Source organism: Leopardus geoffroyi, chromosome A3 (assembly GCF_018350155.1).
Source record: "Leopardus geoffroyi isolate Oge1 chromosome A3, O.geoffroyi_Oge1_pat1.0, whole genome shotgun sequence".
In the NCBI taxonomy this organism is placed as follows: Eukaryota; Metazoa; Chordata; class Mammalia; order Carnivora; family Felidae; genus Leopardus; species Leopardus geoffroyi.
In genome coordinates, this window is record NC_059336.1 from 124,985,319 (window position 1) to 125,128,117 (window position 142,799).

A 142,799-nucleotide genomic window follows, 5' to 3' on the forward strand; every position below is an offset into this window, starting at 1 on the left:
TTAACAATTCATAAAAGGAGATTCATTGAAGCACTCTTTATAATCAAAAACAAACTAGAAATGACATGTCCCACAATGGAGAATTGCTTAAATAAGTGGAATATACGATAGGATACAATATACCCATTAAAAATGATGATTTAGAAGAATATAACAAAAAAATGTTCACTTTACAAACAAAAAGCAAGTAATAAGATCACAATATACAGTGTGATGCCATTTTTAATAAAAAATATATGGCTATACAAGCAGAGAAAAAGAGATAATACCACATAGCTTATCTTTGGACGGTAGTGTTACCTATGGTCTTTATTTTCTTTTTGCTTATCTACATTTGCTAAACTCTCCACAGTAAGTAGCATGACTTCTACAGCTAGGAAAAAATCTATGACAATTTCTTAAAAACTGACCTAGAAGAACTCTTGTGGATTTCGAGAGTGTGTGGAGGATGGCCAGCAGGAAAGGGAGAGGAAAAGGAAGCAGACAATTCATGGAGAATCAGGATTACAGACCAGCTTGGCCAGAAGGGCTGACACTGGGACGCTTACCAAAGTAGAGCTGTCTGAACTCCTGGAAGAGGCTTTGGATTTGGTGCTCTGAGTTTTTGTGACTGCTCTTAAGAAGTGTGATGGAGAGAGTGGTCACTCCCTGGCCCAGGAGGTCTTATGATCATACAGTCAGTCCCTCAGAGGCCTGTCTTGCACGGGGATCCGGCCTCACCGTGCACCTTCTGGGCTGGGTGGCCACTTCCTTGCACTTGCCCTTGCATCAGATCCCTGTCCAGGCCTGTTGTCGAGACCATTAGAACCAGGATGTTGCAAAGCCCCTCAGGTAGCAGTTTCCTACAGAGGTTGTTAAATGCATATTCCTAGGCCCAGTCCCAAACCATCTGACTAAGAGTATCTGGCTACCTGCCTTGTGAATCCTGAGTATTAGGAATCTGCCTTTTAATAAGCCTCCTTAGGGATTCAAGTTGCAGAACCTCTGCATTCAGGCCTGTGCAATAAACCTCCTTCCCTTAGGTTTCTGGCACACAGAGTCAGAGAGAACTGAATCTGGATGTTTCTGTAAATTAGCACAGCTAAGTCTTTCAGTCACACATCAGAAATTCCAGGATATGAGAAAAAACTTTCTGAATTCAACAGACACCATGGCCTTGCATATGTCCTGGGAGCTTTTTGGAGCTGGGCCTCAGTACACAACCGGAAGGGAAGAATGGGCGTGGCTCTCCCTGGTGACAACTTGTCAGGAGAGGCTTTCAGAGACTTTTCCCAATCTGTCTGAGCTGAGAGCTAGTGCAGCTCCGTTCCCAAAGGCCCAAGCAGCCAGAACGCAGAAATCAATCCACTGAGGCACTCCACCTGTGAAGCTGGAAAGCTGTTAGATAGTGGTCAGGAGTAGGGGTGCCTGGCTGTCCCAGTTGGTGGAGCGTGTGCCTCTTGATCTCAGGGTTGAGTGTAGAGATTACCTAAAAATAAAATCTTAAAAAAAAAAAAAGGTCAGAGTTAGGTGGGCCAAAGGGAGGGGCCTCTGACGAAAAGTGGATCAGGATTCAGAGGCCAAACATTATTCCCGAATCTAGACAGGAGACCTCAGGGGGCACCCATCCATCCCATTATAAAAGGTATATAAAAGGTATATGCTAGATTGTATTATGGTTTCCAAGGATTTGATGTAAAATCCTATTCCTCACACGCTGACACTGGCTTGCCCACATGACTTGCTTTGGCCAAGCACATGTGAGTGGGATTGATGTAAGCCACTTACTTGCAGCAACATTAAGATCTGTCATCTGGTTCTGCCATCTCTCACTTCCTTCCTTTGCCGCAAGACCAGCATGTTTCAGATCGGGTCTGCCTCTTGTCTGGGTGCCAGAATGAAGAAGAAGTGGAGAGGGTGCCTGGGTGGCTCAGTCAGTTGAACCAGCCAACTCTTGATTTTGGCTCAGGTCATGATCCCAGGGTGGTGGGATCATGCCCCAGGTAGGGCTCTGTGCTGAGCGTAGAGCCGGCTTAAGATTCTCTCTCTCTCTCTCTCTCTCTCTCTCTCTCTCTCTCTCTCCCACTTGCATGTGATCTCTCTCTTAAAAAAAAAAGAAAGAAAGAAAAGAGGTGGAGAAGAATTGCAGTCAACCTCTGAAGGACACATAACAGAGCAAGAAATGAACCCCTGAGATTTTGGGGTCATTATTACCATAGCCCAACCTAGTCAGAGCTGACCAGTAAAGAAATAGTTTTTTTAGGGTTGTGAAAACAAAACAGTAGTATTCCAATGAATTTTTAAGGAAAACTACCCATATTTATTCCTTAGCCTAACCAAATAGTTTTAATGTTTACATATGCCTACATGGAAATGTGCTGAAACAGACCACTGCACTTTATGTTGCTTGTACACTTGGATTTCTTCAGAGAAGGAGCCTGGCGGTGGAGGAGGATCAACTCCCCACTAGAGGAGGCCAGAGGAAAGGGCTGTCCGTGGAGCCAGTGACCAGCACAGAGCCATCTGTTGTGAGGCAGGGAAGTGAAACTGAGCAAATCTATTTCCTTGGCATCGTTAGACCGTTGGAGAAAGTAATGCCAAGTTCTTTCTTTTCTTACAGTCTGTCGTGCCTGTTTACTGTCCTGCCAAGGCAGATTGGATTTCAGCCCTGTTCTCTGATCTTCCATTTCCTAAAGCCTCAGTCCCACCACAGGCTGGGACCCTGCAGGCTGTAAGGTGGAGTTTACAGAATTCAGCACCGAACAATGCAGGCATCAGCTCTGCCCTCCTGGGGCCTACAGTCTGATGGTGTAGAGAAATAAACTTTTTTTTTTTTTTTTAAGTTTATTTATTTATTTTGAGAAAGACAGAGACACCCTGAGGGGAGGGGCAGAGATAGAGGGAGACAGAAAGTCCCCAGCAGGCTCTGCACTGCCAGCACAGACCCTGACAAGGGACTTGAACTCACGAAACCGTGAGATCATGACCTGAGCCGAAACCGAGAGTCGGATGCTTAATCGACTGAGCCACCCAGATACCCCTAGAAATAAATAAGTTTATTATGTATTGAATAATTACAAATTGGGTAAGTCCTCCAAATGAGACACACAGGATGCTGTGATGGATTGGAAAAGCACTGACGGTATGCAAGAATCTATTTAAAACAGAATTTTAAAACTGCCAACTGGGGAACATTAGTCAACCACAAACTCTATTTAGATGTTCATGATCACATCTTAAAAAAAAATGAGATAGAACTGAATGTGGAGGTGAATAAAATAGTATCACATGTGGTAAGTGTAAATATTGTTTCATGCAACTGTCATTTTTGTTGTGTGTATGTTATCTATGTAGTTCTTGGTTCATAATCTAAAATGTAGTTGTTACAATGGATGGTGGTAAAAATAAATTTGAAAAACTAATTAAGATATGGCCTCAGGGAAGGCTGCTTTGAGGAAGACATCACGCTGATAACCAAGGTGGGAACATGCTTGGCGTCCTCCAGGACAGGGGGAAGGCTGGCTTGTTTGAAGCATGGAGAACAGGAATACAGTTCTGGATCTGGAAGTGCTGCAGAGGAGGAGGGACCGAATCCCTCTTTTTGCCATGAAAAAGAATCTGGATTTTTCTTTTTTTAAGTTCATTTATTTGAGAGGTGAGGGAGGGGCAGAGAGAGAGACAGGGAGAGAGAGAATCCTAAGTGCTATCAGTGCAGAGCCCTACTGCATGTGTGCGTGTGTGTGTGTGTGTGTGTGTGTGAGTGTGCACTCCATCTCACCAACCCAAACCATGAGATCTGACCTGAGCTAAAACCAAGGGTCCAGCACTTAAGGGACTGAGTCACTAAGGCACCAGCCACCCCCACCCCACCCCACCCCCAATTTGGATTTTTCTAGAAGCCAAGTTGCAAGGTTTAAGATAAGAAGTGATTTAGGGGCGCCTGGATGGCTCCCACTTTGGCTCAGGTCATGATCTCACAGTTAGTGAGTTCGTGCCCCACATCCGGCTCTGTGCTGACAGCTTAGAGCCTGGGGCCTGCTTGGGATTCTGTGTCTCCCTCTCCTCCCCCCTACTCCCTCCCTCTCTCTCTCAAAAATAAATAAATAATAAAAATTAAAAAAAGAAAAGTGATTTTAAGGTTACTGCGCGGAGTGTGAATTTTAGAGGGCTAATAGTCTGGAAGCAGGAAGACCAGATAGGATCTGCTGGAATTCATGTTCATTGTTTCATTTTAGGATCCAGCTCAAATCTCACCTGTTTTTAGAAGCCTGTCTGGTTCCTTCAGGGATATTCAGTCTCTTTTTCCTAAATTCACCATGTTCCTTTAGACAGGTAGACCATTTATGCCTTTTTTCTTCCAGGAGACTGAGTTCCCGGAGGGTCCCCAGGGTGGCCTCCAGCCCTGCACCGCCACCATCTCCCTTCCGGAGAGGAAATGCGATATAGGAGCGCCTTCGAAGCTTCTGTGGGTACAGGCGGTCCTTCCAAGCGGGCAGGGGGCTCCCTGGGGAATGTATGTTTGACTTTCTATTCCTGGTAATATAAGTTCAAATGTTTATGGATGTTTGAAGCTGGGATGAAAGCATTTCTATTCATGCTGCTAGAATCTGAGGCTTTTTTTTTTCTTTTTACCGAGAGTCCATAGCAAAAACTTGGGTTACTTGGCTGGGGAAAGGAATGCAGTGTGAGGAGCGAGATGAAACCTCGCCGCAGGCACCCCTGGCCGGAGCGGGAAGGCAGAGAGCCCTGGGCCTCCTGGGCTGGGGCCGTAGGTCAGGCCTTGCAGGGGCGGGAGGAGGGCGCAGGGCGGCGGGGCTGCGGCCGGGAGGGGGTTCGCAGGCCAGAACCCAGGTTTCGGTAGAGGCGGGGCGCGGGCAGGAGGCGCCCGGACGAGCCCACCCAGACGAGGCCCGGCGGGGGCCTCCGCGGGCCGGGCTCCGGGCACCGCGCCGCCGCCGGCTCGCCCAGACATTCCGTTTCTGCCGCCGGAATGCGCGCACAGGCTCCCGCGGCGCCCGGCCGCTCCTCCCGGGCGCGGCGCCCGGCCGCTCCTCCCGCTCTCTCGCGGCCCGGCAGGCGGAGTGGGCGGGGCCGCGGGGTGGGCGGGGCGCGGGGCGGCGGGACCTTTAAATTGGCCTCCTTGGCGCGGGGCTCAGGCCCGCAGCTGCAGGAACGAGAGAGCCCTCGACGACAGACCCTTGCAGGAGTACAGAGCCCGCCATGCTGCGCCACCTCCCGGGACTGCTCCTGCTGCTCTGGCCGCTGCTGCTGCTGCCGCCGCCGACCCCCGCCGCCCCCGGCCCCCTGGCCCGCCCGGGCTCGCGGAGGCTGGGGATGCGCGGCCCAGCGGGCAGCCCCGGGCGCCGCCCTGCCCCCGCTGCCCCCACCGGCGCGCCCTATTCCGGGACCGGCCAGCCCGGCGGGGCCCGCGGCGCAGGTACGGGGGCGGCAGTGGGACCCCGGCTCGGGAGGGACGCGAGCGGGCACCGGGCAGGGACAGCCGGCAGAAGGGAGGGAGGGAAGGAGGGGGGGAAGGAGGGAGGCCCAGGCGGGAAGGATGAGTGGTAAGGGAAGCGGAGCATCGACCTGGAGAAGCCCGGTGCAGCCGCCAAGTGTTCCGTCCATCCCAGCCTGAGCCAGACTGCGATGCGAGACAAAGCATCCCGTTCCCCGATGAAGCCTGTGGGGAAACCGGTCCAGAAAGGGGAAGGGCGATGCCCAAAGTCACTCCTAGTGGGGACTAGAATTTGGGTCACCTGAAGCTCAAAGTCCAGGCACTTCCGTCTGCAATTTGGGCCTGGAGGATGGGGCAGCGCGGGAACGCCTCTCAGCGTTCTGGTGCCAGCCCCTACCTCTGAACAAACCTTTTCTTCCTGAGATTCTGTCTTTAGTTCTCTGGAAATCACTTCATCGATAGCCCCACTTCTGTGTGTGTGACCCTTCCTCCCCTGGCCACAGCCTTCAGGCTGTCTTGATCCAGTCTAGGATCTGGACCAGAATTCAAACTGGACTTCACACGGGGTGGAGGCAGGGGAGGGGGGGGGTATTGGGGTGGGGGTGGGGTGGGGGTGTGAGTCTAAGAAGGAAACCTGAGAGGCCCCCTGGATGGCCCCAGACCTGTCTTATAACCATCCTGGTCTCCACGTCTTCTTCTGCCAAGAGCAGGTGTTCTGCTCCAACTGACTGGGTCCCAATCCCAGCCTTTACTCACTTAGATCCTCAAACACCAGGACACTGGGTCTTTGGCGAACAATTCCGTTTCCCTGATTGGTCAGTAGTTGGTTCCTCTGGCAGAGGTTCCTAGTACAGCAGAGCTGGAAGAGCATCTGACACAACCTCTAAAAGCACATAAACAGAGGTTTATCAAATGGCTGAGCAAATCAGCTCAGAATAAAACTCCTGAGGGCTCTAAAATCCTACACAAGGGTCTTTCCACTGCTACAGTCTACCAAGCTCTTAAAATGGTTTACATACAACTTTATCTTCATTACCAAAATGTCCAGTTTCAGTCTTGCTGAAGACGGGCTGCATGAAACCATTTTCTGGGTCTCCAGTCTCATTCACCCAGTGACGCTTTATGCCTCAGGTTGATTTGTTTTGTCTCTCCCCTTCTGCACCTTTCTGGATAATGTTGAGAAGGAGCCAAAGGACTCATTCCTGCATCAGCCCCAGTGGGCTGGATTTGAAATGGTGACAGCATTAGAACCAGGGAGTATCAGGGTTCACAAAGGTTAATTTCAGTGGTAGCCTGCTGGTTGCTCCAGGATGGGAGGAAGGGTGGGGTTGGGAGTGTAGGGAAGCCTTTCTTCTGAAAGGTAACCTTACCTCTTGGTCCTGACCCACCTCCCTTGGGGATGGGACTGGGAGAGGGAGGAGGGATTCTGCATGGGGTGTTCATGTTCCTCCAAAGCAGCACTGGTCCTGCATTACTTGAAATCCAAACTGATCTTGAGTGCTAAGCCTTTAATAAACATCACTTGTCACCCTTTTTCAAATTGCCTTCTTTCTGCACCCAGAAATTGCTACGCTTTGCTATAGGCTTTTATTTCTAGCAGGACTATCAGAAATCAGAAAAATTGGAAGTATGGAAATCTTTTAGGAAATTCGGATTCTCACTTTCTTGGTTTCTGAGAATCAAAGCGCTGCCATCTATCTAGTAAAGGGGAGTGAGATTCAAAACCAGTGATATTGCAGAGGGCATCCAATCAGGAAGTAACCAGATGTTCACAGAATGTCTTGCCATCGACGTTGAGCCTCCCTGTATTAGTTTTCTATTGATACTGTTATGAATTAGCACAAACTTCATGACTTAAAAACAGCACAATGTATTAAGTAAGTGTTCTGTAGATCAGAAGACTCACACTAGTCTCAAAGGGCTAAAATTGTGTCAGCAGGGCTGTTTCCCTTTGGGGAAGGTCTAGGGGAGACTGTTTCCTTGCCCGGTTCAGCATGTAGAGGCTGCCTTCACTCTTTGGCTCACGGCCTTTTCCCTATTTTCAAAGCCACCAAAGGCAGGCTGAGTCTCCTCTCCTGCCTCTCTTCCACTTTTAGGGGCCTCTGTAATTACATCAGACCCACCCCAATAGTCCAGGATGAACTCCCTTCTTAAGGTCATTAACTTAATCACATCTGCAAAGTCTTCCTCCCAGATAAAGTAACATACTTATAGGTTCCGGGGATTAGGGCATGGACATCTTTGGGGGGAGGGAGCATGATTCTGTCCACCATATCCCTCTGACACAGGATTCCATGTGAGAAGGAGGGAATCATGCATATTTACTAAAAGAATACAACCTTGGCGTTAGTAAGGACACCATTTGGGAGTTAGTGAAATCACTGTCAAATATGGGCTCACCATGTATTTATCCTTTTACTCCAGTTATGCAGAAATACCTATATCTATGTCCATGGAGGATTTTCAGTATGATTCTTCTTCCTTGTTCCTGATGCATGGTAATCAAGGGATGAAATGAAATTCTGGGGGTTTTTTGTTTTTTTTTTTTAAAAGACTTAATTCCTTTTGACTTAACTAAATACATGACATACAGCATATTTCAGGGTGGTGACTCAGAGACAACAAGCAGGATGTTTACTAGGTACATGAGATAATGTTGATTTTTTTGTGATGGAAAATACTGCCTCAGAAAGAGGGAGCCATGCAGTGAAAAGCCCCTTTAGGCTGGGAGTCAGGAAACTTGGAATCTAGTCCATGATCTGCTGTTTTCTGACTCCTACACCTCCCTGAACCTCAGTCGTCTCACCTGTAAAATGGGTATAAAAACAACTTCTGCACCTCTGAAGGTTGTTCACAGAGTTACTGTGTTGGTACAATAACTGTGATCTCTAAGATGTTATTGAAAATAAGGTATGGTTTATTTTTTTAATTGAATACCTCCAGGAAGCTGGATAAAACCAAGAGGATAATTTTCAGTTTATAAAGAAAACTATATAGAGGCATCAATCCTGTTCCAGATTGGGCTTTTTCTGTCACAACCCATCTTGCCTAGGAGTTTGTTTTGAATCCATCTTTTCCCCTAGATCACTGTATAAACTGCCTTCTTACAGTAGCATCACCTTCCAGCCCCCTGCTAAGAAAGGCAAGAACCCTGGTTGATGCTTCATGCTCAAGCATCAGTTACATTTCCATTTAGGACTTGGTGTGTATGATGAGTGGTGTGTGTGTGTGTGTGTGTGTGTGTGTGTGTGTGTGTGTGTGTAGAGGAGGAGGAGGAGGAATGAATTGAAAAAGATGTTTAATACCTGGCTTTTCTCTCAGCCAGTCCTGACTTTATGACTTGATTTTGGTGGCTGGGAGAGGGAGGAGTGTAGAATGAGATTGGGGGAGAAAAAGAAGAAGGCAGAGACGGAAACAAAGCTTTGCGGTGTTACTGCAACTTGCTTGGTACTTTTAAGTAGGAAAGATACAAGCTCCTTTGCTTCTGTAGCCCCAGGGCTTAATACGTGGGAGGCCCTCAAGAAAGTATCTGGTGGATGAAAAAAGTGAAAAGGGGGTGACCATGAGAGGTTGATGGGGGCAGAGGGTGGGCACCAGTGGACGTCTCTGCTTCTGAAAACCAGACACATGCACAGAGTTGGAAGCACAGCGGACATGGGTCAGATTTAAAAAAAAATTTTTTTATGTTTATTTATTTTTGAGAGAGAGAGAGAGAGACCGAGTGAGCAGGGGAAGGGCAGAGAGGGAGGGAGACAGAATCCCAAGTAGGCTCCGTACCATCAGCACAGAGCCCAATGCAGGGCTTGAACCCATGAACCGTGAGATCATGACCCGAGCTGAAACCAAGAGTTGGACACTTACCCGACTGAGCCACCCAGGCATCCCACATGGGTCAGATTAAGTTGTTGTCATTCTTCTTCCCACTGTCAGGCTTGTGGGGCCCCAGAGTTCACTAAACCTGATGAATGATGAGAAGGAGGGGGCATTTAGGGCTTCCCTTGGGTCAGTTTTTCCTTAGTACTGGAGTAGGAGAAGGAAATCTCCAGAAAAGCAGTAGTGTGCTCGCCCTGAACTGCAACATTGCCTGAGGTGTCTGTGAGGCCTGGACAGTGTTCAGGTAGGCTGTCCTGAGCTCACCTTTCACACCATTTAGGGACACTGTCCCATTGGCTCATGGCCAAGGTTCCTGAGAAAGATCTGGAATCCATTCATTCCTGGGAGTCAAGAGGAATCTTGGGAACAAAACTTGAAGCAGAGGGATGAGGTTCTAGGTGAAATTTTGGGGTTCAGCCAGCCTGTAGGTGAGATATTTGGAGAAACTTCACCCCCCGATGTGAATTCTTAGTAAGGAATTTGGATGGCCTTGGAGTTTTCAACATCTAAAGGGAGGATGGTCTTGGGGGAAGATAACAGACAGTGGGGTCTCCAACACCAGGGCTCTCTGGGTGTGAGGATGACTCCATTGCTGATTGGGATCAGATTATTAGGTAGTCATGCCTGTTTTCCCACACCCTCCTTTGCAGGTGTTTGCAAGAGCAAGCCCTTGGACTTGGTGTTTATCATTGATAGCTCTCGCAGTGTGCGGCCCCTGGAGTTCACCAAGGTGAAAACCTTTGTCTCCCAGATAATCGACACTCTGGACATTGGGGCGGCGGACACACGGGTGGCGGTGGTGAACTATGCTAGCACCGTGAAGATTGAGTTCCATCTCCAGACCCACTCGGATAAGCAGTCGCTGAAGCGGGCTGTGGCCAGGATCACACCCTTGTCTACAGGCACCATGTCGGGTCTGGCTATCCAGACAGCGATGGATGAGGCCTTCACGGTGGAGGCAGGAGCTCGGGGGCCCACATCCAACATCCCTAAGGTGGCCATCATTGTGACAGACGGAAGACCTCAGGACCAGGTGAATGAGGTGGCCGCTCGGGCCCGGGCATCTGGTATTGAGCTCTATGCCGTGGGCGTGGACCGGGCAGACATGGAGTCCCTCAAGATGATCGCCAGTGAGCCCCTAGATGAGCATGTTTTCTATGTGGAGACCTATGGGGTCATCGAGAAACTCTCCTCTAGATTCCAGGAGACCTTTTGTGGTAAGTCTTTGCTCCCAAATAGAAAAGATGTTGTATTCAGACACTGTGTATCCAAAGAAAAAGAAATAAAAGATTTATTCTTTTTTTTGCGGGGGGGGGGGGGGGGGTTGGAAACTCTATGGAAAACCAAAATATAAGCAGTGCTTTTCTTGTTTTTTTTTTTTTTTTTTTTTTTTAACCAACATAAACACACTTTGTTGGTTTAGGAATATAGAGTTGCTTTATATGTAACTTGGTTTGCTCATAAAATCTTCATGTTTGCATTAGAAATGTGAAGGTCTAGAAATATCCAGGATAAATGATCCTGCTGTTCCCTGATGGGGTCAGAGAAAAAGAAAAATAAAAAACTCAAGACACCTCTTTTCTCCCCTCTGCCCACAACTCCATTTTCCCCAGATATTTTCTTTAGCTTTACCATCTCTGGATGTCACAGAATTCTACCTGTTTTCCTGCAGAAAACAAGGAGCAGCAGCTGTCTGTCTGTCCATGGAAGGATCAGCTGGCCTGTTTTCCAGTGTAACTGGCAGTCAGGGTTCTGCTTATTCCCTAGATACACTAGTTTTTAGATTTTGTTCTTCCTCTGACTATTCTTCGTGGAGGGATGGGATTAGGAATTAGGGAGGTTGGGATTTCAGCTCACTTGTGAGGTAGCAAGAAGCAGATTAAAAAAAATCATTGTTACTGTCCTTCTGTCTTTTTCCCTTTAGGATGGAGTTTGAATATGAGTATGTTAATTAAAAAAAATTTTTTTTAATGTTTATTTATTTATTTTTGAGAGAGAGACACAGAGACAGAGCATGAGCAGGGGAGGGGCAGAGAGAGACAAAGACACAGAATCTGAAGCAGGCTCCAGGCTCCGAGCTGTCAGCACAGAGCCTGCCTGACCCAGGGCTCAAACTCACGAACCGGGAGATCATGACCTGAGCCAAAGTTGGATGCTCAACAGACTGAGCCACCCAGGCACCCCTGAGCATGCTAATTTAATTGGAACTTTTAGCAGTCAAATCCATGAATATGAATTTACTTAAGGCTGGGCTTTATTTTTAGTCACTGATCAGAGTTATGAATGTGTGAGACTCATACTTTTTTAAGTTTCTTTTTTCTACTATCTATCTGTCTGTCTGTCTATCTTTCTCTATCTATATTCATGCTTTAGTTTTTAAAATCATTTAGAGGTATAGTCTTTCAAAGCCCTCCATGGAGTTATCCAAACAGGTATGGGCAAATTTTTAGTTCAGGTGAATTTTATTATTTTTATTTTTTATTTTTAGTTTTTTAATTTATTTTGAGAGAGCGAGTGCATGCATGTATGTGTGTGCACGCATGCACATGAACAGAGGGGAGGCAGAGAGAGAGGGAGAGAGAGAATCCCAAGCAGATTCTGTGCTGTCAGGACAGAGCCCCACATGGGACTCGATCTCACAAACCATGAGATCATGACCTGAGTTGAATGTTTAACCAACTGAGCCACCTGGGTGCCCCTGGTTCAGGTGAATTTTAAAATGTAGATGCCGTTTGCTATGTAATCTATTCCCCATCTCTTTATTTGATGTGTATTAATTAATCACTGATGATATGAAGATAAAGATATTCCTTCCCTACTATCAAGCAATAAAAATAGTTTGGGGGTGGTGATGAGACAAACGAGTGAATCAATAATTACAGTTGCAAATTTCAAGGAGTCTTTATATCAGATTTAATGTGGAACTCAGCAATCACCAGTTTGTCAGGAAATGGGAGATGAAGTCTTGGTCTGGAGCTAAGTTTGGCCTCATCTCAACCAGACCTGGCCGGTGGCCCCTTGTCTTTCCTGTCCCAAGACACTGGGCCTTCACAAGCTATCCTTGGCTTTGGTGGCATCTACTTAGTATTCATTGGTTTCTCAAAAGAACATGGCTTTCTTTCTCCCAGGAAAACCCCTTATGCTTGTGGGTGAGAGCTTTTCCATAAAGATGCTGGTCTGTGGCAGAGTTGGGTCTCACAGCTAGCACCTGGGTTTGGGCTTGAAGGCCATAAAGTAGCAAGTGGTGAGTGGCAATCTTTTCCTTCTGGTACAAAAGGCCTGCTTGTTCTGGGGGACAAAATCCCCTCTCTATGGAAAAAAGACTGAGGGCCAGCTTGTTGTAGTCAACGGGTTGGAAAGATCATCCCATGAAAAGGCCCTTCTTGGGCAAATATTAGCCTTGACCTGTTGCCAAAGCAGTCGAGGCTGGGTTACCTGCCCAGGGATGCCAGCCTCCTCCAACAGTCCTCCTTGGTTTCTCAGAAATGACTAAATTCATTGATTCTTCTTCAAGGCATGTCACTAGGGAAAAAAAAAAAAAATCCAATGAGATATTAACAACTCCAGGAGCGAAACGATGGGTATGCAGTTTAGCTAACATAATCTCATTTATTCTGGTCTTCCTTTTCTTTTCACCTGCTTGCATCAAGCATGTGAGTTTATTCTCCTTGCAGATATTAGAGGCCCTGAAGTTTCATACATAAACATTTGGGCTCAAGCGCCATGCCGCACATTCAGGCATTGCCCTCTACCATTTGCATGTTCAAATATGTATTGCCACCCAAGAGTGAGAGAGTTCCAGGCCCAGAGGGATGCCTGCCTGTGACTTCTGTTTTGACACAAATGATAGAGCCCTTGGAAACCAGATCTCTGGCTGCAATAGGCCAGCTAGCTCATAGACCTTCAAGAAGTACATTGTAGTTCTCCCCATGTCTTGCAGTTGGGAAGTAAAAGGTCTTTTTTCCTGAACAGGTGGATAAATTGAAGTCCTGACCCATGTAAGTGCTTGGCTTTGGCTCCCAATTCAAAATTTCCTTTCTCTTTGAGAGAGTTGACAATAAAATCTGTAATTTAAAATTCATAACATTATTAGTTGAAGAGTGGTATTTCTAATAAGCCAGAGGCCAAAAACAAATACCCAGTGTTTATAGTGAACTATAATTGGAGAGGAACCCAGAGAGTGATGTCTCTCTGACATGAAAGAGAGTTATCTGGAATGTGTCTTACGTGTCGATACTGACTATTGTAAACTTCCTGTGCACAGCCCTGGACCTGTGTGCACTTGGCACACACCAGTGCCAGCACGTGTGTATCAGTGATGGGGAAGGCAGATACCACTGTGAGTGTAGCCAAGGATATTCCCTGAACGCTGATATGAAGACATGCTCAGGTGAGGCTTGCTCAGGGATGGTGTCTGACTGCTACTTACCTGGGGACCTACTCTCTAGGGTTTGGACTGGCCGTATGCTTTTCTCCTGACTGCCTTTTGGTTGGCTTACTCTTGCTTATCCATGTTTTTCCTCCAAAATTGTTGCAGAAAAGTGAGAGGAGAAAAGTGAGGTAATATCTAAATCAGCTTATTTATAGTACTTATTATTAGTTTTAGAGAAAAGGGTTAGTAGGGAAATGGGTTAGGAAGGAAGGGGGCCAACACTTTTGGTCCTTTTGGGGATTTGGAACTTTTCCTGGATTTTACTTAATTAAATACAAGCTTCCCCTTTGTCCCTGTGACCAAAGCTGCTTACTGAATTTAGACACAGAAGAAAGTTTAGGGAGGTTCTCACTCATCTAGTATATGAATACTCACATATAATCAATAAAGATGGGAATTAGGTCTATTTTTTTTTCTTTTTTTTTTTAACGTTTATTTATTTTTGAGACAGAGAGAGACAGAGCATGAACGGGGGAGGGGCAGAGAGAGAGGGATACACAGAATCGGAAACAGGCTCCAGGCTCTGAGCTATCAGCCCAGAGCCCGACGCGGGGCTCGAACTCATGGACCGCGAGATCGTGACCTGAGCTGAAATCGGACGCTTAACCGACTGCGCCACCCAGGCACCCCAGGTCTATTTTTTTTAATCCTAGAAAAAAGATTTTGAGAGGAAGGAAACTTAGAGATTATTTAATTCAACATACTCATTTTATAGACGATGAAATGGAGACACAACAGAGGAAGAAGACTTACCCATGTCATAGGGTCTGTTAGTGAAAGAGCTAACACAGGACTTTAATTCCCAACCTCCTGTCCTGTAGTCTTCCTGTTGTGCTGAGCTGCCTTGTTTCAGTAGCAGTGTGTGTGTGTGTGTGTGTGTGTGTGTGTGTGTGTGTGTGTGTAGTGGCTCAATTAATTTACCATGTTTCTGTGTGTTTACATTTGTCCCGATCATGTTTTGATAGCTATCAATAAGTGTGCTCTTAACACTCATGGATGTGAACACATCTGTGTGAACGATAGAACTGGCTCTTATCACTGTGAGTGCTATGAAGGTTACACCTTGAATGAAGACAAGAAAACATGTTCAGGTAAGTGGGAGAGGAGGGTTTACTTTTGCTACCTCCCTATCTATATGCCTCCCTAGCTGGTGTTGGAGGCGTAGGTCATGCTGACAAGGCACTTGGTTGGTTTTTCTCTTTTGGGGTTTTCCCATTTCTGACTCATCTAGTAAGTCAGACCAGTCTTATTAGACAAGTCAGAAATGGCAGGATGTATGTATCATGGGCCACACGCATGAGTGTGTTGTTCATTTCCATCTCTGTACCCAGCCCTTTCAGTGCTTTCCAGATGCTGAAGACAGTTTTTAGTAGGTTAAAATCAAAGAACGCTCCACAAGGTATTTATTACCTACCATGGGAAAAACAGTTACTTCATAGCGGAGAAACCTGGCAGGCATTACTTGAACCAAGTGGTCAGAGTGAACACCTCCAGTAATGCCCTGCGGTGACATCATGCATCTCCTGACATGATGTCCTGAGGGCACCATAGTACTTCTGTTGTATTCTTGCTAAACATCCAGAATCATGAGGAAACTTCAAACAAACCTACACTTGGAGACATTCTACAAAGTGATTTTCCACCGTTTCTCAGAACTGTCAAGGTCATGAAAGATAAAGACTGAGCTAGGGACATGTGACAATGAAATGCAATGTGGGTCCTAGATTGGATCCTGGACCAGGAAAAGGACATTAGTGGCGGAACAAATGGCAAAATTTGAATGAGGGTCTGTAGATTAGTTAATAGTACTGTGTCAGTGTTAATTTCCCAGTTTTGATAATTGTACCATGGTTGTATGGGATGCTAACATTTGGGGAGATGGGTGAGTACAGGAATTTTTGTACTATTTTTGGAACTTTTTCATATGCCTTGCGATGATTTCAAAGTGAAAAGTTTAAAGATAAAAAGTAGTTGAAAAGTATCCTGTCTGCATACAGAAAAGTGCACTGAGTTTGGGTCTTGAGTTCTGATGCTGCTCTGAGTCAGTTGGTTTCCTTTGGATTCAGCTTCCTCACTTATTTATTTTTTTTTACTGTTTATTTATTGTTGAGAGAGAGACAGAGTGTAAGCAGGGGAGGGGCAGAGAGAGAGGGAGACACAGAATCCAAAAGAGGCTCCAGGCTCTGAGCTGTCAGCACAGAGCCTGACATGGGGCTCAAACCCACGAATCGCGAGATCATGACCTGAGCTGAAGTCAGACGCTTAACTGACTGAGCCACCCAGGCGCCCCTCAGCTTCCTCACTTATAACAGGAGAGGGCTGAATTACAGTTTCTTCATATTCAAATTTGATGTCTTTCTAAATCTAGTGTAATTAGCCCCATATTTGCTGGTATCCCTCTGATTCAGCGTAAATACAATAAGTCCTGAAGGAATGCTTTAGAAAGTATTTATGAGATACTTAGATTATAAAAACTCCTTCTTGGTGATTTTGAAGATCAGTTGGGGAAAGATGAAGAATACGCACTGTGTGTGCAGGATTTTGTTTAACTCAGCCAACATCCAGTATGAGCCAATAGTACGGATGGCTGTGGAAAGTTTGTAATAGGTTTGCCTCTTATATATTTCTAGCTGCAAGTAAGAAGATTGTTATATACGGGTAATACAAAAATGTTCTCCTTTTCATTTCTCTTCTCCTGGACTTTTGTTTGGCAGCTCAAGATCAATGTGCTTTTGGTACACATGGCTGTCAGCACATTTGTGTGAATGACAGAGGTGGGTCTCATCACTGTGAATGCTACGAAGGCTACACTCTGAACGCAGATAATAAAACGTGTTCCGGTAAGGTCCACTGAACAAATTCTTTCGTTGTTGGCTCTTTGTATGGCAGGGAAACCAAGTTCCAATTCACGTAGTGAGTGATTCTTAAAGACAGTTTAAAGAGTCGGACTTTAGACTGTCCAAGGTACTTATAGACGAAGACACACATAGCTCAGACAGCAGTGAGCTCGCTTCATTTTGCAAATACAGCTCACTTCAGAAATGGGTAGGGAGTGGGGGAGATGAGAAGAGCTAATTGAATGTAGGGTCTTTATCCAGGAAAATTTTATAGCTCTGTGTACTGGGGACTTGTAAAGCAAATGGGAACTTTAGAGGAAGTCAGTTGGACAGTAACTATTTGGTGTGATAGGCTGAACTGATCTTTTTCCAATTAAAACTTGGCCAGGAACTTTTCTGTAGCGTTAATCTTAAAGCTGGATCCTTTTAGTAAAGGAGACTTTGTCAATGACTAAATTAGACCCACACAGATCTTCCAGTAAGTTTGAAGTAAGTTGTTCCCTGACAGTTTCTAGATGATCAATCTTCAGTGAATCTGAGCCTTATGACTTGGCCAATCCTCATTAATTTGATTTAAACTCACTGGCAGAACAGGGTGGCATTTATAATGTAAAAACACTTTCTTTTTTTTTTTTTTTTTTTTAAATTTTTTTTTTTTCAACATTTATTTATTTTTGGGACAGAGAGAGACAGAGCATGAACGGGGGAGGGGCAGAGAGAGAGGGAGACACAGAATTGGAAACAGGCTCCAGGCTCTGAGCCATCAGCCCAGAGCCCGACGCGGGGCTCGAACTCCCGGACCGCGAGATCGTGACCTGGCTGAAGTCGGCCGCTTAACCGACTGCGCCACCCAGGCGCCCCATAAAAACACTTTCTAAGAGAAATTTGTGCCTCTCAAGGCGGTGTTTAATTTTGGCATATTCAAACTTTTCAATAAGATTTTTATGTATATGTTCCTATCCCTTGAGGAGAGATATTATGTGACCTTTTGAAGAGAGAATAAGGGAAATGGCAAATCACCAATTCCCTTTAAAAAAAAAAAAAAAAAAGAGGGGCGCCTGGGTGGCTGAGTTGGTTAAGCGTTCGACTTCAGCTCAGGTCATAATCTCCCTGCTCGTGAGTTCGAGCTCCGCATCGGGCTCTTTGCTGTCAGCCTGGAGCCTGCTTCGGATCTTCTGTCCCCCTCCCTCTGCCCCTCTCTGGTTCTCTCTCTTTCTCTCTCTCAAAATAAATAAATAAAGAAAATAAGAAAAAATAGGGGTGCCTGGGTGGCTCAGTCAGTTAAGCGTCTGATTCTTGATCTCAGCTCAGGTCTTGAGATCAGGGTCCTGAGTTCAAGCCCCATGTTGGTCTCCACACTGGGCATCCAGCCTACTTAAAAAAAAAAAAAGAAAAGAAAAAGAAAACAAAACAAATCAATTAAAGAATACTGAGTACCTATTTTTTTTTTTCCAGGACTGTGCAAAATGCTGTGGGGATGTAAAGAAATGCATTTTGTGTCTCTGAGCAACTTCTAGACTGGGTGCAAAGAGAACCAACACCTTGAGAAAGCAGAGACTAGCCAGGAAGAGGGATAGACAGTAACCGAGGGCTGTGGATGCTGGGGAGGTGGGCTGCCTGGAGAAGGGTATGGAGTGGGTAGGGCAGGAGGTGAGCCGTGAGGATGGTGAAGGTTTAGAGGACTGGAGAGCCAGATGGCCAAGGGGAGTGGCTTGTGTTGGTTTGCTCGGTGATAGGACTAAGACCGTTGGGGTGGAGAAGCCTCATGGCTGTACTTCTCAAACTGGTTACAAATATCCCACTTGGTACCTTAAGCCACCAGGAACACTGAAGACCTCGAAAAAGGAAACTAAAACAAATGTACACTTAAATTAACAGATATTATGGAATAAAGTAGAACATTTTATTTTGAAAAAATCAAAGAAAGTGTTCAGTTAGGGCAGACTACCCCAGGCAATACTCCCAGGTCACAACATCCAACATTCTTCAGTGCCTGCTGTATGCTGTGCATGGTTCTAGGCATTTGCTGTGAGCAACTTTATGAGGAAACAAGGCACAGACAGGTTGAATACCTTGGCCCTGGTCACTCAGCTAGTGAGTAGCAGAGTGAGGATTTGAACCCAGGCCCTTACTCCGGTGGTTACACATGCTCTCAAACACCAAGCCATACTGTTTCATGGTTGCAAAGGTAGCTAGAAGAGCAAGGCCAGGTTGTGGAAAGTTAGCGTTTATATATTTTAAAGTAATGATGGACACTGTTCTAAAGCTGGGGTACGTAACCTGGGTCACATCCCCTCCAATGGCCTACTTTTCCCCTGCTGGCCGGTAGCAAGGCTTGTAGATTAAATGTGGAGCCCCAGATTGGGGGGGTTGGGGGTGGAGGCATGGCCCGTTGTTGTCGGTAGAGCCGCTGGTAGCCTGGGATGAGGGGAAAAATGAAACATTCTGCTATTTGGCATTTTGCTAGAAAAATCTGAAGTAATGAAGGGGAATATCAGTGTTAAAGCACAGAGCCGGATGCAGGGCTTGAACTCATGAACGGTGAGATCATGATCTGAGCTGAAGTCGGACGCTAAACCAACTGAGCCACCCAGGTGCCCCAAAGCTCTTTTATAGGCAATAGTGAGCCATGGAAGTTTCCTGAGTGTGGAGGAACACTTAAGAGTTAGAGGGGGACAAACCAGTTAGGTTGGTCTCCTGTGATGTTGGACGAAGAACCTGTGTTTCCATGAAAGACTTTCTGGGTTTATTAAGGGAGACCTGCTGTTTTCATTTGTCCTGGGCCAGTGTGGACATGGGACCAGACAAGCACAGCACTTTTGTCTGCTCTCCACTCAAATCTGGGCAAACCATCTACCTCCTTGTAATATATTTACTGTGACAGATAATAAACATCTCACTATCCAAACATACACATCTCCTCACCATCATCACTGTTATTGCTATCTCTTTGTGTATGTGTGCATATGTGCTCAGGCTCGTGTTTTCTCTCCCACTTTGTACACTTTTTTTTTTTTTAATGTTTATTTTTTGAAAGAGAGAGTGCAAGCCAGGGAGAGGCAGAGAGAGAGAGAGAGGGAGAGAGAAATCCCAGGCAGATTCCATACTGTCCATGCAGAGCCTGTTGCGGGGCTCGAACACACGAACTATGAGATCATGACCTGAGCCGAAACCCAGAACTGGACGCTTAACTGACTGAGCCACCCAGGCACCCTTTTCCCACTTTGTACACTCTTAAGGCCAGGCCGTTGGTCAACACCGCATCAAATTTAGCTCCATGCGCAAGTGGGTCTCTAATACATCATTTTTGGTGATGGTGATGATGATCCATGTGTGGCTGGAGATGTTGGAGGCATTCGTGGTCATCAGGAAAAGCCAAAGGTAAGGTCTGAGCCATATAATCAAAGTCAGAACTGGCCGGGAGCAAGGCAGGAAAGAAAGAGAAGGCACCCCCTAGATATCTGCAAGAAATGAAAGGGAAAAGGGGGGAGCCAGGAAAAGGCGAGGCTAGAGGCATGTGAGACGTAGAACAGGAAAACAGGCTTTCTCCTGAAAAGTGGGAGATCTGTTGCTGACAACTGAAGGGTTCATCCTCAGCATCTGTTGCCTCCACACCGAAGCTTTTCTCACCCAGAAATCTGCGTTTGGTTTCCTGCTGTAACTTGGAAATATTTTCTTTCCTGCCGCGCTCCCGGCCAGTTCTCAGCAAGTGTGCTCTGGGCTCTCACGGCTGCCAGCACATCTGTGTGGACGACGGGGCAGCGGCCTATCACTGCGAGTGTTATGCCGGCTACACCTTGAATGAAGACAGGAAGACGTGCTCAGGTAAAGACTGGACTTCAAGCCTATGTCATTTGGAAGGACAATCTTCCAGGAGGAAGCCTTCCTCTCCAAGTCTGAATCACAGTCCTGATTGTTCCTCCCAGTCTGAATCCTCCAGTGGCTCCCAGTTGTCTTCAGAACGAAACCATTCTGCCCACGGCCATTCATCCCTCGTGGGTCCTTCCTCTGTCTTTGTTTCTCTTTCTAATCAAAGTCCCGTCCTAAGTTAGAGTTTCTGTTGTGGTGGTGGTAAGACACATAACATACAACTTCACATTTTCAACATTTTTAAGATGTTTTAAAAGTATAGTCAAGTGGAGTGCATTCCTATTGTGCAACCATCCCACACTCCATCCATAGCACTTGATCATTGCAAACTGAAGCTCTGTACCTGTCCCCTCTCTCCCTGCCCCTGGTGACCTCTCTTCTTCACCCGGTCACTCCCTTTATCCCCAGATTCGTTCCTTTCCACGTCCTGTGCTCCACCACGTGGATATTCCGGAAACATGCCCTGCCCGTTTCCACCCTCTGCTGGGATCCCCTTCCCTTGCCGCTTTTGCTCGTCAAAATCCAAGATCCACATCCTTGCCAACATTTGGTTTTGTTGCATTAATTTTTTGCCAGTCTCATTGATGCAAAAAAGTATCTCCCCGTGGTCTTTATTTCTTTCATTTCCTGGTTCCTAGAGAGGTTAAGCACCTCTTCCTGTATTTTTTGGTCATTTCAGTTTCTTATTGGGAAATGCTATTTATGCCCTTATTTTTCTATCTGGTTATTTGTATTTTTCTTACTGACTCAAAGGAACTCTTCACATCTCTGGATATAAATTTTTTGTGTGTGTGTGTTGGAAATATCTTCTAGACTGTGTTTATATTTTTACTAAAGGATGTGTCTACGGCAGTATTCATAATATTTTCATTAGTGCAGTAACTTTATTAGTGTTTATTTTCAATATGCTTCATTACCTGCATAAGTGTTCTCTAAATTACTTTGTGTGAATCGAATACTGCAAAAGAGTGTTTGTTTCTTTAATTTCCAGGCCTAGTTTTAATTTTACCCCCTCTACCAGGGTTCCCCTTCTACTTCTGTTGAGCTCCACCCTCTTTCAACGCAGGATGCCTTGTGTTGTGGTTACTTGTGTGTTCCTTCAACCATTCCTTCATCCATTCGGCAAATAGAGCGCCTACTATGTGCTAGGCACTAGGTATAGAATTGTGAACAAAATAAGTATGGTCTTCAATAATAGTCTAAGGGGAAAAGACAAGGAAGTGACAATTTATAAATGAAATAAGAGCCAGGGGTAAAGAACAGGGTCCTCAGACAGTGTGGGTTGGGGGAGTGCCTGGATGAGGAAGTGACATCTGAGACCCGAGCATCAGCCATAGTTAGGTTGGGATTGGGGGGCTGGCGGATGGAGGGAGAGCAATGCCACAGTCTGTGCTTGTGCGGTGGTGGCTTTGGTGGGAGAGGAGGGGAGAGAAGCCAGTGTGAGGGAAACATGACCAGCCAGAAGAAGCGTGGTATTAGATAGCTGGGAGAGTGAGGCAGGGGCCAAGTCCTGCTGATCTACTGGGGTGAGAGCAAGGAGTTTATATTTTATTCTATGGGAAATGGGAAGTCACTGGAGAGTTTTAAGCAGCAGAGGCATTCTGTTTATATTTTCACAAGTCACCCTACCTGCTGTGTGGATTGCAGGGGATGAAAAGCAGAAGACGGGGCCAGTTGGAGGCTGTTGCAGTGGTCCCAGTTTGGCGAGGAGGGTGGCAGTGGTAACAGAAGCGAGATGATTTCAGATACTTTTCAGAGGCAGAATGAACAGGAACCACGGAACAGGGCAGGAGAGGAATAAGGATGATTTTCCTATTTCAGCCTTGAGCAGCTGGGAGGAGGATGGGGTATCTCCGTTGAGGTGAGGAAGACTGAGGCTGAAGCAGATTTGGGGAGCAAAGTCAGAGTTTGGGACTTGTATGTTTATGCTCCTGTAGACTGTGAATTCCAATCCCTGAAGATAGTAGATGTCTGTATTCCTAGCATCCTCCACGGCCCCTGACAGTTACTTGGTAATTACTTCTTCATTTGAAGTACAGATGGATCAGCTTCTTGAGGAGGGCGAGGGTAATAGGGAGCAGCTTGCTTCTAGAATTTGAGTATGTCAGGGTACTGTCACCCTATCTAGGTGTTTAATCCTCAGAAACATCAGTCTTGGGCATTTTTTCTTCTCCTGGAAAATGGGGATTCCAGTATAATTTATGACGGGTTAGGTAACGACCTCACTTGTCTAGCCGTTCACTTATTTTCTCAGCAAGTGTTCATGGAGCTACTCATATATCTAGTACCCTGTCAGGTCCTGAGGAAGGAATGGGAGACAAATCAATGTTTTTGTAGTTTGCAGTGTATAAGTCTTGTACTTCTTTTGTTAAATTTTTCCTAAAGATTTTATTCTTTTTGATGATATTGTGAATGGATCTATCTCTCAACTTTCAATTGTGCTATATCCTAGTTTTAAATTTTCTGTGGAGTGTTTTAATTAGAATACCCCGCTAAGCCCTTGCCCTCATAGAGCTTATAGTCTATCAGGCGAGATAACACTGGAAAAGTATTCTAAGTGCCAACTATATGCTCTGTACAGGGATGATGGGCATGTACTTAATTTCAGTAGCTACTTTCTGGCTTACTGACTGACTGGTTTGGACTGGCTATCCCTAAAAGTCAGCAGGATTTGGACAGGTAGGTAGATTATATTTAATCAAGTGAATTTATGGTCCCCTCAATAGCCTATCTTTATGGTCCCCTCAATAGCCTATCTTTGTAGAATGTAGGAGAAAATGTGGGAGCAAAGGACCACTCCCTGTCCTCAGGCGGTGGTACCACCCGACTGCAAGATTGTATACCAGTCTTCAGACCTGGGAAGTTACTCTTACTTCTGTTAGGCAACTTTGGGGGCTGTGATACTGAGTAGGAATAGCTGCCTCACTGTATTTCAGAAAGAACTAGAAGTTAGCATTATCATTCTCCCAGGTTCTTTGCTTAAATGTTGATACCAACCTGAATTTTTTAGTTCCAAAGTATTTATGGGTAAGAACTAGAACTCTCAATTCAGACCATCCAATAGAATAAGAGTCTGTATAGGACATCAGGAATTATCCTTGAATTTAATCCCTTTATTTCATTTTATTCATTTAATCCTTGAATATTTTGGCCAAAGAGAGAACTGTTTTTCTCATTTTCATGTCTTAATAAGGACACAGTACCATAATAAGATTAATTATCTTAGCTCTGTATGTTTGGCTTGCGCCTACATCAACTTTTAAAAATTTTCCTTCATATCACAGAAAGTTTCCAACGATCACAAAAGTATAGAGAATATGGTGAACTCTTATATAACCAACACCCAGCTTTGGCAACTGTAAGCACTTCCCAACATCTAATTCAATTTCTTCTGTGACATTAGCATTCCAAAGTATTTTCTCCTCTTTCTGTGTGCTTATACCCTTTTACCTCCTGGAAAATGCATTTAGGTAAGTCTTAAAAATGGAAGTATTGAATTGTAGATTTCCTGACTTGCTATGATTTCTAATTAGCTGTAACATTTTGTATACTGTCATCATCAGCCATTCAAGAAGCACGAAGACTCATCTCCACAGAAGATGCTTGTGGATGTGAAGCCACTCTGGCATTCCAGGATAAGGTCAACTCCTATCTGCAGAGACTGAACGCCAAACATATCCTTTCTGGAAGGTTTTCTGCTTCTGCTTTAAGCCACCCTCAGTAGTACAACTGAGCCAAACATTTTAGGACATTCCATGGGATAAGGGCCCTATTCATTACATTTTAAGATGAGCAATAGTAATACAGTGTTTATTTTCTTAGAGTTCTTTTAAAATATTTTAATAGACTGTTTTGCCCAGTTAGTATTTACATGTTAAAAGCTGCCTATTTGTTTCTCTAGTGCTTTTCCAGTAGTATATGCTAATTGAGTTCTTATTAACAGATGGAGCTATTATGCTAGGATCCCTTAAAATGGCTCAGTTCAGAATCTGTGCATGTACAGAATGAATTAGCTGACTAGTGAGGCAATAGCTCAGACAGCACATATACTGGCTAGCCAAGTGGTCAAAAGCAGATTTCAAAATGTAACATGTAAGAAATGTGTAAGATTTCAAAATGTACCATCTAAGAAACTGTAAAAATCAGTTATTTTATTTTTAATTTTTTTTAATATTTATTTTTGACAGAGACAGAGAGAGAGAGAGAGAGAGACAGAGCATGAGTGGGGGAGGGGCAGAGAGAGAGGGAGACACAGAATCCAAAGCAGACCCCAGGCTCTGAGCTGTCAGCACAGAGCCCAACACGGGGCTTGAACTCACAAACCTTGAGATCATGACCTGAGCCCAAGTCGGACGCTCAACCGACTGAGCCACCCAGGCACCCCTAAAAATCAGTTCTTTAACCAAAGGAGTAATTCAGGAAAAGTACTTTTTCTTAGCTCAAGTTAACAACACTGTCCCTAGGGATCTTAGAGGAATGGTATTCAAATGGTGATAGGGACATGGGGGTGGTGCACAGAAAGTTGTAGCAAATTCATTTGCAAATCCTTAAGTTGACCTGCCTAAAATGCTACAGGGACTCAGTTGGCATTCTCTGTTCCCATTTCTCACTTCACATTGCTGTTCTCCTGACTTTACACCAGGAAGGCAGCCTCAATCTTCTACCAGCCTCAATCTTCTAAGGTGAACTTCTTGGAAAAGTAAAATCTCCAGAGAGCCAAACAAAGGGATGGATGGTTCAACAGTTTTTAAATCAAGGCCTCATAAACACCACTCCCCCAATTTATTCCATTAAGAGATACTTTTCCAATTAAAGTTTGCCTTTCATCTTTCATTTTTAGTAATTTTATGCCAAAATTTGTAATTTATTTGTTGTTTGATCAATTACATGCTCATATTAGTTGTAATGATAACTCAATCCAGATGATTAAAAATACTGGAGGCCTTATGGTCAAAGAAAATTAATTTAAAGGTAATTTCAATATCAATGTTTATGTGCTTGTTGTTTGTGTTAAGTTTATTTCAAAGAAATGTTAATAGAGATAAAGAAAAGATTTCCAAGATTCAAAGTATAATAAAATTCTGTGGAGAAAGTAGAAAGTAAATATAAAGTCAAGGAAATACAAATTCCTTTATTTTAAATATTTTATTTTGGAAGAATGATAGTAGGTATTGATTCAATATGGTATTAATATTACATAGGACATTTGGAAAACTAATTTAGATTTTATTTTAAAAAATCAGTATTTTTAAAATGGCAGAAATTACATATTTTGTAACTAAAATTTATGATGAAAATTTTCATCTAATTTAAATATGCACAAGGCAGCATTTATTTGTCAAAATTATTTTAGGGGATCGGAGCAAAAAGTTTGAAGACAAGGGCTCTGTATCATCTCTGAAGACCACTGCTTTGTAACAGGACTCTAAAGAACAGAACTTAGGAGTTTTAGGTTAAATTAGATTTTGCTGAGAAAATAATTTCACTCTTTTTCTTCTTTATTTACAATAGAATGTAATTATTCTCATTTATCTTGTATTTAAGTGTATGAAACTGTGTTTCTGTTTTCTGATGTTTAAAAATAAGGGTACCTTGACTCAGTTGGTTGAACGTCAGACTTCAGCTCAGGTCACAATCTCATGATTTGTGGGTTCAAGCCCCGTGTTGGGCTCTGTGCTGACAGCTCAGAGCCCAGAGCCTGCTTCGGATCCTGTGTCTCCCTCTCTCTGTGTCCCTCCCCTGCTCATGCTCTGTCTCTCTCTCTCTCAAAAATAAATAAGAAACATTAAAAAAAAAAAAAAAAGGCATTGGCCTTAACAACTAGTCACTTGATGACATTTTAGGGAAGCTGCAAGAAAATGAATCTGGACAAATACATCGTTAAATTACTCAAAATTTTCACCTGGAAATACGGAGAGCTTGGTGTGTTTGATACTTTTGCATACTTCCATGTTCCTGCTAATATCTGCCCTTGCAATTGCCTGAATATTACTGGATAAACAGTATGAGGATCTTCTAGAGAATCAGTGTCATTTTTTAAAGGAAATAAACATTCACATCCTTAAGAGCAAACTTTAGTGTCTCTAAGCTATGACTGTGAAATGATTGGTAGGAAATAGAATGAAAAGTTTAATATTTCTTTATTTACCAATTGAGCCATTTAATTTTTAAATGTTTATATTAGTAAAATAACCATACTTACAATGGGAACTTTTGACCTATTTTCTCTTGACAGTATTTATAGTATAAACCAGACTTACTACTCAGAGTGTAAATTGTATGGAGTATTTACACATAAAAAAGTTCATATAACTAAATTGAGGTGAATATAATTTAGCACTGTTTAACACTTTATTTTTTGCTCTTTTTTTGCTAGAGTATTACTGAAGCTGTGATCAGGGGATTGTAATACACATCTCTAAAAATAGATCAAGTGAACATTACATGAAACATTATAAGAAACATGTAACTAAAGATTTTAGTTTTGAATAAGAGTGTTATAACTTTATACCAAGGAAAAACTATCCTACTTTATCTTTACTGTTTTACCTTAGGATCCAATCAATAAAATTATATTTTTATAAATATCACTCTAACAAGTAACAAAAGTAATGTTGTCTTTTTAAATTTTAATGATAAGCGTAACCATTCTTCACTTATACATCTGATATATGTATTTTATTTTTCAGCTTGAAAGCTTATAGTTTTTAGAGAAACAGTCCTTTATATTGTGTATTACTGAATTTTTTTTTTTTGGTTTGTACTGTCTTTAGTATAATAAAATGTTAATATCTTTACATATTATTGTCATGACTTTTTCTGGCGACTCATATCAATTTTGTCTATTAACATATTTCCTTAAATTAAACTGAATTAACAATTATTTTGAATATATAACAGTTTCTTATCAAAGAACACAATGTGGTAACTCTTCCTATAATCTCATAACTTTTAAGGTTAAAAACGTAAATTCAGGTTAAATAAGCTTTAATTGAGAATATTTTGGGAGAGGGAATAGAACAAAATTATCTAAATTTGGATAAAATAATGAAGGTATATTAACATAAGCACCTGAAAAATAAATATCACCTACAGATGTAAGCCCAAAATCAGTCAAAAATCTAAAACAGAAACTTTAAAAGGAAGAAATGAAAAATAAATACATCAAGGAAGTATACAGTATATGAAACATACATGGTTATTTCTCAACATTTTTGAAAGGAGATGACTTAGAGCAGTATTATTTTCCAAACTTATTTCAACACAGAATCCATAATATCTATTAATATATCATAGAGAAAAGGTGCTATAGAAGGAATAAATGAGAAGTCACGTGCAAGCACTAGGGGAAAGTATTTAAAGAGATGATTTTTCGAGTGTGACCACCAACAACCAGTTTCAACTTACCATCTCTTAAACTTGACCAGTTGATTGGAATCCCTTGACTTAGATAGTTCTGGTTTGTTTCATGAGTCCAGTATAGGGAGCTTGTGCACAGGTGACAACTTATCTTCAGAATTCAGCTTGATGCTGAAAAAACAGATACATTTGAAAGCAAATATATTTTCTGAATGGGATGGGGGTTACGTTTGGAAAGAATTTCTCAGGGAGACCTGATTTGTACATTCGGCTAGGCACAATTGGCAGAGAGGACAGGAACATCAGGGGATATATAAGATGGCCTTGGAGGCAGAAAGCATATGGACTTGCTTAGAATGGGGGCATGATAGTAGACATTTCGGTATCCAAGGAAAACCTAATTTTAGCTGGGATTTAGATTTGATAGGAAAGGCACTGGGACCATTGTCAATTCTTGAATGTGCTGGGTGAGGCAACAGACTCCCTTCAAAGGATCTGAACATTATTTGCCTGAAATTGGGAAAGACTAGGTGGGGAAATTAGCTGCTGCTGCTACTGCTGCTGCTGCATAAAGTACATTCTAGATTATACAACTCAACAGCAGTGGCCGCAGAATATGGTAAAAGGAAAAATCAGATATAAATTAGAAAATGGGTTAGACTAAGTAATTTCGTGGGATTTTCTACCCCGTGCCCAAATTGCTGTGCTTTGTAACTCTCCAAGCATTCAAAAAGGACAAGGGAGATTAAAGAATTAAGGTAGAAAAAGAAGAGAATACAGAATAGTCGTTCTCAGGCCAGGAATCAAACACCAACTTTAATTATTCAAAAACGGAAGGCTATGCCCAAATGGCAATTACATGCTGCAATGGCCCAAAGCTCATATATATACTCCTTGACATGTACCACTGGGCTGCAGTAACACCCGAAATAAGCTGTTAAAAAGTTCTAAAACAAACAGAATAAACGCAATCTCCTAAAAACTGCTCCAGAGGGTTCTCCAATCCTCAGGAATAAGGGAAGGTTTACAGACTTCAAAAATGTACGTTGGCGCTTCCTTGTGGCCCACGGCGCCAGCCGGCCAAACACAGTAAATGACTTTCCACAATGCTGGGTCTCTGGGGCTTACAAAATACCCAATCACCATGACCTCAGGCGCCTTTGCTTGAGTTGATTTTAACACCCCAGGCAAGTTCCACCGCGACCTACTGAGGTTTAGCCTGCTCTTCGAGCCGCTCGAAAAGAAGACAGCTGAGGTGAAGGCAAGGCGCTGAGGGACACCGTGCTGGCCCCCCAGGCGTAGGGCAAAAAGGCCCAAAAACAAAGCAACCAGCCCCAACCACAAGTGCCGTCTGCTGTCTGCTGCTACTCCAACACCCCGATCTCCGCGCAGGCGCATGACGCCCGGCGGTGCGACGCCGCCGCCGGAAGTGTCTCTCAGCGCCCCGGATGCGCCTGGGTGGCGGTGGTTGCCAGGGCGACAGGCGCTTCCAAGAGCTTCTGGTACTCGCGACTGGAGACTTAGAAAAAGGTTTCCTTTGGCGGGCCTGGACGGCTGGGGTCGTCTTCTCGGGGTTCCCAGGATGTTCTTTTACCTGAGCAAGAAAGTGAGTTTTCCCGCTGACGCCCTAGCTCTGTTCTCGCGTCCTGCAGGCGAATCCCGCATCCTGTCCCGCATCCTTCGCCTTCCCACCTCGCACCTTCCTGCCTCGTCCAGCCTCGGACCTCCTCCTCCTTCGGGTCCCGAGTCCCAGATAATTCTCGGCGGAGCCAACAGCCCTTTCGCACGACTCTCTCCCATTCCTGCCCCCTGCCTGGGTCTTTTTGGGGACCTCAGCAGGACAGATCACTGCGTGCTTCCCTACCGCTCCTTCTCCACCTGTTGATCCAGGTGACTTCATTTCACTGGATCGTCATGGGCTGGCGGGCGAGAGAAAAGTAATAACAAAAGGGTATCCTAAGTGTTATGTGTGGAAAGGGAATATGGATCAATGGTATGGATTTATACCTCTTTTCCCCGTTTCCTTCCTTTAAAATTTCTCAGGTGACTCTCCCATTGGGTTCCTCTGCAGTCAGTGCCCTTCTTGTGTGCTCCCCTCCCCTCCCCGCCGTCCTTTCGAAAATGGTAGGGCGCGGGGCAGTTCAGGGGATCGTGCCATGCCCATTTTCCTAACAGTACACTCTCTGCAAGGCTGACCATTTTTTATTTCTTGGGGGGACTTCTTCAGCCTGCATCTGTAACTCACTTTCCAACTCCTCCATGAAAAGCTGTGAGAGTGGCTGTGGTTGTTTTTCAGGTCGCCATTCCCGATAACGTAAAGCTGAAATGTGTATCTTGGAACAAGGACCAAGGATTCATAGCATGTGGTGGTGAAGACGGATTACTGAAAGTTTTGAAATTAGAGACACAGACAGGTAAATGAAAGCAAGCCCAAGTGTTTGAACTGGATGGAAAATTGCCTAGTATCATTTGTTCGGTGAGATTTGCTCTTGGTATTTGTCACTATGCAGTTCTAATTCTTTTAAAATGAAAAACAAACAAGACTCCAAACATTCAGTGCTGTTTTTATAGAGTATTTTTGCAGTAAAGTTCAGAGAACATCGAATGTAAATATCAAATGGCTTTTACTCAAGTTATTGATGGAAAATGAAAAAGAATGAAGAATGCAAACTAAGTCACTACATTGCCTTGTGCTATGTCTATTTATTCTGCTCTATTATTTAGAGTTTAAGAAAAATGACAATTTGAGTTTTAATAAGGTCACAAAATCTCACATTTTGTCACATTTGCAGGCTGGTGTCATCTTTTCTGCTTATCAGATATGTTAATAATTATTCACCTAGTTCCGGAGAACAGAAAATGAGATGTTTAAAAACATTTTTGTTTATAAATTCCTTGTGTTTACAGCTTGATTTGTCTTTTTTTAGTTCTCTGGAATCATAGCAGCTTCACATTTCTTTAGCATCCCTAGTGTTGCTGTAGAATGGAGAGCTAGACAGTCCCCCAATCTAAGTTGGAGACTTAGGTAAGGTGATTGGAGTTGGAACCTCAGCTCTGCCATACTGAAAGAATTTCAGCAAGTTGGTGCTTATCTTTGGGCTTTAGTTCACTCTTCTGTAAGATAAAGGGCTGAAGCAAATTACATTTTGGATTCAGAGCCTCTACACTTGACCCGTGGGGTCTTTGCACTTGGTATTTCTGAGTCTGGACTCCTCCTCCTCCTTTCTCCAGAAAGCCTTCCCTGGCTCTCCCTTCCTCCAATCTAAATCAGTCTCCCTCTGTTACTGTCTCTTCTTATGGCTTTATTTTCTCAATTTATGATTTTACATATATGCATATATATTTATGTGGGTGGGTGAGTGTGTGTTTAATATCTGTCCCTTCAGGGGCGCCTGGGTGGCGCAGTCGGTTAGGCGTCCGACTTCAGCCAGGTCACGGTCTCGCGGTCCGTGAGTTCGAGCCCCGCGTCGGGCTCTGGGCTGATGGCTCAGAGCCTGGAGCCTGTTTCCGATTCTGTGTCTCCCTCTCTCTCTGCCCCTCCCCCGTTCATGCTCTGTCTCTCTCTGTCCCAAAAATAAATAAACGTTGAATATCTGTCCCTTCAGTAGACTACAAACTCTCTTAGGGGAGAGGCCTTAACTATTTTATCATTTTATATTTGGAAGCTTCCACAGTGCGTAACACAATGTAGACATTCATTGAATGAATAAATGAATGAATGAATGAATGAATATAAGATTCTGCAAAATGTAGTAAAAACCAGTTTCCAAAGTCTTTACTTTCTGAGCCCTCTTATGCTTTAGAGTTTTCATTCTATATATCGTAAATATTTCTGTATATTTCATATACTGGGTAAACAATGTTTTTAAAATACATTTTGCTTTATTTTGTCAGAATAATATCTCTGCAAGGGGGTATATATTACTGTCCATGTTTCCACCATGAGAAAAATAGATCAGAATGAGGCATTCTTAAAAAATTTTTTCTAAAATCATCCAGGAATAGTAACCCCTTTCAAAATAAGCAAGAAATGTCAAAGTCATATAATCTATTACTTTAATGTATTTGCCATGATGTCTTTTTTTTCCTAGATGATGCAAAATTGAGAGGTCTTGCAGTCCCTAGTAACCTTTCTATGAATCAGAATCTAGAAGGTCATAGTGGTGAGTCATGTAATTTTTAAAATCCTATTTGAATGGTCTTATTTTTAGACATTGAGAAACCATCTACTTATTGCAGAAATGATATCATTTTTTATAATGATAATATTTAAAGTAATCATTTCTGTTGAGCCATAGTTAATTGAGCTTAGAGTCCTTCAACAACTTTTACGTGATCAAACAACATCTTCGATAAATCTAAAACTGAGTAGTTCTTTTATATATTAAAAGATACTGCTGTCTATGGGTAGGACATAATCCTTTTTTAGAATCTATCCCATGTTTCCAGATTAAAGTAAACTAAAGAGACACGACAACTGAATGTACTCTATGATCCTAGGTCTTGGAATGAGAAAAACAAGTATCTATAAAGGACAATATTTGGACAGTTGATAAAATTTGAATGTAGACCGGGGTTAGGTAATATTATATCAGTGTTAAATTTCCTAATTTGTAATATGGTTATGAAACAGAATGTCTTCTTATGAAATATACACTAAAGCATTTAGAGATTAAAAAAACTAAAAGAATCAGTTGTTCATATAACCCAGAGACTTAAGATATGTTCAAGAGTGTGTTACTAATAGAATGGAAAACAAGAGGGGGAAAGAAGAGAAATTAGGGCATATATCAACCACAGACAACCTCTACACCCCTGGAAAGAAACCCCAAGTTCGTAGTATATTGTCCTTTGGGAATTATAATCCTTGGGAATCAGGCCAGTTGGGTAAATCTTACTTATATTTGTTTCTGTCATCAGATATATGGCAGCTTTTGCATTTGACCATAATAGGTGCCTTTGCTGGCCTGAAATAGGAATAAACATGAAAATTAGTATCACACATTGTTGTAGAAAATGAGTGATAATAGTGACTGCATCCTGTGAATATTTTGGAATGATATTAAATCCTGCTTAGTTGCACAGGAGCCGTATTGATTTTAACATGCTGTTGGTGTTTATTATAAAAGTACAAATTTGAAATTGTAGCCTTTTTTTAGTTTCTGAATTGTTTTATGGTTTTTTAGGTTCGGTTCAAGTTGTAACATGGAATGAACAATATCAGAAGTTGACTACCAGTGATCAAAATGGGCTTATCATTGTTTGGATGTTATATAAAGGTACAATAGGAGAGTTTATGTAATCTTTCACAGATTAGAGTCCGGATTACAGTATTTGAATGGGGAAACAATATATTTGAAATAGGCTCCTTTTAACCAGCAGCAGGGATTCATCCTGACCTCACAGGGGTAATATTTCTGGATTTATTGCTGCCTACTTTTCCTTTTAACTTTGTTTTTTTTTTTTTTTTTTTTTTTGAGCTGTGACCTTGCATGAAGAAAGTGAATTAGATATTAGATGACTGTTGGTTATCTCCACAATGAATTTACGCCCTTAGCTGGATAGTTTCTACTTGAGATCTTTTTTTGCCAGGTTTCCGATAAGAATTATTTTCTGTGTGATCAGTGGCTAGAGTTGGTCCAGTACATGAAAACATTAAGAAGTCAGAGGCAATAATTCATTCCCCTTATTGAGCCATTTAGCATCCTTTCTTTCATGGATACAGATTTTATCTCTGCTCTACTGGCTCATGATTTGTGCCTTTTGCCTACAAGACAGAGCGAGAGAAGGATTAATTTAGGCACATCACTATTATCAGAAAAATAACTCACAATACATGATCTCTTGGGGTCTCATATTTAAATGAGAAGAGTACCTTAGTTCATGTGTGGTGTTTTTTTTTTTTTTTTTTTTTTTAAATTTTTTTTTCAACGTTTATTTATTTTTGGGACAGAGAGAGACAGAGCATGAACGGGGGAGGGGCAGAGAGAGAGGGATACACAGAATCGGAAACAGGCTCCAGGCTCTGAGCCATCAGCCCAGAACCTGACGCGGGGCTCGAACCCACGGACCGCGAGATCGTGACCTGGCTGAAGTCGGACGCTTAACCGACTGCGCCACCCAGGCGCCCCCATGTGTGGTGTTTTGAAAACATTCAGGGTATACCATTTAAAAATTCTTAATTGCAAATTTGGTACCTGAGTTTTATTTATGTTTCTCAAGGTTTATGTGTGTATATGTGTGTGTAGGGATGGAAGGTGAGAGTATAGGAGATGAGGATAAGCTGTATTTTTACTATGTGGGTCTTCTCAGGTCCTGAGTTCAGACTCTGATAATGCCTGCTCGACTAGTTCTTCCAAATTACGTGGTTATTTGCTTGGCTGCAGGCCAGAGTTCCTGATACCAAAATGGCCTTGTGTTTTGCCTCACATTTGGTTGTACCTTGAGACCTGTCACCCCAGCCCTGTGTACATGAATGTTTTGTCTTTCAGCATTAGTGATGTGAAATCACTAAAGTGATTTGAACTGTTGAAAATTTTTGTCAAGCAGGCTTAGAGTTTTTACCTAATATGCTGATATTCAATATACTTGTAATTAATCACTGGAGAGTTTTTGCATACATATAAAATTATTGTGGTTATTTTGTTTTTTTCTTTGGTTATCATCTGAAGTTTTTCAAGTGGGAAAAGTTAGGCTTTGAGAAAAGTCAGTTGTTTTGGCCCTTCAAAAGCAAATAAAGTTTTATTTATTTAAAAAAATTTTTTTTTAATGTTTATTTATTTTTGAGAGAGAGACAGAGCATGAGCAGGGGAGGGGAAGAGAGAGAGGGAGACACAGAATCTGAAGCAGGCTCCAAGCTCTGAGCTGCCAGCACAGAGCCCAATTCGGGTCTCGAACCCGTGAACCGTGAGATCATGACCTGAGCCGAAGTCGGGCGGTCAGCTGACTGAGCCACCCAGGCGCCCCGAGTTTTATTTTTTAATGGACAGAAAGGAAGAAAGAGAGAAAAGATGGGCATTTATTGTGTTTTCTGTGATAATCTTTGAAGCAATTGTTGGTCAAGGCCTCAGCTAATTTTTTTTTGTTTATGTTGGATTTGAAGGTTTTATTGTTTAACGTCTCATGTTGTAGAAAATTTTGCACTCATTTATCCCACAGTGTATTTTGTGGAATGTTTTCAACTCTAATGTGAAAGTTTTGACTTGTAATTTTTTTGTGTGTATGTGCAAATAGGCTCTTGGTATGAGGAGATGATCAACAACAGAAATAAATCAGTGGTTCGAAGTATGAGCTGGAATGCTGATGGACAGAAGATCTGCATTGTGTATGAAGACGGGGCTGTGATAGTTGGTTCGGTGGATGGTAATACTTTGTTGCACACAGAACTGAGATCAGGATTTGGCTGGCATTTTTATCTTTAGAGGTTTAATTAATTATCATATGTTAGTCTTCTGACAGAAAAACACAGAGAAAATGGTTGATATACAATTTAATAACATTCAAGAAACATTTACTTTTAAGTATACTCAAGTAAAAAAACCCGTTTTTTATTTTATTTTTATTATTTTTTTAATGTTTTATTTGTTTATTTCGAGAGAGAGAATGCGTGCATGCCGGGAGTGGGGCAGAAAGAGATAGAGATGGAGGGAGAGAATCCTAAGTAGGCTCGTGCTGTCTGCACAGGGCCTGATGCAGGGGTGGGGCGTGCCGCTTGATCTCATGCACTGTGAGATCATGACCTGAGTCGAAATTAAGAGTTGGTTGCTGGGGTACCTGTGTGACTCAGTCCGTTAATAATGGTCCGGCTTTGGTTCAGGTCATGATCTCATGGCTTGTGGGTTTGAGCCCCGCGTCGGGCTGTTTGCTGACAGCTCAGAGACTGGAGCCTGCTTCAGATTCTGTGTCTCCCTCTTTTTCTGCCCCTCCCTTGCTCGCACTGTGTCTATCTCTCTCAAAAATAAATAAACATTAAAAAACAATTAAAAAAAAAAGTTGGATGTTTAGCTGACCGAGCCACCCAAGTGTTCCAAGTAAAAATTCTATTTTTAAAAAATTTCCTACAGTGACACAGAAAGAAGGTAAATTAATTTTTCAGGATTATTTTAAATATGTCTGCCTAATTATGTAACTTATTTTGTATGTATTAGACTGTATTATAAATACATAGATTTACTTTCAAGTATATAGAGATATAACAATCTATGGTTATTTTGAAAAAATTGAACTGTTAAGTATAACTGACATATAACATTAGTTTTAGGTGTACAGCATAATCATTTGATATTTTTATATGTCGCGAAATGATCATCTGGTCATTTTTTAATAGAACTGAATCTGTTATTGCTACATGTGTTTTGTAGCTTTAAAACTTAGGTCTTTCAAATTTTAATTCATAGCTAACACTGGGGCTTCCGAGGGTCTGTACCTTTATTTTAATGTGAAATTTTCTCTATAGAGAAATAATTTATTTCAAAATGATTTTCATTTTTCCATTTGTTTTTTTTTTTTCTGTTGTAACTTCATTTATTCCCCAAATGTTTCTGAGAATTCATAAAGTGACAGCTGTAGTTCTAGGCACTAGGTATGATAAAAAGTATTTCAGATCTAGAGCAGGAGAGGTGGATTAGTAACCAAGCAGTTACAGTGCCTTGTGATAAGTGCTGAGATGGGAAAATACAGCAAACATGTAGTAGAAGTATCTAAGCCAGACTTGGAGGCATCAGGGAAGGCATCCTGGAGGAAGTGATGTCTGCTGAGGCATTAGCCACCAGGAATGTGGGTTTGTAGAATGTCCTAGGCCTAAGGAATAGCACTTGAGGTCCACAGGGGTTGAACTTAGCCATGTTTAGGGTATTGAAAAAAATTTGAGAGTCAGTGTACTATAATACTAAAAGGAAAAGAGTTGTATGTGATGAAATTAGAGACATTAGTAAAGACAGATCATGTAGATAGTAAGTTATCTAACAAGTTTGAACTTAACTTTAAGGGCATAATGAAAGGTTTTAAGAATGGGAGCAGGGTGATCAGGTTTGTTCTTTGGAAGCATCTCTGTGATTGCAGAGGAAGGAAAGAAAGATGGGGCAGGTGTACCACTTAGGAAATTGATATGGTAATTCAGGTGAGAGGTGATGGTGGATGGCAGCTGAACCAGGGAAATGACAAAGAGGATGGAAGTAAGTGGACATATGCTAGAGATATTTAGGAGGTAAAATAGATGGGGTCTCATTATTGATGAGTTTGGGGCTGAGGGGATGGAAGTGTCCAGAGGAATAGCCAGGTTTTTAACTTTGACAGCTGGGTGGATGGTGATGCCATTGAAATAAGGGATGTGGGAGAAAGACTGGTTTTGAAGGAAGATTTCAGTTATGGACGTGTTGACTTTGTTATGCTGTAGGACAGCCAAGTAGTTAGATATATACATTTGTGGCTCAGAAACATCTGGACTGGAGTCATAATTTTGGGAATCACCAGCATGTAGATGGTAATTTAAACCATTGGAATAGCTGGAAAACTGGGCCACCTTGGAATAAGAACCTGCAACATTTAATGGGTTGGCAGAAGAGAATTCTGTAAAGGATACTGAATTACAAGCATTGGAGATAAAAGAGTAAACAGATTCACAGAAACCAAGAAGGAAGGAAGGGGTGGTTAAAAAAAAAGAAAAGAAAAGCAACAGGTCATTAACAACCTCATGAAGGCCATTTCAGTGCAGGTGTGGGGCAGAAGCCAGATCAGGTTGGACTGAGGGTTGAATGGGAGGGGAGGAAGTGATGACTGCCTGCATAAGCTCTTTTAAGAAGTGAGGCTGGTAGACGAATGGTGGAAATAGGATGGTGACTAGAGGGGAACTTGGGGTAGAGGGAGGTGTTCTTTGTTTTGTTTGTTTTTATTTGAGGTGCTGGTTTTCAAGGATGGATCTGAGTATGTTTAAATACTTGTAAGAAAGGGCTTAGAAGAGTTTAAAGAGAAAGAGAAAATGTGCATAATCAGTAGAGGGAGATCTTTGCAAAGCTGGGAAGGGCTTAGACCAAAAAATAGGTGGAGGGATTAGCCCTAGATGGGTGTCTGGTTGGGGACAAAACTCTTCCTTTGTAATGGGGGCGCTAAGCAGAAAGGGTCGGTGTGGATTCACTTAATGTTCTGAGTGTTTGAAAGTGGGAATGAGGGATTTCTTCTTTGAAAGCGTTTATTTAATTTTACAAAGTTGAAGATGAATTTATCTGCTAATTGGGAGTGAGGTCTTGGGTCAGAGTTTTGAAGAGAAGGGAGAAAGTTGGAAACAGCTGCTATTGCAAATATTTAGTAGGGTGTTTGGCACATAGTAAGTGCTCAGCAGATATTTATTGACTGAATAAATTGAACAAACACACGGTTCTGTGAAGAATGTGAGAGCTCTTTAGAGAAACACAGTTTTAGAGCAGTTGTTGGAGAATCATGACCTTAAACTTTTAATGAAATAATTTTGTTTTATGTTTTACTTTAGGGAATCGCATCTGGGGAAAAGACTTGAAGGGTGTACAGTTATGCCATGTAGCATGGTCTGCAGATAGTAAAATCCTACTTTTTGGAATGACAAGTGGAGAAATACACATTTATGATAATCAAGGGAATTTTATAGTAAGTATATATATATTCGTAGTTTTAGTTACCCAACTTTATATGGTTATGTTATATATTATATATGTATATGTACATTTATTTATTATGATGGTTTGTGTAATCAAGAAAGTTTTCAATTCATGTTTTTTTCCCAATTATTTAGATTTTTTTTTAATTAAAAAAAATACTGGGTCTCTTCAAGGTAAATTAATGCTTTTAGTTCTGAATTCCTGGTAACTGGGAAGGACAAGATTTCAGTGTATTGAAGCTGAGGGATAATGAGTCAGATGATATGCAATTTAATCTTTGTGTCGTCGTCGTCTTCTTCTTCTTCTTCTTCTTCTTTTTAACGTTTATTTATTTATTTTGAGACAGAACACAAGCAGGGGAGGGGCAGAGAGAGAGGGAGACAGGGAATCCCAAGCAGGCTCTGTGCTGTCAATGCAGAGCCAGACGCAGGGCTCCAGCCCATGAACCGTGAGATCATGGCCTAAGCCAAAATCAAGAATCGAATGCTGAACTGACAGAGCCACGCAGGCACCCCAAATCTTTGTGTCTTCTGATAGCAGAAGCCAAAGTTTATATGAGATACCAATGCTATATTTTTTTTTCCAATGATATTTTTATAGCAAGTTACTCAAGATTGTAAAAGGAATGGAAGACTTAAACAGTAAGGGATAGGAGTCAGGTCCTGGAAAGAAGGCAAAATAGAATAGGCTCAGATAGCATGATCTCAAGGAAAACTCTAGCTTTGTGAGACTGAGCTATGTCAGATCTCTGATCTTACTTATGGGGCAGTTTTGTTTGTAGTGAGGTTGAGGGCATTATACAAATGCACTTAACCGGTGTAAGTGATAATAGCCGACTTCTCCTTGACACCGCTGTTCTTGAGGTTCTTTCATTTACCTCTTGTCATTTGAGTCTCATAAATTCTCTATGAGTTTTTTTTTTTTTAATCCCTATTTTGCAAATAAAGAAAACTGAAACTCTGCTTGAAGTGGTTTGTCCAGGGCTGGTAAACCAGTAAGTGATGGAACTTACATCTGAAACCAGATTTTTAAATCTCATTTTCAGTGTTCTTTCTATAATAGTCTATACGGATCTGTTTTAAAATATGAAGTATTAACTTAACTGATTTTGTTTAGATGAAAATGAAACTGAACTGTTTGGTGAACGTCACCGGAGCAATCAGTATTGCTGGAATTCACTGGTACCATGGCCAAGAAGGCTATGTGGAGCCAGACTGCCCCTGCCTTGCTATTTGTTTTGACAATGGGAGGTGCCAAATCATGAGACATGAGAACGACCAGAGTATGTCATTTTTCTTTCTCTCTTTCTTTTTTAATGTGGAGAATTTAAAAAAATATTTTAAAATTGTTCTTTATAAAGTTCTTAAGGCTAAGTATTTTACCACAGTTACTTCATTTTTCTTTTTGAGTAGATCCCGTTTTAATTGATACTGGCATGTTTGTAGTAAGTATCCAGTGGAACCACACTGGCAGCGTGTTGGCTGTGGCAGGCTCCCAGAAGGTTGTCACTCAGGATAAAGATGTAAACACTGTGCAGTTTTACACTCCATTTGGTGAGGTAAATGTCTTTTTTTCTTTCCATTTAAATATGTAGTGAGTGTGGTAGGGGAAAAAAGAATGGGGGAAAAGGTATAAACTTGTCACATTGTTGAAAAGGGACATTTTGAGTAAAAATGATGAAAAATATCAGGCATCTTGCTTTAAATAATATTCTCACTTATAAGTCTTAATAGTTGTATTTTATCATGGAATTTAGTTTATACTCTGAACATTTAGAAAATCAGCTGTTTCACATAAGAAATCACTATGCAGTACCTATTTAGGGTATTTTTTCTGTGATCTGAATGCATATCTCTTTTCCCAGCTGTTTTCTTGAGTTGTTTTTAATGTGACTTAGTTGTTTCAGATTAATATTTTGGATTTTTAATGTGACGTATTAAACATACATAGATATCAAACACCCATAACTGTCTCTCCTTACCACGAACTTCTAACAGTTTTAATTTGTGCAGTAATCAACTATTTTAAGAAAATCTATCTTGGGGCGCCTGGGTGGCTCAGTCGGTTGAGCGTCCAGCTTCAGCTTGGGTCATGATCTCACGGCTGGTGAGTTCGAGCCCCACGTCAGGTGCTGTGCTGACAGCTCAGAGCCTAGAGCCTGCTTTGGATTCTGTGTCTCCCTCTGTCTCTGCCCCTAACCCACTTGCATTCTGTCTCTGTCTCTCTCAAAAATAAATAAACATTAAAAAAAAATTTAAGAAAATCTATTTTAATAACTAATCTTAGGTGATGCTACATTAAAATACAAGCATTGTTTTCATAAATGCATGGGTTATCCTTCTCAATAGTGTTATTAATAAATTTTAATTTTTAAGGAGAATTTTGTTGAAGTCATAATGGAAAATATCAAAAGGAGAATTAATATATTGTGAATTTTTTTTAATGTTTTATTTATTTTTGAGACAGAGACAGAGCATGAGCAGGAAAGGGGCAGAGAGAGAGGGAGACACAGAATCCGAAGCAGGCTCCAGGCTCTGAGCTGTCAGCACAGAGCCCAACGCGGGGCTTGAACTCACCAACCGCGAGATCATGACCTGAGCCAAAGTCAGACGCCTAACTGACTGAGCCACCCAGGCTCCCCAATATATTGTGAATTTTAAAGAATTTAGGGAATGAAAACTTAATATTAACTAAGCTTAATAACTTTATACTTGTTTTATTTTCTAACTCTAGGTTCCATTTAGTCCCTGTTGGATTTTATAAATTCACCATAGATTTCAATAATATGTGTTTTTGTTGTACAAAAGCCTTCCCCAGTTGTTTTAATATTTTTATGTAATATTTAAAAATATATTTTAATAATTTCTGTGAAAGAAAAAAATGGTGTCAGCTCATGCTTTTGTATCAGTATCTCAAAATACGCAGTAGAGTGTGATGTAGAGAGTAGGTACTCTCCGTACGTTGCTGCCTGATAATATTTCTGGTAGATGTTAAAAGCTAAGGAAAACAGAAGTATAGTTCTCAAGGTTCCTAACTATTAAAAATCTGAATTCCAGTTATTTCAGTGGTTGCAGCCTCCTTTTTAATTGATGTTCTTTATTGGTTGTTTTTGTCGCATTGGCTTATTGTTATATTGTTTCATCTGCTTATTTTTGTTAGCTCGGCCTTCTCTAAGTAGAAAAACGTGGATCCTAAGGCCTGTTTGTTTTATCTTGCAAAACAGTGTGCTATGTGTTAATGTGAAAAGTGTAAGTTGGTTTGGTATGATTGTAATTAAAAGTATCTAGCATAGTTCCTCGAGGTATATTAGTCACTTAGTATTTCTTTGAATGAGTGAATATATGGGGGACTTATTGTGGATTTATGTTATGAAGATAACTTGGAAGGAGGTTATCTAAAGATTTAAACTTAAGGAAACTTCAAGAAGCAATTTGCTTTTGATCCTGAAGGCCACAGTCTTCTGGTTTTTATACTGTGGTCTCAGCCATGGAAAGGGCTAATAGAGCATGCGATTTGTAGTCAGGTTGGCCTGGCTTTGGCTTTGAATTCCATTTCCACAGTGTAGTTTTACTTAGCGAACTTATTTAACCTCTGAGACTCAATTTACTTATGTTCTGAAATAAAGGTAATACTTCATGGCACTGTTGCAAAAATTAAAGGAGGTAACAACGAGAAAATGCCTAGCACTGTGCTTGCTACAAGTCAGCTTATCTTTCCTTGCTGCTGCCATCACCTGGCTGGTTTGCAGAGTGAGGAGATAGCCTTATTCTTCCAGTGCAGGCTGTCAGTACAAAGAGTGCTGTCATGAGAGCCTGCTTGCTCCCTTTGGTTTCCTACAGGCAGCAGGACAGATAGAGTGGAGCTTTCTAGGTTAAAACATCTTTACCCTTATCCGTTTTCCTGACAAAATGGAGTTTAATACATTAAATTTGACTTTCGAGCGTATCTGCTTAAGAACAAAGGATACCGTTGGGGCACCCTGCGTGACTCAGTTGGTTAAGCGTCCGGCTTCAGCTTGGGTCATAATCTCACAGTTCGTGAGTTTGAGCCCTGCATCGGACTCTGTGCTGACAGCTCAGAGCCTGGAGCCTGCCTCACATTCTGTGTCTCCTTCTTTCTCTGCCCCTCCCCTGCTCATGCTCTGTCTCTCTCTCAAAAATAAATAAACATTAAGAAAAAAATTTTTTAAAAAAAGAACAGAGGTGGGGCACCTGGGTGGCGCAGTCGGTTAAGCGTCCGACTTCAGCCAGGTCACGATCTCGCGGTTCGTGAGTTCGAGCCCCGCGTCAGGCTCTGGGCTGATGGCTCAGAGCCTGGAGCCTGTTTCCGATTCTGTGTATCCCTCTCTCTCTGCCCCTCCCCCGTTCATGCTCTGTCTCTCTCTGTCCCAAAAATAAATAAACGTTGAAAAAAATTAAAAAAAAAAAAAAAGAACAGAGGATACTGGTACAACTTATTAAAATTCTTAGGTCTGTCAAAAAAGCATAGATTTAAAATATTTTCTTTTTTTATGACCATCTGAAAATTTCTTTGTATTCATTTATTCACTGTTAACTTAGCCATAAAATGTGCTATGTTAAATTGAAAACTGTAAGTTAGTTTGGTATAGTTGTAATTAAAAGTATGAAGCATGTTGTCATATTTGAAGACATTAATTTGGATGCATGATACATTTATTTACTTAACAGATATTTATTGAGTACCTGTTTACCAACCAGTCCATTAAGGGGTAGGGACATAGATATAAGCATGATGAAGTTAGGGCTCTCAGGTCGCTCACTATCTGAATTCTCTGGACCCACAGAAGGAGGGAGAAAGCAGGAAGCAGTATTAAAGTTGTGTCTTGGAGGGGCGCCTGGGTGGTGCAGTCGGTTGAGTGTCCGACTTCAGCTCAGGTCACGATCTCGCGGTCCGTGAGTTCGAGCCCCGCGTCAGGCTCTGGGCTGATGGCTCAGAGCCTGGAGCCTGTTTCCGATTCTGTGTCTCCCTCTCTCTCTGCCCCTCCCCCGTTATGCTCTGTCTCTCTCTGTCCCAAAAATAAATAAACATTGAAAAAAAAAAATAAAGTTGTGTCTTGGAGGATGGAGAGCGGTGCTCCAGTAGGGCAAGGGAGAGTAAGGATGGGGGAGGAAAGGGAGATTTCAGGCAGAAGAGATATTATCTGGGCCAAAGGTCTGGAGGCATAGTGGTCCTCTCATGAGTGAGAACACAAGCATTATGGCCAGATAGTGGGGTACTGAACCCAAGAGTATGGTTTTGGGCCAGATGGAAAGAGGCATTGCATACTCTGCTAAAGAATGTGATGGTGGGGAGCTATTGATTTTTAAAAATTATTAAAAGTTTTTTAAAGCAGGGTAGGACATGATTGGATTTGTGTCCCAGAAAGGTAATTATGACAGTAAAATGAAGAATTGAATTTGGGGGATGGAGGCTGGGAATGAGGAAAGAGGTGAGAGGTAAAAATTGCAGTTCGACTGTTACCATCATTCACTCAGGAAAAGAGGCCGTGGCAATGGAGGATGGATGTGAGCGGAAGTGATGGGACTGCTGACCCACTGGCTGTGGGGGGTGAAAGAGAGGCCAGCCTTAAGCATTGTGTTTACTGCCACAATTCATTGATTCCAAGAAACACAGTTTTTTAAAAAATATTTTATTTTTAAGTATCTCTACACCCAGCGTGGGGCTCGAAGCACGACCCTGAGATCAAGAGTCGCGCGTTCCACTGACTGAGCCAGCCAGGCACCCCCAGGAGGCGCAGTTGTTTTTTTTTTTTTTTTAACAACTTCAAAATTGGGGTGCATCGTATAGTCAGAGTTTCTATTTTAATTAACAATGTATTTTTTTCTTTCCTGAGTGGTACATAAAAGTAAAGATGCATATTTAAATCTCTGGATTTCAAATCTTAGATTTGATGAAATTTGATACTGAATTCTTTGGTTATTGTTCATAAATTTCTCCTATCGTGTGTATGTTTTTCATTATAAAAATTCAAGGAAAATGATTATGAAGTGAGTGGTAACCTTTCACAAAATAATTTTTATGCCACTCTTGATGTCTATGAAGTGGTGGGTGGTAATTTATATTTTATTTAATTGCAATACTTTAGGTTAAATATAATCATTTTTTTCAGCATTTGGGTACTTTGAAGGTTCCTGGAAAGCAGATGTCTGCACTATCTTGGGAAGGAGGAGGACTGAAAATTGCACTAGCTGTTGATTCTTTTATATATTTTGCAAACATTCGACCTGATTATAAGGTGAGTATTATGAGCAGTTGTAAAAAAAAAAAAAAAAAAAAAAAAGCTGTTTTTACTAAATAGTTTTGTTGTAGCTTGAAGTATAATATGTTTCTTGCATGTATTCACAGCCACTTTATTTTAGAAACCAGATGAAAGGAGGTGTTTTTAGTGTGGAGACTTTAGAACCAGAAAGCTTTTCTAGAATACTATATATAATTAATAAAATACTCCCAACAGTCAGGGTCTCAGCAGGAAACGCATGGCACACACAAAAGAATAATTGAAAACAGATTGATGAAGGGTTTATTACAGAGGTGTGGGCAAGGCTGAGGGGTTCAGTAAGGGTTGACAAGGCAAGCATCCAGGTATTAGCAATGGTGGGCAAGATAAGGAAGTATTATTGTTCCTGGAACACACTGGGGCTGTGGTTATACAAGACAGACTGTCCTGTGGGAGCGCAGCTTCTGCTGACTGGCTGGACAGAGACAGCTTTGGGGAGGGAGTACTTCAGCCATCTCTCCACCTGCTGGTGCTTTCTATTGGCCAGACCCAGCTGGAAACTAGAAGGCAAGGTAGCCCACGTGATGGAGTTCATAGAAGTTAGTTTCCAGGGCATAGTGTAGGGTAAAGAAGGGGAGAGGATGGATCGGAAGAGGAAAATGAAAATAAGCAGCATAATACTAATCAGTACTTTATCTTAAATTTAACATTTGACCCCAAACAAGTTCAGAAGTATGAGATTAATTGAGCTGCAAAATACTAAGAATATTTGTTATGTGTGAAAAACTTAATTCATTTTTTAGAAGGCAAAGTGCCTTGGAGAGCTGTCTGATTCTAGGACTAGGGTGGGAAAAATGCAAGATGAACCTGGAGCCTCTGATAGTGGCAGAAAGTAAGGAAGTCTCAAACAAAAGGATGGGGGCATGCCAAAGAGACAAAGGAGCCAACCCGAAAGAGCTCCCAATGGCCAAAACTGGAACAATTTGAGCAACAAAATAAATGATGTAACATTGGATTGTAACCCAAATTATAAAAATAAGTGTCCACAAGCAAAACCTCATCTAAAATAGATTATTTAAATACGTAAATGGGGGAGAAGAAACAAATCTTCCTTACAGAAGTATTTGAATTACTTAGACACTACCCCGGCTGGTCCCCTGCCCCCCTAACTTGAATGTGAGTTGCATTTAGTGACTCACTTCCAAAGAGTAGAGTATGGAAAGGGTGAAAAGCAAAGTCACTTTACAGTGGAGGAACCTGGCAGATACCACATTGTCTAGGTGATCAAGGCTAGCATCATCACCGGTGTCACATAGATGTCACGTACCCCTAATGTGGCACATGAGAAGAGGTCATCACTTCTCTGATGGTCTTTCTGAAAATCCCAGTCTGAGCAGGAGAAAAACATCACACAAACCCACATTGAAGGACATTCTGCAAAATACCTGACCAGTACTCCTCAAAACTGTCTAGGTCATTAAAAATGGGGAAAGACTGAGAAATCATCACAGACCAGAGGAGCCTAAGGAAACAAGATGACTAAACATAATGTATTCCAAGTAGGATTCTGAGATAGAAAAAGAACATTGGAGGAAAACTCATGAAATCTAAATAAGGTGTGGAGTTTAGTTAATAGTACTGGATCCGTGCTGGCTTCTTAGTTGTGATGAATGTACCACAGCAATGTAAGGTACTCACAGCAGGGGGAAATGGAGAGGACCATAAGGAACTCTGTATTATCCTTGTGACTTCTATATAAATCTAAAATTATTTTAAAGTAAAAAGCTTATTTTAAAAACTAACCATCCTATAAAAAGTAAATATGCCTTAATTTTGAATAGTAAACATAGTCATAATATTAACTTTGAATATTGCTTTATTCAAAATTACATTATGAATGTATTGGGAGAGTTAGCCCAAGAGAAAGACATTCCATAAGCCATAATCAATACATACGTGATATGGAGGTAGATAACAAGAGTCAAAGCTCAGAGTTACAAATGGCTACCACTGGGAGGAAATTAGTCAGTGGGGTCTGCATTCTATTTTTGTTTTAAATTAGCTATGTAGAATTATTTGACTCTACACTATGTGCATATGTTACTCTGGTAAAAACAAATGTAGAAAATGTAGATAGGGGAGAAAAAGCAAAGCATCTGTTTTTGAAATTTGGCTTGGGGACCCAGAAGTTAAGCTTTTGACAGGGGTCACTCCTCCTGTTGTCCCTCATGCAGCTGTTACGGACTACTGAAAAATCCGAGATTTTCACCACTGAAGCGTGAATCTTACAAATGGAAATAAGGAAAGTTAAACTTATTTTTGCAGTACATTCTTTGTTTGATAACTGTGTTTCTCTTAGATGTTTTGTTATTTTAGTGAGAAAAGGTATTGTGCTGAATGTTCAGTCTTTCTGTCTTTTATTCCTGAAGAATATATTTTGTCAGCACCAAAAAACCACGTATCTGCAGTACATAATAAGATTTTTTGTTCCCAGTGTTAAATGTTCTTTTCCTCTTTCTCTCTCTCCCTCTCTTCTTCCCTCCTGTTCTGGCCCTTTGCTCCTTCCTCTCTTCCTAGTGGGGTTATTGTTCCAATACTGTAGTATATGCTTATACCAGACCTGATCGTCCAGAGTATTGTGTTATCTTTTGGGATACAAAAAACAATGAGAAATATGTTAAATATGTGAAGAGTCTCATTTCTATTACTACCTGTGGAGATTTCTGCATTTTGGCTACGAAAGCTGATGAAAATCATCCTCAGGTAAGTGTTCCTTCATATGTTAAAGCTAAGATGGGTATGGGTTAACCTCTCCTTCTCAGGTATAGCCTCTCTACTGGCAGTACAGCAAAGTGTTGGGTCTATTGGCCATGTCTGTCTGGACCTCTGTTTTGGAAAATTATGTGATTCCATTGTGACTCTATTTTTTTTTTTTCCAATTAGCTAATCCATTAGCATTTCATACTCACCAGTTCAGTATGGAAGCCTTTTGTCTCTGAAACATATTTAAAATACTACTGTCTTTTTCCAAGTTAAAATTCCACAAGGAAAAATGAATATCCAGATGTCTAGTATAAATGCTCAAGAAGTTATGTAACTATGATCATTATAACACTTTGGGTAGTTTTGACATTGAGAAGTATACTTTTATTTGGAGTTACATTGCTTTAAAAATAACCATCTCATAGTGTAAAATAAATAATATAAATAATGCCTTAAAAAGTATGAAACAATTTAAATATTTGCAGAAGCATATACATTTTTTAAAAAAGGATTATCATTATCTTTGGCTGTGTTATAAATTATTTTATTCCATTAAAAAGCATAAAGTTTTTGGTTTAAGGTGGCCATTTGAACAGCCACCTTTGGCTCTGTTCTCTCTTGAAACTTACTAAAATAACAGTAAAGGTATTTTTTAAAAAGTCATAAGCCCATAGGGACCAGAAAGAGAAAGGAAATGGTAACATAGTTTTGGGGGTTAAAGAGTGGGTGGATTAGTGGTAATTACCTTAGCAGACCTAAGAAAGCTGAATCCTAAATCATCAATGGAGAAAGCAAAGAAGTAACCAGTTTTCATCCCAGAATCCTGAAGAGACACAGGACTTAATGGTACCTGGTAGGAGAAAGAAACAAATGGAAAAACAATTTGGAAGTACCAGAGATTATGCAGGAAGGAGAAAATTAAAAAGGCATATAAAGAGTCCTGTCTGGAGAATCTGACCAGTTCAAGAGAAAAGACCTCTAAAAGTTCTCCTATGGGGAGTTCCCAAGGAAATATCCCTGCCTCATCTCCTTACTGTGAAGACCAGTCATGAGGCTCACCCATAAACCAATAGATTACAAGCAGCTTTCAGTGTCATACTCTGAAAAAGAAGCAGATAGACAAGGATTGTCAGACGTTTGAGGAAAGCATCTCATTTAACAGACACACACAAAAATAAACACAAGGAGAAAAGAATGGGGAGGAAGCAGAGATTCGGCAGGGAGAAGAACAATTCAGAAGAGCCATTTCAAATTATTAGAGTTAAGGGATACTACAACCATAAAACAAGGAAGGGATACTATAGAAAAAGTTTTTGGAAATTACAAATATGATAATAGCAATGAAAAATTTGGTAGAAGAGTTAGAAGATAAAATCAAGGAAAACTCCTATAAAGTGGAGCAGAAAGACAAGGAAATGGAAAACAGGAGTGAATAGGTAAGAAAATCAGAGGACCAGCCCTGGAAGTTCAGTGAATAGGTAGGCAAAGAGGAGGGGAGTAATCCAAAGAGAGAAGAGACTATTCAAGAAAATTTCCCTTCGGTTTCGAGATTGAAAGTGTCTACCTCAGTGAATAAAAATATTTCCAAATCAAAACACATCATTGTGAAGTTTCAGAACACGGGATAAAAAGAAGATCCTATAAGCTTTCAGAAAGACTTCATTCGGTCAGGCATCATAATGGCATTCATCTTGTCAACAGCAATACTTTGGAGAATTGCTTTCAAAATTTTGAGGGAAAATGATTTCCCGTCTTGAATTCCATATCTGAAGCAGACTAATTAAAATGAAGGAAGGAGACTGATTGCACAGTGCTTCCAGCATGAAGTTATGGACGAGATTGTGCTGCTGGTGCAAGTCTGACCGCTCCTCAAGCTCGGCTGCTCCTCGGCCCTGCTCCTTGGTGTGGCCTACAGAATCAAGTGCTATATGTACCTGAAACCTTGGGCAGAAGAGGAAAGGAGGATAGCAGCCGAGGAGAAAAAGAAGCAGGTTGAGCGGAAATGGATGGAGAGAGAACCGGCAGGAGACCAAGGCAACAGCATACTAAACAGCATACCTGCCTTTCTCTGGACTAGTGTGGATGAATAGAGCTTTCTGTGTTGTGTGGAAAAAAGATAAAATGAAGGTAGGACAAAGACATTTTTAGATGTACAAGGTCACCAAAAACTTACCTCCCAGGCTTTCTTAGTTACTTCAGAATATGGCCTACCAAAATGAGGAAAAGACCAAGAGGAAGAAACTGGATAACCTGACAGCAGTGGTGCATAGTGGTACCAGTTGACAGTGTGCGGCATGCCTAGGGAGTCATCAGATGACAGCAGATCACGTGGCTCCAGAGGAAACTCAAGATGAAATTAATAGAACGCTTAATGTGGTTGAACTCTTGAGAGAAGATGTACATAGCTGGGAGGTAATTGGGGACTATACCCAATTGGGTAATTGGGTATAGAGAAACCAAGCAAAGAGAAAAAAGAAAGGCAGTTACCAACTACAGGGAAAGCAAAATGCGATTTAGAATAAATTGTGACGTACTTACAGCTCAGCCGTGGATAGCGTTTACAAAATCAAAATGATGCTTTTTAAATTAATTTTGTAATTAAATGGATATTATAATTAAAAAACTTTTAATTAAAGTATAATAACCATATTAACCCCTAAAATCCCGATCTAACAAAATTGTAAGTGGAAAGCCGGAATGGTGGAAGTGTACCCCTGTGTGATGGAAGGCTGGAAAGGGGACTGAAAGATAGTGGGAAGTGATAGTGAGAAGTCAGTAGATACTGCTCCAGATCGAAACAGAACAAAATACGAAGTAGCATTATCAACGTGTTACTTAGGTTTGTGGAGGTAAATATCAAAAGGATGAATTAAAGGAGCTGAACGTCATTACTCCAGGGAGCAGAAAATGGGAAGTTTCAGGGGAGGACTTCTTCTTACTCTTCAGTAAGAAGAGTTCTTAGGAACTCTTCCATTCTTTAAGCTATGAGCACGTAGATGATATGTGGATTAACAAATACAAGTTACTTGTGGTATTTTGTGGCAGTAAATCAGCTTATTTTAAGTAGTGGAAAAGTAAATTATATTTTAGTATAATTTTTGTCATTTAGTTTGTTTTTTTAAAAATTAAATTTTTTTCTTTTTTAAATTAAATTTTCATTTTAATTCCAGCATTATTAACATACAGTGTTATGTTAGTTTCAGGTGTACAATATAGTGATTCAACACTTCCATACATTTCTCAGTGCTCATTCTCATGTATATTCTTGATGTGTAATTCCTGTCACCTGTTTCCCCCATCCCCACTCCTTTTCCCTCTGGTAACCATCAATTTGTTTTCTATAGTTAAGAGCCCGTTTCTTGGTTTGTATCTCTCTCTCTCTCTGCCTTTTTTTTTCTTTGCTTATTTGTTTTGTTTCTTAAATTCCACATATGAGTGAAATCATGGTATTTGTCTTTGTCCGACTTATTTCACTTAGCATCATACTCTCTAGCTCCATCCATGTTGTTGCAAATGGCACGATTTAATTTTTTTATGACTGAATAGTGTATGTGTGTGTGTGTGTGTGTGTGTGTGTGTGTATAACACATCTTCTTTATCCATTCGTCTGTTGATGGACACTTGGGCTGCTTCCATAGCTTGGCTATTGTAAATAATGCTGCAGTAAATATAGGAGTGCATGTATCCCTTTGAATTAGTGTTTTTGTGTTTTTTGGGTAAATACTCAATAATGTGATTCCTGGATCATAGTGTGGTTCTATTTTTAACTTTTTGAGAAACCTTCATACTGTTTTCCACAATGGCAGCATCAGTTTACATTCCCACCAACAGTGCACAAGGGTTCATTTAATTTACATTTATGAAATTAAAGAAGTTTTTCTTGAGAAGCTGAAAAAAGAAAAAGTCTGCATGTAAGTAGTACGTAGAGAATTGGTTTATTTGAAGTCGTTATTCCAATCGGGAGAATATCTAAGTAAATAGTATTCTTAGCACAAGATATAGAAAAGGTGATTAACAATAGAAGAATGAAATTATCACTTTAGTATGGTGTAAAGTGTGCATTATGCTTGATTATTTTACTGAATATTAATTATTGATAATTAATTGTGTACATGTCATTTTTATATTGCTTCAAAGGAGGAGAACGAGATGGAAACATTTGGTGCAATGGTAACAAATTAGTTCTTATATAGCTGATTATAAGATAAAAATGAATTTTGAGGTTAGAGCTGATCAGGAATTTTAGAAGTATAAATAATGAAACGTAGCCAGTGTACTTGTGTTTCTTAGGTGAACTCTTAAAAATGACAGTGTTCCATTATATTGAGAAATCAGCGTTGGTTTAATTTTAATTCGTATATCTTTATGTTTAATGCTGTAGATTATATTTGTCTGCTATTCTTTGACTTAACAATTTTATCAGTTATTTCCCTGTTGTGATACTTTACAGAGATAAGCATGATATATTAAGCATTATTTCTTTTATTGTACAGAAGCAGGAATTCTGATACTCTTTGTTTTATTTGTTCACAGTTTGTGCTAGTTCTTTGTAATTCTATTGGCACACCTTTGGATCCCAAATATATTGATATTGGTAAGGAAATGTTAATGTCTATTCCCTCTTTAATCAAGTTTTATTTGTACAACTAATTTAAAAACCTAGCTATGGCATTATTAATTAAAATGGTCTTCTAAACAAGAATGACCATTTTTCCTGGTTTGCCAAGTCCAGCACCAGTTTATGCCAATTATCGTAGTCAAATTATCAATAATGCTCCACTTCACCGTATAAATATCCTGTTTAAAACAATAAATTATAAGTTTACTCTAAAAGCCACAGTAATCTCATGACTGTTATACTGCCATTATTTGCTTTCAATGGGAAACATACTTGTGTAGGAATTGGTATGCAGTGTAATGATTAGCATGTAATAAATGGGATTATAGAAACAATTTTGCTGTTAAACCACTTTTATTATTAATAAGCTGCTTGCAAATACCTCTCTTCTATAAAAACACTTTAGCTGCTTGTAAAAGTGCATTTTCTCTTTCCATATTTTTCTAATGAAATCAATCTATTAATAGAGACAGCTTTCAAAAATGCCTGATTTTTTTTTTGTTTGTTTTCAGAAGACATTTGTTACTTTAGAGTTACCATTCCCTCTATCCAACAATTATGAAAGTAACCATTAAAAAATTTCTCATCTAACTCTTAGGTTTTTTTGTTAAAAATCATTACCAAATATTTTGCGGCGATTTCACTATAACTTCCAAAAGTAATGTGTTTTAAGTGTGGTAGTTTATTGGATATGGTATTAGAAAAATTATTAGACTTCAAAAATTGAAAACCCATTGAATTTTCTGAATCTGAGAGCTAGTCATTTTTTTTTTTTTTCAGATTTCATATTTAACCTTCATCAAATGTTAGTGTCTCCCTTCTAAATATATTTTGCTAAACTGTTTGGGTGATATAAGCAAATGTGAGAAATACTTAATGGGCTTTCAAGATTTTATGCTGTCTGTTTAGAGTTTTGGTAACTCAGTTTTATATATTGACACTTTTCAACTTCATATCTTACGTTCATCGTCATAGAGGTATGTTTATATTTGTACCTGCATATATATGTATATATGTTAGTGTTCCTTGTTAAAAGGCTTAGCTTAAAATTATTACAGACTCTTATCACAGGAATAACTTGTATTGGAAACATAACAGTCTCTAAGGGATGAATTATGTCAGTCTTTAGATTATATGTTTTTTCTTTTGATATCAAAAGTTTTAACAGAATAATGGTAGGGTTAGCCTCAAAGCAATTTTAATCATAAGTAGTCTTTTTTTTTTTTTTTTTCATAAAGCCAGATGTAAATCCTTCACCTTCATAAAATGGCAAATACTTGAGGGCATGATTATTTGTATTTTTGAGTCTTGAAACTTTTTTTTTTTTTTTTTTGCAGTCTCGCTGGCTGAAATTTTAACAAACAGTTCTTTCATTGGTTTGCAGTAAACCGAGCCAAGGACTCAACATTTTTGTTTCATACATATCCTGTAAAATTCCTTTTTTAAGTTTGTATGCCAGATTTTTGTGAGGACTGGAGGGTAAAACGAAAAAAGTGTGTAACTGATGTTGCTCTGGAAAGTGTAATTTTTGTGCTGCTCTTCCTCCTGCCAATCTCTGTAGAAACTTTTTAAAAGAACTTTATGCATTATTATACAAGTTTAGTCTGTGGGGCTTTTGTACTATGCATGGAGGAGTTATGTGCCCTTTTCCGGTGCTCTTCCTTTGAGCTCTTAAAATACCTTTAAGAGGTATTTTAAAGGTGCATTTCTGTTCAGAGTACTACTTTTTACTCTGCACTACAATTACTGATTTTCTCGTTTGCCTTCCCCACAAGATTTTGGACTCCTTAGAGATCTATGTCTTATTAATTTCTGTATTCCTCTAACACTGTGCCTGCCCTATAACAAATGCTTATTGAGCATATGGAAAGTACTTATTTCTATCATGAAAATGGAAAATGACACATTTATTTAGCAAAACTTCAGTGAGTTTCTGGTACTGTACTGGGTATCTGGAGTTATAAAAAGTTGACTATGAAACTTCCTGTAGGGTATCTAAACAAATAATGAAATGTAGTTAATCCGTTCGACACTGGTGTACTGTTCCCCCACTGTGTGCTAGGTTGGTATCGTGCTAGGTGTTAGATAAGTGGATTTAGTGAGTAAGGACATCAGACGTATCTTTGCTACTTAGAGATGGTTTCATTTGAGCTGAATTTTGAAGGATAAGTGTTTATTCAGGTGACATTTTAAGGAGAGAAAGAAAGCAGCATTTGCAGAGAAACGAAGGCATGGAAAGTGCCTGGAAAGTACCAGGTGCCTGTGCTTTAGCCATTTTGGTGGGAGCTGGTAGGTGGCTTTCTAATGATGGTCTCTACCACATGCCTGGAGTCATGCATAGATTCTAGAGAAAGGCAGTTTGATGAAAACATGAGAGTGCAATTTCAGTTTACCAGATTTTTTAAGAGGCTGAGAAATTAGTAAGTAGGAAAGTAAGGGAACATTACAGATGTAGACGTTTATTTCAGGCCTCAGCATTAAAATATTACAAGCAAGTTTTACTTATATATGAATTCCTAGGTTGTTTTAGGTTATTTTACATCCTTTGCCTGCCTAGTGACTTCTACCTATAAGTGTTAACAAAGTTCAGCTAATGGAAGCGTAATTATTTCCTTAAAAATTTTTGTTTCCAATAATCATTCTAAATATTTGAAATTTTTCTTTCCAAATAATGAGTAGTTGAGAGGAACATGGGATGCTTTTATCCTGGTTGTGTTCTTTTTCTAAAACGTTCTGTCTGTTAAAATTTGGATTCCTAACTTATTCCTGGGGGGTTAGTTCTAGGAAACTAAGAACTAATCCACCAGGATGGGATGGATCTTTTAATGAAAATCTAGCATAGTTTTTGTAGATAGGATTATCTACCCATATGAATTTGCTGAATTTACTCCCATACTGATCCAAAGAATGTATGTTTTAGATATATTTGTATTTGTTTTTTTTTTTTTTTTTTTTGTATTGACTGATGGGTTTATATGTGACTTTATTATAAAAACCTATATAGGGGCGCCGGGGTGGCTCAGTCGGTTAAACGTCCGACTTCGGCTCAGGTCATGATCTCGCGGTCCGTGAGTTTGCGCCCCATGTCGGGCTCTGTGCTGACAGCTCAGAGCCTGGAGCCTGTTTCAGATTCTGTGTCTCCCTCTCTCTGACCCTCCCCTATTCATGCTCTGTCTCTCCCTGTCTCCAAAGTAAATAAAATGTTAAAAAAAATAAAAAAATAAAAATAAAAAAAATAAAAACCTATATAGGTAATAAAAATAAAAACAATACTAGTATCCACATCTAATACTATTATTAACCCTTAATTAGAAGCAATATGCCATCGTGGTTAAGAGCACAGATTATGGAGCCAGATTAACTGGGCTTTTGTCTCACCTCCAGCTTTCTAGCCATGCACCTCAGCAAGTTATTTAACCCCTCCCTCTTTCAGTTTCTTCATCTGCCCAGTGGGGTAATAATGCTTATCTCATAGAATAGTTGTGAGTGTGAGTGAGAATATATACTATGTAATATTTTCATTATATATTAACACAATTATATATTATATAGAACCAAATAATTAATGTATTTATAGTATATGGTATATGTACCTGATGTATATATTAACTTAAATATATAAATAATATATATAATATATGTAATATAATATATTATATATATTTAAGTTAATAAATATTGGCTTTGAAATTATTATTAAGTGTTTATTCCAGAGATTTTGCCATGCTTTGTTATCTCTTTTAATCTTTATTTATTTATTTTTTTAAATTTTTTTTCAACGTTTATTTATTTTTGGGACAGAGAGAGAGCATGAACGGGGGAGGGGCAGAGAGAGAGGGAGACACAGAATCGGAAACAGGCTCCAGGCTCTGAGCCGTCAGCCCAGAGCCTGACGCGGGGCTCGAACTCACGGACCGTGAGATCATGACCTGGCTGAAGTCGGACGCTTAACCGACTGCGCCACCCAGGCGCCCCTCTCTTTTAATCTTTAAAGCAGCTGTATAAGATATCATTTCCAACTGCAGTAAGTAAACTGAGGTTCAGAGAGAATAAGTGATTTATCTAAGGCCACAGAGTTAAGCAAGTACTTGTAGTTTGAATCCAAAAGTCTGACTCTTTCCATGAACCACTAACATTTTAATTTAACCAGGCTAATGATAAGGTATTGTGATTATTTAGGATGTATCAGAGAGGAACATGAGTATAATTTATAGTTGTATGTAAATGTTGGTTAGAGGAATGCTTTTATATATGCTTAGAAAAAATTGTATTTTATTAGAAAATATTTTTTTTTAATGTTTATTTTTGAGAGAGAGAGAGAGATTGAGAGAGAGAGAGGGAGAGAGGCAGACAGGTAGAGAGACAGGGAGACAGAGGATCCTAAGCAGGCTCCGTGCTGACAGCAGAGAGAGCCCAATGCGGGGCTCGAGCTCATGGAACCACGAGATCATGACCTAAGCCAAAGTCAGACACTAAACCCACTGAGCCACACAGGTGCCCCATATTAGAAAATAGTTTAAAGTTGTGAACTTATTTCAAATCCCTCTAAAGGCATTATACTCATCAGCACTAGAGTGTCTGTGGTAGAATTTACTAAACGTTTAGCAAATGTCTTATGATTTAGTGAGAGTGGGGTCAGAGAAAGCTGAGCAAAGCCTGGGCCTGGCATGCTCATTCTTCTCACTCAGCGCTCCCCAGGCTCTTGCTACTTTTCCAGGATCGCCTTTCGACCACTTGTTCCCTACAGGAAAGGCTTCTGGCTCCCTCTAGAGTTCAACAATAGTACGTGTTTCAAATAGAAAAACCTTGACAATTGTAATGAAAAAATGTTTTTAGCATGATTCAACTATACTGAATTACTTTGTATATAAAAATTCTTGAATTTGAATCACAAAGTTGGTAATCTACTCAATTACTATTTTATCATAAGCCTGGTTTCTGATTCTTTGTCCATTTTCTCAGTCTTTTAATGCCTTAAATGTTTACTTGGACCATGGCAAGAACTCCATAAATGGTAGCTGCTGTTAACACCATTCCTTTATTCTGGCCATATGAATAATTATTTAGCTTAATATTTAATAAAAAACAAGTTTTATACTATTCTAATTATTCAGGAGTTTAGAAAATAGGTACTAAAATGATCTTTTATGATGGATCTTTTGTTTTGTTTTTACATAGTTTGTGTGAATGTGTTTGCTTAGTTTTATGGTATTTAGTTTGTGTTTTGTGACCTTGGACAAGTTATTTTACTTCTTCCTCTATTTTTTAATCTTTAAGCTAGATTTTATAAGGCTATGTCATCAAAGGGTACACAGGTCCTACAAAGGGTAGGAGCTTAAATGTTCTCTAAGAAAAGGAATAGATGAACAAAGTTATATGGTTAGGAGAATATTTTCCTAAATTAGGAAGGAACTTTGGAGAATTTTCTTTTCTTTTTTTTAAACAGACAAAAATTAATTTTAATGATACAGCCGACTCTTGAACAACACAGGTTTGAACTGCGTGGGTCTGCTTGTACACAGATTTTACCATACAGTACTCTAAATCTAGCTTCTCTTCCTCATGATTTTATTTTTTTTTAGTCTCTAATAGTTCTTTTTTTTAATCAAATTTATTTATTTAAATTCAAGTTAGTTAACATACAGGGTAGTATTGGTTTCAGGCATAGAACCCAGTGATTCGTCACTTACATGTAACGCTCCATACGCGTCCCAACAAGTGCCCTCCTTAATGCCCATCACCCATTTAGCCCATCCCTCCACCCACCTCCCCTCCAGCAACCCTCAGTTTGATCTCTGTATTTAAGAGTCTCTTATGGTTTGCCTCCCTCTCTGTTTTTAATCTTATTTTTCCTTCCCTTCCTCTATGTTCATCTGTTTTGTTTCTTAAATTCTATATATGAGTGAAATCATAGGATATTTGTCTTTTTCTGACTAACGTATTTCACGTAGCATAATACACTCCAGTTCCATTCATTTTGTTGCAAATGGCAAGATTTCATTCTTTTTGATCGCTGGGTAGTATTCCGTTGTGTATATAATTTGGCTATTGTGATAGTGTTGCTATAAACACTGGGGTGCGTGTACCCCTTCAAATCAGCCTTTTTGTATACTTTGGATAAATACCTGGTAGTGTAATTCTATTTTTAATTTTTTAAGGAGCCTCCACATTGTTTTCCAGAGTGGCTGAACCAATTTGCATTCCCACCAGCAGTGTATCTGTTGTTTCCTGAGTTGTTAATTTTAGCCATTCTGACAGGTGTGAGGTGGTATCTCACTGTGGTTTTGATTTGTATTTTTCTGATGATGAGTGATGTTGAGCGTTTTTTCCTGTGTTTGTTAGCCATCTAGAATTTTCTTTTATAACTTAATGAGGAATTATAAGATGTGAGGTCAGAGGGAAGGATAAGCCCAAACCAAGCAGTAATAATAATGGGGATGGGAGGAGGTAGTGGGATTTGATTTATCTCTTCATCAGTTAATTGGACATTTGGGCTATTTCAACTTTTTGGCTATTATGAACAATGCTGTTCTGAACATTCGTGTGTGAGCTTCTGTGTGGACATTTGTTTTCATTTCTCTTGGGTATATACCTAGGAGTGGAGTTGGTGGGGCCTGTGGTAACTCTATATTTAGCAAATGGAGAAACTGCCAAACTATTTTTCAAAGTGGATGCACCACTATTTCCCTACCATTTCTCTACGTCCTTGGCAATACTTGTTATTGGCTGACTTTTTGATTGTAGCCATTATAGTGGGTTTGAAGTGGTATGTCATTGTGGTTTTGATTTGCATTTGCTTGATGGCTAATGATACTGGACATCTTTTTCCTTTGCTTAGTGACTGTATATCTTCATTGGAAAAATGTCTATTCAGATCCTTTGACCATTTTTTAATTGGGTTTTTTGTCTTTTTATTATTGAGTTGTAAGAGATCTTTATATATTCTAGAAATAATTCCTTATCACATATACGATTTACAAACATTTTCTTTCATTCTGTGGGTTGTCTTTTCACTTTTTTGATGGTGTCCTTTGAAGCACAAATGTTTTAAATTTGATGAAGTCCAGTTTATCTACTTTTTCTTTTGTTGCTGGTGCTTTTGGTGTCATATCTAAGAAACTCTTGCCTAATCCAAGGTCACAAAGATTTATTTCCAAGGTTCCCCCTCCCGCCCCCCTAAGATTTCTACAGTAATTTTAGCTCTTACATTTAGGTCTTTGATCCATTTTCATGTAATATTTTTGTATGGTCCTACAAGCTTTTGATTATGTTTTTTGATTTTAGAGACTGCATGTTGGGTATATTGTCTGAAATGAGGAGTTGAATACAGTGGTCACTGAATTCCTTTGCAGCACAAACATTCTGTGATTCTGTGTAACTGTAACCTAATTGTTTTAATGCTCTTTTAAATAGTACCATTATTTGTTGCAATGACCAAAACCCATGTGATAGCAGCTTCAAAAGAAGCATTTTATACCTGGCAATATCGTGTGGCAAAGAAGCTCACAGCATTGGAAATTAATCAGATCACGCGGTCTCGGAAAGAAGGGAGAGAAAGGTATATCTTTTGATACATGGTTTTTAGTAGCTCAGCCGTGTCACGTTTAAACCAGACATAGTTAATTCTAAATTGTCATGCTTGAGAACTGTAAATTGTTTTGATTACTAGAAATAATACTTTCCCATTCAAAATCTTTCAAAATCTTTCAAATTATTTGTTTAAATTGATCAAAATAAATAAGAAGGGGTGTGGTATAATAAAAGAAAGCCCTTAGAGATTAAAACTGGACGTCTGTGTTTTTTTTTTTTATAAAATTTTTTTTTAACGTTTTATTTATTTTTGAGACAGAGAGAGACAGAGTATGAATGGGGAAGAGTCAGAGATAGAGGGAGACGCAGAATCTGAAACAGGCTCCAGGCTCTGAGCTGTCAGCACAGAGCCCGACGCGGGGCTCGAACTCACAGACTGCGAGATCATGACCTGAGCCGAAGTTGGCCGCCCAACTGACTGAGCCACCCAGCCGCCCCAGAAGTCTGTGTTTTTATAAGGAAATAGCTATTCTCTCGCACCTACTCTCACCATGTTAGGGTTATTATGCTATACTTGAAATACGATTATTCAACTGAATGTCTGACCAAAGCTTCATTCTTATGGGTTAGTGGCACAGGTTGTTCTGGGAGAGTGGGGGTGATCCTAGTATCAGCCACCATAGGATAGGCAGGTTCTTAGACACAGATAAGGAGGAGGTCTTCAGGTAGGGTGAACTGGTTACTTGGGCTTCTTTTTCTTGCCCTGGATTCCAGGGAGTTGGGTTAAGTGATAGAGAGGGCTCTACTACATAGAGAAGTTAGGACTAGGATGGGGGGATTCCTGTGATAAGTTTCAAGGTGTAGATGTGTTTACTGAGTTTTTGTAAGTTATATTATCTCTGTTGGTGATATTCTGTATTTTACCCTCTTATTGTTACCCTAAGCCTGCCTGTATGTATGTATGTATGTATGTATTTTAAAGTTTATTTATTTTGAGAGAGAGAGTGCGAGCAGGGGAGAGGCAGAGAGGGAGAGGGAGAGAGAGAGAATCCCAAGCAGGCTATGCACTGCCAACACAGAGCCCTACACAAGCTGGAACCATGACCCTTGAGATCACAACCTGAGCCAAAGTCAGAGGCTTAACTGACTGAGCCACCCAGATGCCCCACCCTAAACCTTTAAATAAAGCATTTTGTTGAGTGCTTTAACCAAATAATTCTTAATCAGGGCTTAGACCTCTGTTGGGAGTGGGCACTGGGGGTTATGTCAGAAACCCTGGGTTGCTTTTTCAGATCATCTTCCCTCACACATGCTTGCTGTCTTAATGCAATCTTCCCTTTCCTTTAAGATTCACTCAGGTACTAAGATAGGAGAAATGTCCCTAGTAAAAATATTCTGGATGCATGAATTCATGTGGAAGCAAAACAAAAAAAAAAATTGAAAAATACTGTATCTTCTCAGTAGTTCTGAAAGTCTAGATAGGAAGAATCTTTGGCCTTTTTCAGGACAGCATGTGGCAGTGGTAGCAATAATAAGCAAGAGAACTGCCATCAGCAGGGAGAAGGTAGATCTAAGGACAAAGTTGGGACAGAAAAGTCTAGCCTCTCCATAGAGTGAGTGCCCTGGGAGCCAGCTGAAGATATTCTGGCTTTAAGATGGCAGCATTTCCTTGTATTTCTATGTGGGATATGACTGGGCAGGTTCTCTCTGGACCTCACTTTCCTCATCTGTAAAATATCTTTGATGATAGTGATAACAGCCAACACTGAATACTTCTTACCTGCCAGATACTCCAGTAAGCCTAGTGAGTACTCTCATTAATCCTGTTTCACAGAGAAGAGACTAAGACACGTGAGCTTAAATTATCTGCCAAAGGTCACTAGCTGATAAGTAGAGATGGGACATAAAGCCAGGTTGATCTGGCTCTGAAGCACTTCACTCAGATTGGCCTTTCTTGTAGTACCCTGCTTGTTTTTTTTTTTTTTTTTTTTTCCAACGTTTATTTATTTTTGGGACAGAGAGACAGAGCATGAACGGGGGAGGGGCAGAGAGAGAGGGAGACACAGAATCGGAAACAGGCTCCAGGTTCTGAGCCATCAGCCCAGAGCCCGACGTGGGGCTCGAACTCACGGACCGCGAGATCGTGACCTGGCTGAAGTCGGACGCTTAACCGACTGCGCCACCCAGGCGCCCCATACCCTGCTTGTTTTAAGAGGGGGAAGGGGGTCACGTGATCTCTTGAGAGCCCTCCTAACCGTTGACTTTTATTTTGTGATAACTAGTAGAAATAGTGGCTGGATATACTTAATAGAAATGTAGTAAAATACAGAAGCACGGCACCTCTAAATTATTTCTTTTTAAATATATTTTCTTTCTGTCTTTAATACATTTCTGTTAAATTTAACATTTAATCTCCTTATTGATCAAAGTACAATTATGATTTCAGTTTAACAATGATAAAATCTCATGATATTTTCAAGATAGAAAATGGCTTGATTTTCTTATGATTGTATTACATTTATGATTTCTTGATGATCAGGCTTTGTGCATATGTACTTTACAAGCATCATTTTATTTATGCCTCTTAAAAAAACCCTGCAAAAGGTTGCCCTTATTTCCACATGGAGAAATTGAGGATCGGAGAAGTTAAGTGACTTGCCCAGGGCCTCATAGCTACTCTGTGTTGTATCTTCCCTGTTCACCTCCACTTGTTTTAATGTTTTTGCAGCAGACATAGAGCACCTGGCAGTATATGGCACTGTGCTAGGCACTAGAGATACAGCCTTTGGTTCCGGGAAACCCACCAACTAGAGAGGGAGGTAAACTAGTGGAGATACTATGGTGTGAATAGTATTATAATGAAGGTATCAGAGAGATGGGCAGAGTCCAAAAGTAGTCATCATCATCACACAGGGAACATAGGGAACAAGTCTTTAGTTCAGAACAAAAATTCCATTAATTAGAGCTTCCCAAATACATTTAGGCTTTACCTTTATGTATTTTTTAAAATTTTTATTAATTTTTTTAATGTTTTATTTTATTTTTTGAGAGATGGAGAGAGAGAGCACGAGCAGGGGAGGGGCAGACAGAGAGGGAGACCTATAATCCGAAGCAGACTCCAAGCTCTGAGCTGTTAGCACAGAGCCTGATGGGGGCTTGAACCCACGAATGCGAGATCATGACCTGAGCCTAAGTTGGACACTCAGCCAGCTAAGCCACCCAGGCAGCCCTAAATTTTTTTTAACATTTATTTTTGAGAGACAGAGACAGAGCAAGCAGGGGAAGGGCAGAGAGACAGAGACAGAATCCGAAGCAGGCTCCAGGCTCTGTGCTGATAGCTCAGAGCCTGATGCGGGGCTTGAATCCACTGCATTGTGAGGTCATGACCTGAGCCGAAGTCAGACACTTAACTGACTGACCACCCAGACGCCCCTAGGCTTCACCTTTATTGAGCACATTATTAGACAGGAAATTACGGAGAAACAACAGAGAAACTTACTTAGTGTATCAGAAGTATTCCTACATTCATTTGGAGAATAAGGTAAAATAGCTGTTGGGTCTTAATGAAATTCATTGAAAATATGTGATTCAATGTTCAAATATATTTTCGACCTAGCTTTCAGGAACATATTACTTGCATAACTAGGAAACACCGGGTAGGTAGTTTCTACCTTTATACGATTGAGTTGTGTCAAGAACTCTTTTTTTAAAAAAAAAATTTTTTAATGTTTTTATTTATTTTTGAAGGAGAGAGAGACAGAGCATGAGACGGGGAGGAGCAGAGAGAGAGGGAGACATAGAATTTGAAGACTGGAGCAGGCTCTAAGCTGTCAGCACAGAGCCCTATGCGGGGCTCGAACTCACGAACTGTGAGATCATGACCTGAGCCGAAGTCAGACGCTTAACTGACTGAGTCACCCAGGCGCCCCAGGTCAAGAACTCTTTAAAATAATCAGGACATTTATGTTACATAACAGTATTCATTGGTGACATTCAACCTAATTATTCTAGAGATTATGAAATGGTATAACCTGTACTTAGACTATCTTTGAAATTCTGACTTTTTTTTCCCAGAATTTATCATGTGGATGATACTCCTTCTGGATCAGTGGATGGGGTGCTTGACTATAGTAAAGCCATTCAAGTAAGTGATCTTATTGCCAGCAAATGGTAATATCTGTAGATTTGGAAGTACTGTAATTTTAGTTTAAGATCTGAAAAAGAATTTGTTTTTAGTGAATAGCATCATATTCTGGTAATTCTTAAAAAAAATTTCTGTTCTGAAAACCTTTTTCTAGGTGTGCTGTGATTTTTCCTTCTTTTGATTTTTAAAAACATTTTTGTTTTTTTTCTTATTCTTTTTTAAAATTTTAGAGAGAGAGAGCGTGAGAGGGGGAGAGGGGCAGAGGGAGAGAGACAGAGAATCTTAAGCAGGCTCCACGCTGAGTGTGGAGCTCCAATCCATGATGCTGGGCTCAATCCCATAACCATGAGATCATGACCTGAGCTAAAATCAAGAGTCGGACACTCAACTGACTTGAGCCACCAGAGGCCCCTAAAAACATTTTTGAAATAATTATAGGCTAATGGGAGGTTGTACAGATAGCTTAGAACATTTTTACCCCACTTCCCAATGGTGACATCTTCTATAACTGTAGTATAATATGAAAAACAGGAAATTGACATTGATAATGACACCATTAACTGCACTCCCACCGGATTCCTTACTCAGTTTTCACTAGTTTATGCATGTACATGTGTGCGTGTGGTTTTTTGGAATCTTACCATCATGAAAGAACTTGCCTCATGCTATTTCTTCATTTTCACACTTGTTCTCCACCCCATCCCTGCTCCACTGGCAACCACTCATCTGTTTCCATTTCTGGTTTTGTCACTCTGAGAATTCTTTAAATGAATGGAATCATGTGGCATGTAACCTTTTGAGATTGGCTTTTTCTCACTAAGCATAAGCTCTTGAGACTCGTCCAGCTTGTTGCTGTGCCATGCTGTTTCCCCTTCCTCATTCTGGCACGGTCTGGCCCTTCTGTCATCTGTTCATCTTTTATGACTGAGCTCAGGTTTCCATCTCCCTGCGTACTTCTGTGTAAATGAGATGTTCCTTCCTCTGTTGCTCTCCTAGATCCTGAGCGTACTGCTACTTTTATTAATTAGGTGTTCAGCTCGCTTTCTTCCCCAGTAGGCTTTTGAGTAATCCCTGAGGGGAAAGATTTTATTCGAGTGTCTTCGGTGCTTAGTTCAGCATCTTGCACATAGTAGGTGCTCAGTAAGTGAATGTTTAAGTTAATAAATATATTGAAGTATTCTTCTTAGTGAATTGCATACTACCTTATACCAGATTAGTCACTCAATAAATATTTGTTAAAGAATAATAATTGATTTATTTTAGGGCACCCGGGATCCAATTTGTGCCATAACTGCATCTGATAAGACACTGATCGTGGTAAGTTCTTAAAAAACTGATTTTATGAATAATAATTGTTTAAATTATAAAAATAGAGTAAAGTAATATGTTTTGGATTTGAATATCATCTTGTGGGCACCCAGTTTTCTAAGCCCAAAGTAGTAAATAAGAAATTTTTAAAGACTGCCTCACAAATTGTTAATTATTTGCAAAAATAACTATTAATAAATGCAGTAGAATAGTGGCCAACTGGGGAGAGTTTGACACCGGCTTGCATGAGCCACAGAAGTGTTGGCAGGTGTCGAGTGGATTGGATAGCAGTAGTAGGTCTTAGAAAGCTTCCTTCTGTATGTGGCCCACTATTTGGTGTTGGAGAAAGTGCTTTGGCTCAGCTATTTTCATAAGACTTAAAATGAAGAGGTGGTGTGTTTGCTAACCAGTAAAAAAAAAAAAAAGAAAAAGTCTAGGGCAAATTTTTGCTGAATTTTTCAAATAAAATGAATGTAATGGTGGCTTTTCTTGAGCTCTGGCATTTGAAAATACTTATTTTAGAACTAAATGTTTACTTTAATATAATGGTGGTGGAGTCATTGAATTTCAGTTGTGTAAACGTAGCCTTAGTGGTGTATATTTACAGTTCTAGTTATGTTCTTTAGCCATTAGATAATTTTTGGGGGGACAAAATCTTAAGAATATATTATTCTTTTTCCTCATCAAGTGAATTTGGTGTATTTTTGAAGCAGTTTGTCTTATGGAGCCTCTTTTTTCTTTTTAGAGTCTTTGCTCAATGGCAGGGGTTTTTGGTTATGCTAGTGGTGTTTCTGACATTAGCAAAAATAAAATAACATGCAACTCCTATCAATCACGAAAATTGACATAATTCCCAAATGACAGTCTACCTATAACATACACACTTGAATGGTTTTAATACCAGCCAGAAAGTTTAATGGAGAAAATATCTTCTGCATTTAAAATTTCACTGTTGAAATGTAAAAGGTTTTAGAATCATTACTTTTTCAAACCTTTAAAGCCAAAGGGCCCCCTTTTTCAAAAACAAAATCTTATTTCCTACCCCAATATAGTAAGTCTTCCAAAACCCATACCTCCCTTTTATACACTAAGCAATATTCTCCCCCTCCTTCTTCCACCCTTTCTGATAGGCCCCTCTTGAGAATCACGCTGCAAAAGCGGTGCTCCACTGATTAAAAAGGGTAGAGGGAAAGATGGCCTGAGCCGAGCCTTCCGCTTTGTCCCATTGCCATGGCCAGAGGAACAGAAGGGTTTGGAAACCAGAGTTCGCTCTTGTCTGTTATACCAACTATTGATCTGTCAGCATTAAGGTTTGCACAGAGTTACACTGAAACTTCTATTCTTTTATTTTTTATTTTTACTGTTTTTGAGTATTCTTTTTTTTTAATTTTATTTTTTAAAAATTTACATCCAAATTAGTTAGCATATAGTGCAACAATGATTTCAGGAGTAGATTCTTTAGTGCCCCTTACCCATTTAACCCATATCCCCTCCCCCAACCCCTCCAGTAACCCTCAGTTTGTTCTCCATATTTATGAGTCTCTTCTGTTTTGTCCCCCTCCCTGTTTTTATATTATTTTTGTTTCCCTTCCCTTAGGTTCATCTGTTTTGTCTCTTAAAGTCCTCATATGAGTGAAGTCATATGATTTTTGTCTTTCTCTGACTAATTTCACTTAGCATAATACCCTCCAGTTCCATCCACATAGTTGCAAATGGCAAGATTTCATTCTTTTTGATTGCCAAGTAATACTCCGTTGTATATATATATACCACATCTTCTTTATCCATTCATCCATCGATGGACATTTGGGCTCTTTCCATAATTTGGCTATTGTTGATAGTGCTGCTATAAACATGGGGGTGCATGTGTCCCTTTGAAACAGCACACCTGTATCCTTTGGATAAATGCCTAGTAGTGCAATTGCTGGGTCATAGGGTAGTTCTATTTTTAGTTTTTTTGAGGAACCTCCATACTGTTTTCCAGAGTGGCTGCACCAGCTTGCATTCCCTATTGTTTTATTTTTAAACATATTTTTTGGAATCTTTAATCAGCTTTTAATGTAATATTTTATGTCTTGAGACTTCCTTACATATTCTAGAGAGATGCCCACTTTGTTAGGTACATGATTTGCAAATATTCTTCCAATTTGTACTTTGTCTTTTTTCTTCTCCTAACAAGGTCATTCACAGAGAAAAAATTTTGATTTTTGTGAATTCCGGTGTATCAGTTTTCTCTTTTAAGGATCATGCTTTTGGTGTGTCAGTTCTAATCTTCTGCCTAGCCTCATTTATATTCTTTTTTTAAAAATTTTTATTTAGGGGAACCTGGGTGGCTTAGTCTGTTGAGTGTCTGACTTCGGCTCAGGTCATGATCTCACTGTTCATGGGTTCGAGCTTCGCGTTGGGCTCTGTGCTGACAGCTCGGAACCTGGAGCCTGCTTCAGATTCTGTGTCTCCTTGTCCCTCTGCCCTCCTCCACTCATACTCTGTCTCTCTTTCTCTCTTTCAAAAATAAATATCAAAAAAAAATTTTAAAAATTTATTTAAATCCAGGTCAGTTAACATAATTGTAATAGTGGTTTTGGGAGTAGAACCCAGTGATTCATCACTTACATATAACACCCAGTGCTCATTCCAACAAGTGTCCTCTTTAATGGCCATCACCCACTTAGCCTACCTCCCACCAACCTCCTCCATCAACCCTGTTTGTTCTTTGTATTTAAGAGTCTCTTATGGTTTTCCTCCCTCTCTGTTTTTATCTGATTTTCCTTCCCTACCCTTATGTATATCTGTTGTGTTTCTTGAATTCCACATATGAATCAAATCTTGCAATGTCTTTCTCTCACTGACTTATTTCGCTTAGCTTTATACATTCTAGTTACCTCCACATTGTTGCAAATGGCAAGATTTTAGTCTTTCTGATCACCAGGTAATATTCCATTGTATATATATACACCACATCTTTTTTTTTTTTTCTCCACTATTCATAGAACAGTTTATTGACCTACCTCATCTGGCAGGCCGTGGGCCCCTTCTGACCAGGAGAAGTGTCAGTCTTATAACACATCTACTTTATCCATTCATCAGTAGATGGACATTTGGGCTCTTTCCATAATTGGCTATTGTTGATAGTGCTGCTATAAACATTGGGGTGCATGTGCCCCTTAAAATCAGTCTTTTTGTATCCTTTGGATAAATACCTAGTAGTGCAATTGCTGGGTTGTAGGGTAGCTCTATTTTTAATCTTTAAAAAATTTTTGAGGAACCTCCATACTGTTTTCCAGAGTGACTGCACCAGTTTGCATTCCCACCAGCAGCACAAAAGAGTGCCCCTTTCTCTGCAGCCTCACCACATCTGTTTTTTCCTGAGTTAATTTTAGCCATTCTAACACATTTAAACTAATACTCATTGTATCACTGCTTCTGATCATCTCCATTTGCCACTGGTATCAGGTAGATGGCTATAGGATAAAAACGTGGACTTTCAGAAACCACTGTTTCATATGGTGATCTTATATTGATTTTTCATTCATGGTGAAATTTAATGCAATAAGTGCTTTATATTTTAGCTTTTAATGTACCTTAAATATTAACCTAGACAACAACTGTAAGTCACCCTTGTTATTTCTTCCTTGTGATATAAGGAGTTATGTATTACTGAACAGCTAAGTTTCTGACTTCTTTCTTGAATGCTGCATGAAAAAAAATTACATCACCTTCAACCACTTTTAAAGGGGTTTAATTAAATTAGGAGATAAATATGTACTCGGTAACGTGATTTAGTATCAGAATTGGGAATTAGTTATGACACATTCACTTTGGTTTGGAAACAAATGTATGAACATATAGAGAGACCTGTAGTTGTAATTTAATGTTATTTTGTAAATATGCTTTAGTAATCAAAAGTAATTTCCACAGGGTCGTGAATCTGGCACCATTCAGAGATACAGTCTTCCTAATGTTGGTTTGATTCAAAAGTATTCCCTTAACTGTCGAGCCTACCAGTTATCCTTGAATTGCAATTCTAGGTAAGTCTGAAAATTCTCATCATATAGATGCTGGGCTTAGAAGTTATCAATTTGGATTGTTGGATTTATGTAATAAATACAAAGATGTGTATTTGTTTTAAACTTGTCTTATGGTTCAGTGTGGTTTTACTGTACTATATTTATATTTAAATGTTTATTATACGGTATTTAGATGTTTTTCTCTAATTGGCAAAATATAGAAATTCAAATGTAATACTTTAAATTGTTTGCGTGCCAGTTGCTTTAATTCCTTTGGATACTTTTTCCTCACAAGGAAGCAAAATGGAGAGTAGTCTATGTCTTCTATCAAATTTAAGAAATTTTTAAAACCAGTTATTTTTTTAAAGCCATTTCTTTTTTCTTTTTCTTTTTTTATTAATTTTTTAAAAATGTTTACTTATTTTTGAGAGAGAGAGACAGACAGACAGAGAATGAGCAGGGGAGGGTCAGAGAGAGAGGGAGACACAGAATTTGAAGCAGGCTCCAGGCTCTGAGCTGTCAGCACAGAGCCCGATGTGGGACTCACGAGCCATGAGATCATGACCTGAGCCGAAGTCGGACGCTTAACCGACTGAGCTACCCAGGTGCCCCTTAAAGTCATTTCTGCCTTCTTCCCAGATTTGGATGAACTGATTTTGCACAAGAAGGGTAATAGGTAATTATATTCGTGATTGCTGATTGTCATTTTACCATCTTGTTTCCTTTCTCCAATTTCAATATTTGTAGTCGTCTTGCTATCATAGATATCTCAGGAGTTCTAACTTTCTTTGACTTGGACGCTCGGGTAACAGACAGCACAGGACAGCAGGTCATTGGCGAGTTGTTAAAATTGGAGCGTAAAGATGTCTGGGATATGAAGTGGGCCAAGGATAATCCAGATTTGTTTGCGATGATGGAGAAGACAAGAATGTATGTTTTCAGAAACTTGGATCCTGAGGTAAACACAAGAAATGAGTATTAGCAGTACATAAATAATGAGCCAGATGTGAAAACCTGGCTATTTCCCTTTTGTTTCCTTAAGAGGTTTGTTGGTGTTGGAGGCGTAAATTTCTGAAAATAAATAGAAACATATCTGTAGATTTGTAAAATATTTGGTCATAAGTGGGAATAATACTCATCCTTTAAAAAGTCTCTGCTTTCTCTGAAAGGCACTTCCTAAGCATTTATCTGTACTTTTTAAAAGATGGAACCATGGTCTCTAATACATAGTCTTTATTTTTTCCTTGTCAAAGTTAAGAAAAAAAGAAAATCAGTAGTAATATTTACCAAAATTGCTTAAAACAACCTAACCAAAAAAGTGTAGGCTTTTATTCTCCTTTGCCTCCCTGTCCACCTTAATCTGTGCTTCCTTATTTATGTTCACATGACCTCTATCAGCCACTAATCCTGGTCTTTCTCACTCTGATGATTTTATGAATATGCAAGTGTGGACTGATTAATCTGCCCTCTCTGGAGTATCAGGAAGCCACTTGCTCACTAATTTTAAAGTTATATTTTGATTTTCTACTTGTGGCTCACGTCAGCTAATTGCTTTTTTTTTTTTTAAGATTATTTATTTTGACAGAGAGAGCAGGGGAGGGGCAGAGAGAGAATCCCAAGCAGGCTCCACACTGCCAGCGCAGATCCCGATACAGGGCTTGAACCTACAAACTGTGAGATCATGACTTGAGCTGAAGTCAAGAGTCGGACACTCAGCCGACTGAGCCACTGGGGTGCCCCACATCAGCTAATTTTTACGTTTGGAACTTCCCTGTCAGTCTGCTCTGGACCAAGTGTTAGCATTTGTGTTTAGGAAATTCAATGTAATTTGAGTGGTAGCCTAATCAAAGCATCATTGAGATAAATTTTTATGTAATTTTTGAATAATTAATGGTTTCCAGTTGGGAATTTTCTGTATGGTTGTTGCACCCAACAAATGTAAATAATAATAAATAAGTTGATAGATATCATTAATTGATGTATGGGTTTGCGGTTTCCTTTTTGGAAAGAAATTGCATGCTTGGACCACTGAGCTGCCAAAAATCTTCTAGAGTGATTTATTTAGTGGTAAACTATTACACTGTCCCTTTAATATCTTAAATTATTTTCACATTTCCCCATTTTAGTGCTACTCAGGATCTTTGGGCTGGGAAATGACCTCATGTGAATTGTTCTCAAAGGCTTTGTCAGGAATTTTAAGGATCTTTGTAATTTTTAGCCCCTGGGTAGGGTTTAAAGGAAAGGCATTCAGGGCTGCTGCATTTAACTTGTAAGCAGGGGCCTCTTTCAAGGCTCCAAGGGAAATTTGACACTTGCCACAAAGTAAGTGTAAAAATTTGACAGGTAACCACAGGCTAACCTTGAGGATGGGAGAATACTTTTTGAATGTTAGGGTCCTTTTTCCATCCATGTCCCCATGCGTAGTAAGTGAGAAATCATATGCCTGGGCGAGTGTTGTTCCTGGCTGTTTGTAATGTGTGTGTAGCACACACGCTCAGTCTAGCACCAGGGGATGTCTTGGCCTGGTGCAAAGTGCTTCTTGAGTAGTTTTAACAGAATAGCCTTCCCCTCCCCTCCTTTTTTAGAGTCATTTTCAGGCTTGGCAAGTAGTTCAATTTCTATTGGATTTAAAGCTAGATGGATTTCTTTCAACCTCACCACTGACTGGATTTCTTTATAAGTCATGCTGTGCTGTTCTGTTCATTCATGAGGACACTGGCTGGCTGTTGTCCCTGCTTGGTTAGTTATTGGTTAGTTACTCTGCTGTTCATTTCTTTGGCTGCTCATTGACTGATTATGTAAGGACGTACTCTTTAAAACAGGATTTACTGGAGCTCCTTTAGGGCGTAGTATTCTTTTACTATTCAGGAGATAAGCTGTTATTTGACAGTTAATACTGAATCCATTTTTGTCCATTTGAGTGTTAGGAATTCTAGATTCATACCTTCCTTTAAGTTGTAAACCTTTCTTCAGATTATAGATGAAAAACGGGTGCCATTTGTGTGTGAAGTTGTAATTCACTGATAAAGCACACTTTCTGAGAATTTGGAAATGAGTATTTAATGTTGATATTCCCTGCTTGGTCATTTTTATCTCCAGTGACCCTCTCAAGGTACCAATTCAGCTTTTCTAGTCTTTTTCTTGGATCTTCCCTTTCATTGGTACTACTTCATATTCATATTCCTTTCATATCTCATATTTTTACCACTCAGCTCATTTTTATACACTTCTTTACCAAACAAGAAGTTTCCAAATTTTTGAATCCATATCTTCATCTATGCATAATTATTTATTTAGAAATGATATACGTGACTTAGCATATTAATACAAGTACTTTATGAATCATGTCCCTAAAATAGAAATTCTGAAAGAATGAGGAAAAAAAATACATTTAACAGGCTGAAGTGAACTTTATTTTGAAATGTCAGGGTGCTGTAGTTCTCACTGCCATTAGCTAGTGTCTGAGCATCGTGCACACTTGAATTATTAACTTCGTAAAGTCTTGTGTTTCAAATAGTCTTCTTGATAATTTTCAATTGTTTAGCTGACTTTCTGTCAGATCTGATTCGAATGTGATTGTTTTCACTTTCTAATGTGGCTAACCCCAGAGTTTGTGCCAGGAGGTAAAGGGGGTGACTGTTCTGCCTCGTCTTGTTTGCTTGTGCTTGCATTCCAATATTCCACTTCATTCACGTATTCTTTCCAGGGAGATTTTTAAACCACTTGTCCAATTTATGAGAGTTAGCTCAAAATTAGAGACTGTAATCCCCGAATCCGCTTAACTAGGTATATACAAACTTCGGTATGTCACAATATGCTGCAATTAAATGGATAAGCGCTCAAGATACCTGTTATACTGTACATGTTCTGAGACCTTCTGATGTATGTACTGGGTAAGAGTACTTAATACAGTATAGATTAGTGAAGTTTAAAATACTTTCTTGATAAAAATAAATTTCTTATGTACTGAGTAGGGGAGTGTATCCTGCTTTTGTTGACCACTGGTCTAAAACTTCATATTCAATGGAAATATGGATGGGTATCTAGTGAATTTTGGAAAATAATGAGAATTAGATGAGATAATTCAAATAGAAGTTGACTTTTTAAAATCCGAATAATATAAATATATTTGCATATTTACTTGTGTGCCAATAATCATAGATTATTTTGGAAACTCAGTTTTTAACCTTCCTTCCAATCTTTATTTTCTCCCTTTCTCTTTATTTTTGGTATAACTTTTTATCCACACATCATCTTTTATGACTTTATTTTTTGGCTACCTTGCTTTGTTTTTTGTCTAGTCAAAAATAAAGCAATTTTCTAATGATAAACATTTTTATACAGGTATATTTGGATACATGTTGTATCCAAATAATTAAAATATATGAAAGGCCTCTATAATTTATAAGAAGTATTTTATTATATACTTAATTCTTGAATTAAATTTTATACTTGATTCTTTCTGTGTGATCATTGCTCATACTTGCCTTTACATAATACAACTTTTTTTGAGGAAATAAAGAAATTTGGTAAAATTTTCTCATATAATCAACAATTTTTACTTAAAAAAATTTCTTTTATGTTTACTTATCTTTGAGAGACAGAGACAGAGCGTGAACAGGGGAGGCAGCAGAGAGAAAGGGAGACACAGAATCTGAAACAGGGTCCAGGCTGAGCTGTCAGCACAGAGCTGGACGTAGTGCTTGTACTCATGAATGGTGAGATCATGACCTGAGCTGAAGTCGGATGCTTAACCGACTTGAACCACCCAGGTGCCCCAACAATTTTTACTTTTTAAGAGAAAATGTCACTTTAAGACTCAAATGCATATAATGTGCACACAGAGCCCCATTCTTAAACTTTGACATACTAAAACTAAATATGATTCAATTTTTAAAAATCTGATTCAATTTTTACCTCTAATTTCCGTCTTTTTAAGTATCTTCCTGTAGTTTCTATCACATGAAGAACTAAGTATCAGAGTTATAAATTTGATACATTATTTCCTTTGAATTTTGCTTACTTTCTATTTCATGATACACACACACACACACACACACACACATTAAAAACACATTCCAGGGGTGCCTGGGTGGCTCAGTCAGTTGAACGTTTGACTTTGGCTTATGTCATGATCTTGCGGTTCATGGGCTCGAGTCCCGTGTCGGGCTCTGTGCTGACAGCTCAGAGCCTGGAGCCTGTTTCGGATTCTGTGTCTCCCCCTCTCTCTGCCTTCCCTGACTCAGCTTGGTCTTTCTCTCTCTCAAAAAATTAATAAACATTAAAAATTACATTCTGGTATTATTTCCATTACCAGACATTATCTTATCCTTTTCATAGTGCTCTTGGAGGTAGTAAGTATAGTGAGAGTTTATTTCTTGTTATTTATATAATATTTATATCTCCTTTTTCTACTAGAGATTTAGGGCAGGTATTTTACATTATAATATGCATTTGCTACACTTTATTTCTATAAGCTTGCGTAATACTAAGAAAAGAGACAGACCCATAACAGACTTGTGTATTTACATCTTGGCAAATTAAATCTTATGTAGAAAATCTATCAGGAATGCTCTCTGGCTAATTTTGTAGAGGATGGACTTTGCAGTATGGGGTAAGATTTCTTTGATATATATACTTACATACAACTATAGTGTTTGTTGGTTTTATTAAGAATTAAATTTAATGTTGCATTGCATGAGTAAGAATTATCAAGTGGTATAAGGTATTTTTGGATTAATTGAGAAAAATTGGACTGATGTTAGATGCTATTAGGGAATTAATATTAATTATATGAGGTGTAATAATAGTAATGTGGCCACTTAAAGAACATCCTTATCTTTTAGAGATATGTACTGAAATATTTAGGGGTGAAATGTCATGATGTCTATACATTTTACTTGATTTACTTTAAAAGACTTCATCCAAAAAATCGACTGAAGCATATTTAGCAAAATGTTAATAATATTTAGGTGATGGACATATGGATGTTAATGACATTCTTTCTAATTTTCTGTTGGTTTGAAAATGTTGAAAATAAAATACAAAGTCATATGCTAAAGGAAGGAAAATTTTGTACAATTAAGCATAACATTTGTCTTTATCTTTAAAGGAGCCCATTCAGACTTCTGGATATATTTGTATCTTTGAGGATTTAGAAATTAAATCTGTTCTTTTGGATGAGATATTGAAGGTAATTCTTAAAAAACAATTGTATTTTTGTTGCTGGCTTGACTGGGATTTGTTTTATTTTATGCCCAGGCAGTGTGGTGTTCCTGTTAGGAATGTGGATTGACCCTGCTTGGTCACTTGTACCGCTTTCAGACAGGTTCCTTCATCTTTTTTGAACTTCATTTTCCTTTCTTGTTTATAAGCCTCAATTATTTTTTTCAATTTTTCCCTCTATAAAATGTGGATAATAATGGCTCCTGTCTAACAGGATTGTTATTGTATAAGGTAATCTGTGAAAAGCACTTACCACAGTGTTTGGATCAAGAGCTCAAAAAATGGTGGCTAGTTGTGGTTGTCATTGTTTTTATGTTAATAACAAAGAGAAGAAATACTTGACAATTTACTTTGTTCTTTTGAGCTCTAAGACAGGTACTTGAGTAACTTTTTGTTTGCAGGGCCGCTATCCTCCTATTTTTTTTTCAGGCTTTATAAAATAATCCAGTTCTGATTCCAGCTATCTTTTTGAACCCCTACTTTGGCCTTCATTGACTATCTTTTGAGAATTTCTTTCTCTAAGAATATATTAAAAACATTTTTACTTTCATTTTATACAAAGCATTTACTTTTTTCTGTATACTTCATATATTTTTTGGAATTGGGTTAATAGAGTTTTACATTTCTGAAGTTAGTTGCAATTTGTAGCATGGTTTCATGTTTTGGTTTGATATGTAAATTGTAGCCCTTTAAAGCCCTTTGTTTATGAGCCTGTTTTTTTTCCCCCCATGAGAAATTTATTGGAGCACTAGAGCAGAAGGAATACGAAAGGAAAAGGAAGGGAATTTACTAAGTTTACATTCACTAAAGTGCTTTCATAGGAGGTGTTCAATTGTCATTTGTCATTGCATGTCACTCTTCATTTGTCATTACAACTGTGCCCGGTAGATAATACACAGACCTCAGTTTTAGTGGAGAAAGCTTTTCGTGAGTAAAATGATTTACCAAAAGTCTGTCTGTTCACTGACTCAGCAGATGTTTATTGGCAGTCAGTAAGGCAAGTTCCTGGCCTCAAGTAGAGGGGTTGGGGAGGTAGACAAGAAATTCAGCAACCAGCAAAGGGGCGGGGCTGGCGCAGTTCAATGGGCAGGTGCGTCTGTCAGAGGTCTGTGGGGAGAGAGCGCTGGTACAGTTCTGAGACTGTGAACCACGTGAGTAGTACAAGGCTGGCATTGTGCTAAACGTTTGATACGTGTTATCTCATTTAATCCTCACAATTCTAGGAAGTCAGTCTGATTATTATCTTCATTTGTTCAGATGAAGAATCTGAGGCTTGGAGAGAGAAACTCATTTGCCAGTGACACCCAGTTGGCAGTAGGCAGAGACGTGAATGATTTCACTCCAAGCCGTCTGGCTTCAAAGCTGGTGTATGTAATTGGTAGCACTGGCGAAACTGAAGGGGAACAGTCGTGGGGGAGGTTGGCCCCAGTCATACGAGGCCTTGTGTGCCTTCTGTGGAGTTGGGACTGCCTCCTGGAGTCACTGGGGGAGTAAAGCAGGAGAGTGATGTGATTGGGTTTATATTTGGGGAAGATGGCCTTGGCTTCCTGGGTGGGCACAGGACGGGGGTACAGCAGGTTTTAGAAAGAGTTGTTACATAGCCAGTAGGCTGAGGAATTAGGATCTAAGCTTAGATCTGTTTGAATCCAAACCTCATGCATTTTCCATACTACTTTCTACTTTGTGCCAGGGATTTCTGGGAGAACTTTTCAGTTTCTAAGTACAATGGTTTAGTTGCAGGTGGGGAGGGCCAGATGCAGCTTAGTTCTGGGAGCCATTGCTGTTTTCTGTATGTGGGGGCGGGGGGCTCTAATTTTCTCCTGGGCTTCACTTTTTCTTTACTTGGAATATGTAGGATATTGGTGAGTTCATTATAACTGTTTTATTTTCTTGGCCATTAGCTAGCTATTTCCTGCAAGACTGGCCTTCAGAAAAAAAAATTTTAGAGGGGTCAGCTAGCTAAATGAACAAAAGGAAAGAGATAATGAAAACTAGCTCTTTCTTTTATTTGCTTGTCTGCTGCCCAACAGCACAGGGGACAACTGTCTCATTTCCCCCCGGCAAGGAGAGGGTAGATTAAGGAGTGAGCTGGTAGAGGCCCCTGCACATGTCTTTTCTGCAGCACTTTGGGTGAGAAGAGAATAGTAGCTCCTGGGAACATGAGAGTTAAGCTGAGGGAAACAAGGCTGTATGATTGTAAGACAACCCTTCTTCCACTGTCCTCTTTTCCCTGTGGGCAGCCTAGTAACCTCAGGAGGAACTTCACCTGTGGATTGTGGCTGTTTTCCAGATAACTCAAAGACCCACACATTGGAATATCTTTTCTTCCCATTTTGGTTTACAACATGATACAGTTGTTTGTGTGTGTGCATGTATTTTACTGTAAAAAAGAAACACATACTCTAACGGCAGGTATTTGCATTTCTTTTCATCTTTTATTTTTAGAATCCAGAACACCCAAACAAGGATTATATAATTAACTTTGAGATCCGGTCCTTGCGAGATAGTCGAGCATTGATTGAGAAAGTTGGAATTGAAGATGCATCTCAGTTCATCGAGGACAATCCACACCCCCGACTTTGGTATTTAGAAATAAAAAATCCCCCCAAAATGTCTGGTGTATGCATTTAAAGTCTCAGCTCTATTGTCTCCCACTCTCATGGTAGCCTTCATGGGTGTAGACTTGCATTCTTGTTCTTCTTTTTATTTAAAAAAAATGTTTATTGTTTTTTATTTATTTTTTGAGAGAGAAACAGAGAGTGAGTGGGGAAGAGGCAGAAAGAGAGGGAGACACAGAATCCAAAGCATGCCCCAGGCTCTGAGCTGTGAGCACAGAGCCCAACGCAGGGGTGGAATCCATCAATCGTGAGATCATGACCTGAGCTGAAGTGATGCTTAAGTGACTGAGCCACCCAGGCGCCCCTTTGTTCTTCTTTTTAAAATACAGAAATTAAATTCAGATTTGGAAGTACTCAAAATAAGCATAATATTAAGTAAAACATACATAAATATGTTAAAATAATCACTTCCCACCATGTTTAACTAGAAACAACAGGTATAATAATTAAATTCGGGTTCAAGACTTGTTTATCAGTAATGGCAATACGCTTTTCTGTTTCTTGTTTTAATAAAGGCGCCTACTGGCCGAAGCAGCTCTTCAGAAACTAGATCTGCACACAGCAGAGCAAGCGTTTGTGCGCTGCAAAGATTACCAAGGCATTAAGTTCGTGAAGCGCCTGGGCAATCTACAGAGTGAGTCCATGAAGCAGGCCGAAGTTGCTGCCTACTTCGGCAGGTTTGAAGAGGCAGAAAGAATGTATCTTGATATGGACAGAAGGTGAGTAATGAAGGTACAGGCTTTCTGGAGTACTTCTGGCGTCCATGCTTTTCTTCTGTACAAATGAGGAATGTACAGTAGACTAAATGTGTCATACCACTTCTTTCAGAAAATAATCTCAGTTTAGTTACAACCTGGATATTCCACGTGGCTCTTACATTAATTTATGTATTGAAATTTGGAGGCAGTTTCCTTTTTCTTCTTTTCTTTTTTTTTTCACATATATTAATGGCTGGCCATGAGAGGTTTTCTCATTTGGTAGAAAAAAAAACATAAGACTGCAGAGACTGGGGGCTTTTATCATTTATTATGCAGCTCAACGTTTGGGTTTTCTTTTTTGATTTAGACCTTTATTTAATTTTTTGTTGTCAAGGAGCATGAAATAAAAATGAACGGTATATAGGGATTGAGTTTTATTCTTTATGTTCATTTTAGATTTGCATAAAATAATGTATGTATTTCAGCTATAAACATTATGTCTAAATTTTGTTAATATTATTTGTACTTCAAGGAGATCCCTAATACTGCTTAAGCCCTGAAAAGAAAGATAAAACCAAATATGTGTTTATATGTATGCTTTTTTTTTTTAAGTTTTTTTTTTTTTTTTTTTAATGTTTATTTATTTTTCAGACAGAGAGAAACAGAGCATGAACGGGGGGAGGGTCAGAGAGAGGGAGACACAGAATCTGAAACAGGCTCCAGGCTCTGAGCGGTCAGCACAGAGCCTGACGCGGGGCTCGAACTCACGACTACAAGATCGTGACCTGAGCCGAAGTCAGACGCCTAACCGACTGAGCCACCCAGGTGCCCCAGTATATGTATGATTTTTAAATAAGCCTGATCATGTCTCAATAATTGATGAAAAGAAGTTATTATTATTTTTTAAAATTTTTTTTTTCAACGTTTATTTATTTTTTTTGGGACAGAGAGAGACAGAGCATGGGGCAGAGAGAGAGGGAGACACAGAATTGGAAACAGGCTCCAGGCTCTGAGCCATCAGCCCAGAGCCCGACGCGGGGCTCGAACTCACGGACCGCGAGATAGTGACCTGGCTGAAGTCGGACGCTTAACCGACTGCGCCACCCAGGCGCCCCAAAGTTATTATTTAAATCATTATTTTGCTAGGAAAATTGGAAGGCTAGGAAAATAAAAGGCAGGAAGTTATTTCCTTTTCCTGATTTCAAGTTCTCCCCATTGCCTCTTTCCTGGTCAAATTTCTAAAATGTTTGGGGAGGTAACTTGTCCGTCTGTTCACTGCTGGGTATTCTCAGTACCCCGGAATTGACCCTAGCATGGGGTAGGCACTTCACAAGTATTTGTCAAGTGAATGAATGTATGCTGTTGTTTACAGAGATCTTGCTATCGGCCTCCGGCTGAAATTGGGAGATTGGTTTAGAGTACTCCAGCTCTTAAAAACTGGATCTGGTGATGCAGATGACAGTCTCCTTGAACAAGCCCACAATGCCATCGGAGACTACTTCGCTGATCGGCAAAAGTGGTAGGCGACCTATGTGAACCTCTTCATCTGTTCATGTAGCACTTGATATGGTAGCTGCCTGAGTACTTCCCATTGGCACAAAGCTGGGGACATTGAAGGCCGTCCCCCTGGATTCTTAAATTCAAGCAGATTTAAATTCCCAATGGGGAGCAAGAGATCCTTGATAAGTGTTATAAAACTTCGGAGTTTCCAAACTCACAAACGTGTGCTTAGTTTCAGGCAGGTTTCTACTGTTTAAGACCACAGTGTGCATTTCAAAGACATATGATTTATTTCTGAAAAAAGGAAAAGTATTTTATGGTTTCTTGTTTTCTTGTAGATTATTTTCAGAAGTCATTGGCTTTTATTCTTAGGTTTTCATTTGGATCAATACACTTATTTATGTCCGTGTTTGGAAGCACAACTGTATATCCAATTACAACAATTTTTCTTAATAGCCAAAGAATGTTGCAACTAAAATGTGCTTCAGAGTCTTTAGATTTTATCCCCCCAGTTTATACACTTCAAAGACATGCTGTAACTGAAGATGGTAACTAGAGTAATACTAGTAATTCTAATGAGCATTTTTAATGAGAGTGTTTATTTATCAGGAGATTCACATTAGTTTTAGAAATTGTTTTTTTTTTTTCCCCCATAGGTTGAATGCTGTACAATATTATGTACAAGGCCGGAACCAGGAACGCTTAGCCGAATGCTATTATATGTTGGAAGATTATGAGGGATTGGAGAATCTTGCCAGTTCACTTCCAGAAAACCACAAGTTGCTTCCAGTGGGTATTAAAAATTTTAGTTTTTAGATTTGTTAGGTTATTTTTGTTAGGTTTTGTGTTATAGTCAGGAAATATCTTCTGCCACAAGAAAATTTAAAATCTATAATCTCATAGTTTCTTAAATGTGGAATGATACTTTTAATTGTTAAAACAATATATCAATATTACAGACTGCTTGAAAATAGAGGGAAAATTAGTCATATTCCCACTACTTTAACATGTTCACAATCTCCTATAGTATTGTCAGTTTTATAAAATTGCTTTTAAAAGTTAGCTGACACATGAAATATTTACAGTTAAAATCTCTTGTCAGAGGTTTGCTTCAAAATTATCTGAGCTGGGTCTGGGGATTAGTGTGTGTGTATGTATGTTTGAAATTTGCTGTAATAAAGGTTTAAAAAGATAGCTTGACTTTTATTAGGTTATGTTAACAAAGTATTTAGTGTTAAAAAAGAAAAAAAACAGTTCTCTGGAAATTTGTTTTGAATGTCCTTTTTAAGCCTCTTAATTCTTGAATGACGTTAATGAGTTTATATTTTATTTGTTTTATGTAAAATGTAAATCATTGAGCTGTATAGTACCTGTAGAGTTAACATCTCTCAACTGCAGGGTCAGGACATGTATCGGTTGTGAGTTCTACCACAAAATTTTTGTTTGTTAATTAGTAGATGGTAGAATTCTGATAATTCAGTTTTGTCTCTTGTGAATTAGAGCCATTATCCCTGTAATAATGGCATTTTCATGTACTTTATTCTCAGTCCTGTGTTTTCTTGAGTAGGAAAGAAACTGAAATTAGTTACAACCTTGGATATCGGGACAGTGTGTCCTGCATTAATGTCATCTGTTAGGTGTGTCTGATGATGCAGAAAAGAGTATTGCTGTAGGATATCCAGAATAGTATTATTACTGAGTAAATATTAAGTTATTATAGCTATAGTAATAATTAAATAATTAAAATGCTTAAAAATTTTTAGTAGTGCAAATGTTTTTTTTAGTATTGCAAATTTTAAATCGAGTTTTTGAAGGAGTTTTAATAATACGGTAAAATTTACATAATGTTTAATTGAAAAATACAGAGAACGGAACTATATATAGTGTGAACACAATACATACACCAACTCACACATACATATAGATTCCTAAGACACAGATGTTAGGAAAAGACATCAGACTATTGAGAGAGATTTCCTATGGGTAGTAAGATTGTAAGTAACTTTTGTGCTTTCTAATTTTTATTTACCATTACAGTCTATTACTTTGTAACCAGAAAAATATAAACATTACTTTAATTAATTAATTAAATGCTTAGTTTTATTTTAGAGAGAGAGAGAGAGAGAGAATGTGAATGGGGAGGGGCAGAGAGGAGGGGGGTACAGAGGATCCAAAGCAGGCTCTGTGTTGAGAGCAGAGAGCCTGATATTGGGCTCAAACCCATGAACTATGAGATCATAACCTGAGCCAAAGTTAGACACTCACTGAGCCATCTAGGTGCCCCTAAACATTACTTTTAAAAAGATAGTTGGATCTAAAACATACTTTTATGATTTTCCCAAAATATTTTATTATTTTTTTTAATGTTTATTTATTTTGAGAGAGAGAGAGAGAGAGAGAGAGAGAGACAGCACAAACAGAGGAGGGGCAGAAAGAGAGGGGGAGACACAGAATCAGAAGCAGGCTTCAGGCTCTGAGCTGTCAGCACAGAGCCCGACGTGGGGCTTGAACCCACAAACTGTGAGATTATGACCTGATCACAGGCTCTGTGCTGACAGCTCAGAGCCTGGAGCCTGCTTCCGATTCTGTGTCTCCCTCTCTATCTACCCCTCCCCTGCTTGTGCTCTGTCTTTCTCTCTCTCTCTCAAAAAATAAATAAATGTTTAAAAAATTAAAAAAAAAAAAAAGAAGAAAGGGTAGGGAGAGGAAAACTCTTGCCAATTAGATATTCAGAAGGAAAAAAAAAATTGATTTTCTGAAAATGGAGAGTGAGCCAGATGGGTATGGTGGGTTTGTGTTGTGGTTCTCCTTCCTTCCCACCACCCTTGGAGGGAGCTCTGTTTGGGATCTGGCTTCCTGAATTAATGAATGGCCTATCTGGGGCATTTCTTCAGAGAGGTATTAGAGAGCTCTGTGAATGTGAGAGTTTCCTTAAGCCTCTAACATTACCATTGTTATACCATCAGTTGCCTTAAATGTTTTTTTCACACACCAGTATGGGGTTTGTTTCCCAGCTTGACGTTTCTGTGCCCTAGCTACTAGAGGAGCAGAGTGCAGGACGTTCCGGACCTGGTTAAAAAGTAGATCTGCAGCCGGAGCCAGTGAAGCACCGGTTTCGTAGACAGTGATGCCTTAGCCTCCTTTCTGGTTTGTAGCCTCTGCCCCTGTGTATGTTGCAACGAAAAATTACTGTAACCACCAGTAAATTTAATATTCGTATGTCCCTATGGAGTTTTGTAAATTGAACTATAAGTGATTTCCTTGGTCTGTGAGATCTGATAATATTGTTCTGTCCTTACAGGAAATAGCACAAATGTTTGTGAGGGTTGGAATGTGTGAACAAGCAGTGACCGCGTTTTTGAAATGTAATCAGCCAAAGGCAGCAGTAGATACCTGTGTACATCTCAACCAAGTAAGGAACTGAAAATTAAGGTCCCTAGTCATCCTTTTAGACTGTTGCCACTGTAGGGTTGAGGTGGATTTTGTGAAAGGAGCTAGATGCTTTCTTACTTTGTTGAGGACCTAGAAAATACTGGAGTTTGCATTTACCTCTTGAAGTGCTACCGTTAAGGGTGACCCACTCGTAACTAAGTCAATATGGGGACAAACCCTGTGCTTTTTAGTCAGGCAACTTGTTGTCTGGAAGTAATTTCATAATTTTCTGCATTTTATTAGGGTTTTGTTTCCAAAGAAGGACTAGTTAATGGTCATTGCAAGAGGAAGGAATTGAGTTACCTTATCAGTATTTATTTTGGCAATCTATTTTCCTGTCTCTTTAGAGAAAACATATATTTGATATTCTTGGGAGCTGGAATTTAACTAAAATTAAAGTGCAGAATTGTGGAAATTGTTGAATATCAGTATATTCCTTTAAGTGTTTTCTTGAAGTATTTTATAAAGCTCCATTTGCTTTTTAAAAATAACTTTTAAATGTTAAATCTGATAGGACATTTTCTTAACCGAAATGGCATATTTTGTTCTACTATAAGCAAGTATAGCTTTTCCTCACTTCTAGCTGGTGCAAAATTGAATTATAATATTGTAATTATAAACTTTGAAGCTTTCCTTTTCTGATGTCCTTCTTAAGCAAATCACAGTCTTGGGCCATTTAATCATTTTGACATGTTTGACTTATAGAACTTATAATTGCTCTGATTTTAATTAAAGTTACTGTAAACTGCCTGGCAGGCTCAGTCGGTAGAGCATGAGACTCTTAATTAAAGTTACTGTATTAAAAAATATATATACTGGTTTTTAATTTTAATATAGTGTTATTTATTACTATAAACTTAAATCTTTATTGTGTGAATTTTATGACATGTATGACTATAAATGCTTCAGTAGCTGAATGGCATATTTTTCCCCTCTCAGTGGAACAAAGCTGTTGAGTTGGCCAAAAATCACAGTATGAAAGAAATTGGATCCCTGTTAGCGAGGTATGCATCTCATTTATTGGAAAAGAATAAAACTCTTGATGCCATAGAACTCTATCGGAAAGCCAATTACTTTTATGATGCTGCTAAACTGATGTTTAAGGTAATACAATAATCTTGGTGAGTATTTGCTATGTTCTAGTTACCAATGTTTTCTTATGTACTGAAGAACACATTTTCCATTTTCTTTGAGAACAAGTACTTGCTATAGCAAAAGCCCTCTTGTTTTATTACTGCTATAACTATGCATTATCTTAGTATTATTACCTTTTACTAAAAAAAGCTATTCATTAGTGTTAGCACCTTACTGATACCTAAACAATTGAATATTTACTTAATACTGAAGTTAACAAGAGTTATAGAATTTTCAGGGACCATAAAATACAAATTCCCTTAATAATGGGAATTAAATCCTGTTGATAATAGAATTTTGTCCTTTTAAATGTACACATTTTAAGGGGCATCTGGGTGGCTTAGTTAAGTGTCTGACTCTTGGTTTTGGTTCAGGTCATGATCTTGTGTTTCGTGAGTTCAGGCCCCACGTGGAGCTCTTGTGCTGACAGAGCAGAGCCTGCTTAGGATTCTGTCTCCCCAGCTCTCTCTCTCTGCCCCTCCCTCACATATGCATGTGTGCACGCGAGTTCTCTCTCCTTCTCTCTCAAAATGAATTAAAAAACTTAAAAAAATAAATGTACACATTTTAAATACATTACTGTTTCATAATATGCATTTGGAAGGAAAAGGACTAATACAGTATTAATGTATATAGATAGTATATTCTGTTCTATTTTTTTCCCGTTGATTTAATAAAAAAGGGAATATTCCCCTCAATCATTTAGATAAATCCTTCTTTCTGAAGTCTGTACCATGTTAAAGTCCTCTTATCTCAGTATACTTGGAACACTGTTTTTAAAATCTCCTTATATGGGGCGCCTGGGTGGCGCAGTCGGTTAGGCGTCCGACTTCAGCCAGGTCACGATCTCACGGTCCGGGAGTTCGAGCCCCGCGTCAGGCTCTGGGCTGATGGCTCAGAGCCTGGAGCCTGTTTCCGATTCTGTGTCTCCCTCTCTCTCTGCCCCTCCCCTGTTCATGCTCTGTCTCTCTCTGTCCCAAAAATAAAATAAAACGTTGAAAAAAAAAAATTAAAAAAAAAAAAAAAATCTCCTTATGGAAAATGCTACCTCTTCCACGAAAACTTTCTTCATTTTGACTTACTTATTTAAGAGCATTTGTTATGAGTTGTAACTCCAAGGGCTAATGCCAAGGAAAGAACTGAGTACTTATAAGCTAAGGAAAAGGAAATGGGCTTAAAAATATTTATCATAAATGGGTGGTATTTATGTTCCATCCTACTGGTTTTTTCTTTTTATTAAAGAATCAAATTTTAGAGATGATTGTATGTGTACAAATAAAGATTAAGAAATATCTTCCCCAAGTTCTTTAAATGTTTAAAGATTGCAGATGAAGAGGCAAAGAAAAGAACCAAACCTTTACGTGTCAAGAAGCTGTACGTACTGTCTGCTCTGCTTATTGAGCAGTACCATGAGCAAGTGAGAAATGCCCAAAGAGGAAAAGTGAAAGGAAAGAGCTCAGAGGTAAGGTGGAACATTACAGAACATGAAGTCATCTGAGGTGTTTAAGGAAAAAAGACTATCAAACTTCTCTTTAGGGACAGGCCATTTAATTTGCTTGTCTGCATTTATTTTCTTAAATGATATGAGGAAAAGGAGTGACTGACTTGGAATTAGTACTCAAATTTAGAAATTTCTGCTGAGGAATATTGGAAACTTTTCCTGCAAGACTAATTTGTAGACTTTGCTTTAATTTTTTTTACTTGGTAAACCCTTTCTAACCAGTGAGTTTTAAAAACCTTGCTAGAATATGTATATTACTTTATGTGTAAATGAATCTCTTACTAACTTAAAGTTTATAATGAGTTCTATTAAAAAATTTGACCACACCATGGGGAGAATTGTTTCCCAGCGTGTATGTTTGTCAGATCACATCAAAGTGCACTTGAAATAATTTACAGTTTTATTGGTCAATTATAGTTTAATAAAGCTGAAAGAAATTTTTGATTACAGCAGCTTAACAAAATACGACTTCTGATGGAGAAATGAAGTCTGTAATGACAGTTTTGTAATGATAAAATCTACTTTCCTTAGTTTAATGTATAAACCGTCTCAGAAGTTGTCTTCGTTAGGGTGACTCATGGTTGCACTGACAGAAAACGTGGCTCTGCTTGACTCATAGGCCACATCTGCTTTGGCTGGTTTGCTGGAAGAGGAAGTTCTGTCTACAACTAGTCGTTTCACAGATAATGCTTGGAGAGGGGCTGAGGCTTACCACTTCTTCACACTTGCCCAGAGGCAGCTCTATGAGGGATATGTTGACACTGCACTGAAGACAGGTGGGCCTTTGACCCAACGGGGACAGTGTGTTTAAATTGAATGTGAAGAGCCAGCTCCTTCAGATTGCCCATATATTAACTTCAGTAACACTTTTATGCATGGGTTTATTTTCATGTTTGAGATTTGCTGTCTCTAGTCTATTTTGCACATTCTCCTTTGTTTTGAAGTTCTTTTGATTTTTTTAAATACATACGGTTCACATTAAAGTCAGAGGTTTGAGATAAGCAAAAAGAATGTCTATAGCATTCACTATTCTTTTCATTAGAAGTTAAAGTTTTGAATATATATAAAAGTTTGTGTTTTTTATAGTATCAGGAGTATAACATGTCCTTTTTCAAAAACATAATATGTTGTAAAATATTTCCATATTAATAGATTTCTATAGTATTTAACTTGTTTTTTTGTTTAAAACGACACTGTAAAAAATAAAATGTCACTTCTGTAATGATTACAGTCAAAACAGAAAAAAATAAAATAATCTAATAACTTGTAAAATAATCTTATAACTCAGAAGTAATGATTACTGACATTTGGGCGAACTTCATTTTAGACATTTCTCCATGCCTATAAAATTGTGGACAGTTTTCCTTAAGCTAATATCATACAATATATGTTGTTCAGGGGCTTGCTTGCTTTATGCCCTCCGTTGTATATTGCAGTGATGTTTCCATGTTGGTAAACATAGATCCATGTTATCACTTGTATTAGCAAGGGGACTGTAACAGTTTTTTTTCTAATTGGTTATTATACATAAGAATTATTTTTATTTTTACATGTTTACAACTGACCTTTATTTAATTTTAACTGATTAATATGTGGTATAAATTATGCAGTTAGGTTTAAGATAGTTCTATTTCATATAACTTATACACAGTTCCTAAACTTGAAAGATAAATTAGAATTTTAACTTGAGAGTTTTCATCTACTGGGTGAAGAAATCCAATATACAATCTATTAATTCTACAGTACATTTTGAAGAAAGATTATATCTCTAGTATAGAAAAAGTAAAAATAAGATATGGCAGCTATCAAAATAAATGTCTGAACTGACAACTTAAGAGGCACATTGTCACTTCTCTTTTCTCAAAGTTCTGTTTCATTCAGTAAGACAAAAAAAATCTCTTCAAAGAGATGCAAAGAAAAAACACGATTTCGTACTGCTTTGCTTTTTTATCAAAAAGAAACCTGATGTTATTTTGAGTATTATGACTAACAGTATAATATTAATTTACTTTTTTTCTGGAATGCCACAGAAATTTCTAATATATTAACATGAAACAAAAGATGTGGGTTTTGATACCAATTTTTATTTTTATTTTGTCTTTGTGTGTGTTTCTGAATGGCAGAGCGTGCACATCATTTGATGGTGGTTGTTTTGTAGGACCTGAGCTGTTAGCTAGCGTTACAGAACTGGGAACTCACGTAACCTGCTTCCTTCTACCAGTGCTTCGATCTCCCACCGTTATTTTAAGCTTGTAAGAGTTCATGTAGGTTAAAGTAAAGCAGCTTAACATAGACTCTTTCCCATGCACGATCATACTAATGATTTCTTTTCAAAATCTAAGTTGTCCTCTTTTCTCTAGCTCTTCACCTGAGAGACTATGAAGACATCATCCCTGCCGTCGAGATCTACTCTCTGTTAGCACTCTGTGCGTGTGCCGGTAGAGCTTTTGGTACTTGTTCAAAGGCTTTTATTAAACTTGAATCTTTAGAGACCCTCAGTTCAGAGCAGAAACAGCAATATGAAGATCTCGCTTTGGAAATCTTCACCAAACATACTCCAAAAGATAATAGAAAATCTGAATTGGACAGCCTTCTTGAAGGGTAGGCTAATTGTCATTAGTATATGTTATACACCCTATTAGAAGCTGAGATTTCTATAAGTGTAGTAGTGTGATATAATAATTTAAGCACTAAATTTTGAAGTAATTTACCTTAATATTACAACCTATTTTATTTAGTCTTGTGAGTATATTAATGCTTTATTTTCTTATTGTAAGAAAAGTTTTTAATCGAAAGTTGCCTTGAGATGTTTTTCATTCCTTAATTTTTTAATTGTGATAAGTAGTTTAAGTAATTAGAAGTTTTAAAGTATAATTAATTGTTTTTCCTCTTGTTTTTACAGAGGGGAAGGGAAATTGCCAACATGTGTTGCCACGGGAAGCCCAATCACAGAATATCAGTTCTGGGTGTGCAATGTGTGCAAGCACTGTGTTCTGGCTCAGGAAATCAGGAACTACAACTTCTGTCCCTTATGCCATAGTTCAGTGGGATGAAGAAATGACAGATTGTATCTAACTGTAACATACATGTAGCATGTATACATAGCTCTAGCTGGATATACAATAAAGCTGACTTTCATACATTTTATATAAAAATCAGCACCATTATTTCATAGTTGTATATTTACACAAAGTTACAAATTATGTGTATATAACATCTATATTATATATACATATATGTATTATGTATACATACAATTTTGTGTAAAAATACAACTATGAAATAATCATGCTGATTTTCATATAAAATGTATGGAAATCAGCCTTATTTCCTACCTGCCTATATCTATCTCTCTGTCTATAAATTATGGTTACATAATACTATGAAAAAATTCCAAATAAGAAATTTTTCTCACAGTTTCAAGGTTACTAATTCATTAAGAAACCTTGGCAGGGGGCAGGTGGGGGAAGCATGGGAGTGGGGCAAAGTTGAATTTAGGGAGTTGACATAGCCTGTATTAGAAGAATGTTAAACAATTGTGATACTAAAATTAGCTCTATTGCTAGCTGTATTTAATTAAATAAGTATTGAATGTCTTCTGTATTTTATTTTCAGAAATGAGAAGACACTTAAAGATATTTTTTATAATTTGAATTGTTTCTAATAGCCTTATTTTTTTATATAGCTTTCCCTTTTTTATCTACCCTTTTAGCCTCATCTGAAAGATGGCATTTGGCATTACTCTTTATATTGTGCAGAAAAATTGGCTGTATTTATAATGATATAAATTTATACAAAAACATCCATTTTATAGTTATAGTTTTATTTGAAACATTGTCTCCAAGCAGGGCCCTTCATTTAAACAGCTCTGGGGCTGTGGGGAATGATCCTTTCTTAATAATGTGTCTGTTTTATCATTAATTTAAAAAGAAAAAATTGCAAGCATTACAATGGGTAATTGCTTACCTGTTTTATATGGCTAGAAGTGTTCTCCACTTCTTTCTCATGAATTTATGTCCTTTCATTTTGTGGCTGCAGGCCAGACTCTAGCACTGTTTCATCACAGTTATTTGCTCAAGTTTGGCCGATGTTTAGTAGAGGCAATAAATAAAGAGAAATATGCCACGCTACTATTGCAGCTATAATACTAAGGTTAGTTACCACAATGTCTGAAAACAACCATTATACCTTGTAGACCTAGTTATCACATATGTCTACATGTGTATACATACATATATACATACATGTGTAAACACATACATATATATATAGAGAGAGACATATCTTTTCTACTATTGTAAAATCTTATGCCTGTTTGGGATTTATATCTCGGAAAGTTTTAGTGATCTTCCATAATGTCTTAAGGACCTTTGTTTTGCATAAAAATAGTACTAGATACTAAAGACCCACAGTATGAACTGACTTAATTTGGTTTATTCAGCATGAAGGAAATTTCAGAATAACACCACCAAAAAACTCTCCCCTGATGAAAGGAGCAAAGAGAAGCAAAACTGTCTATATGTAACAAGTACTTGGAGAGAAGTTGGACAGAATGAAGCATATAATGAAAACAGTATAATGAAGCAGTTATGTTTTCTCTTCCTGTAATAAGCATGTACTGACTCCATTTAATTAATGCTGAGTTGTTCTTTATCATAAAACTTGGCCTGAATTATGTGAGGTTTCAAAGTATAATTGTATTACATTTCAAAGTTTGAAAATACTTTGGTAGGCCAAAGTATTGAGATGATGGGACCAACTGATAAAATTTATGGTGATAAGCAATGTGCTTGACAAACAACAAAGATTGTTGACCTGCTATCATGCCACAAATGCTAATTTTATTACACGTTTTTTTGTTTTTTGTGTTTTTTTTTTTGCTAAATACACTTTGAAATGATCTTTTTGTATTCCAAGAGCTGAGATTTTAGGTTTTACATGGCATTAAAAAAAAAAAGGAAAGACTAAATATTGACTTGTATTTATTCCTAGTTTCCTCTATGTATTAAACTTAAGGGTAACGTGGTATTTGTTTTGTTTTGATTTAAATTTTTCAGTGGGGGTTGTTTAGGAGGGTGTTGGGCTCCAGAGTGGGTAAGAGGAGAAAGGGACAGGAGGTACGATAGATGTAGAATACCATTTTTACTACCAAACAGAAAAAACAACTTTGACAGATACTAGGCAAATGTCCGATGATTGGAGGTTGCAGTGAATTACTCTAGAGGTCATATAGAGTTCTCATTTAGAAATGGGGGAAATTTTTACCAGATTTTTAAGAGAAAATCAGAAGTACTTATTTGATAATTTTATAGCTCTAAGATAGTGCTACTGAGTTTCTAAAATGAAAATGACAATATTATGTTGCCCCCTACTGTCTATTCTTAGGATTAATTCATTTTTAAAAATAAATTAATGCTTTTTTTAAAAAAATAAACATATTTTTAGAAAAGTAACATATATCCCTGGTAGAAAACTACAAAAATACATAAGGGGTATTTATGAGAGATGGGAAATGAAAATGGTCTTAATAACCTCTTTAAAATTAGAGGCATTAATTTATATTTTAGTTGAATTTAGAAGAAAAAACGGGTGAAACTGAAGAAATCGTTGTATTGTAAGTTTTCTTCATAATAAGAACTACTTGTTCTTTTTTTTAAATTTTTTTTTTCAACGTTTATTTATTTTTTTTGGGACAGAGAGAGACAGAGCATGAACGGGGGAGGGGCAGAGAGAGAGGGAGACACAGAATCGGAAACAGGCTCCAGGCTCTGAGCCATCCGCCCAGAGCCCGACGCGGGGCTCGAACTCACGGACCGCGAGATCGTGACCTGGCTGAAGTCGGACGCTTAACCGACTGCGCCACCCAGGCGCCCCAAGAACTACTTGTTCTTAAGAAATTTCTCTAAAATTAAGAGAAAAAGTAGCCATTAAGAGGCTTGGAGTTAATATTTTATTTAACTACTAATTATTTGGCATAGCTTATATTTCTAGTAAGTAAAATTTAGAGAAAAATGAGATACCTCTCACAGATACCATAATAGCCAAAATTAAAACTGCCAAGTATTGGTCAGGATATGGAACAACTGAAACCCCTATATATTGCTGGTGCAAATGCAAAATAGTACACTCATTTGGGAAGAGTTGAGTTTCCAAAGTTCTCTATATATTTTGCGGGGGGGGGGGGAAATATGTATGTGTATGTGTGTATGCATGTATACATATGTATTTGTGTGTATGTATATATTTTTTTAACTGGTCCAGTCAATGAAAGTGAAGCTTTACTGAGGCCCCAGGATCATAGGGTCAGGCAAGAGGCTGCCCTGTAGGGGAAGGAGGAGCCCATTGAGGGACCTTATTTGACTCTTCTTCTCAGGGCTTGGGTTGTTGGTGTGGCCATACTTTTTTCAACAGTTGACAGTATGAAGTTGCAGGAGAACATAACACATTAAGCAGATTATCGTGTTGCAGTTATATTTCTGAGTGAGGAGGCTCGTTGATGCCATCCCACAGGCAAAGCACCACATGCAGGTGGACTCTGTGGAAGACGGGCCTTGAGCGTCAGAGAGGGACAGCAACTGAGCCTAGTGCCAGCAATGAAATTACAGGGCAGGCCCTCCAGTGTCATGTAGACCAGAGCTTCTCAAGTGTGACAGACACCAACTCAGAATCTTGTGTGTCCTATCAGTAGATGGACACATCAGCCCAGCATCTCCAACAGAACATGATTTGCAGATATTTTCTCCCGTTCTCTGAGTTGTCTTTTTACTCTGTATAGTCTTTTAATGCACAAAAGTTTTAAATTTTCATGAAGTCCAATTTATGTTTTGTCTTTGGGGTCACATCCAAGAAGTTGCCAAATCCAGTGTCACAAAGCTTTTGCTTTATATTTTCTTCTAAACATTTTATGTTTTAGCTCTTACGTTTAGGTTTTTAAATCCATTTGGAGTTATTTTTTTTATATGGTGTTTCAGTCCAACTTCATTCTTTTGCATTTGGATATCCAGTTTTTTCAGCAACATTTATTGAAAAGGCTGTCTTTATGCTAATACCACAGTGTTTTGATTACTGTAACTTTGTAGTTGAGTTTTAAAAACAGGGAGTACTCCGACTTTGTTATTTTCAAGATTGTTTTTGGCTATTTGGGATCCCTTGAAATCCCGTTATTAATCTTAGGATGGATTTTTTCTATTTCTACAAAAGTATCATCGGCATTTTGAAATGGATTCCATTGTATCTGTAGGTCCTTTTAACTTGAACATGGGATGTCCTTCCATTTATTTATGTGAAATTTCTTTCAGCAGTGTTTTATAGTTTACATTGGACAAGTCTTTCACTTCTTGGTTAATTCCTAAATATGTTATCCATTTTTGATGCCATTATAAATGGAACTGTTTTCTTAGTCTCCTCTCTGGAGTGTTCACTTTACATAATTCTTACTTGAACTAAACATCTACTGTACTTAATCAATTACAATCTGGGTTTCCCTTTGACATTAACAGCCAGAGAATGTAAACTAACATAACAGACCAAATTTTTAGCACGACATATTACTTAATGAATTCTTACACTATTCTACAGATATAAGAAGTTTGCAATCTAGGATCTTGGAGCTAATAAATGGTAGTTTGAATTCGGACACCTTCTCGACAGTGTCTCCGAATGGCCGCAGCCTATTCAGATCATCCTCTACCGGGTGTTTGGCTGAGAGTGGTCGCTGGAACCCCAAAGGCGTGCTACAATAAATCTGCTGGCCAACTAGCCATTCGTAAAGCAAACCAAGGTTTCTTCTGCTTCCAGCACAGTGAGGCTCTCTCCCCCCATAACTCGCTGTAACAAAGGACAAGCTCCTCGCAACATAAGTCCACGGATTTGGAAACCAGTTTGGAACCATCTGTCTACTGCTTTCTAGAAAAAGAGGCAGGCAGGACCAGCAGTAACACCAGAACCGCACTTCACCGCAGTCCGTCCGAACTTTACCGGTACGACTGAGCTCCCCGCCAGCACCGGGTCATCGATCTCGCGAGATGATGGGTCCTCGAAAGGCACAAACTTCCCCCTTTGCGAGCGCCGAGGTTTTGCTGTCAAATTCCGGGAGTGCGGAAGTGGCCCCGTGGTGCTGCCTCTAACCGTTCAGAAGTCAACTCCTTTTCTACACGAAAAGCTAGGCCTCAGACCGCTATGGATGGGCAGCAAGGGCAACCAAGCCAAGCATCGCTGGCACTCGCCCAAGCTCACTTCAACAAGGGGGAATACGCGGAAGCCGAGACGCTCTACTCCGCTTACATTCGCCAGTGCGCCTGTGCAGGCTCCGAGGGAGCTGCGCCCGTGAGGTAACTATCGCGAGAGGTGGGGTAGCTGCACCTCGGGGAGGTGCGAAGCAGGGGTCGTCAAAGCCCGGCGCTCAGCCGCCTGACTTTGGGGTACCGAGGATGCTGGGGGCGGATGCTTGCCTTTTCAGAAGGGCAGCAAGGGGCGCGTTCTTCTGGGACACCCGGGGCACCCGCTGCCTTCTCCCCCCGCCCCTGGGAGTTCTGTGTTACTCACTCTGACCCAGAGCGGCAGCTACGCTTTTCCGCCTGTCATTTTAACAGGCGGATATCGGAGACCTTGTGATGGCGATTGGACACGACTGGGTAGTGCCACGCGAGTACGTGGGACTGCGACTCCAACCTCCACATCCCAGCGAGGGTGTTTCCTTTTTCACTTGTGTGTGTGTGTTGCGTGGGGGGGTGGGGTGGGAGGGTGGGGTTGGAGATCACTCGGCCTAAATATTATTTCACCCACACATCATTCATCCATCGATATTTCAAAATGCATTTCTAAATATTAAGGATTCTTAAACAACCATAATCTCATTATTGTCACAAAATTCCTTAATGTGAAATACACAATTAGTGTTGTGTCCTGATTAATAACGTCTGTTGTTGTTTGTTTGTTTGATTTCTTCGTTGGTTTGTTTTTTATAGCATTTGGTTCAAGTCAGGATGCACCAGGTCTCTTAATCTATAAGGCTCCCCTTCTTTTTTTTCCCTCGAAGTCTGTCGAGGAAGCCATCGTGTGTTTTGAGTGTTTACTGAATTCATCTCCCTGATGTCTCCCGCACTGTTTGTGAGTTGGCATTTAAATCCCGAGGCTCGATCCAATTCAGATCCTGTATTATGGCAAGACTATGTCACAGGTGGTGGTGTGGACTTCTGTCAGAAAGCATGTAATGTTTTTCTTTTTGTGATGTTACCATCCTCACCTGCTAATACCTGCTTGCCCCAAGTACTTTGGGTTTATACCTGGAGGTGTAGCATTTATTGTTATTCCAAATTTTGTCTGTGTTCTTATTGATGGAGTGGGGTGGACGAGGATGAGAAAAGAAAGAACAGAGATGGGTGGAATGAGCAGCTTTTTGCCAGTTTTGTGTCTTCTGCACCATCACTCGTCTCTCCCTTCAGGGATTTGGTTTTTCTTGACAGGATGCCAGTTTGTTTTTTGAATGAACCTTATGATTCTTCTCCAGGTTGTTAAACTCCTATGGAATGAAGCCAGAAAAAATAAATTTGCTTTCTTGTTTTGATAACACACCAAGCTAATAGTTAATAGAAATTTCTGAACAGGCAGGAAGACAGTAGCACCATTCCCTGAGCTCCCCTGACCCCGCCAGCCAAGGGAAAAAAAAAAAAAGATTAGTAAACATAGAAAATGTAGTTTTCTATCATTGTTTCAAGCTCAAAGAATAGACTTACCTAGTAGGTTTCAAAAAGTATTCATCAGCAACAGAAATATTGGGCCATCTAGTCTCCTTTGCACATCCAGCCTGAAAAGCACTGACTATGTTTGTAGCAAATGTAGTATCTGCGTCTTAACGAAGGCAGGACAGAACACCTGCCAACATTTGGTAGAAGGTGGTCAGCGTGCCTGAATGAACCTTATTTCCTTACAGTTCTGAAAATCTTCTAGGATCTCATGAATTTACAATGAATTCTGTCATTTCAGATTTTTTCCATCAAATATATCTTTTAACTTCAATTTATTTTTTAAAATAATAGGTCACTGAACCATTTTGAAAAAGTATTTGCAATTTTTGCATTCCTGTCACTCTGAATGGTTTACAACATTTTGTTTTCATATCCCAAAGTGCAGTGTTAGCCATAAACCTAACTTCCAAATGTATTATTATTATTATTTTTTATTTTTGCTAAAGTGTGCAAATGCAAAAAATCCACATTTGTGTTAGGTAATTAAATTCTAGTATGATAAATACTATCATTACTAAAATCTCATTACTAAAGAGATTTATCTAGTATGATAAATACTATCATTACTAAAATTGTGAAAATAAATTTCGGCTTTAACTGTTAGCCCGTGTGTTTAAAATATGAAGCAATTTCCACATGAAAAGTACATTTTTAGAATTTGTTGTAATGAGATCTAATTCTGAACCAAACATTTTACGGACCTCTGAATATAAGAAATTTGTAACAAAGTTTTAAAGCTTAAAAATGGAATGACTAAAACCTTCCTGGAGTCCTGAGGCTGCATTTTTAAAAAGAAACCCTTTACTGGACGGCAGTTCACTGAGTATCGTAACAGAGATAGTTGTAGGGAGCGTGCCCTTTTGTTCCCCAGGTTTCAGCAATGGTGCTGGTGGCATCCAGAGTATTCTCGCACTCAGTCTCTGTCATAGTTCATGGAAACAGAAGTTTTCTCATGTTGCAGTGTTTCTGTCCATAGTTAGTGAACTTAGACTTTGAAGGAGACCCCCGTGAGGACCTCTGGTGGAAGCCGTGGTTGCAGTGCCTGTCAGATCTCAAGGATCTCGATATTAAGAGAATGTCACTTTTAATATCACTGACTGCAGCCACAGTGTTTTCTGAGGACTGTACTTTGCACCGTGGGGCATCACAAGGAAATGAGAGCTGAGTGTAGCCTGTGCCTTTTCTATTTGGCTCAAATTTGAGAATTCCCTTGGAAAAAAAGAAAGGAAAACAGAATTGTCTCGGACACGGAGCAGCGTCCGTTAATGTTCTCTGTGCAAGTGACTCCTCTGGCAGGGGAGGGGTGACCCGCTGAGTTGGTGGCTGGTCTGGCTGCCTCGGCTAAGCCCTTAAAGAAAGTCTGCTCACTCAGAGCCCCTTGGGCAGCCTCTGGAGGCTTCAGAAGCAGAGCCGATTCTGCACACGGGACCCCCAGAGCCCTGGGGGCTGATGCCCTCCTAGCAGAAGGCCCGTGTGGCCTTGGGGGCGATCCCACCTAAGATGGGAGGGAAGGCAGCTTTGTCCTGAGAAGCCCTCCCTGGGGGACAGCATACTGAATTTCCAGTCAGGGTCAACTTGTATTTCTTTATTGGTGAAAAATGATTAGAAATCTCATTTTTGGGGGGATCTCTTAAAAATTTGAGAGTAACACTGATGATTCAATCTGCCGTATGTCTGTTGCAGACTGGAACTTTAGGCTGGCTTTTCCTCCTTGCTCAGCATGTCGTCTTTGCCCTGCTGGTATGTGCTGAGAAAATGAACAACGATTTTAATATTACATTCTGCAAAACAAGTAGTCAGTGAACAGGGTCTCTGAACATACTATGAAATTAATGTGTTTTTTCAGACTGACCAGGTAGCGCTACCTCCCTACAACGTAGATAACGGGATTAAACAAAAACTGATTCCACTGCTTTATTTCTTCGCATTTCCTTTCTTCAGCATGGTGTTCCAGTGTAGATACTGCATGTTATAGGCGATGAAGTTTGACAATACCCAAAAGAGAGTGAAAGTGGAAGCGGGAGGCATTTGGTAACACACGTTTTTAATGCGAACTTCTTGTTTAAAGCAAATGCAGCCCTGAGGATTTGGCTACTGCGTATAACAACAGGGGGCAAATCAAGTACTTGAGGGTTGATTTTTATGAAGCCATGGATGACTACACATCTGCCATACAAGTCCAGCCCACGTTCGAAGTTCCGTATTACAACAGAGGGTTGATATTGTATAGGCTGGGTAAGAATTTTTTCCCCCTTTTGTCTTTGACTATATTCTGTGAATTCAGAGCTCTCAGATGCTGTGAAACTAATGTAGTAAACACCAAGTCTCCAATTTATGTTAAAATTGAGGCTTAGAGCCTGGAACAAAGAAAGCATTTATTCTGGGCTTTTGGTGGGCTTTACAGACCGCAGTGGAGCCCTGGGGTGGGGATTGGACCTAGGCCGGGTGAGGGTGAGCCTGTCACTGGGCGCCTGTGCCTTCCCAACTGCTACTTGAGGGCAGTGCTGACGGCCACCTGGGAAACTTGTCTGAGTTAAAATCTATTTTTTTTTAATGTTTATTTATTTTTGAGAGAGAGAGAGAGAGAGAGAGAGAGAGAGTGTGCAAGTGATGCAGGGGGAGAGAGGAGGGGACAAAGGATCCAAAGCAGGCTGTGCGCCATGGACAGCAGAGCCCGATGTGGGGCTCAAACTGGTGAACTGCGAGATCATGACCTGAGGTGACACTCAATCGACTGAGCCTCTGAGTTAAAGTCTTTAAAGGCACCTGAGACAATATAAAGTGAAAGGGTTTTAGATCCTTGCATTAATGGGACTGTAGGTACTGTTTCTCTTTTAAAGTGTTAAAAAGAATACGAATTTCCTGTTTTTAATTTTACTGTCATTGTGTAAAATCGGTGTTAGGATTTTGTTGAGATTTTATGATGATTTATGCTATAAATAAATAAACCCAGAGCTAATTTTAAGTGTTAATTTAAATTGAATTTAAAATTTTAATTTTAATGATGGCATAAGGGCATGCAAAATTACTTTGATACACACATGTGTATGTCATTACTAAGAGAAAAACAATCCTTTACTAGGAGTGGTTGAAAGCTCGTAAATATAAAAGCCAAAGTGTGTGTTCTCTGAACTCTGCTATGAATAATGTATAGAAATACTCAGTTTTATTACTCTTTTTCATTTTTTGCGTTCTGGTACAGGATACTTTGACGATGCTTTGGAAGATTTCAAGAAGGTATTAGACTTAAATCCTGGATTCCAAGATGCTACTTTGAGCTTAAAACAGACTATTCTAGACAAAGAAGAAAAACAAAGAAGAATTAATGAAAAAAATTATTGAAAGTTTTAGCATAATTGAAATATTAACACATGATCCTTATACCTGGCATCTCGTTGCTTGTAATGTCAAGTTAGGTGTTGAGCTATTTCGATTTATATTTAAGGTAGAGATTCATTATTAGCACTGAAAGTTAAGTGATGTATTTAAAGTAGTTAATTTCAGATTGAGTAACTATGTTGAATAAGTTGCTTTTTATAAAGTGTAAATAAATAATACCAAGGTATAGTGTGTTATTACAGTAAAATATTCAAAGAAGAGTGTGGCATTTTCTTCAGTAAAACTATATTTTTTGTTGTTTTCTATTCCCAACTTTGTATTTAAAAAATTTGGCATCTACAGAAAAGTTGAAGTACAATACAACGAACATCTATAAACTCTTCACTTGGATTCGCTAGTTGTTACCATTGGACCACATTTGCTTTCTCTCTGTATTTAAATATATAAATTTTGCTGAACCATTTGAAAAGAAGTTGCAGATATCCCAATACTTTACCCCTAAATGTTTCAGTCTGTGGCTTCTAAGAATCGAGACATCCTCCACTGCAGCTGCAATACCATTATAGTACCTCATAAAATTAATAATTCTGTAATATCGTCCATACCCAGCCCATGTTCGAATTTCCCTGATTGCTTCCACCGTGTCTCACGTAGCGTTTTATTTCTGGACCTGGAATGAATCAAGTTACATTGCCTTTTGTTGTTGTATCTCTTTGAGTTCTTCTAATCTAGAATAGTTCCCTGCCATTTTCTCCCTGTGGCATTCACCTGGCGAGCAAAGCTTTATATAGCTAAGCTACAGAGATGCCACATCGGGGCTTAAAAACAAACACATGTTCTACATGCGAACAATTTGAAAGCAGTCTAGATTTTCTCCAGAAATCATTGATAAGATAGGTTGATATTTAAATATGTAAGTCTTCTGTCTCTGGATAATGACAGGAGTTATCGTCATCAACATTTATTGACTACTCACTACAAGCCAAGTACTCTTCAGACTCTGTGTAATGAATTAGGAATTGGAAGGGGGTGGATAGAGAGGTGAGGAACTGAGAAAAGCACTTCATAAACATAAGGCTTAAAAAAAAATCTGATTTATTTGGGTGCTGTCAATAAACAGGCTGATAAAGCTGTCTAGAATGGGCAAGAAGGGGGAGACAAGACAATGCCGTATCTCTTCCACGTTTTTGTTTGTTTTTATTGTTGAGGTTTGACTTTCAAAGATACATATCCTCCATCTTGCGATCGCCCACACCCTTTTACTGTTGCCGTGGGAAAAACTGTTTTGGGGTGGCAGTGACCCTCGGGAGGAGGAAGGCCAGGGCATTTGCCCGGTGGCTTTCGAGGAAGATGTGCTGTTAGTTCTCTGGCCGGCCCAGAGGCAAGCACCGGATCGGCCTTAAAGGGCTGTTTCGAGTTCAAGAGGTCTCGTGAAGCAGAAGAAGTAATTGCCCAGCTTGTAGTTCATAAACAATATCTGACAAAATACATGGAGAATTTGGGCTGCAGGTGAATGAGTATTTTTGAAAAGAAGTTTGAAAGGAAACTGAAAGTATCCATATCTCTGGAATTCTTCACATTTTCCAGCGTGGCTTCTCTTTCCATTTGTTGGAAATGTCTTTAAAACAATTTGTAAAGTTGCATTAAAATGTGAAAAAAAAAAATCTCTCTTAAAACTTTTATTTAAAAAGCAAAGTCCATAGGCCTTGGGAGAACTTCAAGCCCTTCTATCCAGAATATCAAATATTTATATAACGCTCCAGTAACTTTGTTTTCTCTTGGCTTCTATTCTCTTTTCCCTACTGTTGACTGGGGTCAGAAGTAATATGAAAAACAAAAACCAATCCCACCCCCCCACCCCGCCCAACTCCGTAAAAGAATTTATTTGGTTTTTTAGATTCAACATTTCTTCATCCTTTATCGGAAGAAAAGAAAATCACTGAAGGTCTGAATCAGCACTTGCTAATTAGAACCCAGGCACGGCTTTTTCTCTTGTTACTGGAAATAACTGAAGAATAATGTATTTTCATCACTTCAAAACTTCAGGCATTATGCATCCAGATAGTAAATTTCTGATTGACTAAATAATACCTTTGCTATGTGCCTTAAAGATATTCTTTTTTGTGTGCTATTACTCAGATTTCTCGTATTTTAGTATTTCTACTAGAAAAGTACCCAAACGATGTCATTTTCCAGTTTTTCTCTCTGCAAAAACAAGGCAGAAAATTGTGATTTGTTACAAAGTACCGTAAGATAGAATAAATGGACGTAAGTTACTTTTGAGCTTAGAAAATAACTCTTCCACCAGTTGAAAGCCGGGAACTATTTATTTTTGCTGAAATCTAGAACTGAATGAAGCCTGAGGACTTAACTTTCCGACAACAAACTACAGTCTGCTAGTGGAACAGCAAACTAAATTTCCAGGTCAGCTTTTAATCATTATCTCTTTGCCCTCTCCTGGCTCTTCTCTGGTGTTTTCTTCTTTCACTGGCCTTTCTACCCTTCCCCCACTCTCAACATAAATCTTGGCCCCCTGTCACCGTCCAGGTCTTAAGTCTCTTCTCAGTGGGTGTGATAGATGTCAACCTGCCTTCAGGGCAAATCAATTTGGCATTTACACTGATCTTCATCTCAGTACCAAGTCTAATCCCCTTTAAAATTTTAACTCAGTTTCAAGTAATTAATTAAGCCTCTTTCTTGCTTAACAGCGTTTGTCCCTGAAAATGTTTCTAGTTGAAAAGCTATTATAAAAAAAAAAAAAAATCCATTCCATTAAGTTTAACTGGAAAAATTATGAATTCCATTTTAGCCCAAGATACCCAAATAGTTTTCACAGGTAGAAAAATATATTAATTGAGCAATGAAGACAAGTTTATATAAGTAATAGGAATTTGAAATCACATAATTACATTTACAACAATTACATCAAGTGTTATGTCATGAATGTTGGCTTATACTCATTTTTTTCTTCCTGTACTATTAAAAAAAAAGCTTTATTGAGACATAACTCACATAGCATACAATTCACCCCCTTAAAGTGTACAATTCAATTTTTTTTTTTTTTTTGAACATATTCAGTTTCTGTCCCGCTTTTAAAAGCAAGTTTTCAGCATTTTTGGGTTTCATGGTCCTCTTGTAAACTGCACTTACTGAAGTTATAACAGAAAAACACTTTGGGGCAAATGAAGGGCTAAACAGTACCTAAGAGCTTACACACAAAACAGATGGGGAGTCCTGAAGGATCGTCTCATCCCCTAAGTAGCACAATGCCAACTGAGTACACGGGAGGCTGTGGCTCTGCCCGAAGCTGACATTGGAATTTCACTTCTGCAGCACATTTACGTGTTTGAATGAACAGGTTGTTATTTTTAAAAAGTGCTGACAAACACATGGTATAACGTTTCAAGACCCTAGTGAAAAGCCAACAGTCGCTACGTGAGCTAAGTGTGTTATTATAACAGCTTCTAGATGAATTCATGTTTTGGTGTTTTCCATACTTCTCAAAAATGTGACAATAAATTATGGGAAAGGGATTCCAGTTAAAATGGCATTTGGTCAGAGACAGAGAGATTTGTTGAATTTCACATCTGATGTCAGAGGGCTTAAAAACAAACGCCATTACATTCTTTACAAAAAGGAAAGAAGATGAGAAATACAATTGTGTTTTTTTGAGAAGCAAAGCAATTGGTAAGATTTAAAAACACAGTTTGTATCTTTTAAAATCACAAGCAGATGAAAGGACACATCCAAAAGGCAAATGATAAAAGATGTAGCAAAAGACAAACGATAAAAGAACCCCAAAAGGGAAGCCCACAAAGAAATTCTGACCTGAGAATACGCATAAACAGAGTGAACTCAGAGCACAGCAGTGTCCTCCCAGGTTTGTGTGTCTGTCAGCATATAATCTCACGTGCAACAACACAATGAAGGAGGTCTTGTTTTTCATAAAGGGTGAAGCTGGGGCTGAGAAATTCAGTAACTTGCTCAAAATGATGTTCCAAAATCCATGTAAACGTTCGAAACTGCAGTTAGTTATCAACTGATTTTTGTTGCTAGCATCAACTCAAAGCAGACATGAGAATTTTTTTTTCTTTTTTTCTTTCTTTTTTTGTTTTTTTGCCTGCTACAAAATTTAAATCGCTGGTAAATTGTTTTAGTGTCCATCAAGGTGAGTACCAAACCAATATTAAAATTGGTTTTTACAATGGAACATTACTGCAATTCTAGAGTTCCTTGTTGGTAATTTTCCTTCTTGATTGAAAACAGACACAAAAGATGGTGAAAAGCAGATTAATATTATGAGCAAACTGCATTTGGAAAATGGAAAGCCACAGCTGCCAATATGTAAATTTGTATCTTATGTTAAGAAAAAGTATCCAACATCTATAAATTAGGCAAAAGGAAGATTGCATGTCCTTTCAATAGCACACTGAGCACAGCCTAACAGACCCACCCAGGGACTATTTAATTCTCTGGGATTACATGTAATTTACAGATCTCTGTCCAGAGGAGAAGTAAATGATTTCTGTCTGGTAGAAATGATAACCCTAAAGATCATGGTTTTATCGCCCTGGCGGACATTAACCAGTTTTGATTCCAACCTAGTAACTTTATTCCCCAATTCTTTCTTCATTGACTGCAAATACTCAGTTCCTCGAATGCTCTTTTACTGTCTTGGTGTTTCTCTCATTCATGAGTTAAAAAGACATTTGTCACGTGTTCATTCTGTTTTCTTAGAAGAGTCATGCATAGTTATAAAAAAAAAAATTTTTTTTTTAACGTTTATTTATTTTTGAGAGAGAGCAGGAAGAATAGAAGGAGACACAGAATCGGAAGCAGGCTCCAGGCTCTTGAGCTGTCAGCACAGAGCCCGACGCCGGGCTTGAACTCACAAATTGTGAGATCATGACCTGAGCCCAAGTTGGTCACTCAACCGACTGAGCCACCCGGGCACCCCAAGTTGTGCGTAGATTTAAACAATTTATATTTTTGCACTTCTATTGAAAAAACAAAACCAACTTTAATAGAGTTTGCCATTATATAGTCTCTTAAGTTATTTCTCGCAGGACTACGAGAAAGGAGGGACTGGAAATTTCTACTGCCTGCTTATTTGAAATTTCAATAATTCTTGTTTGGATTATGTTGAGGTTTAATTGAGCTCCGAATGAAGTGGAGTATAGGGAAGGCCCTAACCTTAACTCACATACATGTAAGTACTCCCTTTAAAAGTAGGCAAAAGCTGCAGAGAATGTGTTGTAAAAAAAAGGAAAGCGCCCCCCCCCCCCATCCCAACCCCCAGGCCCTTTCCTGCTGTCACCCTGCAGAAGGAGCCACTGTTACATTGTATCTATCCTTCCAGACCTTTCTGGTTGTACAAATAAATACACAGACACACGTATGCATATGCATGTACAGAATTACGGCTTACGTATCATTATAAGGTAATTTAAATTATTGATTGTCTTGGACATTCTTCTTTGTAAGAACAGAGATCTGCCTCATTCTGCTTGGACCCATGATTTTAAAAAATCACATTAAGAATGCTTGCCAATTTTTTGTTATAAAATTAATAATGCATACGGTAATAAAAATTAAAAGCGCACCGGAGGGATAAATGGAGAGTAAGACCCTCTCCTCCGCATTCCCCTCCAGAGGTGACCGCCTTAACCAGAACAACGGGAAACAGTGTTGAACAGCTCACTTTCCTGTTCCTGCCGCTCACATCTTTAAAACATTTGTTTTAGTTCTTTTCACCACCTTTATGGATCTGTGCCCTCGAGGCGGTTTTGGCCAGTTTATACCAAGAATACCTCTGAGTATATATTCTTTTGACACCACATCTGCCGGAACCTATTTCCACTTCTTCAGAGCGCTCTTTTTAAGGCTACAGTTGCCACAGCGCAACCTGAGCTTGTGAGAGTCTGAGCTCCTGGGCCTCCCCACTCCGCTCCCCGCTGCTGCTGGAGCCAGACCCCAGCCCCAGACTCCTCCGCCCCTTATCCCCGCTCCAGACCCCTGCCCCAGACCTCCACCGACCCCAGAACGCCCCCACCCCCTCACCCCAGACCCCCTGCTCCGGACCCCTGCCCCAGACCTCCACCGACCCCAGAACGCCCCCACCCCCCCCCCCCACCCCCTCACCCCAGACTCCCCTGCTCCAGACCCCTGCCCCAGACCTCCACCGACCCCAGAACGCCCCCACCCCCTCACCCCAGACCCCCTGCTCCGGACCCCTGCCCCAGACCTCCACCGATCCCAGAACGCCCCCACTCCCCCCCACCCCACCCCCTCACCCCAGACTTCCCTGCTCCAGACCCCTGCCCCAGACCGCCCCCACACCCCCCACCCCTCACCCCAGACTCCCCTGCCCCAGACCTCCACCGACCCCAGAACGCCCCCACCCCCTCACCCCAGACTCCCCTGCTCCGGACTCCTGCCCCAGGACGCCCAGGCCCCAGACCCCGCCCCACAACGCCCCTGCCCTAAAACCCGTGCCGGAACGTCCCCCGCTCCAGACTCCCCCGCCCCAGACCCCGCCCCACACCCCAGATCCCTCACCCCAGAACCCCCGCTCCAGCAGCTGCACAGACCCTGAGCCACGTGATTCCCGCCTCCTCCTCAGCTACCACCCCAGGCCCCCTTACTGCCCCCTCTTTCTGTGCAGGTCTCCCAACTGGTCTGCCTTGGCTCTCACCCCATAGTGGCTTGTCTGTAGAAAAGCAGGTTTCTCCCAAAGGCACTTTGTGCTTGCGGCTCCCTCCCGCCCCTCATCCTGAGGCCCTCCCCTCCTAAAGGCCTTTGATCACTTCACCTCACGGTGGCCCTCATCTGCCCTGCAAGTCCAACTGACCCCCTCATCTCACTTTCTCTGCCGGCACCGGCGCCGTGTGTGGATTCCTTGTGCCTCCCAGTCTTCTCCCACTGGAAGGTAAGTCTCCTCCAGGGTAGGGGTGTTTGTCTGCCCTGCCCACTGCTCCATCACCAGCACCTACAACAGAGCCTGGCACATGGAAGGGTCTCCAATGTGTTGAATGGATGAATGCATTACTTATCAAATCCGCTAATTCATTTGCTGTTTAGCTCTCGCAGATTCGTTGGTGGCTACTAGGTGTGGCGTGACCAAGTGTTTGATCCCTTGTTTCCCGATCTTGGAAAGAGCCTGATGTATAGTTGTTTTTATTTTATTTAAAACAGCTCACTGTTCTAGTTTAGAGGAAGAAGTCCTCTAGAAGGCAAGGTTAATTCAGCAGGGACTTTATGTTTTAATATGGCTTTATAACAGGTACCTGTTATGGGTTGAATTGTGTCCCCCAAAAAGATATGCAGAAGTCTTAACCATCAGTACCTTAGAATGTGAAGCTATTTGGGAAGTGGGCTGTTGCACATGTAACTAGTTAAGGTGAGGTCATATTGGAGCTGGGTGGGCCCTTAATCCAATATGATTGATGTCCATAGAAGAAGGAATTTGGACACAGACACAGGGGAGAAGGCCGTGTGAATATGGGAGCAGAGACCACAAGCCAAGGACCGCCTGGGCCACCATAAGCTGGGGGAGGGCAAGAAAAGATCCTCTCCTAGGGTGTCCAGAGGGAGCATGGCCCTGGTGAACCTTGATTTCAGACGTTGAATCTCCAGAACTGGGAGAGAATACATTTCCGTTGTTATCAGCCACCCAGTTTGTGGTGCTTTGTTACCAAAACCCTGGGAAACTAAGCCAGCACCTAATGACTGTTAGTTCAGTTTCCAAATGATCTGTGTTTTACACATATGCCTTTGTGTTCTACTCTGTAGAAGGAGCAGCAAACATTTTGTTGGAATGAACCTGTAAAGTAAAGATTTCCAAGGGAGGGGAGGGAAGAAAGGGACCTTCCTTCCCTTTCTTCAGGCTGAATCAGGACAGGGGCTCGTGACTAAGCACCCTCCAAAACTTTCTGGGTTTTCCTGGCTGTCTGCTGAGAAGTCCATAACCACCCCGTGTGCCTTCAAGACACTCAACTCTTGGAGGACAGAGGCTCCTCTGGATTGAGGCTGAACAGAAAAGTGGGAGTCCTTTCAGGCTGCCAAGCAACAAGCCATTACAACAAGCCAGGTGAGACGCCATCCAAGTTGGCTGAGCCGGCAGGATTGGGAGCTGTCAGTGGGGCTCGCAGAACGATAATCATTTCCATTATGAAGACCAGCTGCCAGTAGACTTCTTGGAATTGGAGCAGCCTCTTGAATGGGGAGGAGAGGCGGAGGGAGAATGGAGTGAGGCGTCTGCATGCGGAGCCCAAGCCTGTATCTGTCGCAGATGCCAGCATGTGGCAATGGCCCATGTCTACTTCTCTCCCCTTGTTATTCCCACTCCCACCTGTCTGTCTCTGCTCACAGTGTTCTCTCTCAGTGTTGCTTCCCTCATTTATTCAAATCCTGCCCATTCTTTAAGCTTCAAGAACTACCATTAGCCCTTCCCTGCCAAGATCAGCCCAGACTCCTCTCCTTATTCTCCAATATTTCATTATGGTCTAGACGGAGCATCATTGCCACTGAATGTGGCCCACACAGCCGTGGTGTTGGCATCAACTGGGTCTGTATCTCGGGGTTCCCAGAGTGTGCTCACCGGACCAGCAGCACCAAGGAACCGGTCAGAGAGCAAACATCTGGACCCCACCCCAGGCCCACTGAACCCGACTCCCTTGGTCAGGGGGTAGGCAGCCTTCTGCGTTTCACTGGCACCCCCGGAAGAGGCTGCTGCCCACTCAAGGTGAGAGCCATTTGCCTATATCCTTCAGCTCAGCATTTAATTTTGCTCTTTCATGTTCTGGGTGTTTCTCTCCCCCTTCAAGCAGAGGACCCTGAGGACGGGAACTGTATTTGTGTGTGTGTCTCTGGCACTTGGCCCAGGTGTGAGCATGGACACCTGATGTCCAGAGGTGACTGATCAGTGTCGCCTCCCCCATCTGTTCTATTCAAGCATGTGGAGAAGGGGAGAGGAGGAGAGTACAGAGGAGGGAGACTTCCCTTTGTTCTGCTGAGTCTCTCACGGATTTCAGGTTTTTGGAGAGGGTGGGGTGTTGTTTCCTGTCTCCAACTGGAGACCAAATCGGTACCACAGAATTTTGCACAATGGGTAATATTGAGTTATCACGTCGGGACCTGCCTTGATCCAAAATTTTGTCTCCAATAGTTTTATGTGGGATTTCCTCTCTGGAAAAAAGGTCATTGCTGTTGACCAAATAAAGCAATGCTGGCTAACTGTTCCTATTACTGGATCAATAAGTCCTTCCTCTGGGCAAGTACCAGTGGCTAGTTCTCTTGGCTTCCAGCATCAGCGAGAAGGATTTTCAGACATGACTAATGTATAGCCTCCTCAGGCTCCCTACTCACGGGCTCTCATAAAACACTGCTGTGTTCCATCATCATCAATTAAGGCCACAGCCAGCAGTCCCGGGCTTGGGGGGGGGGGGCGGGCCTTGCCTCGAGTGCTCTTCCTCCTCCGTCTGCTAGCTTTCACATTTCTAGACATCATTCCTTTTGAGTTGCTTAATGGGCATATAATTTTAATCGGAGTCATATGACACTTGAGCTGGAAGGAACTTGAGAAATCATCTACTCCTTTATTTTTATTTACGTATCATTTGCTTATTTAAAAGACTTTATTTTGTAGAGTTTTAGCTTTGCAACAAAATTAAGAGGAAACTACAGAGATGATGCATAAACCTTCTACCCCGACACATGCACAGCATCCCTCGTGACTGACATCACTCACCAGGATGGTGCCTTTTTAAATTTTTAATTTTAATTTTTTTTTTTTTTTTTTTTTTTTTTTACCAAGCGTGAACCTAGCTCATGCTCTGCTCTGCTAAAAAAATGTTAAAAATTTTTTAACGTTTATTTATTTTTGAAGGAAAGAGAGACAGAGCGTGAGTGGGGGAGGGGCAGAGAGAGAGACACACACAGAGTCCGAAGCAGGTTCCGGGCTCCGAGCTGTCAGCACAGAGCCCGACACTGGGCTCGAACTCACGAACCGCGAGATCATGACCTGAGCCCAAGTGGGTGGCTTAACCGACTGAGCCACCCAGGCGCCCACATTAAAATTTTTTTTAAAAGAATAACAGTGACTTGCAGTTAGTGAAGCACCTCTGTTTGTACTTGCTTTCATTGATCCCGAGCCAACTGTAGACTACTTCACGATGCAATTCTTTGCCCGGGGCCATCCCCAGAGTGGGAGCCCATAGGCCCAGCCCTGTGATGAGTTGTGCAAGAGTTCAGAAACACGATGCAAAGAAGCATCATGTACACAGGGACCCAGCTCACACCCCTGAGTAGAAAGGATGCCCCAAGGCCCAGGTAAGTTGTGGGGCCCTAGCTGGGGACTGCGGGAAAGGAAGCTGCTATAAAGAACTTCCGGAGGGTAGAAGAGAAAGGGTAATAGAGACTTAATGGTGTTTCCACCCATGTAAATGTGGGTTATAATTTTACTTGTGAACATGGGAAGGAATATGGAAATTCACATAAAACTGGAGGTGCAAGAGGAGGAATGCTACTGGGATTAGGGTCAAGGACTAGAGAAACTTCTAGTAAACAAATGCCTGTTATCTTCCATTGGGTCTCACTTAAGCCTCATGATATCCCTTCCAAACTGACGGTATTTCTATTTTACCAAAAAGGGAAGAGTCCTGACTTAACTTAGGTTTCAATTAGCCTTTAATTAGGCAGGGGTCAACGTTTTAGAAAGTCCCAGGTTCTTCCTCTCCTTGCACCTGAGCTGCCTCTGGGGCGACCAGCTTGTGCTGCTTTGCCCAGGACTTTCTTGATTTTGAGACGGGAAGTCCAGCATCCTTGGAACCCCCTCAATCTGAGCAAAACTACTCCTTCTCATTTTGCTCCTCCTCGTCCCAGGGTACAGGCAGTCTTGACAGGAACCACTCTGGCTGCCACAAGGCCTGAGTCAGGCCTGCTTTGCTTAGCTGACTGTGCTGGCCCCAGGGCAGGTGGCTGCCTCCTGATTCTTTGGTGACATGGGATGGAGTCCACAGCCCCAGGCTGCCTGTGAAGGCATCACACTGCCTTCATCCATCCATCTATCTATCTATCTATCTATCTATTTATAATACAATTTATTGTCAAGTTAGCTAACATACAGAGTATACAGTGTACTCTTGGTTTCAGTAGATTCCCACGATTCATTACTTCTGTTCAACACCCAGTGCTCATCCCAACAAGTGCCCTCCTCAATGCCGATCACCCACTTTCTCCTCTCCCTGGCACCCCCATCAACGCTCAATTTGTTCTCTGAATTTTTTTTTTTAATGTTTATTTATTATTGAGAGACAGAGCGCGAACAGGGGAGGGGCAAAGAGAGAGGGAGACACAGAATTGGAAGCAGCCTCCAGGCTCTGAGCTGTCAGCACAGTGCCTGATGCGGGGCTCGAACTCACAAACCGCAGGATCATGACCTGAGCTGAAGTCAGACGCTCAACTGACTGAGCCACCCAGGCGGCCTGTTCTCTGAATTTAAGAGTCTCTTATGGTTTGATTCCCTCTCAGTTTGTAACTTTTTTTTCCTTCCCTCCCTCCACGGTCTTCCGTTAAGTTTCTCAAATTCCACATATGAATGGGAACATATGATATCTTTCACTGACTGACTTATTTCACTTAGCATAATACCCTCCAGTTCCATCCATGTTGCTGCAAATGGCAAGATTTCATCTTTTCTCATTGCCAAGTAGTATTCCGTTGTATGTATAAACCACATGTTCTTTACCCATTCATCAGTAGATGGACATTTGGGCTCTTTCCATAATTTGGCAATTGTTGACAGTGCTGCCTTAAACATTGGGGTACATGTGCCCTTATGAGTCAGCACTCCTATAAGCCTTTGGATAAATTCCTAGCAGTGCTATTGCTGCATTGTAGGATAATTCTATTTTGAATTTTTTGAGGAAACTCCACACTGTTTTCCAGAGCGGCTGCACCAGTTTGCATTCACACCAGTAGTGCAAGAGGGTCCCCGTTTCTCTACATCCTCACCAACATCTATTGTTTCCGAAGTTCTTAATTTTAGACACTCTGATCAGCGTAAGGTGGTATCTCAATGTGGTTTTGATTTGTATTTCCCTGATGATGAGCAATGTTGAGCATCTTTTCATGTGTTGGCCATCTGGATGTCTTCTTTGGAAAAGTGTCTATTTGTGTCTTCTGCCCATTTCTTCACTGGATTATTTGTTTTTCAGGTGTTGATTTTGGTAAGTTCTTTATAGATTTTGGATACTAATCCTTCATCCGATATGTCATTTGCAAATATCTTCTCCCATTCCACTGGTTGCCTTTTAGTTTTGTTGATTGTTTCCGTTGCAGTGCAGAAGCTTTTTATCTTGATGAGGTCCCAGTAGTTCATTTATGCTTTTATTTCTCTTGCCTTCAGAGACGTGTCAAGTAATAAGTTGCTGTGGCTGAGGTCAAAGAGGTTGTTGCCTGTTTTCTCCTCTAGGATTTTGATGGTTTCCTGTCACACATTTAGGTCTTTCATCCATTTTGAGTTTGTTTCTGTGCATGGTGTAAGAAAGTGGTCCAGTTTCATTCTTCTGCATATTGCTGTCCAGTTCTCCCAGCACCATTTGCTAAAGAGACTGTCTTTTTTTTTCCATTGGATACTCTTTCCTGCTATAGAAAACTTATGAAAGAAATTGAAGAAGACACAAAGAGTTGGAAAAACATTCCATGCTCATGGATTGGAAAAACAAATATTGTTAAAATGTCGATACTACCCAAAGCAATCTACACTTTCAATGCAATCCCAATCAAAATAGCACCGGCATTCTTCTCAGAGCTAGAACAAACAATCCTAAAATTTGTATGGAACCACAAAAGACCCTGAATAGCCAAAGTAATGTTGAAAAAGAAAACCAAAGCTGGTGGGGCGCCTGGGTGGCGCAGTCGGTTAAGCGTCCGACTTCAGCCAGGTCACGATCTCGCGGTCCGTGAGTTCGAGCCCCGCGTCAGGCTCTGGGCTGATGGCTCAGAGCCTGGAGCCTGTTTCCGATTCTGTGTCTCCCTCTCCCTCTGCCCCTCCCCCATTCATGCTCTGTCTCTCTCTGTCCCAAAAATAAATAAACGTTGAAAAAAAAAATTAAAAAAAAAAAAAAAAGAAAACCAAAGCTGGAAGCATCAGAATCCTGGACTTCAGCCTGTACTGCAAAGCCGTAATCATCAAGACAGTATGGTATTGGCACAAAAACAGACACATAGACCAATAGAATTGAATAGAGAACCTAGAATTGGACCCACAAATGTATGGCCAACTAATCTTTGCCATCACCCTGCATTTTAATGCAGAACACTGGTCTCCAAGACTAGAGTGCTGTCTGGTTGTGCTTTAGCCCAGACTAAGAGGTTGACAAACAAGAAGACAAGTAACTCAGCCATTGGGGAAGACAACCCCTGCTGTTTCCACCTTGGGACAAATTTAGGTGCAAGGATCAAAACTTATTCAGATTCAGCTTAAGTCAAAAGGGACTTTATTTTAAGGATACAAGTTTCATGGGGTCCAAGAACAAGCTGCCTGAGTGGGCCTGGGGAAGGGGAGGTGTGGGAGTAGCCTGCCTGCCTTCCAGTTCTCTCAGCCCAGCATCCCTGGTGTCCCGAAGGGCCCAGTAAATAGCACTGGGGTTCGAATCAGACAGACAGGCACATTCAGAGGGGATGCTGGGCTTCTTTGGAAGAGGGACTAGGTTGGAGGATTTAGTTTAGAGAGAGTGGAATGCTTTTCCAACAACGGAGCCTTAGAACTAGGATGCCTCACCTGCCCACACTGCACTGCCAGGCTGCGGTGGGGAGGTTGCTATGGTCCCAGGTGAGACTCACAGTGAGGAGGGGACGAGAGAAGCACAGGCTGAACGTGGGCTTCTCCCGAGAGAGTGAGGGAAGGGAAGACATGGCTGGGCTCTAGACGCCACTGCTCAGGGAGGTTGCTGAGGGGTGGGGGCACTGCACGAGATTAGGGGGGAGAGGGATGTGAGGAGGGCACTGCTAGGCGGGCCCCACCCACCTGGGAGGAGGGCTCAGGAACCAGGGAGTAAGCCTCTTCTGTCCCTCCCAGCAGTCTGGCTGCAACAGACTTGGGTCATGGCCACTGTCCACACACCAGGAGCAGGGTGTGCTTCACCTGGCTCTCCTCAGGCTTAGAGCCCCCTCCCCCCCTCCCCCCCTCCCCCCCCTCCCCCCGCCCTTGAGAAGGCTCTGGATTACTACTTCTTTGTTGAAGCCTTTCTCGTGCTCCTCAGAGCTCTTCTCCCTTCTCTGAGTTCTTATACCCGTCAGTTTATCCCCGCTACTTAGGGCCTTTTGCTTTTCAAAGTACTTCAAGTGTTAGTGACCACATGCAAATCCTGTCTTCTTAGGGCCCCTGTAAGAATCTCCTTTATATAAACTAATATTTGTACTTAAACTGTCTTCTTCCTCTTCTTCAATGCTTTTGGTGTTTCTAAAACTTTGATCATGACCTGGGGGCCTGAGGTCCTCACCAGGGAGAAGCCAGCCTCTTAAAGCCCTTATGGCCCAGCAGGGGTTGCAGCCCCAGTAGGGACTTCTGAGGCCAGGGCTCTTAATCGCCAAGGCTAAGAGCTGCCCCCCAGCCATCCCGCCTTGGCCCTTATAGCTAACCAACACATGATGCTCAGCTGGGTTAACAAGATGGACCACCCATTTTTACAGTGAGAAACGTTGCCCTCCTGAGAAAGTTACGTGGGCCAGGAAGCAGAGTGGGGGCCGGGTTGAGGGCTCAGTCCATTACAGCATCATCTGGAAGTGGGACAAGCTCTGGAATGGGCCCCAGAGAGACATTCTTACCACTCTCTTCTGAGACTGCTCCAGGACCTGGCCAGCAAGGGCCCCAGAAACAATAGGCCCACATTTCAGGCACCAGATCACATGTTCAGGAAGCGAGAGCCATGCCAAAGGTAATCTCCAGAGCTAGACTGCGTGCCGTGAACTCCCAGAGTTGAGTTAAATATTGACCCTAGTGGTTGAGGATGGTCTTGTGGGCACCCCTGGCAAACGCTCATGTGGAACAGTGGGATAGTTGGACTTATAAGTAGTCTCTATAGGACATGACTGTCCCTCACAGGTGGGCAGAGTCATGAGAAAGTGGGGTCAGGCTGACCAAGCTGCTGAAAACTCTCATCGGAAGCTATGTTTCCTGGGCAGTTCTCTCCCCTGCTGATGGCCTCTAGGCCATGAGCCCCACTTGGAGGGCCTCTGCTATGGAGCACGGAGAGCTCTCCTTTGTTAAGGAAGGAGGCAAGATCCCTATGGTGTAGCGGGGCCATTGTGTGCTTGGATAAATATGTTTATCATACTTAAAATCAGTTGTCATCCATGGAATGACTTACAGGCCATCTTGGATAGGTTCAGCACAGTGGCCACCACTGTGATGAGGAAGCAGATAGCCAGCCAGGACCACGGCCAGGACTTTTGGGTGCTGCTCTGTGAAGAGGCAAAAGACAGGGTCTCAGGGTTGGCAGGGGTCTCAGGTGACATGCTTTCTGAAGTCTCCCCCTCAGATCTTGACCATCTGGCTAGCAGGCACATTGCCCCCACAGTCACTGAACCCAGGATGGATAGTCAAGTACATTTTCCTGGCCTGAGTTCAAGGTGGATGTGGGGTGGGGCTGTCACTGAGGCAGGAAGACTGAGATTTTGGACTCATGTGGACTTTCTTGCAGGACTTCCTTCTCCTAGATGGATAACCAGACTTGTTAAACGTCTCATAAAATGCCTGAAAATTAGCATAGCCAGACACTAGACAAGCTTGATGGGTGCGAGCCAAGTGGTTTTGGCCAAAGAGTCTTTAGAACTCACCCGGATCAGCATGCAAGCCCCCTTCAAGCAGGAGTTCCTTGGGCTGATAGAACAAAATGGGCCTGCGTAGATGCAGCGTTGATGCAGAGTACTATTCAGAGAGCTCTGAAGAAAGGTTAGTTCAGAGTTCAGTCAGGGCTCTAGACAGCTCTCAGAAGGTTGGGCTTATCTGGGAGGATAGAAGGGAGAGGGGGAGATGTTTGTGGGAGGACTGTGGACAGAACTTCTCAGTGTCACCACTGTACAACATGAGAGGGCTTTGCTCTCACCTCTTCTTCTCCCCCGAGGAGAGCACTGGCCTGGAAAATGCCCCATAGGGTTCAGGTATAGGCAGACTGGGGCCAGGCAGTGTAGACATATGCGAGAACAAGAGTGAAGAACAGTGGAGACTCCCTAACAGAAAGTCAATGTATTGAATGCTTTACCAACACTTCTAAAGTCTTCAGTAACCTTAATGAGGTTCAAGTTACTATTTTGCAGAAGGAGGTGGTAAGGTTCAAAGTGGAGAAATGACTGTTCCAGGTCACACAGGTAGTAGCTGGGTAAGCAGATCTCCTAGAAGTCCAACTTATGGCAGACTGCCTCCCACCATGCTTAATCTTAGTTACTAGTTACCTACCATCTGTTGGACCTGACCTCTGGACATTGATGCCAAATCACAAGCAGTATGTGTGAGCCAGATCTCTTACAGAAAACCTAGAAAGTACATGGGACCTGGGGCTCCACAGGGACTTTCCTCAGTGTTACCAAACTGTCCATATAACTGGGAGTCTAGATTCTTGGTTGGCCCTTTGTGGTTTTCCCAGAATTCCCCTTTCTGGGTCCAGATGCCACATGCTTTACCACCAGCCTCCTGACCAAGGAGGGGTGTAGGACTCTCTGGGAAAGAGGGTAAAAGTCTACCTCCAACAGGTTACTCTCTGCAGCTGCCAGGAAGAATTTGGAGACAAGGTGTGGGGCACTCTGGAGAAATCTTGCATCCATCAGCATTTGCCTTCAGTCCATCCTGGCCCCTTCTTTTCACTCAAGGAAGCCTGCACGGGGCTGGAGGGAACTACTTGGAAGTCAGGGGAAGATCTTGATTGAGAAATTGCTCAGAAGGAATGGATAGGTCTTTTGGTAGGCTCAGGTGGCACTGAGATTCACTGGAAGATTGAGGGTCTTGCTCTGACACATGACATGTCCTTACGGAATCTTGGGCTATCATATCCATTAGGATTGGCTTTCTGGTTCTGCTCCCCTCAGCTTTTAGGTGAGTGTGTTGCCCATTTACAATGATGCTCCACTTGGGGCTCCTGTCAAATTCTGGTGACACTGACAGCACTTGTCCAGGAGTAATTCTGCCATGGCATCCACAAAGTTCATTAGTTCCTCCTCAAAGAATACCAACTCCAATGGCTGACTCATGGTGTCATTTCCCCACTGTAGAACTTGGTGAAGGACTCATCCTAGGAAGGGAACCATTTGGTATATTCATGGAGAACTTTCTTTTTCTGCCATCTTGCCTCCAGAATACCATTACCTTTGGCTACTCTTGTGTGGATCTCCAGTGTCTGTTGGCCCCTCCTGGGCCCTGCTGAATGAGTGTCAAACCAAGGGCAACTGGGTGGAAATGCTCAAGGGAAGTTCTACCTCAGTCCTCCAGCCATCCACTGACCTCTGATCTGGGACTGCAACCCCACTGAGCCATCCCCTGGTGGCAGAACAGTTTTCATCCTTGGCCTGTCCTCATGCCTGCCCACTTGGGTTAGTGTTTCTTTAACTGAGTAGTAGCAGAATAGCATTAATCTAGGATGAGAGTGAAACCAAGAGCAAGTTCTTTGGTTTATGGAATTGCAGAACAAAAGAGGACTCAAGGTAACTCGCTTCATGGTCAGGGGGACCTGAGGACCATACAGGGTTAGAGATGTCACCAAGGTCTCAGCTTATAAATGACAAAGATGACAGAGTTGGGGTTTGAGCCCAGCACAGACAGCTTACTGCAGAGATTTATTCTACTGGTCTTTTCCATTGGGTGATTGGCTATATTCTTGATGGATCATGATCTAGTCATGTGATAATTTGTTTTTAGCAACATCAAACATCACTTAATCTTCTAAAGGAGAGGGTCACTCAATATTTTTCCAATTTACATTATACCTCCAACATGAATAAGTATCTGATGAGGAAATAAGATAAAATAATAGCTGAAAAATAAAAAGAAAATCAACCATGGAATCTAAAGCATTCTGACATTTTGAGTTCCTTCCACAAACTCTTCTTCAGTGTTCCCTTCCATAATCAGGTGGGATTCGCTTTAGATGGAGGTGGGGATAACAGTGGGGCTAAGCTTAGGGATACAACTGACTTTCATGCAGAGAGTGGCCATCTTACCTGTAGTGAGGGTCTCTGGTATTGTGGGCCATCCCTTTACATTAAGAGCTTTCTTCTCATAGATGACTTCATTTTCATATAAAACAAAAAGTCACCTTCACAGTAAATAATACAAGGTGTTAGGGTATACTGAGAACACGGAGCTGAGAAGGAATACCATCTAAGCTGTTCCAAGAACTGGAAAGAGCAGGTGACCCTTGCCTTACCTCCACAGAGATACTGTAACAGTGATATGAACTGGAAGAAGGCTTGGTTTCTGCTAGACTCTCTTGGTTTGCAGGTGTGGTCCTTCAGTGTGCCCTTGCTCATGTCAGTGGAAGAGTCAGAGGCCATCACAGTGGAGATGGCCACATTCCTGTTGGGGAAACACACTAGTTCCCATGGCCGTTTCTGCTCCCCAACCATGCTCTGACCAAGGCCTTTCCCACTTTATCCGGGACTGTGTGGACAAGATCTGGACTGAACCCCTTTGCTGCTGTCATATAGGATTGGCTCCCTACCTGAAGTCTTATCACAGCTGACCTCAGGCACACTGATTTAGGTTGTATCCTTAGGCCCTTGAGTTTGGTGAACAAACAAGGCACTTGACTCATTTCCACACACATTTTAGGAGTGGAATGCCAAGGCTAAATGTTATCAGAGGCAGAGATCATGGCCCTACCTTCAAAGAAATCCATATGAAAGGGAAAATAATGATAAACAATTAAGGACAAATAATCAACCAAGGTAGAATACGGCTGTGACTCTGTGATTACAAGAGTTTAAAGGGAAAAGAGCTGGGAGTGAGGGAAGGAAGAGGAAACATTTGTGGAAGAGGCAGAATATGAGAATTCACCTAGGAAGAGAGGGGGGTACTTTTCACAAAGAAGGTATGGAAGTGATGTAAAGTGAGTTTGAGATGTGATGGTCTAGTTCATCTTCATCAGTGGGGCAGAGAGACCAGTGAGTCTGCAAACAGATTCCACCAAGGCAGATACTCAAAACATTCTTCATCCAGCATGAAAGCTGATGCTGTGGCTTATGAAGGTGAGCAAGCAATGGTTCTGAAGACAGTGTTGGAAGATGGAACAGACAGTGTGAAGATCATGGATCTAACAGGACACAATGATGTTGGAGGCCAAGGAGTCCTCTTGAAACACCAAGCAGGAGGCCACATGAGTGGAGAGCCAGAGGCCTATCTACTTAAGAATGAGGTCTGAAGAGGGATAGACATACTCCATAGAGAAGGCTTCTAGGGTCTCTAGTGTATCCGCTTTCTTCAGAGCCACCTCAAATTGGGCCTGCATCCTCTGGAGGAAAAGATCCTGGGACCCTCCCCACAGCTGGGTCCAGCTTCTTCATCAGAGGGAGACCCAGAAGTCCTCACCACAAGGGCAGATTATGCCCATTGGGCCCAGGGCTTCCAAGAGTTGCCTGCTTGTCTGAGAGGTCCAGGATCTAGAAGCCACTTCTAGTTCTAGGGGTTAGAATGTCACACCATGCACCCAAACACAGGCCATTCCTCATGATCCCGACCCTGGCTTATCTTAGAGACACAGGACGCTCTCTCCATGAGAGCACCCAGACAGAGATGGCTCAAGCCTGCACCTTGCTGCTTGGACACATGCTTCAGATTCTGGCGACTGCCTTGTGGCCTGCCAACACATCCTTTTATGATTGATGGCCCCAGACCCTGCCGGCACACCTTCTCCTTGCCCTCTTTGGCCCACCAGCTCAACCGCTCTCAGGACTCACCCATAGCACCCCTGGGGAAAAGAGTTGTACTGTCAACAGCAGACACGGGGAGTTATTCCTCAGGAGGCCTGAGGTCCCAGCCCAGGACTCAGGTCCAGGTAGAGCTCCCCATAGCAGAACAAGCCAGTCACTGGGACGGTCACACACTGGTTTTCAAGATTGCAGTGCTAGTAGCCCAGGTAGCTCTGTGGAATGTGCAGAATGGGTACAGCAGACTCAGGTTAGGGTCATTCTTGTTTATTATCTAGTCCTGGCCCTCTGAGGCTAAGGTGTTAAGTATTCATTTGTCATCATGCTCTTTGGTCTTCCTTCTCCCACTAACGCTAGTGAGAGGGCCCTCAAGTGATAGGGTTTGGTCTTAACAAAGAGGATTTATCTTGTGGGAAATCTGTAGGAGAGCTGGAGGTGGGGACATGGCAATCTGTGAGAAACCCATGCTCAGCCCTGGGTTCTGAAATGCCAGTGGGGAATCAGGGGGCGGGGGCTCTGGTGCCAGCTGCACCCCACACCAGCTACGTGATGAAGCCCCTCTTAGTCCAGTGCCACCACAGCTTCTGCTTGTCTTGCAGAACCGTGGGGGCAGAGGAAGGAGAATCAATTTCAAGGGTGCATCTTGGTGCTCAACATGCATTTGCTTTCTCCTAAAGCCCCTCAGGGGGAACTGGTGGTAGAGAATTGGGGTTGGGAGAAGCGAGGTTCCTGAGTTCTATGCACTCAGAGTTCTCCAAAGCCAACTACAGAGTCTTTTCCAGAACTATCCCCTCCCTTGCTCCGCGAGGGTCAGAGGAAGCTCACCCAGGTTACTCCAGACTCATTCCTGGAGTCGGGCATTTCAGGAAGGCTTGAGTGTCCTTGGAGCTGTAGCCCAGTTTGGCTGCCCTGCTCACCAGTACCACCTTCCTCCCAGGAGGGGCTCACACCCCATCTGCCATAGCTTGTAAGCAGCTTCCAGAGCCTGGCAGACAGAAGTGGTGTTGACCGTGTCATTGGATTTAAGAGCTAAAAGCTGAATGCAAGGCAGGAAATGGGCACTGGTTACTCATGTCAAGTGAGTATGAGCGCATATGTGTTCTTCCTAAAGAGGTGGTGATGCCCACTTCTCCCACTTCTTTCAAACTCAAGGCAACTACTAGATGTTTTACTAAGTCAATGAGGCAGAGCACTATACAGCCTAAAACTTGTGACTGTAATCCCCCCTAGGGAATACTGGGCACAGGGCCACACTTGGAGTCCTATATCCTATATGAGCTGCACAGCTACACTCTGCAGCTCTTGCTACCCTAGCTTGAGCAGAGCTCAGAGGAGAGGTCTGGTGAAAGCGGCCTGCATGTGGAACTTTCTGGCCCAAATGGCAGTTTCCTAATTGGAGGGAAGACTGGTAAAGGTGAGGACCTCCCAGGTGGGCAAGGTGAAATAGGTGTGGCTCCCTTCTCCAGGATTTCAGAAGACCACAGGAGAAGTGATGTGGTTTACATCTGCGTTTTGAACGTGCCCTCTGGAGTGGGGCCATCTATATCTTGTATTGGAAAGAGGTAAGTAGATTAAACCAAGCTGGATGAGGATTGCCCAGCCAGTCCTTGGTCCTCCCTCTGAGAGTGCAGCCAGCCAGTGTTCTGACATCCACTGCTCTGGGTCCTGAGCTTCAGAGGCCATGGACACATAGCTCTTCATAGACACCTGACACCCAGTAGAGTTCTTTATATGGTAGATACACACAAGTATGTTCTTCTTCCATCTCTGCCCAAACAGCATCCACCCTTCAAGGCTCAGAGAGCCTATCTGTGTACCTCATGAGCCTCCCTTGCCCACAGTCATGTGCATTTGGCCTCTCCTTTGGGTCACCTCCTCTGCAGGGCCTCTGCAGTTCACTCACATTCCCTGGACCTTGCCCAGAAAATGCCTACAATGATCCTGTTACATCTTCCAGAGCAGGAAATCTGCCCAATGTGACAGTTCATTCATGTGAATGGCCTTTTCTGTTGGGACCTGGATTCTCCCGAGACATCCTAAGGGAGGAGGGCCTGGTGGGGGCACCAGCTTTGACACTACTTTTGTGCCCAAGGGAACAGTAGGAAGCCACCTGATGGGTAGAGATTGCATACAGCGCTAGTAGGCCTGTGACCCTTCACCTTAAATACTCTCTTTTCTTCTAACACAATCAACGGTTGCTTCCAGGAAAAGATCTAGTTCATGGCTGATCAGGCCTAAATGCTTAGGGACTCTGTTCCATGGAAATATCATATTCATTCCATGGAATGAATGAAGTAATTTCAGTCCCTGGAGACACAGCATTCTGGCTGGCACTCCTCGAGCTTACTGTACCCCACTCTGCTCTGCTCACCTCCACGTAGTTCTCTTCTCAGAATTTCCCTTGGGGTCCATGTAAAATGGTCGCGTCACCAGGTTCTACAAACCCACACTTTTATGTTCAGTGAGTGAGAATCATTTATCAACGTTCAAGAAGAGCAAGAAAGCACTTAAGTCCCAGGGTCAGGGAAGACTTGGTGAGAGTTGAGTAGAGAGGTCTGACCAAGTCCTACATGTGTTCGTGGGACTGGGGTCCTAGTGTCTCGTTAGTAGATAGACAGGCGGAAGTGTGCAGGGAAGGAACATACGATAGAACACAGCAGGTAGAGAAGCACAGAACAGGCTCAGGATTTAAAGATCTAATTTCTGGGGGCACCTGGGTGGCTCAGTCGTTAAGCGTCTGACTTCAGCTCAGGTCATGATCTCATGGTTTGTGAGTTTGAGCCCTGTGTTGGGCTCTGTGTTGGTGGTGCAGAGCCTGCTTTGGATTCTTGCTCTCTCCCTCCCTCTCTCCTCTCTCTCTGTTCCTCCCCCACTTGTGCTTTCTCTCGCTCTCAAATAAATGAGCTGACAAGAAATAAAGATCTAATTTCTGGCTGCCTGGCTGGCTCAGTCAGTAGAGCCGGTGACTCTTGATCTCGGGGTCGTGAGTTTGAGCCCCACATTGGGCATAGAGATTACTTTAAAAAAAAGATCTAATTTCTAATCTCACCTGCTCTGTTTAAGAACTGCCAGCAGCTCCCTGTGTCCTCAAATCCCCAGACCCCACATCCAGGCCATGCTGGGGCTCCGGTTGGGCTTCCCCAACCCCTTACGTTGCAGCCAGGCCAACGGCTTCGCCATCCCACCTCGATCGCTGTCACCTAGAAGATCAGCACCCCTAAGCCTCACCTGAGTGCCAGCCTCCTGTGGGCTGCCTCACCTGAACTCCTGTAGCGGTCTTGGGGCTGTGTAAGTCACAGCCACTAGAGGTGGGACCCAGCTTTTCTTGGTGCATCCTACAGAGCTGCTGGGCTCATTAAGTCGGCCCCGTCAGGGCGAAGATGGAGCCATGCATGCTCTCTGCTCTTAACACACAAGAGGACTCTGCAGCTGGGAGAACAGCCTGTGTGGAGCTGAGGCAGAACGTGCCCAGGAGGGAATGCCGGATTCCCCAGACGTCCTCAGCAACAAGGGCAGGGCCTGGGTGTTCTTCCACGTTGTTATGTGGGACTCGCCTTGGCTATTGTTTGAGTTTGGGACTTGGGCTCCTGTTTCTTGGGGCAGTTGAACGAGAGCCCCTCGGAAGTCCCCTCAGCTGGTCGACCACGTGAGAGCCCAGCACAGAGGCCAGGAACACAGGGTTTCCCCAGGTGTGTTCACACAGCACACAGCCACAGCGGGAGGACAGCTGGGCCTCTGGGGAGAGAGCAGCCCCCCCGAGGGGTCTGAAATGGGAGAAGTAGGGTCACCTTCCAGCATGGGGGAATGTGGCAGCCCTCAACGCCCCTGGTACCAGGATCACGTAGGGCAACACTCCAGGCTGGGGATCCTGGGGAGCAGATTCCCTGCAGGTGGCCCAGCCTCTCTCCTGAGTGGGGGGTGGGCAGATGGATGGAAGGACAGGTGCTGCCCAGCTGGAAGGTGGGTTGTGGTGGGGGCCCTTTATTCACCATCCCACCTGCCCCTTGCCATGCCAGTCTGGCCCAGTTGGTTGGGGGCAGAGAACTCTGCTGAAGCGGGGGACAGGAGGCTGCCTTGGGTACAGCTGGCTCTAAGAACCCACAAGAGCTCTTCCCTTCTCATCCACAAGCTCTAGGTGGAAGGTTTTGCTTTTCAGAAAGCTTGGGGTAGATGCATACAGAAGATCCTGGCCACTCAGCTGCTCTCCAGGAAGCCTGGGAAGATCCTGTGAGAGCGTCCCCTCGTGGCTACCCGTGTGGAAACTTCGCAAGGGCACTTCCATCCCATCGTTGATGGACCTGGGGGCAGTGAGAGGCTGGCTTGGGTGCCCCCCCGCCGGAGCCCTGGTGAGAGTAGGAGCAGCAATAGTGAGCCTGGGGCAGAGGAGCAGGGGGGTGGTGGGGCAGACACTTGCCCTGAGAGCAATGGTGACTTGGGCGGGGCCATCCAGGCCATCCAGGTGGGAGGGTGGGCTCCAGGTGCGCTGGTGGGCTGCAGACCATTTTTACTTATGAGGACCTAAGACCTAGGGACTTCCTTCCGTTCATCCTCATCAGGACCGTGTTGTGTCAAGGGCCACAGACTTCATGGAAGTTCGGGGAAGAAATAGCTACAGTGAGTCATGTAGCGGTTCTGGGGGCCCTTCAAGGCTCTGCCCCAGATGGGGTTCGTGCTTCTGGGGCAGTTGGTGTGTCCTAACAGTTCTTGAATCTACCTTTTAAAAAGAAAAAAATATAATCTCTCTCTCTCTCTCTCGCCATCCACACATCTATTGTAAAACATGACGTAAGTGTAAAAATGCATGCAATAAATGCATAGTTTAAGACAATTGTAAAGCAAACACATCACGCTCTGGATTACCCACGATAAAACACTGCTTACTTTCCAGAAGCCTCCCCTTCCTCCTCCACAGTGATCCTGATTTATTTACTCCATCTTATCTGTTTTCCTGGTTTTATTATTGCTTTCGTGGCTACAGGGTGTTTGTGCAAAACTGTGCCTCTTCTTGAGTTTGCAGTGTTTAGATGTTATATATAAATAAGGTGGCGAGAAACATTTGCTCGTAAGGATGCTTTCCTTAAGATGAATTCACAACGGTGGCATTTTTAGCCAATTATTTATTTTCAAGGTTCTTGGAATACGTTGCCACAATTCCCCACTCCCCCAAAGAGTTTTGCGAATTTACATATCCATGAGCAATTCCATTTAATAAGTGCCTACAGTGATCCAGTCCCTGGGAAGAAAGGGGAGTCTGTGTATTAATTGCCAGGTTCATCGCACCCTTGCCAGCACTGGGTTTAAGTTTTCTTAGACCATCAGATCAAAGGTTCATCTTAGTTTGCAGTTTTTCTGACACTGGAAAGCAGAACATCCCTGTGTGTCTGTTTACTAATTAGAGCATCTTCCAATTGTATGTAAAAATCGTCCATTTAGCTCTTGGGATGTTGATATTCTTACCTACCTGGATGCATTCTTTATGTAATAGAAATAGCTGCCCTTTGGCATTCTGTGTCAGAGACTTTTAGAGCTGAGGTCTGGAGTTCATTTGGTCCAGGCAGCTCCCCAAAAGATATGTCCATGACCTAACCCGCAGAACCCGTGAATGTGACCTTAGTTGGAAGGAGAATCTTTACAGATGTAAGGTAAGGATTTTGAGATGAGGAGATTATCCTGGATTATTTGGGTGGACCCCAAATCCAACGACAAGTTGGATTTTTTTTTTAACGTTTATTTATTTTTGAGACAGAGAGAGACAGAGCATGAATGGGGGAGGGTCAGAGAGAGGGAGACACAGAATCTGAAACAGGCTCCAGGCTCTGAGCTGTCAGCACAGAGCCCAACACGGGGCTCGAACTCATGGACCTCGAGATCATGACCTGAGCCGAAGTCGGCCGCTTAACGGACTGAGCCACCCAGGCGCCCCAAGTTGGATTTTTTTAAAATCCAGAGACAGGGAAGAGAAGTCCACCTGCAGTCAGGGGCAGAGAATGGAGAGATACGGCCACAGCTAAGGTGTGCCAGGAGCCAGCAGAAACTGGAGGAGGCCAGGAGGATTATCCCCAAGAGCCTCCAGAGGGAATGCAGCCCTCCCAACACCTTGATTTCAGATTTCTGACCTCCAGAACTGTGACAGAATAAGTTTCTGTTGTCTTAGGCCACCAAGTTTGTGGTACTTCGTTACAGTAGCCCGAGGAAATTAACACATCCCTCATTTTACAGATGAGAATAGTGTGGGTGGCAGGACTTGCTGAGGGTCAGGTCCAGGGAGAGACTGGCTGGGACGTTTGCCCTTGGGTGCCCTGTGGCATAGGACCTGGCCTTCCTAGGGAAAGCTCACACTGTAGGAAATGGAGTTGGTGATGTAATCTCACATGTTAGGTCAGAACATACAAGAAGCTAGGCTCCAGTCCCGCTCAGAATCATCTGTGGTCTGGACAAGTGTTACTCTTCCAGATGGGCCTCTGTTCCCTCACAGCTGTCTGAATACCACAGTGGCAGCTGGATGGGTCCCTTGAATCTGTGAGATGAGCAGACAGGCTTTACCTTAATTCTTTACAAGTACGGACTCTTTGGGATAGCGGCTTCTTGCTCAGAATTTGCACTATGTTTTCTTTCCTGTTCTCTGAATACTTTTCTTTATGCTTGATTCTTGATGGCTGCTCATACTTGTGGGTCATAAAAAGGGGCTTGGGACACACTATAGCCAGCCCTATATGTAAGAAGCCCAAACACACTGAGTTCTTGGACAGGGCAAGAACAAAAGACATGGGTTTTTAAGTTCTTTGTCTCTGAGTGTGATCTTATTTAAGAAGTACTCAAAGGATCTAGAGCTAAAGTGCATAAATTGGTAGACACTAGAACATGTGACTTTTAACACTTGAAACATCTTCTACTGCTGCTGAAGAATTAAATTTTAAATTTTGTTTGAATTAAGTAAAAAAAAATAATCGGTTTAATTCCTGGAAAAATTTAAAGGATTTTTGGAGCAACAAATGCAGTCTGTGAATCTAATAAATCTATTAATCTAGTAATAAAGTATGTGAATCTAATTAGGTATGAAAATGAATTGGAGATGCAAAAATGTAAAACATAAAATGTAAAAAATAAAATTATAAAGTAAGTAAAAAAATAAAGTATGTGAATCTACTTTTCCAGCTGCAAAGTTTATGAAATCTAAATATAGATCTAGTATTTTCGATGAGAATTTAGTGTCCACATTGAGATACACTGTGTTATATTTATATATACACCAGATATTGAAGAGTTAGTACCAATGAGAGAACATAAAATAATCTCATTAATAATTTTTGTACTATGTGTGAAAATTATAGCATATTTGGATATGTTGGGTCAAATTAAATAATATTAAATTTAGTTGCACCTGCTTCTGTTACTTCTGAAGCTCTTGAGGGTAAGTTGCTCATAGTGACTCAGAGAGCATGTGAGCTGCCAAGGTTCTTGGAAGTGGTTTACTATAACTCCATCATCTCCCCCTCTTCAGGGATAAGGTGCATCAGGTGAGGCGAGGGCGGGGGGGTGGTTTATACACGTCTGGGTGCAGAGCCTGGGCTAGAACACAGGTCGTTACTGAGTTCCCGCCACCACCTGATGCTGGGCCTGCTGGAGACACCAGGAGTCCGACTGTGGGTTTTCCCCCAGGGGAAGAACCCTGTGAAAGATCAGCCCCACTGTCCACACTCAGCGTGACAGGTCTGAACCTCAGGGCTCAGCTGCCCCACTTTTATACATGGTTTGTTTCTTTTAAATAGCTGTGCAGGCCATTAGCTGGTTCTGTGAAAGTAGAGGAGTGCTTGTTGTCTCTCCTAGGATCTGGAGTCCCAACTTGGAGCCCAGAGGATGTGGGACTCAAATCTGACGCTGCCACTTCTATTTATGCATGGCCCGAGGCCATGAGACCTCTGTTTTCCTGCCCAGCACCGCCCCACCCCCGCTCCCGGGGCCTGAGCATGTCATTTCCCATACGGCCACTAGGTGTCGCCATCGCCCCACAAGTGGGCCTTCCTTTCCGCAGTCTAAGGCTCCTTGAGGGCGTACTGGGTGCTGACCTGAGATAGGGGCCGGGAAGGTGGGTCCCTCCTCCGGCTGTGAGCTCAAGGCGGTGGGCCTGACTTTGATCTCCTGTGATCACACTTTGATAGCGATGTTGCTCCCTGAAAACACAAGCTGTTTGTAGGCAACATCAGGAGTTTATCGGTCTCGTTCAATAGAATGCTTGCTCTCTGTGGAGGTCTCAACCACGTGGTGTCAGAGGCTTGCCCATGGGTGGTGTACCCTGCAGTGTCCCAGCTCCCTGTCCCTGGAGCTTGGGAGCGTTGGTGACTTGGCTCATGTCATTATTTGAGCAGGGATGGAAGGTCCTGCAGGATCTACTCAGGGGAGGTCCTGCTGAGACACTGCCCAGGTGCCTGCAGAATGCAGGCCTGTCCTCGTGGACCCTCTGTGCATGCAGGGGTCGGGTGGAAAGGGACCGTCACCCACTTTCCCTGGGCCACAGATGAGTAAATGACAGTCAGACTGAAGGATGTCTTGCTCAAGGTCACTTAGCTAGTCAGGGTTGAGCTGTCTTCTGTCCCAGCTCTATCCCAGAAAAGCTGCCTGTTATGTGTTGAATCTGTCCCCTGCACCAATTCATGTGTCCATGCCCTAACTCCCAGTACCTCAGAAGTGACCTTACTTGGAAATACGGCTACTGTGGATGTACTCAGTTAAGACGAGGTCATACTGGACTGGTCTGGGTCCCAATCCAATATGAAGGTATCCTTGTAAAAGGGGGACATTTGCACATAGACAAGCACACAGAGAGAACACCATGTCAAGGTGAAGGCAGAGGTCGGGGTGATACTTCACCAGTGCCATGTTGCCAACGGTCCCTAAAGTTGCCAACACACCAGCAGAAGCTAGGGGAGGTGCCTGGAACAGATTGTACCCCATAGTCCCCAGAAAGAAGTGGCCTCGCTGACACCTTGATCTCAGACTTCTGGCCTCGAGATCTGTGAGACAATAAACGTTTGCTGTTTCAGCTGCTGGTCTGTGGTACTTTGTTATGGCGGCTCTAGCACACTAAAGCAGTGCCCAAGCCTGAGAGGCCCTTTTGGATCCTCAATTCTTCCCCGCAGGGCCTCTGATGTGATCAGTCTCCTCTCCTTTTTCTCCTTGTTTGGCCTTCTGAACAAGTCCTCTTTCTCTCCCCCATTCTTCCAGCTTCATAATATGCCCCTTGCTCCAAAATGACCCACCCTGTATCAGTCCCCGACGGAATCCGTTCTTTTCGGAAGTTGAATTCTACCAGAAGGTACAGGAAAGCAATCTGATTAAGCTGATTCATACTAACAGGTGAGTGACTAACACCTAAGTGATGTGATTGATTCTAGGGAAAGGTCTCACTTGGTTTTCCCAAGGGCAATTATGTGTTCGAGAGGAGTTTGCTAGTTATTGAAGAAGACACTTTGTCGAGTGAAGAATACTTTTGTTATGTGGGTGCCCCTAAGTAATCCATTAAACATGTCATATGTTTTCCTTACAATGAGAGCAGAACCCTGGAGCCTGTGTATGTGCTGCTATCCTGGAAGTCCAGGACTGTTCTGGCTTCTTCACAATGGAGGCTCTCTATGCGGATCCACCCCTAAGCCCAGCCCAAGAGGCGAGAGCCAGTCTTCCTACCTCCTTCTGCAGCGGAAAGGACCAAGACCTGAGCTCTGCTCAGGCTTAAATACCTCTTATCCCTATGTCCCACAGCTCTGCTCTGCCCCTGTAAAAGTGGTTTGCTCACAGGGCTAGGGCTGTTTCAGTTGCTCTGACCAGACAGGTTGCTCCTGGGGATGGATGGTGCTGGCAGCCAGGCCCAGTTGGTCTCCTGGGAGTGGAGCTGCCTGGGTATGATGATGCCAGCCGCAGGCCACCCTGCCTGGCTTCAATGAGTGGTGGCCTATGGTCTTTATCTGAGAAGGGCTGGCATGGAGTGGGAGCCGAGGGCTTCTGGGAGGAGGCAGAAGGTGGGGCTGCCTTCTGAACTGGGTGCAGGAGCCCCTTTCTCCAGGAGCCTTGAAGAAGGAGCTAGAAGCTCTGGTCCCTAGGCCAAAGGCTGGGAACATGAGCAGAGTCCCTGGTGGGTAGAGAACTGGGTAGGTAGGTGCTGGGGTGGCTGAACGGTCCCCTCCCATGCCGTTCTCCCTCAGGATTGGCAGTCTCTTCCGCAGTCCTGGTGTGCCCTGGGGTAAGCCACACTTACACCATAGTGGAAGAAGTGGTCCTTCTTCCAGTAGAATGTGGTCCACTGTGGTGATGCTGTGAACCCATGAGATGTTTGCCCCACCTTGTCATGGCCCTCAAAAGGTGGCTGGGCTGGGCAGAACAGTAGTAATTGGAGTGAAGGGAATTCAGGGAAAGCTTCCTGGAGGAGGTGGAGTTTGAGAAGGGCCTTGAAAGATAGATGGATTTGTCCTGGAGAAAGGAGCAGAGAGGCCATGCTGACGAGGAAACCTTTGAGTGTGGATCCTGTGGGCAGCAGGCTGCCCCTCCAGGACCTTCTGGAGCCCTTCTGGCACAGGCAACATCACCGTGGATTTACTTATCCTAACCGCTGCACCCACTTCTGGATTCCCTTCTCATCTCCAAAGTGCTCATCACATTGAACCCCTGCTCTTCCCTCCACACACTCCCACCCCTGCCCACTTAGCTTTGCCATGGATTCCCTCCACCTTCATGCTTTCCTGCCCTTGCTGAAATCCTGCTGTCGTGTCCAGGCTCCACCCCCAGCTTGTTGGCGAAACTTTCCCCAGTTTCTTTCAGCCCATCCTCCACATTGGAAAGCACTCCTTTGCCCCCATGACCTCCCACAGTCACCATTCAGCAAACATCGGCTGGGCCTCTAGCTTGCTGGGCTTTGGGGCTCTGTGCCCCCAGCCCGCAGAAGGTCACAGTCAGGGGACAGGCAGACACACAAATCAGTCCCCATGCAGCATGGCCAGGCCTGGATCGTTGTAGACCTGGCCATCTGAAAGACTGGGTCCTTGCTGAAGCCTTGGCCACCTCTCCTGGCATCTCTTGGGAAGCCACCGTGGTGGGGGGGGGGCATCCCAATTAGCAAGTCCCTGTTGCTTGGGTATGTTCCCTGAGGTATTAGGTCACTCAGGTTTTAGCAGGGACCTTATTTGGAAAGCCTGGCTTCCTGGTATGAAATGGGAAGCCAAGGAGCGTCAAGCCTGCTGCTCTCAAGGGCAACACCATCAGGAACAAGATCACGTTTCTGTTTCCCCCCAAGCCTTGGGAATTGAAGTATGTGCAGAAATACAATTCATAAATCGATGGACTTTATTTTCACTGTTCCCAGGCTTTAATTTCCAGAAACAAAATGTGAGTGTTATGGCTGAAATTCTCCTAGTTTTAGGAACCCCACCATAACCCAGATTGTTTATGCATAGTTCACATATTATATGACAGGACTGGTTTGAGGAGTAACGAAGGGTCACGGGATTGCGGTCACACTGGAACAAGACGATCTGAGTGTGGTGACCTGTTATTTATACTATTTAGACCGCAAACCCTGCCCTTACACTCCTCCCCCCCACACCCCGGGGAACACTCAGGGAGCCAGGGAGCGGGGCCTCTCCCGGAAGCCGAGGGTGCAGGTGACTGGCCGCCAGGGCACGTCAGGGTCTGTCACTCACGGAGAGCCGCGCCTGCGCGCGTGCGCGCGCGCATGCGTGCGAGCACGTGTGCTAGGTGGGAGAAAAGAGATGGCTGGGTGGAGGAGAGGGCTCCTTAGCGGCGCCAGCCCTCACCTCAGTCTCCCCGTCTGGATTATGGGTGCGTCACAGGGAATCCCCTGGGGATTTTGATACCTGTGTGTAAAGAGGGCAGGAGAAGGGCTCCCAGGTCTGCGTGCGGATTCCCAAAGTGCTTCCTGGGAGCCGACCGGTGTTAGGCACTGAGCCTTTCAAATGACACTATGACCCGGGGGTTACTCAGGCACTAGGGCCTCTTTACCTCCCTCTGTTCCGTCACCCCGATTTTCAGGAGGCTGCTCCGTGTGCACACCCGCCAGGCAGGTGGGGTGAGAGCTGCCGTCACTTCTGCTCCTGGCATGAGACCCATTGCCCAGGGCACCTTCTCTAGCTCCGCTTTTTAGCGTTTATTTGTTTTTGAGAGAGACAGAAACAGAGCGTTAGCAGGGGAGGGGCAGAGAGAGAGGGAGACACAGAATCCGAAGCAGGTTCCAGGCCCTGAGCTGTCAGCACAGGGCCCGACAAGGGGCTGGAACTGGTGAACCCTGAGATCTTGACCTTGCGGTGGTTTAACTGACTGAGCCCCCAGGCGCCCCCTAGCTTCGCTTTTGAGCAGCGCCTCAGTTTTCTCCCATCCTTTAACACCTGCCCCCAAATGAACACTGCGCATCAGCTCAGTTCATTTTAGTAGAGTGCTCAGCCTTGCTGCATGCCTTTTGTGAGGAGAGGCCACTGCTTCTCAGGAAATCCGGGCCTCTGTAGTGGGAGGCAGGTGCCAGCTTCTCTCCTGAGACTATAGCAGGGATCTCGTGTGCTCTGCCTGAAGGTGTGCTCTGGACAGGTGGCGGTGGGGGCTGGGGGCCTCTGGCCAGGACCCCTCCCCAGGTGTAGAGCCCCCAGTGCGTCTGCCTCTGCCACGATCCTCAGCTCCCCACTCCAGCCTTTTTTCAGACCCCAGAAGAAGGTTTTCAAATGGCAGAAACTGGCTGAAGCACTCAAGATCGTAATATGGGTTGTTTTGACTTGGTTTTTGCTTTCCCTTAACAGAACTCCCAGTGTGCTGCCCTCAGTGGAACTTCACCTATGTCTCCGAGGTGTGCAGGGCACCTTTCCAGGAGGATGGAGCCTGTTGTTCTGGAGGATGACTTTCTGTTGACGCAGCTGTCCCCACTCACCATTGCATCCCTGCGAGATGCAGGGACAGCACAGGGGACTCCACTCTTCAGAACTGAAGAGGGCACCTTCCAATGATAAGAATCCGCCTTGGCCTCTGGCAGATGTGCTCTGGATGTGATTGATGGATACACTGGTGTCCTTCCGGGACAGTGTCCCATCTTGACCAGATACATGCCCATCCTTTGGAACCGAGGGCCAGACCGGCCTGGCTGGCTGAGATAGATAAGGAAAGGACTCAAGGTCTGTCTGAGCCCCCTCTCCCTGCTAATCACAAGCTGTCTGGGAGCACAGTTGGAAAATCAGGCAAGTCAGAAGGGGTCGAACCTCATCTGCAGCAGACTGGATCAGGAAGGAGGAAGAAGGAGAAACTTGGAAGTCACCAGGCTGCTTCTCACCAGCCCTGTGTCCTCACCCTGGACAACTCAGGTGTCATTGCTTTGACAAATGGACTGTGAGCTCAGTCCTCGTATGTGAGCGGGTGTGGAAAGCCTCTCCCTTCCAGACGCGGCAGCTCAGTACTTGCCTTGTGCACAGGCACGGCTTTCTTCTTGGAGAAGGAAAAAAGGCCATCCTCACAGTGAAACTTGCTTCATTTGTCTCAGGAGTAATGGTGAGCCTCTCTCTGAAAGCCACTTAATTATGTGGCGAGGGTCCTGCTGTGGTGAGTGCTGCAGAGGCCGTCCAGCCAGGCACGCTCCCCTTGTAAGTGGTAAAATATACAGTACGATTAAGTAGCATGAGAAACCCGAGTGTTGTTTCTGAAGACATCAGTCCGTGTTTGGACTGTTTTGATTTACTGTTAATTTGGGGAGGCTGGCTTCTCCTTGAAGAGCATGGAATGTGCACTTTTAAAATAATTGCAATCAAATCTCGCCCTGATAGGGGCTTTCTGGTTCCCTGGACACTGGGCAGCAGTACTCTGGGGGCGGGATATATTCATTCTGCAAAACATTTTCCCGAGTGTTCTTTCAGCCGATTCCCCCACACTCTTGTCAGGAGCAGGGTTGCATTGCTTCCCACCCCCAGATTCCTTCTTCATCTTTAAAGACTTCCTGGGGTCTGAAGAAGGGAGCTGGGGGCCTGGCGGTGCCTAATCTAGGCACCTAATCTAGGTTGTGGAGCCTGCCCTCCTAGTGCCGTTCTTGTAGGATTTCCTTTAGTTGGAGTGAACAGGGAGGTGGGAGCACATCTGTGTTCTATGAAAACTGACCCAGCACTCCTCATGCAGCAGGGTCTGCCTTAACTTCCCTCTTGCGGTTGGAATTGATAAAATGGGTTATTGAGTCATCCTCTTGATGGGGCCCACAGCGTCGGAACCTGTCCAGGGGCCAAGAGGTGAACTGAGGCAGGATGCATGCTTTACTCCATCTGATTATGTAAACCAGGCACTAGGCAAATCCAGGAGATGTCAGTATGAGGGGCGGCAGGTTTTCGGCTGAATCGTTTAGGGGAGTAAAGTGAGAACCCACATTTTAAAAAAGTTAATGCTAGGAGAGGAGACAGAGGAAGCAAAGAATTTTTACTTTTTCATTTTGCCTTACAAGGTAATTTGAAAATAAAAATTACCCTTTGAAATGTTGCCAGCAGTGACTGAGTGAAAACCAGTGAGGGTTCAGAAGTTAGAGTCCTACTCTGGTTTCAAATGAGGTACTTAATGGGCCTTTCCCATCATTGAGCACAAATACATATCCCTAACATTTCTCCAAAATTTGATTTTGTTCTCCATTTCAAGGAAAAAGTGTTGTGAACGGGCTGAGCCTGGTTTCCCTGGCCATGACAAATTCTCATGAAACCAGCATACAGGAACTGGATTTTCACAGCCGTCTTTGGGTTGGCGGGGGGGGGGGGGGGGGTCCCCAGGTGGTGGGGAGCTGCCCCTGATGTGGGTTTCTGGGAGTGGGAGTTGGGGGTGGGGGAAGCTCCATACAAATTGGATGCGAATATAATTGATATTTAAGTCTCTCTCTGGAAACTTAAACTTTGATAGTTTACATCTCCGCTTAATAGCATATTAAATCATTTTATAACCCTTAACAACTGTTTAATCTTTTCATTGTTGAAAAATGAGGTAATTGATCTAAGCCATGTCAGAATATGCCAGGAAAAACTTATTTAAATGTACCACCCTTCGCCATGGCATTCAAGGGATTCAAGGGACCTGTATGTGTTTTAGGGGAGCCCTCCTCTCCCACAGTGGGTCTCACCCTGAATGGGGTCAGACACAAAGAATCCTCAGTGGGCAGAGGCTGGGGGAGGCCAGTAGGGGGGAAAGGCAGAGCCTGAGATTTGGCCCTCAGGCTATGGTATTGTGGCCATCCAGGATTTTGGCTTCTAATTGGGCATTGTTTAAAACACGCTTTTCTGGCCGACAGTATGTTCTATGATCTCTCACTGCATTCGGCAAGGTTGTTTGTGGGCCGTCACAATTGGAGTGCTCGTGGCCCAAGCGAGGGAGAGTGAGAACAAGAACAAGAACAAGAGAGGAGAGAGTGAGTGCTCTGTTATTCCAAAAACAAGTATGCCTTCTCCTTGGGAATGACACCAAAGAATACCTTCTAAATGAAGTATGTTTCCCTTCAGAGATTACAGCATCAGTGGATCAAAGTCCCCTGGAAATAGCTTTTGGCAGCTCTGAGGTTCTCTGTAACTCTTCTTTGACTTGAGCAGGGCAGCCCTGTGCTGGGAGCAGCGGCTGTCCTGCCTTTGGAGGCCGCGGAGCCAGGGGTGGGGACAGATAGGTGTCCTGTGGATCTGCTGACCACTCTGCAAACCCTGTGGCCTCATGTTGGTTTGGAGTTGGTTTGGTTGGACGTGGTTTTGTTTCTCTGGAAAATTGATTGTGGCGCACGGGCTGGCTCCCTCTGTCCAAGTAATGCAATACAGGCATCTTCTAAACTTAAACAAGGCTTTGGCAATGCTGGTGAAATGTATTGTCGTCAGCTCCGTGTCCTGACGTCCTCCATAGACTTGAGGAATGTTTGGACCTTGGCCCCTGAGCCCTTTCTGGTTTAAGTTTAATGAGAGTCCGGGCAATCCAAATGTCTACCTGGCAGCAGGGAAGAGACCCTTCACGTTAATTATTGCTAAGCTCAACTGTCTCCTTCCAAGCCCCATATACAGCCCTACACATTTGTATACATTTTATATGGTCTATTTCCATTATAAATTGCCCATAAATTAAATACAGATTTTCTTGGGAACATCTTAAAAAAAAGGGAAAAGATCCGTGTGATACATGTTTCTGGTATTGGAGGTGATGTGGGTTACAGAGGGGGAGCGTGGGCCCGTGTGCTGACTCCCCAACACGGAGGTCATGCGTCTGGGTTAAGGCAACCTGAGTGGTGTGTGAACGGATATGCAGCGTGCCTTTTCTCCATCTTTCCTGTTGTGAGCTGCACATCGTGATTTTGAAGAGAATGGAGACTGATTGATTGACCTAGACAGGCTGGAGCAGGTCCAGAGGAGGACAGGAGGACAGTGAGGGATGGGAGAGCTCCCCTCTCTCCTCTAAGAGAAGGCTGGGCTTGTTGCATTTGTCTGGAGGGGAGCGCTCTCAGCACCGTGCAGCGATGCTTTGGGGAGTCATCTTCATTGCGAGGTGTGTTGCCAGCGTAATCTGTTGCTAATAATGAAGTACTAATGTACGTTAAATAAGAAATTAGAGCAGATTCAAGGTTCATCTCTAAAATGTCCTTCTCGTTCCCTTCCATTCCCAAAAGCTGTGCCCCAGCCTTTGCTGCCTCAGGGACTTTGCACATACTGCTTCTTCTGCATAGCTCGCTTGCTCTCTCCCCTCTTTTTGGTTTGTACTTAATAATTAAGTCTTCCTTGACTACTCTATTTACAAATGTACCCTGAGTACTCTCTCCTCTTCCTTTATTTCTCTTTATTTTATTTATTTTTTTTAATGTTTATTTTATTTTTGAGACAGAGACAGAGCATGGACAGGGGAGGGTCAGAGATAGAGGGAGACACAGAATCTGAAACAGGCTCCAGGCCCTGAGCGGTCAGCACAGAGCCCGACGCGAGGCTTGAACTCACGGACCGCAAGATCATGACCTGAGCTGAAGTCGGACGCTTAACCGACTGAGCCACCCAGGCGCCCCTTCCTTTATTTCTCTTTAACTATCCCTGTTTGACATTCTGTGCATTTTATTATTTTTTTATTATTATAAGCAATAGTAAATATAGGGTCTATGAGGTAGACCTTTTTTTTTATCTCTTTTTTTCTTTCTGTCTCTTTCATGCTCTATTCTATTCTGGTGCCCAGCACCTGGTAGGTGCTCAGTAAAATGTGTTAAATGTGTATATGAATGCCCACGGATATGTGGATATGTGTTTGGAGGTCATTAGTTACATGTTATGGAGGAACAGATATTGCAAACATTGCTTGAGGAGACTAGACTTGAACCAGTTGCTGGAAATTACAAAAAGGTAGGTTCTAGTCTAAATTTGTTTTTTTAATGTTTATTTATTTTTGAGAGAGACAGACAGAGGGCAAGCAGGGGAGGGGCGGAGAGAGAGGGAGACACAAAATCTGAATGAAGCAGGCTCTAGGCTCTGAGCTGTCAGCCCAGAGCCTGACACGGGGCTCGAACTCATGAACCATGAGATCGTGACCTGAGCGGAAGTCGGACACCTAACTGACTGAGCCATCCAGGTGCCCCTAAAAAAATAATTTTTTTTTTAAAGAAATACAAGTTTCCACCAAGGACTGAGCTGACCTCTAGGGGTGGGAATGCCTGTGGAGGAAGTATCTAAGACAAGTGAGGATGGCTGCTCATCAAGGGGGCTGTTGAGAGGACACCTGTCCTAAGGTAGGGTTATGGGATCACAGGTATCCTGACTCTCCTTCTCTGTGATTTTGTTCAGGGCCTTAAAATGCTCTATCCTGGGCTCTCCTAAAAATCAGTATGCTTTTGGGAATTTGTGCTGGATCACACAGCTCTGGCTGGGCTGAGCCCAGATGGCACAGGTTTCTTGCTGAGAATGTGAGCCCCCAGGGTGCTGTCATCCTGCTGTGGCTGGGGTGGCCTCTGTACCTCCAGCAGGTGGTCTGGCCCTGGTGGTCTCTGGGCTGCCTTTCTCATGGTCTACTGGACCTTTTCCCAGGGCCCAGTGGTGCTGCAAGTTAATTTGTCCCCAAATGAGATATTCGTGTCTTTATTCTCCATTCAAGTAACTATTAAGTGTTATGTTCCCCCTGTGAATCTGCTCTGGTCATTAGGGCCCCATCCCCCAGGCACTGGGCTTGACACTAACTCCCTCTTCCTCCTTGTGTCCCACCAGCCCCAGCTCAGACTCCCACAGAGTGGGGAGAAGGGCCGTGTAGAGATTTAGTGGTCAGCACACCAGTCAGGATGCCTAGACCTGGGCTGTACAGCTTCAGAGCTTAGAGGTGGATGAGAGAGTTTCTAGTAGGGCTTCGCTGAGGGAGCTCTGGAGGGGGGCTCAGCTGGAGTCTCGCACTGGAGCAGGATGAAGCCAGCCCCAGCAGGAGCCCCAGCAGGAGCCCCAGGAGGAGCCAGGGCTGCAGAGCTGGGAGCGGAGGAGCCTGTTGGTCAAGTCCAGGGCCCTGGGCCCCACGTGTGTGCAGGAGGACTAGAAACCATCCCCCTTTCCCATCTTTCTTCAAGGTAGGCCCTGCATCAGTGTGGGGCTCAGGAATAGACAGAAGGCATGTTGCACAGCCCAGCACCAGGATGCAAAGTGTAGAAAATGCCATCTAGAGGCACCACTCACTTGAGTGGTCAGAGCACCTGGGCTCCATTACACGTGAGCTGAGTGATCTTGGATAAGCCATCTGACCCCTCTTATTGCGGTGTCTGCATCTGTGTAGTGGGGACTAGACTCTAATCATGAGATGGTTCTCTTGATGTTAGGTGGGGGTGTGTGGCTTTTTCTTTTCATTATATGACTTTGTGTGCTATTTGATTTTTCTAAACTCTACGTAGGCATACGTTTGATTTTAATAATAAAATAGATATTCGGAAACTTCATGAAATGCTATGTGAGTATGTCAGTCTCTGCTTTCTATCCTGGGGGCAGAGACAGTAGTAACTGGCTTCTGGAGCCCTGAGCTTCTGCCTAAGTATTCTGAAGCTGTGACACCCAGACGTTCCCAGGAAAGCCTTTGTAGAACTAAAACATCTTTTCTGTGTTGGAGCCTAGAAGAACATGCTTTGAGGGGGCTCCTCTGTTCTAGCCTAGGGCCTGTGGGGCTGTTGGGGAACAATCGTGTGACCCTGTGCTTTATGGCCCTGCGTGGTGCATGAAATCTTCCCCACTTGGGCTTCATAAATTATTCTGTGGGGTCCATTAGAGCTGGGTGGGGAGCAAGAGAGTGATTTTATGGGTGATTTACACATGGCCTTTGTCTGAGATCCCACATGTTGCCAGCTGGACAGCGGCTTCTGGCTGCTTCCATGGCAAAGCCCTGGCCCTGAGGGGCCCCCACAGTGTGAAATTATACCACATGACCTGTGGCTGGGCAGAGGGGCTCTAAGACCCCACAAAGAGGTCCGCCTCCAGAAAATCTAGGAAGGAAGTAAAGTCATGTAGCCCTGTCTCTTCATCTGTTTTCAGGAGGACTTGGAGTTCAGTCCCTTATGGTAGACATGGCTTGTCCCCCTGGAGTAAGAGTCCTCCCAGGAAGAAATCATGATTTTGGAGCTTGCTGTGCCTTCGAGATCATAAAACCCAGCTTTGGATTTTACCATGGAAGAAACAGGCTCGAGACCTTTCAGAGGGTCATGTAGTTGGTCAATAGCAGGGCTGAGACGAGCTCTCTTTCTCCTACCTCATGTTGCCTCTTTGGACCAAGGGGAGCTGAGGATGGGGGAGATTGGTGCCTCTCCATGCCTAGATGGCAGTCTTCTAGAGACCCCGAGCTTATGGGAATGTGGTCCTTCTGCCTGGGTAGGGAGTCTGAGGCATCAGTTGCCTTCCTAGCCTGGGACCACATATCCCCCTGCCTCCAGCACTGGGCCTGGTGCTGCTGGGATGTCCTGGTGCCTTCTCTGAGGCTGCCTGGTATTGCCCAAGGTTGCCAGAGCACTCACACCATGACTTCCTTCCTGGTCATGGCTGTGGAAGAATGACTCATCCCTCACATGTTCTGTTGATGGTGGCAGCAGTTGGGTGCGGGGTGTTCATGGCTTCAGCTCCATCGGTGTCCCATCTGACGTGGGGGAGTGGGGAGGCCTGGCCTGGGGAGTGCACTTGGGCCATTACTCACTGCCTGTGTGGCCTTGAGGGAGTCCCTTTCATTGAGCTTTTCCAGGAGCTATTGCTTCTCCTGGGAGCATTTTAGGAACATTGGTGTGACTCAGCCTTGGTGGCATGGAGACCTGTGTGATACCTCACTCCTGCGAGTGCCTCTGTCTTACTGCTTCCCCACTTTGCGGGCTCATACCTGAGCATCCATGGAAGATGGACATCCATCTTGAAGCTCTTTATAAGTTTTGAACAAGAGGACCCACATTTTCAGTCTACCCCAGGCTCCTGGAATTATGTAGCTGGTCCTGTCCCCACGCCCAGCTGGTCTCTGATACCCTTCATGCAGTTCGGATGGATGACTGGGGAGGGATAGGGTAGGGGCAGAGCAGAGGGCACTTCCAGATGGTGAAGGATACTTGCTGGCTGGGATGAAAGGGTAGGATCTATTTCCAGAGACTATGAACTTGGCAAAGCTCTTCTTGGAAACTCACAGGCCCTGCTTTCTGTGGCTTTTCTCCCTGTGTTCTCCATTTAGGCTTTCTACATTCTGCTAATTTCTTACCTCCAACCCCAAAGGTCTTGCTTTTAGGGCAGGTTTTATGGGGTTCGCCATTGTAGTAGTTAGAGTAGGCTAGATCAGGTAGTAAATTAACCGGGAAATCCCGGTGGTTTAATGCAATGTTTTATTTCTTGCCTGTGCTTTCTGTCTATCACAGATTGGGGGTGGAGATTCTGTTCTACGCAGTGACTCAATGTCCTTAGCTCATGGCATCTCTGCCACTTGTATCCATACCATACAGAGTACACAGTTTCTCTTGATTGCTCTGGCAGGAGAATGGGATGAAGGAGGGTCCCCCAACTGTTCTTTTATGCTTCAGCTTGAAAGTGACCTGTATCACCTCTGCTCATAGCCCATATGCCCAGAATTAGTTCTGGGGGCTCCATCTAACTGCAAGGGGACTAGAACATGGGGCCTTCTACTTTCAGGAGGAAGAAAAGGAATAGATACTGATGAACACCACCAGATGTGTCTGGTCAAATGGCCCCAGAAACTTTTGTCAAATAGGTGAATGAGTGGAAGGAAAGAGAAATGCTATGCTCACATCTCTTCATCTGAAAAGAATTGTGTTGAATCTTTATGTGAGAGTATTTTCAGTGTTCACTTATGGATTCTTAAATGTAAAGCCCTCAGCCAGGCTCTAAATATCCCTTGTGGCAGAAAGACATTGCCCATTGCCTGTTGTGGGGTCTGGAATGTCAGTGAGCCAGGCCTTCCTTGGGTGTATAGGGTATCTTCTGGGGTTGAGCAAAGTGGGAGAGAAGCTGATATAAAGTGGTGCTTAGTATCTATGGGTGTGGACTGCTGGCAGACTTTAATTCTGATAAACTTAAAAACAGGTGTAACCAATACGAATTTGATCCCATTTGATGCCATTTGGGTGTAAGAAATGTCACATTTATGTTTCTAAACCATGAAGCAAATCCTGTAGCTACAGCTAAGGTAGACTCTGTCTCCTTTTCCCCACGCCTCTCCATCCCAGAACATTGGTCTGAAGCCCCTGATCTGTTGAATGTGCTAGCTCCCAGCCCCATGGCCACTTGATTGGGGTTCTGCCTGCCTGCCTGCCTGCCTGTCCCCATCATTTCCACCGACACTCAGAGGCATTAGCCACCAGCCACAGTGTAGCCAGAAGATTTAATTATGAGTTACCTCATTTCATTCACATTTACGTGGCCAAAGCCCATTGCAGACAAAACACCAATAAAAGCCCAGGCCCAGAGAAACACAGGGCTGTAGAGCAGAGGAAGCAGGGTTGTTCTCATGGCCCAAAACTTGTGTCTTTCCCCCCGCCTCCTTTTTTGGCAAGAGAGAAAATGAAATAAGTTTAAGAACGACGTACAGTCCACATTTGATGGCTGTAGAATGTGTATGGCCTTCAGCTGCTTCCAGCAAATTATTCATGATCTATTTGAGCATTAGCTAGACGCTGACACCATGTCTCCCTACACTGACTCAGCCCCCGCTGGGGCCCTACTTGGGGCCTTCTGACTGGGGCCTTGATGGAGTCTATACCTGAGCCAGGTAACTCCCCTTAGGAGCAACTCTATGCTCACGTCCACTGATGGGCCCTGGAAAGTGAAGCATTTGCAGGACCTCGAAGTAGACCCTGACACCTGGCTTGGGACATGGGGGCCGTCAGTCTGTCCTGGGAACAATATAGCACAGGCACCCGCCCAGGCTCCAGGCACCCTGGCCAAGCCTGGATTGTGTGTGGTTTCCACCTAAGGAAAAGAGCCCATTTATTTGTATTTCTTATGGTTCCCAATAAGGGAGTAATTGCCCCTCACCTCACTTTTAGTATCGCTGTGCAGCACTTTTGCCCTAAAGTGGTCCTAAAGCTTGGGTAAATTGGAACTCTGGTTGGACAACCAGGAGATCCCCACAACCCATTTTGTGACCTTTGCCAATTCCCTTCTTTCTCCGGGCCCTGGTTTTATTTTGTCTTTTAAAAAGCAGGAGATATCCAAAAAAAAAAAAAAAAAATCTTTTTTTAAAGATCCATGAGAGCCGTTCTTCAAACAAAAAGCTCCATATATAAAATAGATAACCTCTGAATTGCTCTTTTGAGACTGTGGGGCAGGGACAATGCTGCTCATGTCCCTGATTCTAAATTTTTTTTTTTTTTTTTACATTTTTATTAATCTTTGAGAGAGCACAAGCAAGGAAGGGGCAGAGAGAGGGAGACATAGAATCCAAAGCAGCCTCCAGGCTCTGAGCTGTCAGCACAGAGTCTGATGCGGGGCTTGAACCCATGAACCGTGAGATCATGACCTGAGCTGAAGTTAGACGCTTAACCGACTGAGCCACCCAGGTGCCCCTCATGTCCCTGATTCTACCTTACACCTACGGTCCACTCCCCTGGCATCCTGTAAAGGACTCTGTACCCCGAAGGACTCCATCTGGCCTAGTTTGAAAACCAGCAGGGTGGGTCATCTGTGAGGACATGGTGATATCCAGCATTCTGATTTTTACCTCATCCCTCCCTTGACAAAACAAAATAAAGCCAAAAGGGCTACAGAACTCCCATAAGACCCAAGAATTAAGGCAGAGAAGATGGGGCCAGTGTCTTCATGAGAGTTTCCTCTTTCTCCTCTGTGGTTTGAAGCACTATGTGTTGACCACTGGACTGCCTCCATTTCCTGGGCCTCCCCTTGTCAGCCAAACAGGTCTGTTTGGGCCCTGGAAGGGGTGGTGGCCCACCCTCTTCTGGTCACCTTCTACTGACCTGGTCCCCAGGCCTTGAGACTCTCAGGATGGAACACTTGGGGTGTTCTGTCTCCTCTGGAGAGGCCTCTAACTGCCCTCCCCCACCCCCATGTCAGGAGTAGATGAAGAGGTGAGGTGAAGAGGGGAGTACTGGCTGCTGGGGATTCAGGAGAGCGTAATTGTTCTCTTCAAATTCTAGTTGGGTAAGGACCGTCTGCTTCGTTCGTAGTAGATGATTTATA

General features: G+C 42.0%; 3 protein-coding genes, 4 long non-coding RNA genes and 1 pseudogene across 11 annotated transcripts; 4 read left to right on the forward strand and 4 right to left on the reverse strand.

Moving 5' to 3' along the window:
* The first annotated feature begins 5,117 nt into the window (after positions 1-5,117).
* Positions 5,118-27,096, forward strand: MATN3 (matrilin 3). Its single transcript, XM_045447645.1, has 8 exons — positions 5,118-5,416; positions 9,958-10,524; positions 13,572-13,697; positions 14,705-14,830; positions 16,454-16,579; positions 20,276-20,401; positions 24,010-24,120; positions 26,275-27,096. The coding sequence occupies exons 1-8, from the start codon at positions 5,200-5,202 to the stop codon at positions 26,328-26,330; spliced, it is 1,455 nt and encodes a 484-aa protein (XP_045303601.1). The 5' UTR covers positions 5,118-5,199; the 3' UTR covers positions 26,331-27,096.
* Positions 12,051-29,127, reverse strand: LOC123581508. Of its 2 annotated transcripts, none has more exons than XR_006703772.1 (3): positions 29,014-29,127; positions 27,854-27,976; positions 12,051-12,829 (listed from the first exon to the last, which is right to left on the reverse strand). It is a non-coding gene; the product is annotated as an uncharacterized LOC123581508 (long non-coding RNA). The 2 variants fall into 2 exon arrangements; XR_006703771.1 differs by lacking the exon at positions 12,051-12,829 and adding an exon at positions 21,660-22,745.
* Positions 29,128-29,195: 68 nt separating this feature from the next.
* Positions 29,196-89,953, forward strand: WDR35 (WD repeat domain 35). 4 transcript variants are annotated; one of them, XM_045447641.1, is made up of 28 exons: positions 29,250-29,411; positions 30,102-30,219; positions 31,897-31,968; positions 32,992-33,084; positions 35,039-35,167; positions 38,289-38,422; positions 39,550-39,715; positions 39,846-39,991; positions 44,564-44,689; positions 47,249-47,434; positions 51,572-51,604; positions 51,968-52,028; positions 59,466-59,610; positions 63,657-63,726; positions 64,990-65,043; positions 68,953-69,062; positions 69,789-69,999; positions 75,154-75,234; positions 77,712-77,848; positions 78,400-78,603; positions 79,955-80,101; positions 80,739-80,871; positions 83,384-83,494; positions 84,454-84,618; positions 85,970-86,110; positions 86,769-86,925; positions 88,510-88,750; positions 89,052-89,953. In XM_045447641.1, exons 1-28 carry the CDS (start codon positions 29,388-29,390, stop codon positions 89,200-89,202), a joined length of 3,546 nt encoding a protein of 1,181 aa, XP_045303597.1. In that variant the 5' UTR covers positions 29,250-29,387; the 3' UTR covers positions 89,203-89,953. The 4 variants fall into 4 exon arrangements, with proteins under 4 accessions (XP_045303598.1, XP_045303600.1, XP_045303597.1 ...); XM_045447642.1 differs by lacking the exon at positions 51,572-51,604 and having other exon boundaries at positions 29,196-29,411; XM_045447644.1 differs by lacking the exons at positions 88,510-88,750; positions 89,052-89,953 and having other exon boundaries at positions 29,245-29,411; positions 84,454-84,518; positions 86,769-86,875.
* Positions 47,442-50,597, forward strand: LOC123581506 (annotated as a pseudogene).
* Positions 53,225-55,453, reverse strand: LOC123581509. Its single transcript, XR_006703773.1, has 2 exons — positions 55,296-55,453; positions 53,225-55,048 (listed from the first exon to the last, which is right to left on the reverse strand). It is a non-coding gene; the product is annotated as an uncharacterized LOC123581509 (long non-coding RNA).
* Positions 89,954-93,840: 3,887 nt separating the features above from the next.
* On the forward strand, positions 93,841-99,638 carry TTC32 (tetratricopeptide repeat domain 32). The gene is made up of 3 exons (XM_045447646.1): positions 93,841-94,479; positions 97,964-98,130; positions 99,098-99,638. Exons 1-3 carry the CDS (start codon positions 94,328-94,330, stop codon positions 99,235-99,237), a joined length of 459 nt encoding a protein of 152 aa, XP_045303602.1. The 5' UTR covers positions 93,841-94,327; the 3' UTR covers positions 99,238-99,638.
* On the reverse strand, positions 97,466-97,954 carry LOC123581512. The gene is made up of 2 exons (XR_006703776.1): positions 97,748-97,954; positions 97,466-97,642 (listed from the first exon to the last, which is right to left on the reverse strand). It is a non-coding gene; the product is annotated as an uncharacterized LOC123581512 (long non-coding RNA).
* Positions 99,639-100,161: 523 nt separating the features above from the next.
* On the reverse strand, positions 100,162-101,625 carry LOC123581511. Its single transcript, XR_006703774.1, has 2 exons — positions 101,512-101,625; positions 100,162-100,711 (listed from the first exon to the last, which is right to left on the reverse strand). It is a non-coding gene; the product is annotated as an uncharacterized LOC123581511 (long non-coding RNA).
* Positions 101,626-142,799: the final 41,174 nt, after the last annotated feature.

What these genes read in the sequence shown, in the direction of transcription:
- MATN3 (XM_045447645.1), top strand. Translation starts at nt 5,200, where the DNA reads ATGCTGCGCCACCTCCCGGGACTGCTCCTGCTGCTCTGGCCGCTGCTG. An exon ending in AGATAATAAAACGTGTTCCG is followed by an intron (nt 16,580 to 20,275) that starts GTAAGGTCCACT and finishes GCTCCCGGCCAG; the next exon opens with TTCTCAGCAAGTGTGCTCTG. An exon ending in AGACAGGAAGACGTGCTCAG is followed by an intron (nt 20,402 to 24,009) that starts GTAAAGACTGGA and finishes TGTCATCATCAG; the next exon opens with CCATTCAAGAAGCACGAAGA.
- TTC32 (XM_045447646.1), top strand. Translation starts at nt 94,328, where the DNA reads ATGGATGGGCAGCAAGGGCAACCAAGCCAAGCATCGCTGGCACTCGCC. An exon ending in GAGGGAGCTGCGCCCGTGAG is followed by an intron (nt 94,480 to 97,963) that starts GTAACTATCGCG and finishes TCTTGTTTAAAG; the next exon opens with CAAATGCAGCCCTGAGGATT. An exon ending in GTTGATATTGTATAGGCTGG is followed by an intron (nt 98,131 to 99,097) that starts GTAAGAATTTTT and finishes GTTCTGGTACAG; the next exon opens with GATACTTTGACGATGCTTTG.
- WDR35 (XM_045447642.1), top strand. Translation starts at nt 29,202, where the DNA reads ATGACGCCCGGCGGTGCGACGCCGCCGCCGGAAGTGTCTCTCAGCGCC. An exon ending in ATAATCAAGGGAATTTTATA is followed by an intron (nt 38,423 to 39,549) that starts GTAAGTATATAT and finishes GATTTTGTTTAG; the next exon opens with ATGAAAATGAAACTGAACTG. An exon ending in GAGACATGAGAACGACCAGA is followed by an intron (nt 39,716 to 39,845) that starts GTATGTCATTTT and finishes CTTTTTGAGTAG; the next exon opens with ATCCCGTTTTAATTGATACT.